We start from the raw sequence: 144,179 nt of genomic DNA, 5'->3' as shown, positions 1-144,179 counted from the left end.
CCAGGGTAACAATGAGACAAATGTGTCATGACATGGCCTGAAAGTGGCCAAACAGTTACATGCAAGAGAATGAGAAATGCTGCTATTTCTGTTAATTTGAAGAGTCTCTCGGACAGTCTATCTAAGTTAAAGTTGCCACGTCTTTTGATGCCTTTTCAGAGTTGAAGTCAGCCTCCTGGTAAGCAGCTGTCAGCAAGGCAGGGAAGAGGTAGCCTCTCTCTCAAGGTGACATGAAGTGAACGTGGGAGCAGCAATGTTGATACCCAAGGCTAATTCTCTGCACACAGTCCATTTGAACTGCATCTTCCAGAAGCCAAACTGGACTTCCCAGGCAGCTAATAAAAGGGATTTGTCTTCTGTACAAACTGGCTGCTTCCAAACGGCCACTGCAGAGTGAGCAGCCAGTTCTTCCCCAGGCTCGCACTCTTCAGAAAATAATGATGGCTTTGCTGTCTCTGCTGACCAGCTCTGCACCGAAATGGGAAAGGTTCCATACGTGTAATAGGAGCTCAGAGACCATGGTAATGAGTATGGTGTAAAAAATGATAGATAGGTGGATGGACAGATACCTCTTTATCATTTTTCTGAGCCATCCAATTTCCCCAGGCACAGAGTACACCCCGGAGATTTGGGTTTAAGGCAGAGAAAGCTTTACACGATGGATTGAGTGTTGTGTAAATATGTAAATAAAGAATAGCTCTTTAATTTTTTATGAGGAGTGCATTTTAAAGACCTGCTTTGGTCTTCTTACTCAGGAAAAATTGCCACCTAACAAAATGGCAGTCATACCTGAACAAACATAACTATGTTCTGCACATAAAACACCTGTATTAAAAATTAACTAATGAAAAAATATTTGGGTAATATTAAGAAAATCAAAAAACTTGTGCATCAGACAAAAGCTTCCTGGGGTATGAAGTGCATTTGGCTATCAAGAGGCTCTTTGTAGGCCCCATGCTGCTTACTGACATGCTTGAATCCTAAATAAACAGACTTTATACAGGGAAGCTAACAGGGTTCAGGGGCAAGTGGAATGTCACAGCCACCCTACTGCCATGTGTGACGTGTCTGGAGGCAGTGTGTGCACAGCAGCGTGTAGTGGTGGCACCGTACAGGACTGAGCTGTTCAGCAGCATGACTGGCACCTGAGCACCCAGAAGATGCCAGGCCCTCAGTATGACTCCTGCAGGACTGTCAGGAAAGACTGCGATGGGATTTAAGCACACTAGCTCCTAGACTGGAAGCTGGCAGAGGGAAGTGGAGGGCGAATCAGTGCCCTCTGCACCGTCTGAGCTGGCTGTAGGGTGCTGGGTCCCAGGCAGGCACATCTGTACTCCATGTCTCAAATATACAGCCTGTGCCTCAGCATGTCAGCTCAGGGGCCCCTGATGTGAGCCCAGTTTTGGGGTTTTTGTGGTTTCCTTTATCCCCACACAATCCCTCTGTCGGTGATGCAGTAAGGAGACCTGCATGGCTCAGTTCCCAGCTGCGCAGAGGAACTGGCCTGCTCCTGCCTGCCTGCCTTGCCCTGTCCTGGTCTGCCCTTACACACTGACACCAGGAAGGGAGAGGAAGCAAGCCCCCAAAGCAATGCATTGCAAGTGGTTTACATGGAGAATGGCTAAGGCAAAGCAATATGTGCATCTGGGAACAATCCTGAGCTGGTAGGAGCACAGACAGCGCAGTTCAGTCATAATTGCTCTATTCCCTCCAGGATCTCCATCAAGATGAGAATGGTTTCAGCAATTGATCACCATCATTCAAAGGGAAAAAATAATTTTCTGGTTCTGCTTGCATGTAAGAAAAAAATCTTAGAACTGTTTCACTGCTAGAAGTCCAAGTGTAAATATCATCCATGAGAATAGACTGCCATTAAAACCATCCTTGCTTTGTTCATACCACCAAAGACACAGTGTTCTGCCTAACTAAAGGTCACAAAACAGCAGAAATTTGAATGCTTCTATCAATGCTTCTAGCAATCCAGGAGATTTCACATAAAGCCTGTAATCCATCCAGTAAGCATATCTACATACATGCATACATACAGATATTTATATACACACACATACACACAACGAAGGAGGAAATACTCCCTCTAATAGCATGACCTTGTTGTTTTGTACCACTGTTTAAGAAAGGGATTATTAATGAAGCCAGCAGAAGTGCAGCAGTGTTTATTAAGGTATCAAAAACACCCATTCCTCCTTTTTTCAGCAGAACTGAAACCCTCACATACATCCAGACTCTTGCAGTGTTTAGGTGTAAATAACACCCGGTGTGTACAAAGCTCCCCCTTTCATATTCATTACTGTCATAGCTTTGAAAGGAAAAAAGCAGAGGTCATTTATTAGAGGTTACTTTTCATGCAAAACACCCTGTGGTTGCTGTCATTCAGAACTACTTAGTCTACGCCCTCAGTCATCTATTAGCAGGGCTTCAGGTCATAACCTTTAGTGGCATTTGGAATCCCAGAACCTCTGATTAGTGCAGGATTTACATATCCTTCAGTAAAAAATGCTCAGCTATAGAAATGCATGAAGTGTTGTAAATTTGTTTGGCCTTTTGTCTGGAATACATATGAACTCTGTATTCAAAGTAGGGTGCATTAAACTATATTTGTTTATCGTGTTGTAGCTCCTCTGTTAATGTGGCGTCCATTAACCCATTAAAGACAAACTGTCCTTTCAAAATGGGCTCATAATTGAGCACAAAGAGGAGGTAGATGCCAGTGCAATTAATAGGTTCAGATCCCACAAGCCAAATGTTGGTGCTTCTTTAGGCCTGCTCTGTTTTTCTCAGAGAAGTACCGTGCCTGTACGAAGTTTGATTTAATGGTCTCTGCTGGGATCCATATCATGAAATTTTCCTGGAAGGTGTGAGAGTACTACTGAGTTGCTGCCTTGGCAGATGGTAGCAAGGTGTAACCAATCACATATTTTTGAGTTTCAGTAGCGTAGAAACATCATTCATTTGCAATATAGGATCAATACATGTTGGGGCTTCGTGTTGCTAGAATTTAGAAATAGAGCCAAATTACACTGTTCTTCTAACAGAAATGCCATTAACAAGCATTAGCATGACTAATCGGCTGATTTAGCTCAGCAGAGAGGATTTGTCAAACAATACTAAAGCCAGTTTCCCAGATATTTGAGTACTTGGGGTGCTCTTCTACATTCTGATGTGTTTCAAAGAAGACCTTTTTAAAGGGTATAACATTCACAGCGCATGGCTGGAATCACTCATCTGTGCATTTGAGAGGACCTCACCTGAAATGAAGTTCTGTAAGTCATACACAGTGAGAGACCATCTATGTTTTATTTAGGTTGGTTATGACTCTCTTTACCTGGATGTGAATCCTAATAGTGATAACAAAAGTGGTACCCTGTGCAGTGGGGGCTTCTCTGTATCACCACAGGGCTTCACCTGGACATTCCAGCCTTTGAGTCAAATGAAATTCCTGCCAGAAGTTCATTTAGCCTGTGGTCTTCCTCCTTGGAAAGTTAATTCAGATGTCAGTGAGCTCCAGTGAGAGCACAGCAAACACAATACTTGCCAGGAGTAGTTTTAATGTATACATTATGACTTTGTGTGGTTATATGTCCCCTCTAGGTAAACCTGGAGATATTTTTACCATAAATTTAACAAAGTAAATATTATTTATAAGTATTATTAATACCTCCTCACACCAAAAATATGTGACCTTGCATACAGGCTGGTAGACATCTCTGGCCCCCAATTTCTTTCCATTTACAATCCAACTGAGAGGTGACACTTACAGTCTCAAAATTCTTTGTTGAAAGAGCAACATCAGCTGCCTCTGCCAGATCCATCCTTATTTCTGCACATCTTGGTGTTTCATACACTCAGATGTGAAAGGAACTGCTTCATGTCCTGCAAATATCAATGGGAGATACAATCTAGGAGGATGCTCCCTGCACGGATGGAGTTTTGGCAGACTGATCTATGGTCAGCAAAGAGGATATCACCTTTGCCTATCTATCACATGTCAACATCCAAGTGACTGTCCAGTCCTGTATCTACTCTTTGGTTTACCTGCAAGTTGACAATGTCAGAATGGCCTGGCCTCTGAGTATGAAACTTGACTTTTGAGGTCACATCTGTGCATTGCTTCATTCATAGGCTGTATCTCTGGAGGAGTGAGGTCGGGTGTTTAAATGTATCTCCTGGTTTAAATTAAACTCAGCGATAAGAGGCAGAGGGACCCCACATTTGGGTGGTTTGCTGCACTGGCTTGGAAGCAGCCCATCCCCCAGGGGAGGAGAAGGACACAAGCTCACCTTTAAATTGGCAGCAATGGGGAAAGACTGAACCTGTGAGCTGCATCTCAGGCCATTATAGCAAACTTGACTTTTTCCATTCAGGAAAGTATTTCAAGGCATTCAGGCTGAAACTGAGAGCACAGACCTAGACACAGCCCAAGAAGAAAACCTGGCCCTTTGTCTCTGTCTTACCACAGAGAAGCAATACCTCTTCAATTATAAGAGACATCGAAAGGTCTATCTGTGACAGACAGAAGGCTAAAATATTTACCTAGAAGATGTCATTTTCCTGCAACATCAGGTTCTGGCATGGGCATCTTCACTGATCAGACTTTCTAACAACTCAAGGTTACCAAACTCTTCAGGGTGGAATCATGTGTGCCCATCTTACTTTACCTTTCATATTTCCAGGAAGAACCAGATGAAAGGCAGAGTGCCATTTTCCATTCTGCAGGATCAGAAAAGAGAATGACACAGAGCCTACAATTATGTGAGCTTATGAGCAAAGCTGAGGACATTTCCTGTGGGAATGTGCAGTGGAGAATGATCAACCCCAAGACACACTGAAAATAATATCAGGGGTCCAGCCATGTCTTCCATTCATTTTTTTGAAAGCCTGAAATGCTACTGATTCTCCAACAGTCAGAAGCTGCAAGAGGCAGGATACTGCCAGGTGAACATGCCATCTGATACACCCGATCCACAGAGAGAGAGCCTGAAATGCACAGGAAAAGCTCTCTGCCACTCTTACCTGGATGCGCTACTGCCCCAGTGCACATCAATACCTAGAGTAAAAAACACATTTAAAAAGTTCATTGGTAGGTGTCAAGGTTGTTCTACAGGGACACACAAGAGAGATGGTTTTCTGAGCTTTCATGAGATTTCAGAAAAAAAATCATCAGTCAGCCCCTGATGACAAAAGGAGCTTCATGCATGGGACAGTGCTCACCACCCACAGAATAAGAGCCCTGGGGGACATATCAAGGGTAAGGAAGGATTAATACTGGTAAACAATAAAAAGTAATAGAGAATGGAAAGTAAGAAGCAGTAAAAGAGATGGAGGAATGGGATCAAAGCAGTAAAATCACTTTGAAAGCAAATTTTCTCACATGGTCAGTTGAAAAGAACAGATGGCACATGGACTTATTACAGCTGCTTGTCAGCACAAGTAAGAAGGCGAGCCTACAGATACCTCCGAGCCCAATGACTTCAGCCTGCCTGTGGCATGCACATTTATTCAAACTTAAAATGGTTACAGTAGCACTCTAAACCAGAGATTGTTCTGTTAATATGAAGAAAGAAAACTGGAAACCTGTGTTCCACGGTGATAAAAAAAGTGACCAGCTCCAGCAATTTGTAAGTGAATTTGCTTTCGTCTACTATTTAAGCAGTTAATTTTCATTCATCAAAGCTTTTACACCAGCCTTTAGGCTGTTGAACAACAACAGGACTCTAGCACACCTTTAGTTAAGATGGAACACAAATATTTTGCTAAAATGACATCCAGGGAAACCATTGTTTACATAGAAGTCAGGGAATGCTTTGTGGCTACTATTAGTGAAAGATGACTAAATTCCATGTTGCATAGCTACAAATTGTGTTTTAAAAAATTAGCTTAATTTAGAAATCATTTCATTAAGATAAATACCATTTTTCCTCAAATAAATCCTCTATCTTTTGTTTTCCTCAAAACCTGGTTATATGAAAGTACAGTATTCAGGAAAATATTTGAAATACTGCTATTGTTTAAACTGAAAATGATAAATTCAAGCATCGATCTATCCCTGCTACTGAACGGGAGGAGCTGCTGTTGAGGTCAGCACTGAGAAGAGTTGTCAGTAGATCCCTGCCATGTCCCATCAGTTACTCATGCACTTTTGATGTGACAGACACCCACTGTGGTTTAGTTAAATTAGATGGGTTTAGCTTCTGTTAGACCTTGAATGTGAATCATATATTCTCAACTAAATAAGGAAATAAAATTAAATACAATTTTGGTCAACCCTCTACCACAAGTGAAAGTTTTGTGTTTGTATATACAAATGCTTAAATCTCCATACATGCAGACAATTTTTAGTGGATTATTCCAATTGTCTGCCTTACAGATGCATCACATTTGCTGTGTTTAAGAGCACTGTGACCTTCCCCTGCATGGGAGACTCTGACTGCAAGAGAAGACACATCCATATGTTCTCCCCTCTGCTTCTCCCTCCTCTGCTTCCGTACTCCCCCACATCCTGACACTTGCTCAGACAAGAAGGTCTGGTAATTTCCCCACTTCACAGGTTAACTCATTTCATTACTCCACCATTCTTCAAAATTCTCCACCGCTGCCCATGTTCACAGTGCCTGTGCACTGCAGCACCCCCAAATAGAACTCTCCTCTGTCTTAGGGGCTTGTGCTCTGACCTTATCAACTTCTCTTGGAACAATAGCCATAACCAGCACTTTAAACACCAGATTTATTTAAAAGCAAAATGATCAGGAGAGCACAGCACAACCAGAGCTCAGGGAACATGTTTTTTCCCTCTGGCTCTCCCACTGACTGGCTGTTCAGACTTCAGGCAAGTTACTGAGTTCCTCTCTGCTTAAGTTCAGTGCTCAGACATGTTTCTCTCAAAACTTCATGGTCTCAGAGACAAGGCCTGTCTTTTGCTCCAGATTTGTAAAATGACTGACACAGTAAGGCCTTGTTAGTAGCTGGGGTCTGTGGCTATCATGGCAATACCACAGATGCTGTTAACATTTCATAACCAAGTACTGCACTGCAAGTGCATTTAGCACCCTACAGTCAAATAATGTAATAGGTCCCTGCCAAAATCAAGGTGAGGTTTCACTTAAAACAATAACACTAAAGTCATCTGAGTGTGGAAACTGCAGCAGACTTGAGATACAGCCTCTGTGATATTTCCCTGGCTTACACAAGCATTTTCTGCCTTCCATCTGAGCTGCCAAGGCCTGACTTGTTTGCTCTTATAAGAGAAGGAGTGGTGGGCTTAGAGTCACAGTGGCCACAGGGCTTTTTCTCAGCCAAGCATGTGGGCAGCATGGGTGCTTCTGCCTGAAAAAAGGTGTTGTGTAGCAATATCCTTACTCAGCAGATGGCTGAGAGTGAAGCTGCTCAGCAGAACACAAGGTGAACAAATGGAAATGGAGGGGGCAGGAAATCACCATCTCCTAAAGGACCCTGCGACACCCTGAGCCCAGCCAGGACTCTGCTGTCCCCTCCTGGAAAGAGGAGGTTGCAGTAGCAATGCAAACATCTACTGACCTCACTGGAACATGTGGCAGAGATGAAGTAGGTGACAAACAGCCAAGGCATGATTTCCTAGACAACCATATTTATAATTTGTAGGCATACACACACACACTGTAGAGCAAAACTGGGACCTAAACAATTTGTGTGCATTGATTTTTGTGCTAGACTCAAGCTGTTCAGTTCACCTCTGACATCTCTTAGCAGATTTTTTTTTTAAACTAGCATGTGACACAAAGTGAAAAATCCCTGTTGAGCTGTCTCCATCACAAGTGTCTTCACCTCACTGAACTTTGCCAGTAAAGCATCCAGGAAACACAATGATGCCACTTTTAGTCATTGTCTCATTTTCCAGCTTTTGGTAATGGACACACTGTGCCTTAGCCTGTAATGATAAAACTGAAACCACACTCTGTGTTTTATAGGCCTCTGCTCTTCTGAATTTGTGACATCTATGCTAAAATAGGTCTTTTTTGACTACAACTGGAAAAAGGCACCTATAAGCTGAAACACATTTTATTGTAAAGAGGTGAGAAGGATTATTTTTAACAAATTTCATAAACAGAATGGTGTATTTTTTTTATTTTTAAATACTAAAGATTTATAAAGAAAAACAAAATAACAGTTCTTTCTGTATCATAGGGAAAAGTCCTTTGAAATGTTTTAGATGTAGATGCTGCTCAGTGAAATGTCTCCTAAAGTGGTCAGGATTGAGTGGTTGAGGATTTTTTTGGAGGAGAGGTGCAAAGCCAGCCAGTCCAGCCAGAACAATGTATTCATGTACTGTGTGTGAGCAAAGCACAGTGAGCTGGGACTGAGACTGCCTGGTGAAAACTAAGGAAAAAAAGCTGTAGCCTGGAATAGGGAGGTTCCCTCTCTCTGCTCCTGGGAGTCTGTGCATTGCCATAAATGACCATCTGAAGGCTTTTCCAGAAAGACAAACAGATAGCCGAGGTAGTGGGTGGCATTTTAAAATCAGGCTGTGGCACAGTCCCAGCTTGAGGGGCTGCAGCAACACGGAGCTGATGAGAGAACCCCCTGGGTGTGTGGGTCACACTTGTGACTGCATTGAAGTACAGCAGCAATGAACCCTCACAATGGGCTAAGATTTGGGGGACCTCAAACAATACAACGAAGTGGCCAGTGCTGTGCAGCCCCCTGCCCCAGGCTGTCAAATGGCCCTCGGGCTGGAATTCCCCAGCCAGCCAGAATCGTTTTCAAGGTGTGCTCTGCACCAGAATTGCCCCCCATAAACACTGTCCTACATTTATCCCTCCTTCTCCCGCTACCCACAAGAGCAAGTGCAATGCATGCAAAGGAAAACTTCCAGCTTCTATTCAACAGCTACCAATGATAATATCTAGGAAATACTCCCTTTGTTTTCCCATCATTATATGCATCACAGGGGATAACCAGGAGGCAGTGATGGGGGAAGAGAGACCACCAGCTGTTTCCAAAACTCCCAGCTGATCTATCTGGAAGATGTTTCACACCTGGGAAGGAAATTGCTGGTGTGTGAATGGTGGTGCTTACTTAATCCCTACACTCACAGAGAACTGGAGGAGGGCACAAAGGCTGAGGCAGTTCTGCTTGTTCCTATTGCCAGCCCCTGTTTTAGCAGCCCAGCACCATTTCCTCCTGACCTTGCCCCTCTCTCCACTCTCTCACCCCCAGTTTAAACTGGAAATGAGTCAAATGTTTTCTTTAGGCCTGCAAGTCTAGTTCTTCGTAGGTTTGAGTTGTTGGTTTTTTTGTTGGAGTTTTTTTCAAATGAAAATGCCTTGTTATGTGTAACATATGGATTTTATAAAGGTGGCTATGTATTAAAGGTAAAACAGAAAAAGAAAGAACAAAGTTTATTATTTTACACAGTGGAGTAGACACCTCGTATAGCTAATTTTTGAGTTAAATGAGTTTTCCAAGAAAGTGTTTAGTCTTTCATTGAACAATTATTTTAAATACTCTGCCACCAAGAAGTAAAGCAGTGTAAGTTTTATGAACATATATTGTTTTTCCTTTCACGGAAACATTTGCTTGACTGATCCCTTATAGTTCCAGAAACAAATACGAGTGCATTTGCTTAAAATAACAAAACCACACACAATACTTAACTCATTAGGATGATTTAGCAGCGGTTCAGTATTTCTTTTGGCTGAGTGCTCTGGATGAAATCCCATGTACACAGCCTTGTATTTTACGCTAATACTTTTACTTCAGGTTATACAGTAATCTCTGTCAGGCGCTGTGCCCCAAGAACAGTATTAAAAGCTATCTGCCGGTGGAACGTCTCTGTCAAAAGGGCATGTGCAAAATAGATTCTAAAAATTAAACTTGTTTAATGCATTACACTTCATGGGTGTTAGAGCGGAGAATTAACTGAGATAGTAAACCCATACTCCCCACCACTTAAAAGATAAACACAGTCACTGAGCAAGGGATATATTTGTAACTATGAAGAAAAAAATTGCCTCAGTTCTAGAAAAACTGTCTCAAACTGTCCTCTTTCCTTTTCATGCCTGACACATGTAGAAATTAAACCTGTTAAGTTGTAAATTTAATTAAAAGAAACCTCATAAAATATATTAATACAATCTCTAGGAGTGCTCCTCTGTACAAAACTTTTATTGGCTTCTCTTTTTATATGCCAGAGTAATCCTTTGTGAAATTTCTCCTTAAATATATTTAATTTATATCTCTCTGGCTGGTGACACTCACACTTAACATCCCTGCAGTAGGGAGGCAGCTGGCTGTACCCTACACACTGTGTTTTGAGTGTGTGGCACAAGCTTTTCCAGCTGAAACTTGCCAAATGCTGTCCTGTGACCCCACAATCCTCTGCCTGCTGCTCATGACCACTTTGGTACCAAAAAGTTACTTTGAGGAAGGGTGACAGAATCTTGACCTAAAGAAGACCATGTATTTACAGGCACCATTCTGCCATCCTTCCACAGGTTTTTTAATGTTTCTAGTTTCCTACTGGCTTAATTTGAGCTGTAGGGGAGCTTCTAATTTTTCTGGTCACACTTTATTATCTTCTGGTTACTAATCATTAGTCTTCAACTTTCTCTAGGGGTTGAGTTTTTTGGATTTTTTTTTTTTGGGGGGGGGGTTGTGCTTTAGGGGTTCTTTGCTTTTTAATATGTATATCTTTTTTTTAACAGTCAGGAATAAGATATATATTGAAAATCAATTTCCTCTTGTCAAAGTAATTGCAAGCTGGGCATGATAATTTCTTTGTTCAGAGCAGATACAGAACTATTGTCTTGGCCTCCTAAATTGGTACGCCGTACCCCATGCTGTCTGCAAGCATGAGTGTGGAGCCATGCACAGGAGATGCTGAATATCCAATATAACGGTGGTGTCCCTGTCTAACAAAAACTAACTCCTTCTCCTTTTTTTTCCTTTTTTTTTTTAATGGAAGAGAAATAATGAGACAACCGCACAGCATTTTAGTCCACATTTCTCTATTTCCTTCTCATAAAAGGTCTCAAAGAAATGCAAAGCACCATTGAAGAGTTCAAAGACATACCTCAGAATGTGACTGCACATTCAAGGCACACTGACATATTCAAGACTGGATAGCTCTATTGGAGGGGAAAAAAAAAGGAAAGAAAGAGAGAGAGAGAAAGGAAAGAAAAAGGCTCAGCATACAAAACACAATACACAATATCTACTTCTACAGTGTGAAACTCACTGCATTCATTTTGCTCACTGAGCAAACTAGGTCCCAGAGTATAACACGCACAATAAATCGAGCCCTTTTTTTTTCCATAGGACCTGATTTCAAGAGAAGCTAAAAATTACCCAGTGTAAATGATGCAGAGGCTGATGCAGCTGAATTTATAAATTGGGTTGAAAAGTTTGACATGCTGAATTAGATTATACTATATAATGCATCACTAAGTAATTGATATGTACATTACGTGCAAAGAAAGCCCCGCTAACTCATGTGTAACTTTCCTTTTTTTTTCCACATTATTGTGTAACTTGGCTGTTGGCTCATTGTCAGTTGAACAAATTTTAAAAAGGTGATTTAGTCCCTTATGAGCTGGATAAAAATTTTGTTGCAATCTGGTATTCTAAAAGTAGAATATAGGACAAAGACACACTTTTTAAAAAGTAGAAAATATATAGGAATGCATCAGAGCATTTAAATCCTCTTTTTTGGCCTTTTTTTCCATTTTTAGGGAAGTTTTCCTTTCATTTGCTCAAGAAATGTAAAAGTCCAGATGAAAGATGTGCTGTACTGGCACCAACTGGAGAGGTCATCAGAAATTTAAGGGAATGGGGAATATACCATTTCCTCAGCCAACACCAAACAATGTAACACAGATTTCTGTCTTCTAGAATTAGTACACTAGAAATCTTTTTTCAAATCATACCAGAAAGGAATTTCAGCTTGATACTGGCTGTTCAGTATATTTACAGTCTTCTACTGATGATCTGCCTTTATTTCAAGAAGATGAGAGCATTTCCCTCTGCAATTACTAGCATATCTGCTCTGATCCAATGCTGATTGCAGCACAGGGCCTTAAATCTCTGTAATCTGTCTGAAATGTTATTAAATATTAGATTTCACTGTGATTTGTTTTCTTATCATTTTACTTGTAACTTTACTGCCATTCACCGCCAAGAGACCTTGAACTGGAGGCTACGGCTTTAATCTCAATTTGTTATACTAAAATGCAAAATTAAAGAAGAATGAAAAAAGTTGAATATTACCAAGGAATGTAATTGATAACACTGTGTCAGTTTTGAGTTTTAATATTATAAACTGAATTTTATGATACTCTACCCTAATAGTGACATATTTAACATTTTAAGACTGGATATAATAATTTTATGGGACAAAATGGGTATTGTTAGAAGGTTATACAGTAGTACTTTATCAAGTCCTTGTATGTTAAATACCAAAACACTATGATAAAATAATAGTAAGTCTCACTTCTCCTTGGAGAAGAAAATCTGTTTTTAATATCTCATCTCTGGTTCAAGACCTCCTGGAGGTCTCTGGTCTGGAAGCAGTGCGGTGCAGTACCAAAGCTCTGTGCACAGGGGTATGGACAGACAGCATTTACAGAGTTCTGGCAGCTTTCTTGTGCAAATACAAAGCAGGGACATTTTTATATCGTGACAAATCCTGCTGTGCTTCCAGGAAATCCTAGTTTGGTAGGTGCCCAAAGGACATATAGCAAAGGGAACAGGCATGAACCTGCTTCCAAACAGTACAGGAGCAGCCAGAAATGGATGATTTTTGTTTTTCTTCCACACCCCAAAACAGAGGTTCTCTCTTCTGTATCACTAGCCACACTCAAACTTCCTTACGTCCAAATTCTTATAATGCACCTCTGGCATGCTGCTGATTATGATGCTTGTTGATTTGCATCACATTTTCCTTCCAAACTTCTCTTCCCCTGACCTCCATCTACCTCCCTCTCAGCCCATCCTTAAATTGTGGAGAACTTGGGATATATTAAAAAAAAAAAAGAACCATGTAGAAATCCAAATCCATGTTTCAAGTGAGCTACCTTGCCAGAATGTGGCAGGATGTCATAATTTGTAACACTGGTACACATTTGTCATGGTAAAGAAAGACAATTTTCTGGACTGGGAAGAGGGAATAATTCCCTCTTGCTAGGAGTCTGAAATTCAGACAACATCCAAATGCAAAATAAAACTAAAAAAAAATATTGGTAGAAATATTAGATGTTAAGGCTGCAGTATAGCAGCAGCTCTGGAGATGAGTGTAATATGTGAGGGTACAGATGTACAAAGAGAGATGATAGCACAGGACTTTCAACCATGGAAATATCCAGATCAGGATACTAACCCTGCAGTTCCATTCTGCTTTGTCTGTCTCAATCACCCAAGCAATGTTCCTCCTTAACAGTCTATCCTTAAAGTGCATATAATAAAATGAGGCCGCTGAGACTCGTACAGGGCTGGCTCTCTCCACTGATTTTAATTCACTAACTAGAAATGCTGCACAAGGTCAGTTTATGTGGAAAAATCTGTATCAGCAGAGGCTGACATTGACCCTTATTTCAGAAGAAAAGGATACCATTTGAAATTGGGGTTTTGTATAGATTGGGAAAAGTGTCCACTGAAAAGAATGGTGACTGCAATTTTATACAGACACATATAAAGGTTTTGAAGAGCTGTGCTGTGCTAGCAAGGAAGGAAGGAAGGAAGGAGGCTTATACTTTGGATATCACAAATTATGATATGACAATCTAGCCACATTTGATGTTCATGAATGGGTTAATATTGGGCTGCTCTGGAAAGTTCTGTCCAACAAGCTCAGGTGTCCCTGATGTAGAGTGCCAAGCATAACACTTTATTGCTTATATTTGTCATCTCTTACTGTGACTGTGATTTAGGGACAGATTTAGGGTGAGATTTAGGGATAGAGTTCTTTTCCCAATTCATCTCCACAAAATACAGGTCACCAAAGGTCTTGTTAGCTGCTCTATTTTCACGGTTTGCTTTCAAATTCACATCACAGATGAATACTCTAACACTTGCACTGTCTTTGTCTCTCTCCTTCTTTGTGTGCATTTACACACAACATGAAACATTCTTCATTTTAGTCCATCAGAGACATATCTTATTTTCAATTTTATTTTTTAATTCTAGCGTATCACAGGATTGGAAAACGTTAAGAGTAAAATAGGGATGGCTATCTATAGCAAGAGAAAGCCTACTAAAACTTTCAAAAACACAAAGGACAACATTCACCCAAAACAGGATCCAACTAGATTCTGTCTCCATCCATGGACAGTCCTGGAAAGAAAGGTCATGATCATCTTTCTCTTGGAAGAGGATCACAAAATAATTTCTGAGATGTTAGTTTCAAACAGACATCAATCACTCTGCCTGCAACATTATCCCAGGGCTCAGTAGAGAAGAGAAACATTTATTTTAACATGCCAGCTGTGTTCAAAGTGAAAGAAAATTCCCCTAAAAACCCTTTCAAAACAGAAATGAAGATCAATTAAAAAAATTAAAATCAGCCCATATTTGTAAAACAAGAAGTGCACAAGAAAAGAAATAAAACCTTGTCTGATCGCACTGCAGAAGTATGTGCACATTTTGTAGTACAAAGAAAGGAAGTAAAGCTTTAGCTGATTTTCTCTGAGTTTTGTTTCTTTTTTTTCTCAGAAAAGAAAGACACAAAAAAAGTAAATAAAAAGTGAGTTCAAAAATGCACAGGGAAAAGGAAACCCTTGTTCTCTCTAATTCCACCTTTGGAGATGTCAGCAAACATAAAAAGCTCTGCCGGCAGCGGGACAGGTCATTAAAAATATGAGGAGCCACATTTTGCACGAGGCTGAAGTCCCAGGGGAACTGTGGCACCCAAGCAGGAGCAGCTGGTAACTCCCCCAAGGCTTTTGTGCCCGGAGCCAGGAGGGCAGAGCTGGCACTGGAAGGGGCTGGGCTGGATTGACTGCGCCAGCATCAGGGCACTGCAGCACAAAGAAGGGCACTCTGTGTGCTTGCACGCTGTGGGGTGCTGTTCTAAAAATGACTCTTCCTGACGCATGGTTGCTGTGATTTGGCCCACTGCTCTATCAGAATAAAAAAACCAAAAGAACCAACCAATAAGCAAATAAACAAAACAAAATTAAAAAAAAAAAAACTTTTACACGAATCTTCTAGAAAAATTCTGTTAATGTTGAACCTGGAGACAAAAGCCGAAACACCCAAGAGGTGCGGCCGATCCCAGAGCCGCAGCGCCCCAACAATAATTAAAGGGAACATTTTTGTTTTATGGCACAATATAGTCATGGTGTTTGGACTTGTAAAAACAAACAAACCATATTCAGGGAAATCTGTGGTACAAAAGAGCTAAACAAATTATGGGGTAGAGGCAAACATGGCCACACCATCAGCATTCAAGACCTGAAGAAAAGAGTGGAAACTTTCAGGGTCTGAAAGCGGGAGTGGAAAAGCTAATTGAGCACAAATGAAAGGATCTATTACGGCTGAGAGAATAAGTGAGAGTACAGGCAGGACAATACTCTCATTTATGATTCAAATATCCATGGATAGTGCAGTACAGCTTTAAATACAATTTACAGCCTTGATTACAAATGACTATGTGCATCAACTTGGAAGCAATGCAAAGACTGTGAGCGGGAGAAAGAGCCTGCCTTGTCAGAAAGGAAGGAGAAGGGGATAAGTGACGGCAGAGCTGGGCTGGACACTCAGAAGCAATTGGTATGTGCAGAATTATGAAATAGGGCTTTTAAAAACCTGAAGATGAACTGATTAGTGGGCAAGAAGGCTCACATTTAGAATAACCGAATTGCCCAGTGATAAGATTATAAAGGGAGATTTATGTTAGATAATCACAGTGAGATCAGGGGCAAAGGAGTATCATTCTGTCCCTGTGTCTTCCAAAAGCAAAATATAAATATATGAATGTGGTAAAAATAGTAAGTACTGGAAATGAAGAGCAAGGACAGGCTCTTATTTTTATGGAGAGAAGCAGCAGCTTTTTTTTCTTAGCCTGCATGAGATCCAAAACTGACCTGAAACCACCCAAGTTGTGAATTACTTTCTAACCAGAAACTGCCTGTATCCTCATTGCCTTTTTTTTTTAAAGCTATGTTATGTTTTATGAATCAAACATTACTTCTGTTAAATTTCCAAGAGTTGGAAAATTCTAAAAGTCTTACAAAAAGCATAAAATTATTTGGGCTGTGTAGCAACAAAATTAGCACTGGATGGACATTGACACCAAAGACAGTGCACCCTGAGGTTCCACAGGCTGTTATGTTTTCTGTATATTTCTTCTATTCCACATCCATTCTGAGTTTCAGTCATTGAGTACCACCACAGCAGCTAACAAAAGTCAGGATAATGCCATCAACACTCCACAGATCCCACCTTCCCAATTCTCCCAGAGCCTGTCTGAAACCAGAAACTCACTAAAAAGCCAGCAGTGGGAGTAGACCTCAGTGACAAGGGGACAAGCACAAGCAGAAGCAAACAGCTGGATGAAGGTGTGGCCCTCATACTTGCAGGAGGACACCAGTACCTGAGAGCTCAGCCCTGCTACACTTTTCACTAGGATTGGCTAAATAACACAGGTAATTCCTTTGCATTTACCTCTTCCCAGAGACCTTGTTTTCTTCCAAGTGGAAATCACTCACTCAAAGTGATCTGTGCATCCAGGACTGTCAGTCTTAATCATAGGCAGTGCACCATGTTCTCAGGAGTGAAACCCAAATTTAGAAAGTCTCCATGCCTCATGCAATATGTAGCAGGCCCTTGACTAAAGCAAATTAAGGGGTGGCTAAATGAAATAAGGAGAGTTGTACATATATCCTTGCAACATCCCAACCCATTCCCACTGAACACTTGTCAGAATCAGCTTTCAAAATTTACTAGTAAGAACAGCCAAACATCAGGAATTACCGCTCCTCTCATAACCAGAAGCCGCAAACTCCGCAATTATGTGCACGGGAGACTGGAACTGTGTAATGAGGAGGAAGAAAATGAGAGGCTTCTGGTGGTTGATTCAAGACAATGGAGCCCTCATCTCTGAGTCCAAAGAGTAACCACACAAAGGACAAACCCAAAGTCTCTTCTGTTTCCCTTGTCATAACCATTCACTGCAAAACACAATAATGCTGGGGCAGCTGTGTGTTATTTTACTTCTTTTGTAAGGGGTTGGGTGGCACCTTTCTTAAGCAAGGCAGTTAGCAGAAGTAGCCCAACATATCACCCTTTCTCCACATTTTTTAAGGAGAAAAATTATTCATTTCTTAAGGACACTGTTTTTGAAACAAAAAGAGAATGAAACCACATGGCATGCACTCCCAGTCTCAGATCAGGAGTGGAAGAATATAATGGCCACGCAATGCTACACAATTAGGTCTGTCTTGGAAAGAAATTATACTGATGTTTTTCTAAGCAATGCCAGGTGGTTTATTCACCAAATAATGAGATCCACTAAATGGATCTAAAGATTCTTGGTGACTGGTTAATGCTTACCTCGGACTCCCTATTCCTCTCTTCAAGAAATGGTTTGCTTTTCCCAAGAGTTTTCTTAAGTAGCTCCTCAGCTGTGATTAAAAGTAAATAACAGTGGTCTGAAGGTTGGTTAACTTACACTTGTTTAATGATACAGCTCAAGGAACTGCAAGTGCACCTCAAATGCCTCATTGATTTAGTAAACAGCTTCAGCCATCAGAGGACCTTGTTTTTAAAGTCCATAATTCGCTTCCAGAAACAACAACAAAAAAAAATCCCAAACTGTTGTAGTTTACTTTTCTCTACTTGATCGCTCAAAATCCTATTAGAAAAAAAAATTAAATCTTCTAAGCTTCATTATTTGTAAGAGCAACAAAAACATGGAATCTTTTCCCTGACACTGCAGAAGGAGGGAACACAAGCTCGGGGAGCAGGAGGTGGCCACGTGTGAGCAGCAGCACAGCAAGGACTGGTGGTGCCCACAGCCCAGCACCAAAGGACCAAAGGAGCCAGGCTGCCTCAGAGCAGAGCAAAGAAGGAGGAGACTGTATGTCAACAGGCTTGTGCAGCCTCTGGTCTCCACATCCACTGTGGAGCAAATCTGTGGACAAAGAAGGACCTGAGTGGACCTGGATCTAACACTTGCCCAAGTAAAAGCGGGTGGGACAGCCAAGGACCTCAGAGCAAACATGGCAGTAACTCCCAGAGTCATCCTGTGCCCCTAGGGCCAAAGACCAGCTGAATGATCCCACTGATCACTGGGAAACTCCATGTTCCAACAAGAGCCTGTCCTGTGATACAATCCCTGCCCTGTGCTGCTCCATCTTTGAAAACTAGACAGGGCTCCAGCTCCAAACAAAACTGACCAGGGGACAGAACCCCTCCTGTACAGGTACAAAGCAATTTAAATGGAAATGGGGCTGCTAAGGGCAGGCTTAGGTGTGGGCTGCTCACTTTTCCCTCTGCTGCACTGGCAGGGGTGGGCACAGCCTGGTGGGCTGGGGTAGTCACCAGGGTGGACAGAAGCACCAGCACCCAGCAGGTGACAGCCCTGGGATGTCACTCAGGAAAAAGGCTTTAAGGGAACAAGCCATTTCAGAACTATCAGCAGACAGCAAACAGAGCAGCCGATCGATTTTGCTTCCCTTTCTTTTTGTCAATTTAGGGAGACAAGCACATTATAAAAATATTAATAATGAAAAAATAAAATGCTGTGAATAATTCTTCACTTATGGTTTCTCCTCCAAATATTCAGAATTAGTATTGCTCTGACCATCTTTGTCCGAAGATCACTCCCATTTCAAAAGATGACTGTTCACAGCCAGAGATTCAGAATTTCGTTTATGTGAATACAAATTGATATTTATGAAAAATCCTACATCTAAAGTACATCTGCTAGAGTAATTTTCTAGAATATTCCACAAAACTCTAAACATACCGAACATTGCAAGGCTTCCCAAGAAGAACTAATTACAATGCCCAAATTAATATTTGAAGAAAATCTTGAAGCAATAGCTCTGTTCTCATTTAAATATGCGACTACTCTCTTTATAATGTGCAAAGCATTATAATCATTTATATATGTTCCAAGTGATATATTACTGAGTTGAACCTAGATTCCCCTTCTTTTGTTCTGGGTTCATAACCTTGCTGTATTATCTTCCATAACTCTATAGCTTGCTAATGCATAATTCAAGCCTCTCTTATTGACAAAAGCCGGCAGAAAGAAAGAATATTTCAATGCCACTTTCCCACGTAGATAGTATTGCTTTCACTTCAGCTGGTATCATTTCCATACTAAAGCCAAATCTTTTAAAGTACATTAAGTATCATTTTCATAGTTTATTCGCAGTTGATTCACTGGGACAACTACATCTGTTTACCTCCATCTTCTGAGACTACTTTATTGCAAGTTTTTTGTTGGGTTTTATTGGGGTTTTTTTTTTTGAAGTGGGTTTCTTGCCAAAAGAAGAAACTTCAGTTAAAATATTATGCACTAATGCATGACATCACCTTCACACTAATCTCTTGATTTAACTAGAGCTTTGCTTTAGGACTAGTGTCACAGCTTCCCCAGATACAAGCGTGGGGCAGAACCATTTTGCCATCATCCTGCAAACTCTGTTCTAATCCCTTCCCTGTGTAAAGTAACTATAAACAGGCAAGTATCACGTTCCCATGCATCTCTGAGTGGAGGTCAAATTTGCCTTACAGTCACCATGCATCTATGCAAAAATCCCACTGATGTTAGTGCAGTTCCTTCACATACACACAGGTGGGAAGGAGAAGATAGTCCCATTTTTTTTTTTTTTTGCCCATTTTCCATGTGGGGGATGGATACAAAGAACTCCAGTGGTTTTCAGTCTTCTCTGAGAAACAGATTGCCTTCCAATGGTACAAAAGTGATACAGCCCCACAGATAAAATAATTAAAAACAATTAAAGGCTTGAAGAAACATCCAAGTTTCAACCTTTCCTCATCATTAGCTGGGCTGGTTAGGACTGTCAAGTTCTTGTGTCTCCACAGACACTCAGTTCAATGTCCTCTCATTAGAGCATTCTTTGGAAGCCTAAAAAAGGACACATCTTTCTTTACAGACGGCTGTAGGGCAGAGAGCAGGACTCTCCCAGCAGAGAGAGATTGTCACCACACCCTTCCCAGTCCCTGCTGTGTGGGGCTCAGCACACTGTGCTGTGCACGGAGCTGTGCTGAGGCTCCTCTGCAGCCTTCCTCCCTACCTGTGCATTTACCTGAGCTGTGAAACCCTGCTCCCACCCCCTCTAACTTGCCCTGGGCTCAGTCTGCAGCTACACATGCAGCATCCACCAGGATTTGTGCCATCTCTTGGCTGCAGTAAGAGCAGAGTTTCAGGCAGGTGGGTGAATCCGGGAGTGCCAGGGCCCATGCCCACAGCAGGCAGCACCGTGCACTGCACCTCCCTTCTCCAAGCTGCAACTGGTTTGCCTCACAGGCAGCTTAAAGGCATTCAAGCAGGTAAGTGCCGTGGTCAGAGGGGGGATTTGCCCCCGGGGCTGGTGCAGCATCACTTCTGCATGGCTGCCCATGGCAGCTTTAGCATCAGGAAATGTCTCTTACCATACAGTGCCCAGCAGAGATGGACACCTAGCTAACAGGCCCTTTATATAATGAAGGAAAATGTAATCTTACAAGTTATTCTGCCAAAAGTGGTATGAACAATTATCAGAGGAGGCCCTACAAGGCACCTGGACTCCCTGGAATCGTATTTACCAAACCAGCCTCAGGAATAACACCATCTCTAGCTAGGTTTATAGCTCTGGTGCTTCTCTCTGTGTCACCTCGGCCTGTTTCTTGCAAGTTCAGCTTCCTGAAGCATTCTAGCCTCAGTCAAGATGATTTCTCTAAATTTAGGAGTTGTTTATTTTTTTCTAAAAACTCTCAAAGACTCATTTTCTGCAGAATACTCAGAAAACACAGCTTGAGAAGCAAAATTCAGGTGGGTTTAATGGTGCCTCCAGCTGTGCCTCATTTTAAAGTCACTGTTTATTCAACAGAATCAATGCAAAGCAGAATTAACTCAAGTTACCAAATACTTTAAATGTCATGGTCTGAAAAAGTAGCAGTTTAGGAGAGTAACACTGCTGCCACTTGGACTATTCCCCTTCTACTTGCCTCACCTTAAAAGCCATGGGATTTCTCATATCATATGCTGTCAGAGAAGACAAAATGAAAATAACTTATGTAATTTTGGAGGAATTCTGTATGTTTCTAACCCTGAAAGCACTTTAGGGGTAGTGTAGGAAATGGTGCTGTGACATAAATCAGCAGCCTCGCCAGCAACAAGAAAAAGGCCCATGTCATTTTTGACACTTGCTCACTGCCTGCCCTTCCCTCTGGAATTTCACTTGGGTCTGCCTGGATTTAACTCTAGCACTTGCACTCAGCCTAGCTCAGGAAGTTCCAGCAGTTCTCACTGAGATGCGAGAGAGCAGAGCAGAGAGCAGAGCTTCCCCTTTTGTGGCTGTGAGCTGGGAAGCAGGCAGGTCAGGGGAGGGAGCCCAGGAAGAGCCATGCACGTGTGTCACTGCTGGCAGCAAGTGACAGCAAGCACAGGTCCCCTTCAGCACCCCAGTGCCAGCCCAGGGCCAGTGGCTGCAGGCAGCCTTGTCCTCTCAGGACACAGGGATGGCAGGCAACCAGAGACTGAGGACCTGAGCAAATGTCCACATAATTAGTTGTTAGCAAATTTCCAAATACCTGTCTTTGTAAAGAGCCCCTAGAATCTACCACTAGACCTACAGTTTCCACAGATAAAAAATGTGCTTTGTGTCACACCTGCACTAAGCTTCCTCCTGTCCCTCTAACAATGCAGTCCAACACTCCCTAACAAGGGCACTCTCTACTCTTGTCAATAGTAAAAAAAAAATATATAAAAAATCATCTTGGGAAAAGCCAATTGTTCCCATATCCATAGGAGGCTTTTGCATATTATCAGGAGCATGGACACACAACTGATTTGCTATTTGTCAGGACAAGCAGGTAGGAAACCCCAGCAGAGGGGACAGGACTAGGCAAGCTCCTGATGCAGACTTCTTGTGAAAACTCCAGCTTTGCAGCTTTGGAGATGTCACCTCCTGTATGGTGCAAGTAACCACACACATCTATGTTCTCTGAAGCAGGAGAGGAACACAAGGAAGAAAACTTTGGGAAAGCAGTAGCCAGTAAACTGGTTACCACTTTACATCCATGGTCTTCTGTGGGTGAGGTGACTGCAGTGACCTCCCAGTGCCGGCTCCCATGGGGAAGAACAGACCCAGTGTCCCTGCAGCAGCAGCAGCATGACTCTTGTGAAAACTCACGGTACAAGCAAGAAATTATTTGGTTTGTGACCTACCTTCACCAAGGGATGTCCCTCACAGAAGAACCATGTTTATTGGAGCACTGCTCCAGCACTCTGTAACAACCTGCCGACCTCAGAAACCACCACTGGCTCGTGAATTGTCCCAGGCAAAGCACAACACTTCCCTGTCCCAGAAAAATAAGCTGAATTCTGGGAGTAAGATGAACCAGTGGGTCAGTGTCCCTTTTACTTCATGTCATATCATAACAATGAATATTTAGAAGAAATCATTTTTCTCTGCTTAGAAAAACCTTCTGATGTTCCTGTGGTATTTTGGGTTGACGATGATGAGAGATGACATGCACAGCTTTTCACTTACAGAAAGGGAACATGGGCAACTCACATTTTCTAAATTCCTCACAAGTAACTCACCTGATGACACAAGAACAAACAAATCAAGCCATCTGTACCAATCTCATCTGAACAACTTGAATTTGAGATACAAAGGATTTCACAAAGGAAAGAGCCAAGTGTCTGGAGCCATTTTAGTGTTGGACATTTTTTCTTAAGAGCTTTAAGCATCTCCAGCTCTTTTATCCAACATACTACAAGGCATCTTAAAACATTCTGTATTACAGAATGCTATCTGAATGTACCCTCTAGCATCCTCAAAGGATTGCTCCAGCTCAGCATCTGCCTGAAACACTGAGCCTTCTTGCCTGCCTTTTTTTTTCCCCTTCCTGCTTGGGGCTAATCAGTCTACTTGTTTCTCTGGAAGAGCATTATGCTTCTCAGAATGCCCTAGGTACTGGAGAGACCCTTCAGTCCACCCTCAACTACTCATAATTATACTTCTACCTCTGATTCACTCATCAGTCAAGAAAGCAGAGATCAAAAAATGCATTCCCTTATTTTCTGTCAGAACATCATTCAGCCTAAGAACATTTTTGCAGAATAAGATGATTCACTGAGATTAAATTATGTGCTTATTTTCAGAAGTTTCCAATCCATCTTCCCAGAAGCTGTCTGCACACTCCTCCTCTCTCTCATTTCAACAGAAGCCCTCTGCAATAAGCACACAACTCTTCTGGTTAGGTTTCAGTTTCTGCTCCATCTCCAAATTCTTTTGATCTCTCAAATTGTTGACTTTGCCCTTTTTGGCAATATTTTCACTCAATGGTGATTCCCCTCTGAACTTCTCGCTCCACTTCTGGCCTCTCCTTGGTCCTGTTCTCAGCTTCAGCTTTCCTCAGAGACTGCTTTCCATCTATTTCAATTTCAGATGGTCAAAACTTAGCCCCTTCCTGATCTTTCATGGGCTTTCTTCCCCTTTCTTATGGCCCTGTGAGCAACATCCACTGCAGTATTCCAACCCACAGAGCTGGGAACTAAACAAACCCCTGTTCTGTGCCTGCTTCCTACCCACAACATATCCCTTCCTCTCTCACTAGCAAAAGCATCCCTTACTCTGACCAGTAGCTGGTGGTCACTTTGGAAATACTTGCTTATACCCAACATATATGAATTTATTTTTTCCATGTACTATTTACTCTGTGACCGGCAGCCTCAAACAAAAGGGCATTTTCTTCTAGTGTTTTGGGGTGGTTATGGTTTTCTTCCTCCCAAATGCAGTATCAATAAACCCATAAAAAAAAACCAAACCAAAAAACCCAAAACAAAACAAAAAAACCAAGCAAAAGCATCTCTGTAACAGCTACTCTATACTTGGAGATAGCTAATGATGTCATCACATGGGTACAGTCCCTCTTGAAAATGCCAGCATTCCCAGAGTCCCATGGAAAGCAACTAATAGGGGACCATGTCTATGCTTTCAATTATCTTCAACTACTTTACACGACTTGCTGCTCCAGAAAGAATGATTTCATCATTCATAATAAAACTGAAGTGAAACGTTTTTTATGTATCAACAAACTCCATTTCATTTGTGTTACCCTCTAAGCAGTGGGAGTGGCTGGTGTTCCTTACCTGTGAGCTCTCAGTGAATCCACTTGGGCTCTGTCTCTGAACATTGGACTGCCCTGAAGTGTGGGGTCATCAAAAACAGCAGAAGAGAAAGGAGAGAGCACAGGTGGAGAAGACTCTGCATTTTGGTGCTTTGCACAGAACTGCTGGCTTAAAAATAGTGGCTTGCAGGGAGGCTGGGAAATTTGACTTGTCATAAAATGCAACCTTCCCCCCAGTAATCCAACGTATTTTAAGTATTAAGAATCTAATTAAGAAGTTACCTCTTGCTTTGTTCCAGGCCTTGTGACAGATCAGTTATTCAAGGACAAATCCCCACCTACGTCAATGAATTCCAGCAGTGCTGGTGGAGCTGCTGAGATATACTTGAGGTAGCCCAGCATGGGAATATGGCAAGGAAGAACAAAACCAAGCACAGGCCTGGTCAGAAACTCTACAGGTGTGAGGAGGAATAAACAGGAGGGATGCACTCCCACTAGAATAACAGGATTTTGTTGTTTTGTTGGCTCTAAACATCACACACGCTCTGATGCCTCTAGTAGGCTAAACAACACCACAAAGTTTCCCAAAGCAACGCATTTACAGGGATTTCCATGAAACCTGCAGGATATCAGTGCCTGGAAATCCCCCTAGTGAGAAATTTGTATCCTGCAGTCAACAGCAAACCACTTTTTGCACCTACCAGTATATGCTGTTTTCTAAAGGATAACACTCAGTTGTTTTCATTAAAGCTCAGTCTTTGATAGGACAGAGGCAGCAATTTATGCTAAGATTTATCACTAAGGACTTTTAAGAGGTTTTAAAAAACAAACCTGAAAACTCTCTTGGCTTTCCATCTGGCTTAACTTTTTGTAGAATGCACCCATTTATACACAGCATTTCTGACAGAAGGAATTTCAAGAATGCAGCATGGTGGCAATGTAGCTGATTAGCCCTGTGGATAAAGTTTCTCCAAGCTGGACTTTTGGTCAGTGTACAACATTCAGGATACAAAAATACTCTGGTGGTCTTTCACTTCAGCTATAATAAAAGAGATGTCCTACACTCTAGCTAGAATAAACCACACACAAACCAGAGAGAGAGGGGGGGAGAGAGAGAGAGAGAGAGAGAGATGGCAGATACACTGAGAATCTGCAGTGTAGATAATCAAACCCTTTATTGTCTAAGTTACATTAGACTTGCAACACCATAAAAACCTGTTAAGAAGAAGAAACAGTAGATTGGTAGAGGTAGTAGAAAGTCCCTGTAACAGTCATAAAAGGGCTTTACAGGAGTGTGTCATGCCAATAAAACTTATCACGTTGCTTAAAAGAGCTGATCAAAGCCCATTTGACTAAATAAATAAGAACACAACTCATTTTAAATACTATGGTCTAACTAAAATAACAAATCAATACAATACAATGATAAAGAAAAAACCCCCAGAAATCGTGGGATTCACTTTCAAAACCAGATGGTCCTTAAGGTTGGTTTTCCCCCACCCACTCTTATTTCTTGTTTAATTAAGTGAAAATCTCACTTCTGTGCCATACACAGCATATAATTATTTAAACTGATTTTCCCTACTGTTGTTCTTCATGAAGCTAAATTATGATTGTAAACTTTGCTGATTAGTACCCTGGCAATGGCAGTGACAGCACTAGCTTCTCTGGCAAGAATTAGGAAAGAAAATTCCAGAAAGAAGATTTTGGCTCTAAATATTAACTCAGATTTTCTAGTTCAGCTTGCCAAAAAATACAATTTAGAAAAAGAGAGAATTTACAAATGTACACTACACTTTTGTGCCATTTTGGGTATAGAAGAGTTTTTAATAACTAAACCACAAACAAACAGGTTAAGCAACTAGCTTTTTTGCATTCCTGAACTGTCACCATTACTTTCTCTCATGAAAAATGACTCAGAAAAGCAACAAAATAAAAAAAAAAGAAATTAAAAAAAAATCAAAAACAAAGAGAAAGCTAGTGCAAACCCAAAATGATAATCATTAAGCAACACAGCAAAATATTTAACTTTTTCTTTTCTTTTTTTCTTTTTTTTTTTTTTTGGGTGTACAATGGAATGTGTCTATGCGACCTCCCTCAAAATAACTTCACAGAACAGTTAATTACAATCACTTTTAAGTACTTGCACAGACATTCCTAACTACACCGGGACTTACAGAGAACTCTGGTTTACATCTCATGTAATAGCATAAGGAAAATCTAGTTTAAAAAAAGTAAGTAAGAAAGTTAATTTGCATTGTTGCAAGTGTTGCGAAGTAACAAAAACTGTCAAGTAATTCAAAACAAGTAACAAGTAGTATCCAGCCCAAATTGCTGACTAAATTTTTTTTAAAAAGCAACCCCCCCCCCGCTCACCTGTTAGAACAGAACTGTTAGAACAGAAAGATCACGTTTTAAAGTTTTTTTCTACTTTTTTTTTTTTAACAAATCTTTTGTCAGAAGCCCATTCTACAAAAACAGCACTATTCCATTACTGTATTAAGTAAACTGTGGTCTCACCTGTATTAAAGGTTAGCATCATTTCTGTACATGTAAAATTATTGCTTTTTTGAAAAATATATTTAGCATGCTAGTTGTTTTTTTAACTCCATTTCCTGCCTTTACAAAATGTTACAATTTAAAAAAAACAAACAAACTAGTAAAGCTTTTGCAAAAATTTTCACAGAACATTTTCTTTCAAGGCAGCAGTAACTTTTGATAATGCATAAAATTATATGTGCAAAATCTGAAACTTTCAGAAATATTACCATCACACATAGTGTCACAGCAATAAGAAAAGAAAATATTTATATCTGTGGAATACATTTTTAATTGCTTTCACTGCATGGTTTAACAACCTGTTATGTGCCACAACCCCACCTTGAAAACTTGCAGTTAAAGAGTTACTGTAGAAGAGGTATATAAAGCTTTTTTTTTTCTTTTTTTTTTTTCTAACACCACCAGTGATCACCAAGTACAAGACATGACACATTTATATGAACATAAACCTGCCACCACAAAAGAAGTTTGTCTTCTTTCCAGAACATCAGTGGGCCCAAGGAGGAGCAGCAGCTGGTCTGCTGAACCAAAGGCAGGAGCAGAGAGCACCTTATGGCCCCAGGGCTGCCTGAATCCATTCAGTGACACCTTTTCTCTTCCAAACAGACAGATCAGCGGTGTTAGACAGCTGAATGTTTATTTTCTCCTTTTTATTTTTTCATTAAGTGAAGACTTCCTTTGTGACCAGGTTGAAGAAAGTAGCCCTGTTACAAAAAAAAGGTCCTGAGAGTAAAACACAGAAGCCTGTTTTTTTTCTTAGTGTTCAACTAGCTTTTCTTTTCCAAAGCAGAATAGAAGCTTTTCTCGGGAAGTGTTTCAATTTCCATATTCACATACTATTAATGGTGCGCAGTCAAGAGCGAGAGCACTAGAAATGCAAGTGGTCCCCAAACTGTAATGAAACAAACCATTGCAGAATGATGGTCTTTCTCTTTAGTCCCTTTAATCCTTCATCAAGCATTGGTTTCTCAGCACCGAATGCCACGTTTTCCCTGCACCCCCCATTCTTCCTTTCACTGTTGTTGTTTTGCTTTTTTTAATTTGCTTTTCAGCATGACAGGCAGTGGCAGTTTCATTAATTAATACTTCTCCAGCCCTCGAATCCACTGCTGTTTTTCAAATGTATCAAATAGTCATTGTGAGCATCAGGGAGGTTTTTGTTACAGTGCTTAACTTCTTCATGCTGTCCAAATCACATAAAGTTTAATTTTTCCAGTGTCTCAAACTTCTCTTGATTAATATAGATGCCTTGTGCCGCCACAGTGCTTGCCAACTCCGCTGTTTATTATAAAGGAAATAAGGAACCATGGGACTGATTAGTACGTCAATTTATATATATCTTGTGTAGCATCTTCATTTGTTTAAGGATGATTAACAGCACGGGGGCACCCCCCTCCTGGCAGAGCCTGCTCCCAGCCCGGCGCAGCCGCTCCGGGTGCGGCCCTGGCTGGCAGGGGATGCTCTGGAGCGCGGGGGCTGCCGGGGCTCCTCCACCCGGGATCTAGGTTCCCTTCCGGAGATGCAGCATGTGGGTGAGCTCTGCGCTGCCGTGGTCTCTGCCCTGCAAGAAGGACAACACGGGGAAAAGCTCATTCTCAGCCCTGCTCCCAGGCACGACCCTCCGGCAAGTTCTGCCGGCATTCGTTACCCTTTATTAGCATCATGTACGTTCATCTTGACCAACCACGTGAGAACACTGTAGGGTTTGTTTTTTTTAAAGCATCTCCACCAAAAGCAAAGCATGTTCAGGCCCATATAAAGTCCCACATAAAGATGGACTAGAACAAGAAGTAACAGGACCTGGCGGAGCAGCTCAGAGAAGGCTGAGAAAAAGAAGGGAAAAAAGTGGCCTCCAAAAAGTGGAAATTATGTGCTAGCCAAAAGGGATTCACAACTAGATCAGTGTTTTAAAAAGGCTGAAGTTTGAGGGCACAGAGGCAGCTAAATGAAGAAAAACTGAATTCTTGTGCAGGTCTGTCAAATGCTAAGGCGGCTTTTTTCCCCCCTTGTCATCTTCCTTTTATTTTCTTAGACAATTTTCATGAATAATTACCACTTTGAAAAAAAAAGCAGGGATATTCTAAAATCAAGTAAAATAAAGATAACATCATGAATAAGTGGGAGCCTGCAGCTCCCAAGAAAAGCTCTAAAATGACATTTAGAACATCACTGTCGGAACAATGCAGTTTACAATCCTGATCCTAAAACAACATGGCAAGATTAATCTTACATAAATGCATTATCCTTAAGCTAAAGTCTTGATGAAGTGAAACAGACCATTTTAAATTAATGCAACATAAAATACAGCACCCATGTAAAATCCAAGCAAGTTTCAAGCTGTGCCTATGGCAGCCCTTGAAATAGCTAAAGAAAGCCCAGCTCTGGTTGACATAATGTATTAAGTGCATCTCTTTTGTTAATAGATTTAGAAAATTCCTAATTAAACCTGGCCCGAGATTCATGACATTTACCAGTCAAAGTTTGGTTTTAAGTAGGAAAGATTTGCAACAAAATTAAAGAAAAAAAAAGCTGCTGTACAGACTGCAGTATATTTGAAATGTAGGAAACAGTAACTGAATGAGAGATGTGATAAAACTTCCTTAGTTGGATGCTGAATTTCCCGCAGTAAACTAAGAAAGATGCTTTACATTTTTGCGCGGCTGCATCATGCCTGAGAGACACAGCCACAATTCCAGGAGGAGGCATTCATCACTGGAACGCCTCGCATCAAACCGGCTCCACATACACAGGGGAGCACAGCAGAGCTTCACAGGGCTGAGGAGGAGGGAGGGAAGGGAAAGGGAGGGATGGCAGGCCCCTTGCCCCACTCTCCCTGGGCAGAAGCTGGAAAAGGGGTCTAATTAGGGGCCCTCTTCTGGGATGGATGGCCTGTGAGGTGGTGAAGGCGTGCCCTGCATGTCATGGACCACACAGCACAAGGGATCCAGGAGAAGGGCAATCCAACCTCCCCTCACCTGCAAGGACAGCGCAGAAGGGCTGAAGATGCTGTGTGGCTGGGTCCCTCTCAGGCACAGCTGTGCTCCCACTTTCAATGGCAAACAGAACCTGAGCTTCACGTGTGCCAAAATCACCCAGGAGCTCACCCACCTGTACTCACACCCTCCCAAGGTACGGTCACATTTTGAAACAGCTGATACAGAGCTGGATTGAATTGTTCCTGAAATAAATTTTTTTTCCATTTTAAAAACTAGGCTTTCTTCACTTTCAGTGAAAAGCAGCAGATCTTTACATGAAACCTACAGCTTCCATAGCAAAAGCTGCTCTCATAGCAACTTCCAGGGCTTTTTCCCAGTTAACAGGAAAAACCCAGTGTGTGTGCATGTTAATATGCTGGAGACAGATCACTGCGTGACACTGAAGTAAACTGCAAGGAGCACAGATACCACTGCAGTTTGCTAGCAAGGGGACAAGTGTTGGGACAAGAACTAGAGCTCCAAATCCTGTCTCTAATGCTCATGAAGTAACAGACGTACAGCACATGCATATTACTCAGATGCCAGTACAGCAGCCTCCATGGTTCCTTGATTGTTTGCATTATAATCTCCATATGTATGAACGAGACAAATTAGGTTGCCATTTATTTGTTCATTATCTATTATTTTGATTAATGGAATTCTTGTTCTCAGAATAACTATTTAAAAATAACATTTGCAATAATGAGGACTGAACTATTAATCATGATCTTTGGAAGAAACTCTGCAAGGAACTGAGGCAAGACATTTATGAACAAATGTCATAAACAGGACTTCTCACAGACAGTACTAGAATTTTGAGTGCAAGAAAACCCAAACCAGCCAAACTCAGAAACCAATAGTTTAAATAACTTTTTAATCTGGGTTATGTTTTTTTTGCCTCTTCCCTTTCTCTGTAAAGTTGCTTTAGGACAAGCACAGCCATAGTGTTGCTGGACTATAAAAACATTACAGGTAACAGATGTCCCCAGCTTTTCCCCCGAGCTCCTTTACAACACACATATAGACATGTATATAGTGTTTTCTTGATGGCTCTTTCCCATCTTTCTATCCCCCAAGCTCGGGCTATCCGTATTTACATGATTTCAAGTACTGAATGCTGCAAGAAATATTTTTAAATACTTATAGTGGAGAAAATAAAGGTTTATGAACCTGTTAATGAAGGGTCACACAGTAGGTACAGGACCTACTGCACACCTGTCTTTTCAGTGAATGAGGCCCACAAACTGGGGTGTCCAGAGCTGTTTCACAAAAAAGGCCAATCACAGCCTTCTGGCATGGGGAAAGCTTCAGCCAGAGATTTCAGGATATCCAAAAACAGTTTGGATTTTTTCCCTGGGCTGCAGCTTCTAATTGATTTTCTGTAAATAAGAACTGTTTTTTCTGGAGAGGACACAGGTTGGAGTTTTGGGGGTTTTCCTTGTTTCACTCACACAGAAGATGGAGAACTTGGTGTCTCTGCCTCCAGTGCTGCAAATATGGTTCACGTACATATGCACTCAATTAGAGAGCGCTCTCCCTCATTGCTAACCAGGAAATCAGGCCTTTTGAAAACCCTATTTCTTATCCCTTAAAATTTTTAGAGAGTATTGATTGACACTGATAGAGCATAAACTACATTCCTAAAGTGGGCCAGTTTTTTATACGGCTTTAAAAACGCAGAAGAAGTCAAAACGCACAGTGTACGCGTTAGAAACTGCCACCACTGCTGTCACCACGGTGAAAAAGCAGGCTCCAGACTGACTCCTGTACCTCTGGGAATTGGGCTTCTGGCTGCAGCATCAGGCAGTGCCTCTGAAATGACCCCACGCTTTAGGAGAGCCTTGCTTTGAGACACACACGTGGTTGCAGGGCCCCTTCTGAAGGGGAGCCAGCTTTTGTCTTGCCATGTACTCCCCGAATCCATGCCTGCTAAATCGTGTCTCTGGATGCTGCTTAAGAGTATTCCAAATTAAGATACATATTCATTGTGGATAAGCAAGTTTAATTATAATACTGTGATATTTAGCATTTATAAAAATATTCAGAATATTCAATATGTTTAATATGGCAGCTTTTCAAGAGAATCTATGTGACTTAGCACAGATTGTATTGACTTGGGGTATGTAATGAGCATTTTTTGTCCTTTAGAAAGAGTAGGAAATATTCCAAAGTTCATGGGAAATTAATTTTATGTAAAAATGTCATTTGGTTGGGTTTTTTGTTTAAAGCATTCAGGTAGAAATAAGAAACCACAATAAATAATGTTATGAATGAACATCTTATTTCCTACATTTCATTTATATTTCATTGGTGCTGATAATAAAGCATGAAACATAGCCCTGTGCTAATAGTAGCAAAACTGTGTGTTTGATCTTTTTTTTACACATACCTATAGGTAACCTCCTTTTCACAGATGCTGAACACCTGCACCTCCTGTTGGTGATTCACTACCTTAAAACAGGGATCTTATTTAGACACCTAAATATAGATTTAGCTGGTTCATTTTTGAAAAAGCCTGGCTGTAGGACCTATTTTTAACGCAGAATTAGAATTATTCTGTGATAAAACTGCTATTCAACGTAGCACTGCTGTAAGCTACCATGCTGGGAGATTTTAAAAGCCCTACCTAACATTGTTTCCTGAAGGAAACCTTTAGAGTTGATCTGGCTGACTACAGAAGGGAATGGCGGAACCGTGAAATACTAATGTTAATATTTTTATTCTTTAGCAGACTACTCAGGGGAAGATATTTTACCTGTGAGGTGGAAACATTATGTAAAGTGAATCATTTCCACTTGACATCAAAAAAGCCCCCTCTTCCCTTCTCAAACTACCATATAGGTAACTATTGTTTCTTGCTCGGAGCATGTGCACGGCACTTCTGTAACTTGAACTGACTTTACACCCTAAACTCTCATGAATATATCTGTCCCCAATTAAGAAATGAAATGAAGACATGGAGTGACAACGTCTGAAGTGGGAAATGGTAATGTTAACGGAATGCTGCAGGCACCGTTCTCACTGAGAGCTCATTTCTGTGCTTCTAAAGGCCCCCACAGCTGCCTGTGGAAATGAGAGCATTCCCTCTGTAACGCCCAGGGACTGTGCAGGTGGAGTCTGCTGGGGCAGCACAATGCCTGCCTGCCACGAGAGCCAGCGAAACGGCAGACAACTGAATAACTCCCCCGACACAGACGCTGACAAATTGAGACAAAGGCTGGTACCGAGGAGCAAACAAGACAAAAGAAAGGGAACAATCTCCTGCAGGAGTGATGACACCGCATCTTCTGTGGAAGAAATACTGACTGGCACGAGATGAAGCCATTGGAGAAGCTAACCCCTACTCAGTGCTCTGCTGTACTGAGAGATGCTGTAATTTCATCAAATGCTTCGAAGGCAGACTGGCAGATAGAGAGAGCAAGCCACCTTCGCCATGGAAGAAGTTAGTCAATAAATTCTGGCATGACAATAGTTTACAAAGACAAGATTACGAGTCAATCAATTGTGCAGTAATATAACCCAAATTACAAAGAGAGCCCAGGTGTGGTCTGAGATGCCACATTTCTTTTTGGATATATACAGCCATTCCAGAATTTTTTGGAAATGTATTTCCAACTTTGACCTTATATTGTCTTCTAGAAGAAAGCCCAGATGCCTTCAGAATGTGATCTCAACTACACATGAGGAGAGAAAACCATGAGCATGAAAAGATGAAAGAGCGTTTTACAAGATGCTTAGGTTTACTAAATCTGTGTTACTAAACTGATGAGAACCAAAGACTAGCTGAGTGAGTTGGCAGAGCTGCAGTGTTTCACTCTGTTACACTGACTGCATCTATGTCTCTGTTACTCAAAGTTGTGTTCTTGCACAGTTTTATCAGATAACCATCATAAGGGGGACACTGCAACATAACTTTGCAGCTACTGTCCCACAAAAGCATAGCAAGCATTGCCCACAACAACAACTGAGGTGCTATGCCATCTTGGAAACTTTATGAGAATTGCTGGCCACTCCTATGGCTTGGTGTCAATCCAGACACTCCTGCGACAGAGGCTGGGTTCTCCATGCAGCCTTTGGGCCAGAAAGATGCAAGGGCACAGAGGAGGTGCCAAGAGTCCTCATGAAGGGTGCAGCACATGAACTCGGCAGTGCAGTGGTGCCCAGTAAGAATGTTTACTCAACAAGTAGAAACCAATTCCTGAATTTCATGATGTTCGGGGTAGTATGAGATGCATTCTCTAAGCATGGCTAAAAACATCTGCAACAGTTTAGTAAGAGACAGGATGACAGGGGCTGCTATAGTGAAAATTAAACTAAGAATTTTGGATGAAAGGAAAAGTGAGTGATGCTGGAAGCAGTTTCACAATGGAAGGGAAGTGCCCATGAGAAGGTGTGCTCTGAAACAAACCTGCCAAGCTGCAAATGGAATGGAAAGGTACAGGTTATGACACTATTCTCCAACGTAAGATACACAAAACAAGTTGTGTTTCAGTTTAATGATTTTTCAGTTTAATGATTTTCTATGTAACAGCTTTGTCAGGTATAATTCAGAGCTCTGAGAAGTGTTTGTTAAGACAGGAAACTGTATACTAGAAACAGGAAAGCACACTAGCAGAGTCCATGGAAACTGGTGGGTGAGAGCTTTTCAAAGTCAGATACTGGGTATCAGGGTGCAAATACTCTTCAGAAAAATACAGACTAAACGTTAGTTGTCTTGTTGCAGCAGAAAACGTGTTAATTGTACAAGCAAATTCCCAGGAATCCTTTATGTGCTATCTCACTATTACACGTCAGTGCACATCACAGAGTTACCCATCCCATCCAGTCCCCAAGTAAGCCAGTAACATGTTTATTTAAACACTAACTACCTGCTTTAAAATTAACTGACTCTCTATACATCAGATTCTGATAAAATGTTTTAAAAATTTAAGAGCTAAAAATTAAGCAATACCATTATTATTTATATACGTTATAAAACAGTCAGTGCTTTAGTGATGAGTATCACTGTGCAATTTTTTCCCAGCTACCACATTAAAAACCAAACACCCAATTAATTGTAAAACATACTTGTTTTGGGGCATCTGCGGAGGTGGTGTGAACTTCAGTACCTCGGAGTCCATTAGACTCGAACACCACTGTGGGAACAAGGGGGCTTGTTAACAGATGAACATTCAAGCTTCGTTAGTGTGTGTACATTATTTGAGACCATTACAGATTAACCACATTCAAAAAAAGACACCAGCTCCTAGCCTGTGGCCGGAAAATACCAATTTACCGTAACACTTACTGTAAGAGAGTGTGCTAATGGCAGCCTAGGGCCACTGCCCTTTTTAATTCAGACTTCAGCGCTGAAGAAAGCAATCACTGACAACATTAATTATCAGTGTATGTGTAAAGGGACCCTCTTCTTGCATTACTTACCATTTGGCTTCTGTCATTTTGCATCAGACTGGCTTATGTATGCATCATTCACACTTTTGAGGAGGAACCTGCTACTCTCACTGTCTCATGCAATGCTCAGGAGGGCTCACGACACTGGTGGCTTCAGTGTCCTCCAGCCTGAACCACAGACTGTGGCAGGTTAAAAAAGGCTGGCAGGGATTTCCCACTTTAGGGCTGACCAGTCTGAAGGAAAATCTCGTTTTCCACAAAAATGTTCCTGTCAACAGCAACGATGAGGCAAAACAAAGCCTTATGTTGTGCTGAAAGGGGTACTTTGATTTCAATTTGTGCTGGTGGCAACAGAATTCATTAGCATATTCATTTCTGAGTACCCTACTCTCTAATTAAAATAAAACACTTGCAAACAGACTTATCTTAAATGCATTGCAATTTTATGGAGTTCGGCCAGGGATCAGGTAAGCAGTATTTGGAGAACAAGAGCAACAGTCATAAAAATAAAAAACATGTCTATTAGATTTAGGTACGGGAATTACTTAGGCTAACATGGTACGTGAAATGCAATTCTTGGCATTTTGTTAGCTGAATCTGAAAGCAGGCAAGTGGGAAATGGAGAAAGCAATAGCGAGTGTGAAAAGATACCTGTGTGGGACCTCTGATGAGTCCTGAGGTGGCTGGGTTGGGTAAAGCATTTTCCACATTCTCTGCAGACACAGTCTCCTTGGCGTGTTTGTGTCCTGAGCATCCCTGTAGTCAGGAGAGAGGGAGGGAAGGGGGGGGGAGCGGGAGTGGGGGGGGAGAGGAGAGAGGAAAGTTGAGAAGAAAACATTATGCCAGAAGAAAACATCATTAGTATGTCTAATGTGTCATTATGTGAGGCTACCTTCAGGCCCTGGATGACAACTGTCAGCCTTCATCTAGGCACTGGCTGACAGGCCAGGCACACACAGGACTGCAAGAATGCATAAATTACATTGAATTAAAAAATGCTCCCCATGATGTGCCCGCACCAGGACTGGCATGTCAGGTGTGCGCTTTTCAGAGCAGCTGGATCCACTTCTCAGCCATCACCCAGCTTTGTCAAGCAGTACATCAGGCAAATCAAAGTGACTCCAGCGTGGCGGAGACAAGTCACATGGATAATAGGAAGTGAGTAGGACCAGAGCCCGACTGTCCCCCCCAGGCGGCAATACCTCAGAGACAAATGCAGAGCGAGCGCAGCCATCGCAGACTGATCAAACCTTTCGCCCCTGCCTACCTGCCTGCCGGTGCTGCTCTGACCCCGGACCTCTGAGGCACAGACGAAAGACATCTGTGAATGAAAGTGTCATTCCGGACATTTTGAGCTGGTAGCAGCACAGCAGCCTTCCCCCAGCCCTGGGTAAACATGTTTTCTAGGCCATTAGCATTTGTGGAAAACCGCTCAAACCTCTCCTTTTTCTCCAAAGGTCAGTTTACAGCATCTGACTTAAAGGGCTGGTCTTTGTCTTTTTGCTGCTGATCAAAAAAGACACATTTGACTTTTATTGGGCTTTTTTATTATTTTAAAAAAATGTTTGAACATCATCTTTTCTATTTTGGTAAAACACCCTCTTTGGAAGAAAAGAGTTGATGTTTCTATTTGCCACTGGAATATTTTGGCTTTTAAAGAAATTCGAGAGGGATGTCAACAGAAGTGAAGTTTCAGCTTTTCTTTCATATTCTCCCCCTCCTCCCAGTCACAGAATTTAAAAAGAATAAAATTGAGACCAAAAAATGGCAACAAAAACCCTCCACACAATGAAAAATCAACTGCAAGATGCCACAAGATTAATCCAAAATATGGATGCTGCACCTGAAAATGAATGGAGAAGAAGACAGCTGCCATTTACTCTGCCGGTATGACGCCAAGCATCCTGGGATGGTTTTCACCAGACCATATACTGCAAAGAAATCTCTTGCTGCAAAAAAACCTCCAAACAAACACCCCACTCACGGATTGTTTTCTTCTTTTATAATAGCACCTCCTGCAGATGGCAGCACAGTCTGCACAATGCACCTGAATACTCACTCACAAAATTAAGTTTCTGATTGTCAAATAAAAGATCATGATTTGGGGAAAAATCCAGATCAGGTACACACACACAAAAAAAAAAAAAAAAACCCAAACAAACAAACAAAACCCTAGGGAAAAAACAACCCATCAAAAAAAATTTTAAAAAATCACGTTGGTGTTCTAAACACCAATGAGAACCTTACTGAACGGTAATGGGACAGGTTTGCCTTGTAAGGAAGGCGGGATTAAATGCGGATTTCTGAGCTGTTACGAGCATTTCTCCCCTCACTGCACAGAACTGTAGCTGCAAGCTGGAAAGCAAAGCTGAGGGAAGTGTGTGGACAAACCAGCTGTGGCCTTTGCAGGAGTGCCAGGCTGACTGCTGGACAGGCAGGGACTGGCAGAGCAGCTTTGTGAGGCCCAGGAGAGCTGGGTTCCTCAGGTCATGGTTCTGACACCTCTGTAAAGACATTTAATTCCTCTGTAACCCACGTTTTCTTCTGTTGAAGGGGAATACACTTATCTCAGCAGCCATCACCAATCTGATCCACCAGCCTTCATGGAAGCACCTCTCCTACCCATGAGGGAAGGTTTAACATGCTGTTTGTAAACCAAGGTACAAACACCAAGGATGAGTGGGCTAAGACTTCCACCTAGCCCCTCCCTAACACTCACTTTATGGGAGTTATTCAATGAGCAGGTGGAAAAAAATGGATTGCTTCCAGGTGTATTTGCCATTGTTGCTTTTCCCAGGTAGCACCAGAAGGCTTTTGATAGTTCAGAAGTTTGAGCCATGGGCGTGAGTCATCACTCAGGTTATCCTCTAGGTGAACAAAAGGGGGTGGATGACTACAGGTCATAGGTGTTCGATAATTCAGGTAAAGGAACACCACTGTGTGAATGGGAGCTCCTGTGAAATCCATGCTCAAAGCTGGTCTCAAAGGAGCCCTGAAGAGTGCATCTGCTGCCATAACCCACCCTTTCCTAATATATAAATGGCATGAATAAAATAAATAACCTCTATTAAATGTAACAGTGAGATTCTCTCCACAGGCATTTCGGAAGACTTGGAAGTGTGAAACAAACCTAGCCTAGCACAGCAAGCTTCATGTGTGCAGCTGTATCACAGCAGTACACACAACAACTCTCTTCCAAGGACACACTGGAACAAACACAAACATCAAAGAAAGGATCCCAAAAACAAATGCAGCCACTCAAAAGGAAGTTGAACACTGTACTACCACACACTAAAATAATCTAGTGTGATCCAAGATGACATCATATACCAAAAACCCCAAGGAAAGTCTATTGAGAATATGCAACTGAGGGGAAAAAACATGACAAATAGCATACATAATCCAGATTTTTCGATGTCCTTTATGTCATAATTGCCATATTCACATTACAGTATTAAAGCTAAATGGGATGATGCATACTGACTCAGAGGACTCAGCCTATCTAGAGCCATATGTTATTTCAGATGAAGTTCAATTACCCTCCTCTGTTTGCAGTTGGTAGGATCTCGTTCCTTTTGCCTCAAGCAGCTTTTTATTTGAGTGCTATGAAAAACAGCCGTCATGCCAATTGGTTTGGAGAAACATCAGCAACCTGGAAGTTGTATATAAAACCAAGACAAGCTACATTTAAAAAAAAAGATGTTTCAAATTCTGAAAACTTGATTGCTGTAAAACACTTGGAATGAAAGAAGAGGTTTCAAAGCAGAGATGGGCACTAAATAACTTCCAGTTAAAGCGTCTCTAGAAATCACTGCCCAGCAAAAACATTTTGGCAATAAAATCCCGCTTTTAAAAGGCAGGTAAACAGAGACCTCTTTAAAAACCCTGCCCCTATTTTACTTTGTTCTGAAAGTCATCATGAATTTTCTGGTCCTTGCCTTCACTTAGTCATCTTCTATTTCCTAGCTTTTTACTGTTTTTCCCTTATCCCTCCTAACGTGGCTGGGAGCTCACTGGATCAGTAAGATTTCTCTGAGCAGGCTGACACAGTGTACTATTAAATAACATCATGAGGGCACCCACGTGAAGGTACCCCAAGTTGAGCGTGGTACAATTAACTGGTACTTCGAACAGAAAGTGGGCAGGGAGGACCTTTAGACAACAACCCACTGGGATGGCGAAAGCAAAGCCAACTGGACAAAAAAACCCCTGAGGAACACTGAAACTGTAGTTTCAGACACTAAGAATGTCTGCTTCCTTAACAAAACCCAGGAGCCTGATGTTGGTTGCAATCATCATGCAGGCCCTGAGCTCCTGTGAAATGATCTGCTTGATAAGTAACAGGTCCCTACGCAGCACCACCTTTGGAGTAACTGAGCAGAACTGACAATGGAGGTGGATGAAAGGTGCAACTTACTCGTGGCCTATGTCAGGCAGGTTCTGCCCTCCTGTCTCCTCCAAAAGGCCCTTCCACCAAGACCTGACTTAACACTCTGGGCTCCTTCCTTGCCTCAACTTGCACACACCTTCTGGGCACCAGACCACAGCTGTCCTTAATACTACCACCTTCCAAGGGTCCTGGATTTTGTACTAGTTGCAGAAGATCCATTTCACACATGCTTTTGACAAAACAGAGTGTATTATGTCAAGGGAGGACACTAGAACACGGCCCCAGAATGTGTGCTATTTTCATGATGAGTTCATTTGCATGACTTCTACAAAGAGAAGAAGGGTATAAAAAGTAGCACAGTTTACAAGTGGTAAGAGGTGAGACTAGGGCCCCAATTCTCCTCCGCTACAGACACACACACATCTCATGGGTAAACAATCAGTGTGATTTTCAGTTTCTACTGAGACAAACTAATTCTGGCAGATCATCAGAAGAGTATGGTTTCAAATGCAAATACGTAGGTGTGTTTTATTCATATGGCCGTTGAACTTTTTTAGTCCCCGAACTTTTAAACTGGCTATTGCACAACTGATTTTTCTGCTTATGTGAATTAGCATGCACATGTTCAGCTCTACCTCTTTTTAATTATAATTATAAAAAAAAGATCAAAAGACTAATTTGAAAAATACTTAGTAGCCTTTGATATGGACAAGGAAGATCTCAAGACTTTTGTCAAGAAAGACAAAGGACACTGACAAGCGATTATCCCTCTGTGTTGTTGGAAGACTTGTTTGCAGACAAAATTGAACAAAACCTCCAAAATAACATCACAGATAAGCCCCAGAGGATGTTTATTTTGCCTGAAGCAAAAAGATGATGATGTGTGCCAGCACCAGCATATCAGGGGGATCTTCCTGTGACAGCACATCTGTGTAACTCTAGTCTGCTTGAAGCAAGAGGACAAAGGAACAGCAGTACTCCAGGTGGAACCAGATACATTTAACCTGCGACAGAAATGTCACACAGTGCACAAGGGGGGATGCTGCAATGTTAAGAGAGCAGTAAACAAACCTATTCAAGCCTATCCAGCAATGATAAAAACAGTGAACTTGTAATCCTAACTGTTAAAGGCAGAGAGGGAAAAAACTGGGAAACAGCATGTCATGGTTCTGAACAAAGAAGGAACAAACAAGCTACATCCTCAGCAATGCAAGGGCTTGTTAAAATCTTACCTGTGTGATCTAGGACAGGGCTGTTGGCACCACAGGTTTGGTACAGTGAAGCAAGGTCCTTTGGAATGTATGTTTTAAAGATATTTAAAATGTCCAAATGTTTCTCATGCCCATCTGATCCCAGATCCTGTTTGCTGGAGTGTAAAGCCGGAGGAACTCCCACGGCACCAGGCTGAGGCTGCAGCACTGGACTGGCTCGTGCTACCGCTGTGCAGTTTGCCAATGTCCTCATCTCATTTCCAGCCTTGACGTGAGGCTCCCTCTGAGGCACGGACGGCTCTTCGTGTTTAGGGTACTGCTCACTCTTACACAGGGAATGGTACTGCAGCGGGGGGGTGTATTTGGCCTTCATGGAGTCGGATGCACAGTGCTTACCTGGAGAGGCAAAACCAGTACTCCCTTGGGGAACCACATACTTTTCCACTTGCTTACTGTTGGTGGGCTGTGTGCTAGACCTGGATATGACTGTTTGAGTAGGTGTTACACTTCTGCCGTAGGTTCCCACTTGTGGGAGTTTGGAATTTGCTTCGTATTTGCTTTTTTGTTGTGCTGTTATGCTGTACTGCTCCTGGGAATGGTTTAACTTGGGCTGTCTGTACCCATCCAGGCCTGACACACGTGAAGCACAGTGGCCGAGTGCATGACTGTCCTTTGACGGATGCATACTCCCAGACTTTGCAGCCATCCCAACAGAATGGGAGCTGGGTTTGGAACCTGGCAACGCACTTGGCACTTGAGTACGTGTAAATCTGGCAATGGGCAAAGGCTGGCATTCCTTCCCACCGAGAACAGGAGGGGGGCCGGTGCGCCCACTCCTCGCCAGAAAGACCAGGTTGGTTTTAATACTCTTGAATCCGTTTTGTTGTACCCACGGGGGTACCATCGAGTTACAGCTGATTCTGTGCAAAATTCTTTTGTGCATCCACAGGACTTCAGGGTAGTAGGTCTTGTGACTGCAGAAAGGACACGGGTAGACAATTAAAGCAGCCTGCAAGGATGTATTCAGATATTTATTGCATGAATTATCCCTTGTTGATTTTTCACTCAAATCAAGTGGAGCTACCTCTAGAGCTTCAGCACCTTTTTCTATCAGAGGATGCTCCCTGTGCAAGTCTAGCAAATTTTCTCTAGCACGACTAGCCTGCACTTCAAGTGACGTTTTCAAGTCCATGACCATGTCTAAAGATGTCTGGCCCATACCAGAAGCAAAGCTAGCAATGTGACTGGAGCAAGGAAGCCCTTGGCTGTGATGAAATACTGGCATCTTTATGTCTGCAGAACCATGGTATTTTGAAAAGGGTTCCTTGATGACACTCTCCAGTGCTGAGACCAGAGCAGGAATCTCTGGTTTAGATTCCCTGGCTTCATTCTCTCTGGCGTTGCAACCTCCCAGCTTTGGGAGCTCATCCAACTGAGATGTTATCATTGGGGTTTCCTCTTCGGGGAAGTTGCAGTGGTATGGCTTTCCATCTGAATGGGAGAAAAAAAAAAAACATCATTGTCATTTTATGCAGAAAGGAGCCCAAAAGACGAAGAAGAATTCAAGATTAGAAGAGGACAAACTTTGGCATTACTATAGTAATGATGTGCTACAGACCAAATGTCCTGTATGAGCAAGAAAATCTTGAAATAAGACACAACAGTTCAATTTACTTTTAAAGATGACTGTGTAGTCTGGATAAGCTCTCTAGTACTGGGTGTTCATGACATTTTGAAGAAAAAACAATTCAATAACATACCCATGTTAAAATTCTGGGACTGCGAGAAAAATAAACAAATCTGCAACCATTTAATGCTTTAACAAAAGCAAAGATAATGGAGCCAGATAAAACTGACCTAGTTAAAGGTCTGTCAGTGCTTCCATTACAAGCCCCTATTTTCAAAGGGTTTATAACTCAGCAATAAAAATTGGCTCCGCACAGAAACCAACCATATAAGCAGGTATAGCATACAGAATGAATTGCCCACTTAAGGGAGACTTTTGCAGTGGCCAAGTATAAAAGATGAGTTATAGAGGATGTAAATTTTGAATTTTCTGTCCTTTAGTTTAAAGTAGGTATTTTTCTTCTGGTTTCTTTAATATTTTTTTTCTTTATAACATACATTTATGTTTGAGTCAAACTTTAGAAAAACTTTGTGATGACTCAATCCATGGGAAGATAAGAACCCAACATTTCAGCCATTTAGATTACAGAATTCAAAACGCACTTTTAATTTTCCTCATTTTCTTTTTCGCTTCTCCAGAGTAAATTTATCCACCTAACATATGTCCTGGAAAGGGAGCATACTGGCCAGTAATTAAAACTGTTTAGGGTGAAAGAGTAGGAGTTGTTTTGTTGGGAGTGTGGCTACAGCTGCCTGCTCTCCCAATGCTGACCTCTGAGAACCACTGATGAAGCCAATGAATCCCTTTAAATCAGTTCACAGATCAATTCCACAGAGATTTTCACCACAGCAGTAATGCTTACTGCACTGAATCCATTTAGCATGTAACTGAACTGAATCATCTGACAAACTTTCAGTTTCAATTAACACGCAGTTAATGAGCCACTGCCAGGCAAGTATAAGGAGACTATGCTCCATCTAAAACGCCACCAGTCCAAAGTGATCACATATCCATAGGAGGGGTGAGAAGGGGAAAGGAGTGAACTGCTCTAGAGCTGCCTATCCTCTCACATCAGCTCAGAAAAGCCAGCCCTTCAGAGAATCAAGTGCTGTTCGTTAGTGCAGGGCACTGCCACGGGCATTATTCCGCAATGGAAGAGCCACGCTGTTGGCTGGAGCTGCTCTGCACATAAAGTCTACTTATCCTCACCTTCAATTCAAGCAAAAACATTCTTAAGCTTTTGTTTAATTCGAGGTAATTAGGTTAAAAATAACCCATAGGTTTGCAGCCTCGCAGGGCTGAATGCTCACTCTGCAAAGATCATTTTCCTTTCGAACTCTCCAAGGGAGTATAGGCGGGGGAAAAAATCCCCACAACCCAGAAACTTGTTTTTCCCGTGTTGCAGGCGACAAGGTTTTGGGAAAGCACATGCCCAGCACCACTAGCCAAATTTACAGTTTGAAACAAAGACACTGCATGCAGCAGTGAAATCTGACACTGCACATCTGTGTTGTTTTCAAAGTATATCTGTCAAAGCTCAAAATACTTGTGCTCTTAAATAAGATTTTAAGGCTTCTCTTTATGATCATAAGGAGTGGCTGCTTTGATCATTTTAGTAAATAATAAAGCAAAGCAAAAACAAATCCTTTGGTTGCAGCAGTACTCAGTGGAGAGAGAACTGACCTGCTGGCTGTACTGGGCAGAGGAGGGAGGTGGGAGACCACTGCCAGCCCCATTCCAGGGACTCCACAGCTGGGAGGCTCTTGGTCCACCTCTGCAGCTGTGATGAAGGGGGGCATCAGCAGTATGGTATCTGTAACTCCCAGGTTGCTCTGAGTACCACAGACATTCCTGCATACTTTTTTGCTTGGTCAAAATCTATGTACAAAGCTCTTTCAGCAACAAGGACAAGGTCAGACTGTGGGAGGTGGCACATCTCAGGTCTAGGCTTGGTCTTTAGGTCTGGACTGTTCAGTTTAGGTTAGCACCTGGGGAGGGGTGTTGTATTGCACTAAATAGTTTATTTAGTAGTTGTTCTGTACTGGGTAACAGGAATTTTGTACTGAGTGTGGTATGTCATGTAGATTATTCCCCCTTCCTCATCACATGGTTTCTCCCCATGCACTCCTTCCTACACACCTGGTGGTCTGCCCCATGGATCCCCTCCCCTCGCCCCGCCCCAGTGTTATCCCATTTGCCACGGTCCTCTTTCCCCACCGCCTTTCCCCTGGGGGATAAAACCCCAATGCAGGTAAAGGTTCGGGTTCTTTTGCCACCGGGGTGGGCACTGCGGCCAGCAGTGTCCCATCACAAGCCAATAAACAGGACACTCGTCCCCACGTGGTGGAAGAGCGCTCCTCGTCTTTTATCTTCAGTCCATGCAGGTCCGAACTAGCCGGTTCGGACTTATATAAAGCCCAGAGAATCACGGATTATTGCAGAGGGGAGGAGGAGGAGAAAGCAGGGAGACAGCCCACAGTCCCATGTGCCCCCCATAAAGCCTGGGACTGCAAATTTTGAGGTGGATGCAGGCCTTTCTGCCCTATTTCCTAGTGTATCCATCTATGAAGAAAGGATTTTTTCAGGTGGAAAATGTAACACAGAGCAGGAAAATGATGAAAACAGTTCTGAGGTGTATAAGCCTGCAGTTGCCCCAATGCTGTCAGTGCATTAGATGAAAATTTATAAGGCTATGACAAAACACAACCATAAGCTTCTAACACCTCTTCATAGTGTCTTGCTAGACTCAATTCCTCTGATGTCTCACAAGAACAGTAATGAACATACGAGGAATAATTTTAAAGCTTAGATCAGGAGGTTCAATAGCTGTATTTGTGCTAACTGCCTTTCTTTTAAACTGAACTAAAAAAAAAAAAAAAAAGACAAAACAGCAACAACAAATTAATGAACAAACAAAACCCCAAACAAAAACCCCACATCCATACCCTACTTCCCAAGATTTGGACAGAAAAATTTTCACCTGCAGGCCAACTCAGACTTCCTTCTCAGTACTAAGCACCGCCTACGTTCTTCCCTAGTCCCATCCTGCCCTCCACCAGGGATCCAACACTACAGATCTCAACACCCAGACTGCCTCATGCCATCCTTCTCATCATGGCAGGTGGTCCAGGCCAGGCTGTGAACAGGTAACAAAAGCCAGGTGGAAGAGGGGATGCAGGCAAGAGCATGGAAAGATGGGAAGCATACTCAAAAATATACGTAAAGTCTTCTTAGAAAAATGTATTAAATTTATTTCTGCCTGCTCTCAGCTACTTGCCCCAGCTGAAAAGGGGTACTAATAACCCTTTTAAATCATTGGTATAAAATATTGTTCAGTGCAGGCATTACTGTCACCAGAAACTTTTGAAATTTTATTATGGCCAGGTCAAAGCAAAAAGCCATGAATGAGATGCCTTCTGCTTGATCTCCAGGGACTATAACTCATACTCCCCATTGAAAGAGTTCTTGGCTAAGCATGCTCTCGCTTTTATCCTGCAGTCTCCATCATCTGCTTATATTTTGTCTCAATTCCTTTGTTTCTTACCCCAAACAGCTGTTTTTATCTGTTGTACTTTAGAGTAAGAAAGGTCCTTTTACTACAGGAGAAGTGTTCCAGTTTTTCTGTATCACAGATACCTGGGCAACAGTTAAAGCAGAGGAGTTTTCCAAGGCACCTAAGTAAGAGGTGGCTGCTGATGCCACCACCAGTTTCACTGCAGCTTCAAGTATCAACAGCATCACAGACCACAGGGAAAGCAAAGCAGGAGAGTGCAAAACACTGAACTATATGAAAACCGTGGTCTAGAAAGACACAAGTATATTTGGGGATTTGAGCAGTTCCTCAGAAATACACCTAATGCCCTCACCCAGTTACTCACACACAGAGATAAAAGCAACTCCCCTTCTCCCCACACACATATATCCCTGTCCTCTCTTTCTCCCCCTCACATGCATAAACTCCACTTGTTTTCTTCCTAGCACTGTTGCTCCACAAAACAGAACTTCAGAATGGGCTGCACAGCTGTTTTAATTCATGAAGCTTCCTATAAAGTAAACCAGGCTACAAGGCTGAGGACAATAAAATCGTGATTTCTACTCAGAAGAGCAGAACTGGCTAGAAATTGGTCCCTTTTCTGGCTAGTGTTACAGCACTAGGAGTCTAAGGAAAAGGAGCAGATGTGGTGTGTTTGATTTTCAGAAAACATTTGATAGTGATTTGCACTTTGAGATGAATACTGTGGCTTGATTTGAAAACCGACTGCAAATAAATCATGATAAAAGCAAAGGATAACATGGGAAGAAAGTGCAATATTGCAAAGACCTGTATTAGGTCCTATTTCACTTGGTATTTTCTTTAATGTTCCAGAAGAGATTCTAGACAGCATGCTAACTTAAATCTCTAGGAAATATCACATTTGGAGGAGCTGCAAAAATAATGGGGACAAGGAAATAATGCACAGGGACTCAGAGAGAATAGAAATGCAGTCTGAAAATAATCAAATGAGATTCATTCTGGGGAAGAAAAGCAGGCTAAGACAAGTGAAGGGAAATGATCCAAAAAAATCCATGCAGTGGGAAGGCAAAATCTGGGAAGAAGCAATGTTGAAGATAACTGATGTTACAATAGACAGCAAACTTAAATATGAGTGTACTAGATGAAGTTCTTCAGCTTAGTTTTCAGAGATAAAGCATACATTATAAAAACAAAAAAACCCCTATCCCTCTGAAGAAGACACAATGGCCATGCAGGTCACACTGGGTTTTGAATATAGAAAATATATGAAAAACATATATAAAAAAATCTATATAAATATATACACACCATAATAATGGACACTATGGAAAAGCCCATAGTAAGCACAATACAGTGGGACCCAGCAAGGGAAAAAAGGCAAAAAGCAGTTTTGCCACAGAAAATTCAGGTTTTTTATTCTGTGAAAGGAAGGTTCAACAAAAACAGTCCATGCCCCTAGAATATCTGTGCAGATCTGCAAATACAGGTAAGTCAGAAGGAGTTCAGAGAACTGCCACAGAAAAGTACCCCCCCCCCCCCCCCCCCCCAGAAAATAAAGAGTTTCCCCACATAGCTGAGGGAAGACAGAAGGGTGACAGGCCAATGTCTGCAGCCTCCCCAGGAGCTCAAGCTCCAGAAGAATTATGTCATCCTGAGCACTGGAGTCTATCAACAACAATCAGATACACTTGCACGCAGAAAAACTCATGATTAACAGAAATACAGAAATAAAAACAAGATTACATATTTGCAGCTTGAGGAATAAATGCCAAGGGAAGAGGCGAAACACCACTTGGACTGTAAAACCTGCATGGACAAAAACATGGACGATCAACACATAAAAATCCATCTTTTTCATGGGGAGGCAGAAAGCATGAGTTACACCTCCCCTTTGCTCTCTCAGCACAGCAAAGCAAAACCCCACATTAGCCAGCATCCACACACTGTAACTGCTGCACAGACATATGCCAAAAAACTATATGCCTTCCTTTCATATTCATTCCAGACACACTTAGCTTAAGAAAGCACTCTTGGAGCATTCAACAGTGAGCCCATTACACTCCTTAGCAGCAGGTTTATCCTGTGAACCTAGCTCAGCTGTTCAAAGAGACCTAGTGCCTGTTTTTCAGAGGAGGATTTGTCTTGGCAGAGCCATGCCCCCTGTTCTAGCTGCCTGTGGGTCAAGTTTTTATACTCCACACACTGCCCACCACTTTCCCTGCTTTCCGATCCAGTTTTGCCACTCAGAGGATCCCACGTGGTGGCAACGTGGGCATGAGGTGAGAGCCAACTCCTACAAACCCTCTTAGGTTTTCTTACAGCACAAGGCCACGTGCCACAATGACACACTGGGAAAATAAAGTTATGCTGTTTTGGTAGGAGATACAGCTTCTCATCTGCAACACTCCTCTTGCTTTACACGCTGTTAGATGTTTTGAGGGGCTCCTACATGAGCTCCCCAACAATTTAGAGAAAGATCAAGGACTAGACTGGGGCACTCAGCACCACATTTATCTAATATCCCTGCTTTCTCTCCAATGAATTTTAGAATTGACGGTGAGTGGTTTTGGCTGAGGTTTGAGGTTTTTAACAGGGCAGAAGCCCAGCACAGCTCTTGATGCTGGCTGACACAGATGGTTTGTCAGTCAGACAGCACACCCTGTCCCACAGAGGTTTCCCTTCAGCTACACAGGGGAGGAAAGAGAGTAATGCTGTCCCACACCACAGCCCAGGAGCACATGGAAAGCAAGTCCCAGGTGCCCCAAGAAGCCCTGCCTTCAACTGGTCATGAGCAAGATGCTTCTGGTTTATATTACACTGCTTTTTTTCTTATTACTTTAGAGTATTTTTTGTTGTGGCTAGTTGTTGGGATGTTAGTTCCACGAAATCAGCTATACATTTCTAGCAACCCTATACAGCCTTAGCAAATAAAACCAGGCCAAGGGCTTACCAACCAGAAGTAGCAGCCCTTTGGTACAGTTTGCACTGTCTCCCCATTCTCCTTTTCTACACCTAAATTTTAATGATTTCCCACTGACTTTTTAAATTCAAAGCCAGTAATTTCAAGCAAAGCATCCTGATGGGAATTCTTTAGTTTCTATCAAGTATTTATTGGGGAAGGATGATGACTGTGAAAACCCATGCTCTCACAAGAAGAGAGATAAGAACTGCTGCTTTGTTCTCGTTTTCTTGGGGTGGGGTGGGGGGGGAAGGACAGGATGGAATTGGGCCCAGAGTGGAAAAACAATTATCTGGTGAAAAAAATTTAACTTTTTTAGGCACTGTCCTGGTTTTGGCCGGGACAGGGTTAATTTTTTGTAAAACCTGGGAGGCGGCATGGCCAGGACCTTAATGTTATTCGTTATTTGATACCACCTCAGGTCCTTGCTGGGTGGAGGGGAAAGGGACACTCTCTCAGTGCTTAGGAGAAGGGAGAAACCCGGAGACCAGAAAAGTGCTGTATTTGTTTGTTGCTGGTTTCTTTTTTTTTTTCAGTGTAAATAGTTTCTTTGTCTTATACCTCTTATTATTAATATTGTTTCTGTTTGGTTTTTTATCTCGTTTCTGTTTCCAGTAAATTGCTCATCTCAATCTGTGATTTTTGCTTTTTGTGTTTCCAATATGAGGGAGGAGAAGGAAGTGACCAGCAGCAGCATGATGTTAGTGGGAGTTCCAAATTGAAGAATACTATTCCTAAAGCACAACAGGCACCCTAGAGTAACAAAATTTAACATTTTTTACACCATTTACTTCCCAAACAGTACTACTGCTGTTGTCACAATGATTATGTGACTAATGGCTGGTGTCTTTAATTCAATTTTTTTTAAGACCATGCTATTTTTAAGCTGATTTTTCTCTTTTTTTTTTTTTTCAGGCTTCCTTTTATAGAACAACAATGTACTGATTTATTTCAAAATCCCTTTTCCTTCATTTCACTAACTTTACCCTCTGCAATTTCTCACTTTAGCTGCAAGTTACTTTTTACCCTCGCTGTCAAATGCCTCGTCCTTCCAAACCTGAAGAGGGCAAACAGCTGAAGGGCCCTGTTGCATTGCTCATCTCCTTTCCCCTGCAGAACTGGGGGACACTGCAGGGGACAAAAACAGGACAGGCCAGCTGAGCCCACCACTTCCAATGCTTCCCAGTCTCCATTTGACTAATCTCTCCAGCATTGTCCAGCAGGACACCTGCTGCTTATGAAAACAAAACCCACAGAGCTCTTACAATCCAGACAGCAAAAAACGTGAATAGGTGACCATCAGACTTAATAAAGTTTGTTCATTTCTGGACTGCACATGTTGAGATTTCTGAATTATTTTAGATTATTAGTGTTATTAACATCAGAGATACTGCATTGGTTTTGCATTTCAGAAAGAATCTGAAATGTCACCAAAGCGAGTGGAAAAAAGCACGAAAATTTTAGTTGATTACATTTGAAACTTAACCTTTTAAGATGAGTGAAATCTGAGTCTGAGATCAGCAACAGTACAGCACACAAAAGACCCCTCTCTACAAGGTATTCCCTAGCTCAGTAAAATTACAAATTCCTCCACACAGCAGAAATACTTTAGAGTTATGTCACACTTCAAGATCACTTTTTTTCCCCCAAAAGAAAAGGGAGGTCTGAAAACATCCGCACAGCTACAGATGCAAATGCCAGTAAGGTTATTGGAATTTCAAGCATAATCAAGAGAATAGGCACCAACAAAGTAACTAAGAAACTAGGCTGGAAAGGGTATCAGGTCCAAAATCTCTCAGACTGAAGTGCACATTGTTAGGTACTGGAAAAACAAGCCTGAAAGTTCACAGTGAACTTTTTCTCTCCAGCTACAATGTTTTCTTTTAGACTATTTGGCTTTGTTGTTATCTAGGGGACTGATGCTACAAGGCTCCCGAACATCAAGTGGCTGAACCAGCAGCTCTATGAGCAAATTATTCCAATATCCTCTTGCACAGTACCTTTTCATCACCCTCAGCTTTGCTCCAGTGCACATCAGGTGCAAAAAGCTTCGTAGTGAACCCCAAACACAAACCCTCTTCTAGGGCAGATGCTTTGGGATCTGTCTCCCAGGTATCAGCCCTTTCAGATGCAAGACAGACATGCAAGACAGCTTATGGAAGGACAGCATCCACAGCAGGGCACTTAATGAAGTGAAAGTGCAAAGTGGGCAAAATGGCTGCTGCTGGCAGTGTGCCACAGACACGACATTTTCACTGTTCACCACATTTCTCTGTACCTCCTCAATAACATTTTTTTGATAAGTCATTCTATACATGGTACACAGGAATTCCAGGCAGTGGCAGAGCTAGTCATAACTTACCAGTCCTTTCACCCATGTATTTCTCACAAAGGCCTGCGAGCATATTCTCTGCCCAGCAGCAGGCAAAAAGCCCCACAAAACAACACGTACTTATCTGCAGGTGAAGCTGTAGCTCCTGTTATCTCAGCCTTTCTAAGTGCCTTACTCACCCTCCATCCATATTATATCAACCCAAGGGTAGTGAAGACCTCACTGGGGCTTCCACTATTTGTGAATGAAGTTTGTATTTTATCTACAGCTCAGGGCAGGGGACACTGGTCTGACCAGTTCTAAAAAGCAAGGCTGCACCTAATGCATCTGATCTCCATCCTGATGCCACATTCTGCTCTCATCCCCCAGCACAGCCCCTTCTAGGACTTGGGATTGGACTTTCCCGCTCATGGCCCACAGCCCCTCTTTGCCCTCTGAGCTTCCAGAGCATCCTGATGTCTTCCTATCTCACAGAGAGCTGTTTCAGCTACAGTCTGGATCCTGGAAAAGGTGAAGGAATGGTAAAACTTACCTAAAAATTGGGGATAAAACAAAGGGCCAGAGGAATAAATACACAAAACCAATACAAACATATTTGAGGGCACTGCTTGCCAGAACAGAACTGTACAATTTGGCATTGCCTTAAACACTGGTGCTCATAATATACCCAAAGAAAATTATGCGGTATAAAACTCCTGGAATGCTCTGCAAAATTAGGAAGTGATTAGGCCAGATGATACCAATTTGACTCCTAACACAGCTTTGTTGTAATTTCAGAGTTAACAGCAATACAGTAGAACTGCTCCAAAACCTAGGCAGAACACCTCCAGTATGCTCTGTAGCTGCTGCACATTTCTCTGTGTGTGGCCCTGCCTGTGAAGTTTGGTTCAGGTAGATGGGGAAAAAAGAAAGAGTCTAAGACCATTAACACAGCAGGATACGTAATTAAATTTGAGAGTTGGGTTTGGGCAAGGGCTGTTGTGGGTTTTGTGGGTATTGGTTCTTTTTATTTAAGGCATAGGAAGAGAAGCGCAATTGGCTTTGATGCATCAAAAATACTTGCAGAGGAGATGGAAAATCATGACTCAGATTTTTTTAAGCAAGTGGCAGCTTGCCTGTACAATCCCTCCAAACATAGATCCAAACAGTTGTAAATCTTCCTGGAGATTTTTCCTTTCATTCCAACAGTCAGATTTGCCACAATGTCTGCTCCACAGCATCTTCTTGACCACCACCTGTTCATCTTCCTTCAAGTGCATTAAGGAGGAAAGCTTTCCAGGACAGGACTGTGCACTGGCAGCCGTCCCATGCAGCTTAACATTCCTCATCCAATATTTCATTTCTCCCATCATTTGTTAAGCATGGGTAGCGTACTGCCATACATCATAAAGCCCTTTACTACAGCTACTCAATCTAAAAACAGAGGGTACAGCTGCGCTGTCAGCCAGCATTCTGCAGAAATGCCTCAGCTACAGCCGGCAAGCCCAGCATGGTAACAGAGGCAGCAGTCACAGAAATCAGGAGCTCTGCATGACCTAATTTACCTTGTTTCTCCTGCTGAAGGCCACGCTACCATAGCTGGTGACTCTGCTAACAGACTTAAGGCAGTTGAGAATCTCTATTGTGCGCAAAAAATACAGGTACACATGACAGAAAGGGGAACTTGGACTGTAAGTATTACACAGATTTAAAGATTTGGTAGTTATACAGTGCTTGGACAGAAAATACGCTCTCTTGGGCTAATTGTTTTTCTGGCTTTCAGAGGAAAGAAGACTTTGAAAAGATATTGGAATGAAATAGGGTTGGAATAGGGCAAGAAGTACATACTATCAAACCCAAGACATAGGCTGGACAGAACTATGATTCTTTGACCACCACTGGAAACTGGATGCCCTTGGTGAGGTGTGACATCGCTGGATTGCAATTAGCACCATTATGTGGTGCTGCAAGCACATGGCAGGAGAGATGAGGGACCAAGCCCTGCAGAGTTTCCTCAAGGTAGAAGAACGAGCTATGCTACTGAAAAATCAAGAATTGATTTGAAAAGCTCTGCTCTGGATGGACCAAAGGGAACCAAACAAACGCTCCTGAGGGGGATGTGACTGTAGGCACAAGGGCAGCCTTTGGCTACTCAGCCAAGGGCACTGACTCAGTGCCCACTGCAGCTGAATTGCACCAAAGGCACTGTCCATGTCACACAAGCTGCAGCCCAGAGGCCTCAAGAGAAGAGGCTGGAGGTGCCAGACCCAGCTTGCCTGTACCCACCTCTGGCTTGGCATTGGCAGTGTTTGCCCTTTTTAACTGCACAGGACAGGGGTATTTTCAGGTTGGTTAATTGCTACAAAAGCACCTTCCCTTTCCCCTTCCCTCCACTGCCCTCCCTTGGGTAGCAAGGACAACGGAAGGCACTTCCAGAAAAGTGAATGGTCTTTCAGACCTGGCCTGGAACAACTCCAGACAGCCTTATGCAGATCACTGAAGACATCAGCCATTTACTGGCAACTTCCATAATCCCCTTGAAGGGCTGACAGACAAAGCAGGCTGGAACCTAGCACCACCACACAGCAGCAGAAAGGACAGCTGTCTGCAGGCAAAATGCGCTCTAAAGGGGATTTGGAGCTTTAGCATTTTTCCTGACTCCATTCCTTTTATCCTGAGGGGTAAATTTGTGAGCTCACAAGAACACCAGAGCTCTGGGTTCACTTACATTCTTCCTTTTAAAGTCTTACTGTTCTGAAAAAATGAGTACAGAGAAAAAAATAACTTTCAGGATATCATTTAAAAGACAAAACAAATAAATATCAACATCTATTAAACTCTGGTGGAAGAGACAGAGAAAGTTCTCTGTTTGGGAAAGAAGTCAGATGAGAATCATCCCAGGGTGCATCATCTAACTCAAAAAGGTCAAGAGACAAGGGTCTCAAAGATGTCTTGAAAAAAAGAAGAACCAGCTGTAAACTTGTTTTAATGAATCTTTCAAATAATAGAAACTTTGTTATGCTAAAGGATGATGGGGAAGATAAAGCAAATCCATTTGAAAAGTGGCAATAGAAACACATCACTTAAGCTTCAGAGACAATGAAACAGTAATTCTGCACCTGTGAGCCATGATTATTTATATCACCACCTCATTTTAATAACAGCTGTGTGAAAATGCTAAAACATTATTAAATCTGAAACTAACTACTGCATCTAGCACATAGGAAGCTTCTCCACTTTCCAATTAGCACCAAGGCTTAAGTGTTAAAAGCAGCAGAAGCAAAAGAAATGCTGAAAAACACTGCCACAGGCTGGCTTAAATTGGAATTTCTTCTTTTCAAAAGGATTTAAAACAGAAAACCGAACAACCAAATACATACATCCAGAAGGGCAGGAAAGTACTTCAGATTTATTTTCTTCCCCCAGCACTCATTTTATTACATTCCTTAAAAGTGAGCAGGTAAGTCTATTTAAAGGCAACTTAAAAACCTGTTTTGATAAAAAAGAATTTCTACACATGTACCTGCAGCACCACTCTGGGTGAGAGGCTCCATTAACCTCGCTGGCATCTCTCACCTCCATATTGAGAGCAAGCCCCAGGAAAGATCCCTGGGCCTGCCATGGGATTAACAGAGGAAGATTTTAAAATGTCGATGATCAGTTATTTATGAGGTGTCCTTGAACAGAAAGATGTCTGACGTTTCAGTGCAAAGCTTGTCTGCTCAGACATGCAGACCTGGCAGGATGGAAGAGCATCTCATCACTGGGAACAAGGAATAAGCTGCACCAGCTCCTGGGCAAGGGCTGTGGCTTGGTGTATTTTTGTAGGAAGCAGTACTGACACCTCTCCTCTTAAGGAGTTTAAGTGTTAATTATTCCCCGGTGTTAAGAACTTACAGGGACCTGATTTTTTGGAAGCTCAGGAAGGCCATCTGCTTTCCCAGCAGCACACGATAGGTGAGAACAACTCTACTGGGGAGTGGATGCACTGGGGAGGGATGAGGGGAACTAAGGTAACCAAACCACCCTCACCCCACTGCCCAGACGTGTATCAATTGCAGGAACTGTTTTTATGCACATAACACTCCACGGGGGGGAAAAAAACCCAAAACCAAAAAACAAACAAAAAACCCCCAAACAAACAAACAAAAAAAACCAAACAAAAAAACGAAGATGAAGTTACTAATAAAGAAAGAGTCCCTCGGATCTCTGATATGACTTCCTTATCATCTACCCACAGCCTTCTGCTACAAATGGCAGGACACCACCCATCCCAACCACAGCTGGCCCCTTAAGATTGCTTCTAGACAGAAATAAAACTTGTCTACAGAAGAATGGGCTTAAGAAATTAATCTGGTTAATTCAGATTCTTAAATAGTAGAAAATCATACCAAAAAACAGATGTTCGCCCAGATATTTACTGAGTGAGTGTGTGCATGCGTGTGTGTGTGTGCATGTCTTCCCAGGACCACCACATAAAGAAATACTTAGTATTGCAACTGCCCTGAAAAAGATGCAGATTAAGCCAACGTCACAAAAATAAAAGTATTTTGAAAATCCGTCTCAAAGTCAGAGTAATTTAAAATCTATTCACTAAGAGGCATTTAATCCGCAGCTTAATCCACTTGCACACCTGACTACACACGAGACCCAGGTGATAACTAGTCCTCATGTACAGACATTGATCACATCGAGCCAATTTCAGCTGCAGTTCCTCAATCAAAAGGAACACACAGCCTCTGGAGGGACTTCAGGCCGTTGTGAGGGAGGTTCCATAGCAAACACAGCACCCATCCCTGGAGCTCAGCCACGCGCTCTGGGCCCTGCGGAGCTCACACTGGCACCTTCACCTGCGCACAGGTAACGTGCTCGGCTGAAACCCCAGTCCGGAGACTCACTGCCATGTGCAGCACGTCCAGCACTCTCCTGCCACCAACGCCCCCACCGCAGCTGCCCAACGAGCCCAGGGACAGCCATTTGTACAGGACATCGCCCTGCAGACAGCTCTCTCAGTATTTTCACTGTCACTGACGGCGCAGTCATTTTTCCTGCACATCGATGTCAGTCCCTGGCTCGGCAGCAAGCAGGCACCGAGCAGCTGCGGGATGCTGAGCAGGAGAGCAGGCCGGGCAAGTGAAGGAGGCAGAGGAGGAGGAGGAGGGGGAGGAAGCGAGGGGAGGCGCTGGTGCCGGCATTGGCCGCCAGGTGGCGCCGCCGCCCAGCGGATGCTGCCGGCGCCGCTTCCCAAAGGCAGCAGCGCCGCCGCCTCCGGGCTCTCCAGCCGGGACCTGCTCCGGATGCTGCCCGAGCGTCCCGCTCCAAACCCCACCCACGGCCTCACAACCCCCATACAAATAAAAAGCAAACAAACAAGAACAGGAGAAAAAAAAAAAAAATCCCCACCAAAAATTCCCTGCCCGTCCATAACCAAATTCATACATGTCATTCCACCTCTGTCTGTGTACTAGGGACACAAGTCCTTTGGGCTCCTGGCAGAGATTTGGGGCAAAGTGAGGCTCCACCAAGTGGCAAACGCTCCCTGCAGGACTGAGGTGTGCTGATGTGGTGGATGATGACACCCAACTCACCCTAAGTCAAAGTGTCTGCCACTATCAAGAAAATATAGCTGTGGTGAGTCCAGTAACTTGGGGAGGAGGAATTACAGAAAGACCAAGGGTTTTCTATATAATGAACTGCATTATAGAATTAATTTTTTTAAAAAACAAAATTCTCTTTATTTAAATAGTTCCTAACAGGTTAATATAGATTAATTTACAAGGAGGCACCATGTTTGCAGATAGTGGAAAGGCATCCATTTTAAGGGAGACAAAACCTCCAGCAGAACTGTTCTGACTTTTGTTCACTGCCCCTACTATGAAAAAAAAATCCCTGTCAAAACAAGCCAAACTTTGGGTGGTCAGCAACAGGATGAGGTAATGCCAACCTCTATCCTTCTTTCCAGAGTGTCCTCCTTGATGCATGGTAATCAGCCCACATACATGTTCCTTTCCACAGGAAAGGATGGCTTGAACTTTCCTAGCAAAGCCACTGGGGAAAATACAGAAACATGGGAGAAGAGAATACAAAGACCTCACAAATGCAAAAACCTCTGCCTGCCAAGTGCTAATTGAGAGAACATTCTTGCCAATTAAAAAAGTGCTCTGCTAGTGGGAGAAGCTTCACTTAGAGCTAACAGGAAAGTAAACTAATAAGCAGTAACTTTCCCAAGAAAACAGATATCTGTGGAGATGGCAGATGACATTTGCAACCAGGTCAGTTTTAAACTACTCCAGACTGTTGGTTTGTGGTTACAGGAGGGCAAATTAAGATGTTGCAACAACACATTATTAAATTCAAAATGCCCAGAGAGTGCACGTGAACAAAAACTTCAGATTTTGCCAAATGTAGCAAGGAAGACAAAGAAGTACAATATTGTGTTCTGGATTCAATTTTAGACAAAGACCAGGAGAAGGATAAATGGAGCCAACTCTATTCTCAGGGGAAAAAAAAATCACTTCTTTAGAGGAAGGAGTCCTGAAATAAAGGCCTAGGTTTTTTGAAGCAATGCAAGATTTTGGGTACTCCTATTTTATGACATTAAAACATATTTCATATGCTTCCATTCAGGCATAGCTTCCAGAAGACAAGCACACTTCATCATGCTCTGCAGAATGTGCACGCTCTCTGCCACTGGGCACCCAAGTGCACTTGGCTTCTCTGGCATTTGTTTTCACCTCCAGCTTATGAAACAATTAGAGCAAACCACTGACTCTTCCCTGATGCCACACCTGATGCCTCACTTTTCTACTTCACTATCTGGGAATGGAAAACAACAGCAGCCAAGTCAGAACACGCAGTTTAAGGATGTTTTGCAGAATTTTATAAAAAGCAGCACTTCTGAAGTAAATTCTCAAAAAAATTGACTTGGTTTAAAGATTTAAAGTTAATTCACATAATTCCTTCATTAGTTCAGAATGAAAGTTCCCTGAAAAATATAAGAGCATAAATGAGCACTGAGTTTACCAGGGACTTTCCAAGGTTCTGACATAATTTTGTGTATTTGTTGATGAAATACTGGCTTTCCCATGCTCATTGCTGACAATTCCTCCTTCCCCTTGTCTTTTTTCTTCTTGAAGAGCCTTTAAAGTTTTCTTTTGTGTATAATTAAGAAATTTTGCACTATGAGGTACTTCCTTTCATCTTCTTTGGGCTGTGCAAGAAGGCTTCCCAGGAGAAGGGACTCCTTGGCATGGTTTCTAGACAAGCCAGGTCTGTATTTAGGGTCACAGGTGTGAAAGCCACCCTTTTCAGCAGCATACAGAGTTCAGCAGCAAGCACTTTCTGCCAACTATGAAGCTGAGTCAACTTTTCAATCTCCTCCACTAAAGGACTTTACCTCAAGAGTTTTCTCCTCTGCCCTTCCTGTCTTTCTGCATTTTTTAGCCTCTGGAAAAGCTCATTGCTTAGGTATAATGCCTTTTACCTTTATCACAACTATAAAGATGTCTTCTGGACCTCTTTTCCCCACACCCTTCCAGTATATTCTGAACACATCCTTCTTGCTAGTCATTTATACTCTTTCTCTGTCCTTTTGTCTTGCTCCATTCTCTGCTTCACAAGAAAAAAAAACTTAGAGAGTGGATGGTTTTGTAGTTAAAGACAACGAAAGACATTCCAAGCCACAGTTTTTGGGTTTACTACATACTTTAGTCCCATAAACAACCATGAGAAAGTTGTTCAATCCCTCTGAGATTAAAGTTCTCTATCCTCTGGAGGAGGAGCACTGCTGCTCAAAGTGAGAGTGTCTCAGCTCCAACTAACTGAGATTTGTCCTCTACTCGACTCAGCTCTGCACACAGAAGCCTCTATGTTAATTTCAGTTGTGGTTCCTTCACCACCTGCCCTGGCCAGGACAGAGAACTTAATATGCTTGTACACTTCCAGTTTTGAAGATGTAATGCACTGAAAGCAGCCTTGCTGATCCTAACTCCTCACCAGACCTAGTCCTCATAATTTACTACAACTGAGCATTTACATCACAGTTTGTAAACTCCTATTCCTTCTTTTCGTTATTCCTTCTTTACAATCTAGTAAGTAGTTGCAGTGAAGCTCAGCGTAACTATGTAAGGCAAGAAAAGTCACTATCATTATGAAAAAAGGTATATTTAAAATAAACAAACAGCCCTTTACATGGCCCTTGCCTTTTTCCTTGTCCCAACATCTCTGAACGCCACTCTTTAGTTCTTCTCAGTTTTCATTATACTTTCAGTGCACTGTATTTGTACTCAGGCAAAGCTGAAAAACTTCCTTTAGGCAGAAACTCTTGCCCGAGAAATTCATGCTCCCTTAACCTAAACATAAAATTCAGACTTCAATTAAACTACTGTGAATTTCATACAGCTGAGTATTACTGGCACTTGCACTGTGCTAAATATTTTCTTGCTGCTTAGTAGCTGGACTTCAAAGTGGCATTCAGTTTTACCCTGGAAATCCTCTCAACAGACAAAACATAAAACTTTTAAGACTGTGGAGTACTTTCAATATTGTGATAAAGTACAATCCTCATTTTCAAACAAATCAAGACTGTAAGTGCCACAGCAGCTCTTCTAAAAATCTCTTCATTTGGTTTACCTAAAAAATATTATTGCAGTATCATACTCCTGCATTTATAATGAGAAGTGCCTTTAAAATTGAGCTGAATTTTTTATGCATATCCTATTTTGGTTAAAAATTGATCTACTGCTACTGATAGTAAATTTAAGCTGTAATGTTAAGAACATAAACCTATATTTTTAATAGAGACTGTTTCTATGTGACCTAATTATCCAGGTTACTATCTGAGTCATCTTGTTACTAGGCTGGAAAAAAAAAACCAGAAAAACAAAGCAATACTTTGTCTAACATTACTGAATCACAAGAAATGAATTATTTTCTGTGGAAAGCAGTGGTTTCAGTATTATAGCATCACACTGCTACAAACAATACTTTCAAAATAAGCATATTTAGATTTCAGACTCATTTTAGGTAGCTCTCATGAATTTTTTTCTAAATTTTTAAAATAAAGTATGAGAAATTTAATGAATGAGCTCAGTTAAAGTTGCCTTCAAATTCTGGGCTGACGGGTTCTATAATCCAAGTTGAAAGGCACAAGGAGGGGTAGTGAGGGGTTTCTCTATCCCCCTGCCAGTCTTATTAAACTCAAATCCTTGCCAACTTAGTCTTCTCCGTTCCACAAATGCTCTCTGCAAGAGATGGCTGCAACCTCAAAATGGAGAGTCACCACTAAACAAGTCTCACCTTTTCTTTGAAACTCCCTCTGAGGAGGTTTTCCATTCCCCCAAAGCTGGAAAGAGACAAACAACAGCCCCTTTTTGACCATGGTTGTCTTGTTGCAGGGTGCCATCCTACCTCTTCCAACCAAGCTCCTTCCTGCATCTAAGAGGATCTAAAAAATCCCTCACTTGATGTGGCCTGTCCTCTAAGACATGAAGACTCGGGGTGATAATGGGTCAGTATAGTCTAAAGATAGATCAGCTTGCTCTAACAGCTTAATAGCTCGTTACAGGCAGCTGTAGCACTTAATGAGGCAAAGAACAACAAGCTCTGCTCCTTCGAGGTTCCGCTCCCAACTGCTGGGAGTGGCATTTGCCAACTTGGCCAAAAAAAATTAAAACTACAAAAAAAAAAAAACCCCAGACAGAAAGCAAGAAAGAGAAAAATCATAATTTTACTACTCATCACTAAGTTAAGCTCAGAGCTGATGACAGTATCTGCATATCCCAGATGCAAAGCCTGTGTCTATGAGCGATACTGGCCAGAGATAGCATAAATCAAGTCTGCTTACTCACTCACTGAACTGGTATCAGGACAGGCTCTCCAGCAAACTGCTGGAAATGGATGCCACCTCCACCACATTTGATAATCAGTTTAAAGGGAAAACAGGAAAGCTGTTGGACTGGCAGCTCTTTTCCTTTCCCTTTGCTGAACTCCAGCACCAGATTAGCAGCCTGGCAGACGGTTACAGGTCTTCACCCATTCTCACCTACGTGTTCTATCAAGCACTGCCAAGAAAGAGCCCTGACACTACACTGCAGCCTCGGGATACACGGTTTGGAAGAACACAGAAGCTCGACCTTCTTAATTAGTTAATTCCCCAGAAGGAGTTCATTCCACGAACATCTGCTCTTCCAGGGAATGTCAAGCTTTGCTGGAAGAAGCAAAACCAGTAACAGATCCACAGTATTCATAGGGCTGACATTTTTAAATAAAACTTGCATGGCAGTTACTTTAAGGGCCTATTTCTTTAAGAAACCTTGTCACGACTCATCAGTTTGGGACTCCAGAGGAGAACCACCTACATTGCTGAGACATCATTACTCTTCATACAGCCCATTTTCAGATTTGAAAAATTGTATTCTGCAGGGAAGAAGTGGTAAAGGAGAAGCTCCTGCAGGTTTGTTTTTGCAGGGAAGAAGTAGTAAAGGAGAGGCTACTGCAGTCATATCTAAGAAAAAAAAAGAAAAATGCTAATACTGTTGGATCATTGCAGTCACTGGGTTCAAACATCTTTCCATATTGAAAAGGATGAAGATATTTTGGACCTGACAAGAAATCACCAAAATTTCTTCAGTGCTTCCCCTGTGAGCCAAACAAGTCAGGAATAGAAATGTGTGAGCCAGTGCCCCAAGTGCTCCAATGGTACTCTGAGGCTCATCAGACTGTGCTGAGCAGTGAAGCATCCCTGAAGCGCTATAAAACTTCAGTTAGAACTTGCAATTCAGAAATCTCCCAGTGACCCCATTATCAGCGTAGCATAGAGAAAACAGGGCTGGTCTTGGTATATGAAGGCAATGACTATTCAGGGAGCTTTAATCAGAAGGAATTTAACTGAACAAACAGCCGTGGCTCCCAGAGAAAGGACGAGTACTCTGAAAATTGAAAGTAGCTGAGCGTATGCTCTAGAACAATAAGATAGAATTATTATACTAAAACCCTTTAATTAATGCATGCGACAGAAGCTGTGATTTTTAAACCCTAATCTCCCTGTCATTTCAGTTTTTAAGAAATAGTAAGAAGCACCCATCTGCTCAAGCTGCCACACGAGGCCTAAAGTTCTGTTCTCACACCAGTTTCATGCCGGATGTCTCAATAAATTTACTGCTTATTTACATCAGCCAAAATGGAGAAGAAAGCTGCTAATCTCCCAAGTTTGGCCTTGTGCTGAAACAAAATATATTTTGGTGTTACACAGAGCATTCTTCCCCCTAAAACAGGGGTTTGTCTCCCCCTCCCCCAAAAAAGAAAACCCATAGGGCATTTCTAAAAGCCTGACAGATGTTTAATTACAGAGGCACTAGCAGGCATTATTTTGAGAAGCTCAAACACAGAACGACTGTATCTGACGACCAAATGGCTAAAGTGTCTGCAGTACCACTAGCAAAGCAAAAAACTCTGCTAATCCACGTTTTGCTAATTCAAACACCTCATAATTCATATGCAAGCAAAAAGCTGCCGGTAGCACAACACATCTGAATAACCATTTAATAGGAGGAATCTATGGTGCAATCTCATGTTACCAGGGGTGTATTAGGAAATACAGCAAACAGCAGTCAGAGCTATGTTGTGAAATATCAAACTTACTCTCAGCATCTAAGAACAAAGTACCTTTTGTAATGCAGGTTTCTACCCCGTTCTGCATTTATTAATTCATTAACTTCATTCATTTAAATAGGTCCTTTAGTCACTGATGTAAATGAACAGGGAACTACAGTACGCCTGTGGGCTGTGTGGCAGGAAGAGAATAGAGATGGCACTGCCTTCTCCACTGCTATTTCCAGCTGTTTCTTACAAATTTCTCACTGATTCCCTGAAGTTCTCACACTAGGTTCCAATTAAAAAACTGTTTTATTCAGACAGAAAATCCTAGTTAGGACTATTAAAACAATAAACAAAACCCAAAAATCCAGTCACACAGACCTTTGACTAAAATTTCTTGGCTATGCCTCTGAATGGAGAGGAACCTGCCCCTTCTTTGCTGAGTCAAATTCAGTAGTGAATAATTTTCATCTTTTATCCACCCTCGGAGCTGAGCGAGGCGTACGCGCCTCGCTGTGCTGTAGAATTGTGCACTGAGCACGCAGCAACACGAAATATTGTCCTAACAGATTTAAGCATGCCTCAAAGCACATTGTTCTGACAGCGCCTGGGTCTCCGTCATCACTCTCGTAACTATCAATGATTCTGGTTAATTTTACAATCACAAGAGGTACAAGCCTCCATCTGGTTAGTCTACATATTGCTGCGGAGTTGGAATCACACTGATCAACAAAATATGTTGGCTAGTAAAGCTCTGTTAAGGTGGACTGGTGAGTGGAGAACAGTCCTGCTTTCAGCTACACTGAAGACCCACAGCGAATACAAGGGAGAAGAGCATGGGGCTTGGTGCTCCCTGGGGAAAGGTGCCTGACACTCTAGGGCTGCTGGGGGAGGCCAGACACACAGATCAGGATTCAGGTGTGCCAGCAGGTCTGCTTGGTAACCTAACACACCAGGTACAGTCTCCTGAGTGCCTGCAATGCATAAAGCACAGCCTGCCACAGCTCTTTCCCTGGAATGAAGCTGAAGGGAAGAGAGTTTCTGGTTTAATGCCTGTGACTGAAGCAAACTTGCGAGCACAAGTGGCAGGGTTTCCAAGCACTTCTTGTTCCCCCCCTTGCTCAAACCCCAAGTACAAGAGCACCCTCACCTGCAAGGAAATCATGGTGTAGCTGCCACTACAGAGCAAGTCACCACCTTTGCTGTCATCCCTCACTAAGGAGCCCTGGCTCACACATCTTAGGGGCTGTCAATGCATGGACAGACACTCACACCAAGAGTACCAAGGTTACACCCGTGTCAGCAGCCAAAACCAGACATCCAGGACTGCCAGCATGGATGGAGACACCGTGGCAAGACTGCTATTTATGTTGTTATAGCCCTTTCTCTACACAAAAGACAGCTGGAAGTGTCACTTGGCTGGCATTGCTGCATCTGCATCTAGGGTCCCCTTTCACCAGACCCACAGGGCTCAGGGGGCAACACTGCTCTAATCCTAACAAATCTAACACAGACAACTCTGCTGGCAGAACCTGAAACGCAGAGTGCATCTAAGTCTCCTGTGAAACAGGTATTTCTTGCTTATCTTCCAGTTCTGGGTTACTTCTGGATGCTGTCACAAACTAGGAGTCCTCTCCATCCCCTTCTGTCTTCCAGCACAGGAGCCAGTGTTGATTTCTCCCAAATCTCACTCAACTGTATTCTTACCTTCTAATCAGGCCCTTTCTCTGAACTCCTGGTAAGCAGCATATTTAAATGCAGAACTGTTTTTACAGATCTTTACCTACAGCTCTTCTCAAACAAATCTGCAAAAACACAAATTACTGTGCTCATATGCAATGTACTCCATAAGCAAAAGAAATGACAAATTCAGGAGCCTTTTCTCATTCTGGAGTTCAGAAAACACTTCGCCAGTAAGACTGAGTAAACTAATTTAAATGCTCTTAAAACTTCAGCTTATTCTCAATGCTAAATTTGCATCCGAGGCTCATCACAGCACAGTATGTGTAATGTAGGATTATACAATGGAACTCCCTTATGCAGCAGTTAAGAAGCAAAACACCTCAACCCTTATATTGTTTTGACCTTCTTTTTGTGTTAACCTACAAGGCAAGCAGAAGCAGTCCACGAGCAAAGGGCAAGTGACACTTCTTTCTCTGCCTTTGCGGACAACTCCCCTTCCCACAGCTCTACTCACTTCTACTCACCATCAGGCACAGCACAGAATCCCCCAACCATGTTTTATTTCATTCATCTAATACTATTCTAAATACGTACAAGAAGCCTGCTGTGATCCCACTGAAATCCTCGATGCTACAACTAGTAACCTCAAGAGAAAGAGAACTAGTCCGAAGAACATAAATATAAAAAACAGTTAATTCAGAGCCTCTCCTAGCTCTGGACAGCTGGAGTTTTTAAAAACACAGTAGCTCCATAGCTAAGCAATGAAAAACAGGTTACAGAATTCAGCAACAGGAATTAATAAAAATGACCAAGGGTCATCTGTAGTCTATCAATCACTGTATCGTTTACAGTTCATATTACAGTAGAAAGGTATGAATGTTGTCAGTGTTATACACTGGCTACTCAGATCTATCATGAATAATTGATAGAGGTCATCCATCTGAGTCCCAGCCTATTAGTCAAAACTCTAAACCTGCTGTTCACCAACAGTAGAGCACTGCAGATGAAGGATAGAGGGGCACTTACAGGGAACTATTTTGAATGATGCAAGCAGTTATAAGGGAATGCAAATGATCTGAAAACAAAAGCTGAGTTTTTCTGAGACCTAAAACACTACTCTGTGAATCAGCAAAACAGCATTTCATATATACACCTATATACCTATTTTGTACAATTTATTGCCAATAATAAAATCCATAAGGCAAATCTGAACTTGAGGTTTCAGTCTTAAATCTCTTAAAAAGTTGAGAAGCATTAAGAGTGTTTGAGTTCAAGAATGAAAAGTGCATTTGCCTCACATTCCCTTAGATTTGCCTCACACTCCCTTTGCACTGAGCATCCACTATGTCTCATCCTGACAAAGTGACTTTGAACTAAAATCAAAGAGTAAAAAACCTTTGTTAATAGAAAAAAGTTTTGATGTTACTTTTAAAATGAGTAAATAATAAACCAGGAATAGCTATATTTCTGAATACATTGGGTGTTTGAGGAACTAAGAGTTGCAACATGACCTACACCCTGACACAGACATTACCCAAGTAACTTACTCCATGACTATATCAATTCCCATGGTAGCAAATGGCAGCACACCTTGGAAATTTGGAGCAAGGTTAATATACCAAATAAGCATCTACTAACTACAAACAGTCCTACTAACTAGTGCCTTGTTTGTTTACTTGCAATTCACCATGACTGAACTGAAGAATCACCATCCTGACTCTCCCAGTCCATCCTGCAGGGTGCAGAATAGATCATAATTTCATTTTAGCTTTAAGGTCAAGCTCACTGGGCTGCCTTTGTATGGTTTGTAAGGGCAGAATAATACTTTACAACAGTGACACCTGAGATATGGAATAGGATTGTCTACAAACAGCAGCCCCACTTTTTAATCTTTACAACAGCAGTTCAGCAGTGGCATTTGAAACAGCCATGATGTAGCTACATCCTGACAAGCAACACCTGAAATGCCTTCCCTAGCTTTGCGCATCCTAGGAATCAACAAAAAATTAACATTTTTTCCAATAAATTAAGAGGCAGGTAGCCAAAGTACAATTTTCTCTGCAAATTGACAAATATCAGAGCCTACTTTTAATTCCCTTTGCTGAAATGCAAGGCTCTGTCTAGACACCAGCCTTAAGGCACTCTCTTTGCATATAAGGCAGGTCAGGGTATACTGGAAGCATAAGGATTGTCAAAAAACCTGTTTGGGCTTTGGCAAAGTAGTAGTACATATTCTGTAGACAGCACAGTTCTTAGGCTTCTGTCTGATAGAAGCAAAAAGATGCTACAGTATTTTTGACAAACTCAAGCTTTCCTTGCCAAAAGCCATCCTCTCCCCAGCTCAGCCTGTTAGGAAACCAGCCTGAAGAAGGCAAACCTCCACCTTTTCTTAACCAGAGATACATTTTGTTTATTTTGACTGACTCTTGGAGGCTGTGTACTTCCGACTTGCAGACTCAAAGATCAGTAATACTGGTTTTTATACTGGAATTTTTACAATCTGCCACTCATCCTTTCCACCAACTCAGTGGAGCCATATTTCAACCAGAAACTAATTAACATCCTTGCCTGAACACATCAGGAGAGCCTCTTCTCCCATGCTTCCCGTCAACAGCAAAACCCAATCCCACTCCCATCTTCACTTCAAAATATTTTTCTCACACCAAGGTCTTGTTCAACAGCTTGTGTGTAGTGGTCAGGCAGTAGACACCTTTCACATATACAGTCAGTGGTTGCTTTTGATGGGTCAGACTCTCAGCTAATCCACTCCCAAGGCTTATGAATACAGACTTCCAGGCAAGTCTGGAATTTGGTTTGAAACACTGGTTTGGAAACAGGGCACTTGAGGAGACTGCATAGTTTCCACTGAGAAATTTACAGCTGAATTGGCTGAGCGGTTGTATGGAGGCAGGGTGAGGTGAAAACAAGACAGAGGGAAACAGATTTGATAGCAAACAAGTAATTCATCACTCACTTAACTCTGTTGCTTCCCCATAATTTCCCAGCTAGTTAAAATGCCCATGCAGTACTTGACACGGACAGGCAAATACAAACAGCAGCATTTAGCAAATCAGTTATTAAGATTAGTTTTGCCTTACAATAGCTGAGCGAACTACAAGATATTAAGCTCAAACAAACTTCATAATGTAGGAAAATAACTAACTGCACTTTAAAGAAAGCCTAGTAAAATTACTACACCATCAGAAGGGAGTAATTTATTAATTATGTGATGATCATGTATTTCTGTTCTTTTTAGCTAGGCCTGGAGATGAAATATGAGCCTTATATGGAAAGAAGCTTTGATGACAGTCATTTATTTGGGAAAGCTTTTCCAGCCTTTTTGTTTCACACAAATTATTTGAATGTTTAAAGTATTGAAATAGTTTCATATCTAGGTATTAATCAAGAGATGCTGTCTTTACCATCTTTCATATTTTATTAAGCTTTTAGTGAAAATGTGGCTGCTGGCTTATAAGCAATTCAAAAATAATATATATACAAGCAGGCAGCCATTTTCACAGTCTGGCAAGTAACAGATTTCCATAAATAACAAAGAATACAGGGTCATGATATCAGCTGTTCAGAAATTTTAAAAAGTCAGATTGCTTCTATTTTTGCAGTAACTATTTGCTGGATTATTTTTATTTATGGCTTGAAACAGAATCTAGAAATGTTTTTCCTGAACTTTAGATACTATGCTCCTGACTGACTGCCTTTCTCTCTGCTCTTTTTCACTTGCCTTCCATGCATCTGTGTCCAGTCTGAGGGCAGGGAGTGGCACTGGCTCAGGAGCTGGGCCTGCAAAGGTCTGTGAACATCTGGATATGCTCCTCGTGCTTTTATATGCCCAGATTGCACAGATATTGGGTTATTTGTTCCCATAGATGGTCAGCTGCCCTGTTACCTTGCTCTTCAGATGCAGCATTAATTGCACTGAGCATCAGTTTTAGGTAATTAGACACAGCTGTATGCTTGAAAATGCTAATACACAGTGGGAAATCCTTCTGGAAGATTTTGGTCATTAACACTTTCACAGTTCTCAAATATACCATTATCTACTCCTTAATTCTCTGTTTTGATCCCTGTTTAAAGTTCTCTTTTACTTATCCCTCGGGGACTTTGCCAAGCTTTCCACTTGAAAATGATTCTGCGACATTGTGACTCTGCCTCTCTCTAATAGAAAAAAACCCCATATATATAATTCTGTGAAAATGGAAGCCATGTCTTAAAAAGATACAAGAAAAAATAAAATTTAAAACCAAGTATTTTTGACCAGCAGAAGTTGATAAACAAGATGAGGTTGCTGTGTTTTTTTGGTTTAAATGACATGAAATAATGCATTTCACATATTTCTTCCTCCCTAGAAAAGCTGATCATTTTTCTAGAAAGAGACAGGAAGCTCCTCTTCTGGGAAAAAAAAGACCCTAAAAACAACAAACACCAAAATTGGCTCAGATCTGCTCAATTAACTTTCTTCCACAAACACAGGTCACAACCCATGTTAGTTTAGAACCAGATTTTGACAATCTCATTAGCTCGTGATTCAGGTAACTAAAAAAAAATAATAATAATAAAAAAATCTATGCTACAGTTATTAACCAAAATTATGAGACTATTATTGTTATTGCTTATCTGATAATATAAAGAAGTTGGGTTTCAGACATCTTGAAAAAATGGCTTGTTTCATTTTGCTGTATTGGGGGGCGCAAATAAAGAGAGATTACACTGGTGATTGTGAAAGCATGAAAACTCAACGAGCAAAAAGGCACTCACAGAAATAAATACAGCACAAATAAACACAGCAGAATAAAATTAAACGGGTTAATCGAATCTGACTGCATATCTGGCACCCCAGAACCAGAGTACAGTATTACTTAAAGAAAATGATCAAGCAATTTCTTCTTTGTTTTCAGGAGTCCAGAGAGAAGAATGCTGTAAGAAGATCAGTGATAATGTGGTAACCCCAGAAATTAGAGAAGTGCATATTGCTTTAATTTTGATTCATGAGCAAGGATTTATTTTCTTCCTTTTTTTTCCCTAACTGCCACTAACTGTATTTCTGGTGTTCTGCTTCAAGGGAGCACCAAGCTACTAGGGGATTTCCTAAACGGGATTACCCGTGTTTCTTCAGTTCCTGCTGCCTGCTTACAGTTGCACCTGTGACAACTTAACCAAGTTGGCTGTCAACGACCTGCAACCAAACGTGAAGATTTAAGCTCTCTCAGAAACAAAGCCCATGGATGAAACGTAACCTCAGGGTGGGATTTCCTCCTTTGGCTGAAATCAGTAAGGACTTCTAAGTCCTAAGGAAGAACAGAAAATCTAAGCTCGCCTAAAAACTTCCGCCTTTTTGTCAGGAGTCTTGTTTCTCCATTCAGCTTTTGCTGAGGTGTAGTCACAGTGCAGAATATAATTAACTCTTGAGTAAGAGAGGAATGGGAAAACAGTTTCCCTTCTCTTCTCAGGAAAAGCCTTTTGGGGTGGGAGGGTGGGCGTCAAAACAGAAAAGCGCCAAAGCCTAAAGTAAAGAGAGGCACAATTAAGCTTTCATACAACATCTGTATCACATTTACACATGCACTCACTTCCAGGGAAGCGACAGACATCAAAACTAATGGAGAACATCCCGACTCTCCAAATGCAGGAAGAACACTGCAGCTTTCCCAGCTGTGCTCTTGGGGCTGTAAAACAAGAGACTGGCAAAGGAGGCTATTTTTTATTGCTTTGACTATTGGTTTTGGCCAGGTAGTGTAACAAAGTTCTTAAAGAGAGTTATCCTAATGCACTACAAGAATTAGGTACACCAGGACTACTGGAAAACAATAGCTGCAGAATAAGCCTCATCATCCTCTGAATGTTATGCACAGTAATTGGTTCCAGGGTCAACACAGTGATGCTACAACAAAGAGTTGTAGCTTAAGGGTAAAGAATAAACAGCAGGAGTTAATGGGTTAATATATAAATGCCCCCCAAAATGAAAGATAGACAATAAAATATTCTGCATAAACAAAACTGATTATGAATCCAACATGCAACTTTAGCTCTCAACAAGCTGTTAATTTCATTAAAGAAACAAAGCAAGTATTTCAAGTCACTGTAACAAGAAAGCAACACATTAAGATTTTGAAGCTAGTTTTACAAACACTGCGCTTGCCATGGGTGCCAATTTATTAATGTAAAGAATACAGACAAAGAAAGGTGTCTGAAATTACAGTATTATTCACAAAATACCATTATTAGGGTATAGGCAACTTTGTTAAAAACACCACGTGCGATTGCTCCACTGAATCTAAACATCTGGGGCAAGTTATCCGTCTGGCTTTAGTGCCTTTGAAATGACATGCTACATTTAAGCTAAGAGGTCCAGTCACACCAGTTTTAAGTAATCATGTTTTCGTAGTCCAGCACTTCAGCATTTTGAATCTTTCATTCAATAACATTTTTGATAAAAATACTTTTAATCCTTTTCCCCACACAGCAGGAAAGTGAAATAGATATAGAGGTACAAATGTTTTCTTTCTAAGTTTTTCTCCAAATATAACAATTATCTCCTGCCACTCAAGCACTCAGATGAGTAAGTGCAAGGGAACAATATTATCCTTATGCTTTGCCAGGTGAAACACTAAGATGCAACATATCAAAATGGAATCCCTCATTAGTATGTTTCCCTATCACTTCTCCTTCCCTTTTCCATTTCCATTGTTCTCAGGACCTGAAAGAAACTTTTATCTGCTTTTCTTTCACCTGCTCTGCTGCTGTGCACAGCTTCAGGTGCTGGGACTGCTCATGCAGGGTTGTAGCAGGGGCACTGTGTGTCCTCCTTCCCCAATTCATTTCTAACATGAGCAGGATGACACTGAGTTACAGCACCTCCTTCTTTGGTGCTCCACTCTTTCTCCATGGTCACTCATGTCCTTTCTTTAAACAATACTCTGTTCCCAAATGCCAGCTGTGCCCACATAGGATGAGTTCCCACAGCATGCCAACCCCCCTGGCATGTGCTGCTCCAGGCCTTGGCTATCCTTATGGACTTCCTCCCATTAGTAAGCCAACACTGTGACACCATTTATGCAAACACAGCATGCTTTTACCTCCAGCTTACTTCCTTGTGCCATTGATTCAGCTCTTTTCCAAGGCTGCTCCTAAGGCTCCCCACTCCTACATAAACCACCTATGGTTTGCAGCTGACAAGAGCCTGAAATCCAGACCCTTCAATATGAACTCCTCTATCACTTCCTTCAGGTCACAAACACATCAGAGGAAAATACAAAGGAAAATATCCCCAGCCAGGTCCCATCCATCACCCAGCTCTTGGCAGCACCAGCCTGAGTGCCTGGTTTGCCCACAGCAACACTGAGACACATCATAAAATGGCACTTTGGCTCATTCCCAGCTGGGACCCTCAACAGGACAAATATGGATTGGTAATCCTACAGTGTATATGATGTGAGATAACCTTGATGTCATGCATCAGATCAAACATGTGCATGTCAGAAAGCAAATTCAGAGACAGGGCAGTTACTGCAGAAAACCACATTTCACATTTCTGGCTTGTGCTTTAGCACGGCTCTCATTCCCCACGACAACAGGGATCTCTGGAGAGCTGTCAGCAACAGAGACCTGCTTGGAACTATCAATGAGCTTCCAGAAGAAGCTGTTTACATCATCTGGATGCAGCTCTAATAGTAACACATCATACCTTTACCATGTAGATCTATTTATCTATACTTGTTACATAAACCCATACACCTTCAGAATTTTTTGTTTTTCTCAAACCTTTTTCTGCTTGATAGACTTTTAATTACATTATGGTTTTGGCCCTTTCCAACCTTCCTTTCTTCCCTATGCATCAGGTTTCTTTCCTTTTGGCTTCTAAAGGCCTCAAAGAAAGTTGCAAAACTGGAATTTGAGTAAATACTTTATGAAGAGTACTTTCCATGATGCCTTGGTTGAGTGAAGTCAGTATTTCAACTTACTGAATATATGCTAAGATACTTTTTTTTTTTTAACACAATCTTGCTCTAATATAATTGACCAAGAAATGTCAGTATAGCAGAAAATTCTTCTTGGCACATAAAAACTTTATTATGAATTAATAGCATTTCATTTCCAATATGAGCCTTACTATTAGACATTTTCATACTGTTAACACCTAAGATAAAAAAATCCTAATAACTTGCAGAATTATATTATTATGTTTGAATTGTAACTAATGTGTCATGTCTGTGTGCATTAAACTAAAAAAAGCACAACACTCCCTACTTCCACAAAAATAACAGCATTGAGGCTTCCTTGTCAAATATATATATTTAGCACTACAGTAGTAAGTAAGTGATCCTCACTTATGTGCACCCATTTTGTTGTCCTAGAACAATCCAAGTAAAGATTAATTTTTTCCTATTACAACTTTACTTGTCATTCTGTGTTTGGGTATTTTTTAAGGCTTCTCCAGGCTTCAACAGTACTTAAGGTTAAGACATTTCTGGGAAATTGCTGTGCATGTGGATACAGATATGTGCAGGGACAAGAAACTTCTGCAAAGTATTATGAGGGGTTTAGGATTAATATGTTCCATGTGCAGTGTAAGCTGTACTTCCTGAATTCTCTTTTAAGGAAAGAGACAGATCTGTTTGCTTCATTATCTAGCAAAAAAAGGCTTTACTACCTACTGAATAAAGGCTAAATCACAGAAAACTGATCATACCCTTGGTTCAGCAGTGCTACACACCTACCAAAACATGCAAAAAGCAAGGAAGCACAGCATCTGCTCCACTACCTTGGGGTACAGCAGGCACAGGAAGAGATGCAGTCTTTTATATCCCATTATCATCCTGAGTCATTGCATTCAGTCCTTCACCACCATGACATTGGTGAAAGAAAGACCTCTACTGTCAAAACACCCAGAAAATGTTTCACAGGAGAGAGGTAAGAGAAGAGAAGAGAAAGAGAGAGAGAGAGAGAAAGGAAAAAAAAAAAAAAAAAAAAAAAAGCCCTTTAACCTGAGGTTCACATCTCCCAAAGAAGCCATATATTTCCCTTGTGGTTATGCTTTTTTCTCCCCCCCCCAAATATTTAGGTTTTGCTGACAACAGCTTGCCTCAAATGCTATTTAAGCAGTAAGACATCACAAGACATATGCTATCCTAAGATAACACACACCTCTGAAGTGCTGTTAGGTGTAGCTGATGCCTCCAACTGCCTGATGAATTTGTTATCTCAAAGAAACACAAGGTTTGGGAGTGCCTTATATTGCAAACTAACCCTAAATTTAGTCTTTAAATAAATAAATAAAATCTGTGATTTTGCATCCTGTAATAAGAAAAAGAGATCTGACTTGGAGTAAATCCTAACTTCTGGCTCCCAAATAAAACTAAACTTTTTAGCTTTATACCTGTGATATGACAGAAACAATCATTTTAATGGCTATTTCTTTTTCTGTTATTTGAAGTAACAGAGATAATGAATTAATAAGTGAGGTTTAAGATTACCAACCTGGAAAACAAATTTCTGAAAGCAGGAGGGCAAGTCTTTCCCCATGGGTCCTGTACAAGGATGAGTATCTCAGTGCTCTAAATCCATGTTAAGTAAGCACCTGTATCAAAGTTACAATAATCATCAGCTGAGCTAGTACTTTTGCCTTTCAGATGGACACTTTCTCAACAGAGATTCTGCACTTTAAAAGGATGAAGGGTTGGATTTTTGCCCTCAGCACTGCTAAAGCCTAACCAAGCCATCAACAGAGTATCCACAAAAGACAATTCTGACACTTGCTCCTCCCCATGTCTTATCCCCTGTGAAGTTTGCATGCTACGGTACATTTCAGGATATGCAATTTACACTGGCATTGATTAGAGAAAAGAAAGATTTCCCTATTCTTCTCTAATCTCAGGCCATTAGGTGCCAAGTGGTTCAACAAAGCAGTTAACAATGACTCCAACCTTTCTGGCCTATGCTTAAAATCAAGCCAGCAGTTATAACTATTGCTGCATCAGGGCCAAAGTATTCTGCAATTTTCCAGTCCAAACCCATGCTGTCTATAAATAAGAAAAACAAATTCACCATGAAAGTAAGTTCCCTACACATTTACAAATCCATTCATGGCACTGAAAATCATGTCTACCTGTCACTTACAAAATATGGGACAGTAGCAATCACACACCAAGTACAAGGATTCAAAAGTCTCCTTCTTCAAGGCCTAAGGCACTGAAAATTATAACGCTAAACTCAATGGTTTCCTCCATAGTTTCAATAAAATTCACTATATGCTTTTCATGTCCCTAAAAAATACAGGCTTGCTGATGATAAATTTTGTAGGCAATGAAAAGAAAACTGAGAAGAAGAAAAGCTATCAACCCATCACAAAGGGTTCCCTTAACTGCAGCAAAGTTGCTCTTGACTTTTACTGGTACAACTGGTACCACAGTCAGGCCCTTCCACAGTAAAGTAATCCAGCGCCTCAATGAGACTACTGGGTTAAAAAGTAATAAAGTGAAGTCAAGTGAGACCTAGTAAAACTTGTATTTGTAAGACACACCTGCAGAAAACAAATAATCTACCAAGGCTAGGCCCAACCACACATTACTTTTATATCCTGTGCAGCCCTGGGACTCCCCAACATTTCAGCTCCTGCAGAATTCAGCCTATCCCATCTACTGAGAGTACCTACTGCCAAATCTAATGCACTAAAAACGAAAATCTGACTCTTGATCAAGGGCAAACTGTGAACCATAATGTTAAGAACCACAAAAAGATTTAACATTAAAGACATTTATACAAGCCCCTCGTTAGCAGTCATTTACAGATCAGCAGAATCCCACTAAGCACAGTCATGGAGCTACCAAAGTATTTGGGAATCAGATTAAAACGCTACCATCACAATTTTCATCATCTGATTCTTGTTTTACTAGCTGGGGAGATGCAGTCCTCACTCACTGATCAGAAACTGCCTCTGCTTGAAAATAAAAGCACTACACAATGTGATCTTTTGACTGTAAATGTCACAAAGCAGTATTTCACAAGCTACAGTTTGATGTAATAGAAACATCCAGTACAAAGAGTTACTAGAGATGCTAAACTGACGTTTACAAGGCAGCAAGGTCAGAGCAGGTGTCAAGAAGTAAGGGATTTGTTAAAACTGAGGTTCTGTGCAGCAGGATTTCCAAGTGAACATCCCTATATGCAGACATCTATCGTATTTACTGACGAAGAGCTGAAAGCCCAGTATGAGCACTGGAATCCCTGTGCAACTGACTTAAAGGGGTATTTTTGACTGCACAAACTGAAACCAAGATTGCCAATACCTTTCCACACCCTTGGAAATATTTTTTTTTAAATACTAGTGTATGGTAAGTGTGGAATGGTGACTGACAGCTCAGGAAGGAATAAACAAAGACATAAGCAATCCTTTGAAGCAGCACTTGGGACAACATTTCCAAAAACTGTGAAAGTAGTAGTATGAAGAAATAATCTTGGGCATTTTCCATAAGCTTCAGGGCAAAACTTACCTACTATGACCTACCTTTAAGAAACCACATTTCCTTGCTTCCTAAGAGATAAAATAAAGGTTGGGTAAACCTATCTCCCTCTTAGCACCTTGTACAATTTTTCTTCCAAGCTGAGTTGTGGTTTTGCTTATATCACAGAAGCACAGCAACAATAAGCTGCCTAAATAATACTTCTATCTCACTGTGTCACTTGTAATTGCATATGGTAACCTGCAAAAAAGGAACACTAACAATTAAAGCTAAATACAGCAGAAGTATCTTTGACATGCACGAAGTTCTTCTGCACTTAACACCCTCACAGAAATGTTTACAAGGAATAAAAGTAGTGCTACAGCTGGTCTAATAACTTTAAAAAGCTGCATAAGAAATTGTCTCTGAGCAGCAATAAAGGCAATCTCTGTCACAACAAGCCATTAATCTACTGAAGTATCCCAAGCTCAACCAATAATCCTTAGTTCTGACTTGAGCTGACTGTGTGTTATCTGTTCCTCATCACCATGCCCCATTTCAAGAGGAACTTGAATTGCTGTTTAACACTCTTGCTGGCCACCCACATTACCTGGGACTGGGTAAAACAGGCCTGGTAATGCCGAGCAAAGTGTGGTCATCAGGAACACAGTGGAATTTACCCAAGATTCCCACAGGGCAATTGTTGCATGTTCCTTAGTCAGTATGGTGTCAGGTTAATGGACAGCATTAAAGGGTACAGACTGCTTTATGCCAAAGCATTGCTGCCCTGTTCCAATCAAACACTTCCTGCATGGATTTGCTGAAGCATAGCTCCCACCATCAGCCTAAAATACAGAAGGGGCAAGCAACTTCATGGGTGTGAGGTGCACCTGGCAAGGGAGGTATTAACCACTTCCTAGATGTCCCATGGCTTTTCTCTCTTCCTCTCCTCTCAGTACACACTGCATTGATCCTGGGTGCCAGAATTTTTCGTGCTATCCATTTTCTTGGGACAATCAGCATAATTTCTATTTTGTTCTGTTTCCTTGGTAAGTATTTCCATTAAGATCAACCCACAGTTAAAGACAAATAGAATCAAAAAATACTGCTGAGGGCAACACCACAGGAATGTGTATACTCACGTAAGAGATACCATCTGCAGTCTGGAGGAGAGTACAGGAGTCCAAAGGAGAGGAAAAAGTAACAAATGCTGCTGTGGAGACATACACAGGAGATATGACCTGTACTGGTCAAAAATGATAGTTCAACCTGCAGTGTTTTGCAGAGAAACCTCAGATCATGAGAAAGTACCACACTGCACATGCCTTTGCTAACATGTATCATGACTGGACTATCATTACAGTCCATTACATTGGACTTGCATTACAGCAAGGCAGATAGGAAAGAGAAATTTCTAAATGGTATTATTAGCCGTCTAATTATTAGCTGTCTGTATTCAAACTACGTAACAAACCAGGTAACAGGTCTAGTCCAAATTTGCTTTAAGGAACAGCTGAATTCTGCTAAGCCCCAACCAACATCTAATGGATCTCTTACTGCTAGCACAGGTTCTTTGCCTCTGCCCAACTTCCCCTATGATTTGAAGCATCAATTTGCTTGTAATTCCAAGTCCCAGAGTTTCATTGATCTCACTGGAGTTAAGAATCCAAACAACTAGTTTGAGTTGTAAAGCTGAAATGGTATTCCAACAACCACCCCTCAGCAATGCCCAAATTAACTGGTGGTGAATGCGTAATCACAGCATAACATTCTTATCTTCACAGTTCTGAGACACTGTTCCTCCTTGAAACTGCCTTATTTCTTGGAAGCCTGGGGCAATAGTTACCAATTGTCCAGCACTGAAACATTCTCCAGTTTGTTATATGCTCCTTCAGCAAACTAAATACGTTAGATAACTTAAACATACTTAAGACTGTACACATAGAGCAAGATCTCATTTGCTGTAAAATGCCCCAAGAGCACTGCCCTTAGCAGCACAATGCTGTGGGATTTACACTGAGTGTCTGGCATGAGAAGCATCTGAAGTGTAATTAATCAAGATATGTAATAAAAATGTTTGGTTTTTACATAGTGGAGAGACCTCCCCTTGCACACAGAGAAACACTTTTTCATGTAGGAACAATGAAGTCCTGGTACTGGATACTGGCAGCTGTTCCATACACTCATGCTAGCAACAGAAAACATTTACTAGAACTAGCTCTGTTCTCTGGAATTACAATACATTTTTATTTTTCTAATTTCATTTGCTTAGCTGTTTTATTCTTATTGTTGCTTTCCTCCCAAAAATTACAGCCTTGCTGCTTTACTAAAATATTAAAGCAACACTAAACAACTTTTACTTTTGAATTATGTTACATCAAAAGATTTCTGAAAAGATGCATTTCTCAATAAAGTTCCAGCTCCTAGACTTGTTATAATTCATATCTGAGCAAAACAAAGTTGAAATTTATGCTTCATAAATCTCTGCTATACTTTTTCCTCAGAACTTGCTAATGTTATGTTTCTATTCAAGCATTCCAGTTTATGTATAGAATTTTCATGTAACAGGCCTGGGATAAATGGTATCTGTTACATCCCCAAGACTGTATAACCTGTAAGCAATTCATAGGCAGCTGTCTCTTCAGTTTACTAAAAAAAAATACTAAATCAGTCTCTGGCCATGCTCTACTAAGAGTTTTTGAAATGTAACAAACACAAAGAAAGAGGTCCAGACTTTCTCATTTTCACATGGAAATCCTCATGGAGTGACCCACCTGAGCACAGCACATCATGAGCCTTTAGAGCTTCAGTGCAAGCCATCAATGCTGGCACTGCCTTGGAGGGTCTGAACTCCAATGCCATTGCACACCTCTCTTGAGCCCCCCATCCCCCCTGAAACCTCATCATGTGGCTCAGCTCCCTTCACCAAGGTCCTGCTTCTTGCCATTCTCCTTTCTCTCCACCTGCACCTTACTCCCATCTCATCCCACTCCTTCATGGTGCTCATGTTCTATCTAAGCAGGTCCCACCACGCCACCAGTGATGCTTGAGGTAAACCAAGCACAGCCACACACCACTGTTTGGTATTCACTGTTTGAGTTTTTTTACATTCTGCAGAGTCTTGTGCCCACCTCAGTCAGGTCACGAGCTCCTCGGGCTGAAAGCAGTACGGGTACAGCGCCCATCACAACAGCCCTCACTCGCAGTCGTGTGTGCAATACAGGTGAATCAGTCTCTCCTTAAAACACTTCAAAAAATCAGAGGAGTCCAACAGAAGGGAAAAAAGGTAAAGAGAAGGGAGAGCAGAGGCAGGAGATAAAGGAAATAGAATACACAGGATGGTTTTTACTGGAAGCAGCATTCCAAGGTGATACATCCTCTCCTTTCCCTGATGTCCTTCCTTGACTTGGCCACGCTAGAAGCAGCATTCCTCTCCTTTATTCCTATATAACAGTCCTTCTCTTTTCTTCTTTTCTTTTATTTTCTTTCTTTTCCCCTCCTAGATAAATTTTAACATTTACTCCCAGCCCAGACTGACAATGACATGCAAGAAGAAGTACCACCTGTATGGCACTTCCTCACTGGCTGGGCTATCTCAGGTCTGTGCTTTTACTCCATGCTTGCCAAGAACCAAGAGGTATTTAAATTCTTTTCACTTCATCTCCTCATCTTTCCACCTGCCAACAGCAGTCACAGCCTCAAAAATTATTCTTCCTTCTTCATTTCAGGACTGACATATAGCCTAATGTAACAAACCCAAGCACCTTCGCTGCTAAAACCACCGTGGCAATGAAGGGGCTCATGCCTTAAAAATACTAACCACCAAATTACTTTCATATATCTAAAGCTACATTTTAGGTGAGAAGATGAAAGATTATAAAAACAGTGTTTTCCTTTCACTTTTATCAACACATACATAATCCCTCACTACTCTCTCAGTCATATCTCTGGGGTTCTTTTCAGGGAAAAATGAAAATCATTAAAAAAACCCCAGCCAAAAACCTCAATTTGGGGAAGAGGTAGCAGCAATCTACAGATAGTTCACACAGCTTTGGATGCAACTTTGGTGAACATTAAGGTACAGTTTTTCAAGTGGCTTGAATGATAAATAAAAATGAAGAATCATCTGGGGCAGGAATACCTCAAAAACATCCAAAGTCTGGTCTCAAGGAAGCAAAAGTGCTCTGAGCCACCTCTTCCCACATGGCCGTCACACAAAGCACAAAGACTTCATGTGTGATTTCTGCATGACAGGTATCACACAGTACACTATGTGTAGTTCTACAAAACTAGTATTTACCCTCCCTCCAACCAGATGAAGCACACTTTGTAGTCAGCCCAGCAGCTGATAAACTGGATTTGCAACACTACACGCCGGTTCCTGAGAAATCATGATGTTACTCAACAAAGGCAGCAGGGGCAAATTCCTGTTTAAAGGAGTGCCTGCCCTGGAGCCTCTCAACCCCAATTCTTGCTCTTCTCCCAGTGAGCCCTGTCAATAATCCCTGCTCCTGCCACCCTGAGCCCCTACACCTGCTGGCCCTAAGTGACCACAGAGGTGCTCTGCCAGCTTCCCTGCTGCAAGACCCCATGCGTCAACAGCGCTCCTCAGATTATTAAGAATTAAATGCACAAAGAAATACTTTCAGCTGAGTCAAGGCCACAGCATTCAATACTTGGCAGTCCCAAGGCCCTTTTCTGACACAGGATAACATAGTAATGCATGAAAAGGGGAAACAGAGAGTAAAGATAAGAAAGTAAAAAAAAAAAAAAACAACCAAATATTGTATAACCTTTTGAGTAGCACAAGATTTTCCTCATTACAGCCCAAGTAAAAATAATGCGGTAGAAATAATTTCAGGAGCAGGAACTGAGAGCCCTGCTTGTCAGCATCCACTGGGAAGGAAGCCTGTCCATGGGGCTGGAGCTCTATTCTTGATGGAAAATCTTCACCTGGAAGAGTAACTAAAAAAAGCTGCAGCAAAGGACAGCAAACTACAGCAGTTCTAGGACAAAATGTGCTTCAAGGCCATACCAGAACACCTCATTTTTGCAGGTACATACATGAGGGCAGAATCTGGCCTATATTCCATACACCTTAAGTTACTGTTCATAGGGGAGGGAAAAAAAACCATCTTGAGTTACAGCAGAATCTGCAAAAGAATAAAATTAATCTTACAGCTTGTTGGACAGAAGGACTGCTGTTCCTTAGAACACAATACCAGGGCAGTGCTAATAAACCTCCATACCAAAAAGATAAAATTGGGAAACTTTAGTCCTGAACATTTGCCTATGAAAACTCCTTTTATACATAACAAAACAAATAAGCAAAAAAACCTTAAACTTTCTTTCAAATTAAAAAAATCTATCATTTGTAAAAAAAATGTTCCCTTCATTGAGACAGTGATTTGAGTTAAATAACCTCTAGTAATAGGCAGCATTTCTCTTGCACGGAAACATTTCTCATTAGCCAATTAAATACTTGATTAGCTCTTCAGCTGTGATACTAGCAAATATAAAATGCAGCAGCCACCCTCCCAGCCCATCATTGCAAATATATCCCTTTTCCAAAATGTGCCTTTATTCAGGCCCATCAGTTTGCTGCTTCTTTACAGTTAAAACAAACAAGGATCAATTTGATACCCAAGGAAGTGAGTTTCCAGTTGCTGGCATCAGTTAAGCCAGTAACTTTAATTCCTGTGAGAGCAAAGTGCTGTGTGACTAACTTTCCCCTTTCAGTCCTGCAGCAAGGGCTCAAAGCCTGAGTTGAGGCAAGAAGCAAAACAGGCAAAGATTTGCGAAAACTCCTCTTGTTAGAAATAAAATATGGAGAGCATATAAGAACAGTTTTCCTATGTGAACATCATACAAAGAAGTGTTGCAGTATTTTTGCCCATGTCCAGAGAAATGGTTTTCCATCCCAGCAGTTCTGATTGCAGCACTGTACATTTCACTGGTGCAACATGGCAGCCCCATTTAACTCTAGACAAAGCTGCAGTTTTATCACCATACCTTGTGTCAGCTGAACCTAAGTATGTCAGGTGGCAGCTGATGGACTTGCACACAAAGTAGGCATGTACCCAAAAAGAAATTTAAGTGTTCAAGAATCCAACAGCACATAGGAAAGCCAAATTCTGAGTCTTTTAAACTTGCAAGTAATCATACCGCAAATATTTAAGAATCTGTAGGAATCTAGCTTGTCACTAGACTTTCTGGAATTGTTTTTTTTAATGGAAAGGTAAAAAAGAAAAAAAAATTGGTGTTCTTGGATTAATTTGAATATATCCACAATTGCTTAAAAAATTATGAAAAACATGTAACAATTCACAATTCTGGTAAATGTTGCTTTGCTGCTGTGAGGTCTGAAGCCAGGAGAAAAGGCAACATTATATAATATCCTGAAAGAGCAAGGTAATTGAATAAACCCACTCTCTTCCACAATGGTGCAGATTACTTCATCCACGATGGTCTTGAAAATGAGTTTAACTCTATAGATAACTATGTTCTTCACAACAAAAGGAATGAAAATGAGAGGAAACCGTTTTTGTTCACCAAACAGAAAACAAACAAAAACCAGCAGAAGGGCTAGTAAGGAGAGAATGGTTAATCTCACATTTCTAAAAGGGTATTATAAACAAAGCATGGTGAACAACAAAAATAAAGGATTAAAAAAAAAAGATACGAAAGTGCTTAATGGTGTTCTTTTAAATATTTACTTTGCTCTATTTGGAGAATAATTTGTTCCATTTAGTAGCATTGGGCTCAAAGGACTGCTTTAATCCAGAGAGATTAATTATAGCCTTTGGAGTTATAAACACAATTTGGGAAGTGAAGCGGAGAAGAGGAGAGAGACTCCTCTCATGCTGGCATTTTAACAAATTTATGTGCTTTGGGGCTACGCTATGCAGGCTACACCTCTACACTGCAGGCAGAACAGGACACCCATGAATTGTGGAAAAGCAGCCCCCAGGACATCCAGGGGGCTATCCTGAATATCCTACAGTGTTGCTATAGGCAACTAAAATACTTCTCAGGTGTCCTTCATCAAAATACAAGTTCACCAGCACATTACAAAAACATCATCTTGCTCTTATTACCAGCACCATGCTTTCACGTATTTCTCCCTCTGGTCATCACTGTGTCCCAGACGAGGAGACAAAGGGACCAGCAACAATTACTGGGGCAAAGGTGGGAGCAATCTTACCTAGCAAGGGATTGGCTGCTCCCTCCTCCGAGCTCTCCTCAGCCCCCTCCTCTCCCAAGGCAGAGGTGGCCGAGTCCTCCGGGGCAGATGCAGAGCCAGGGGTGCTGGGCCCGCTGACCGAGCCCGAGTCCCCTTCCTCGCTGCTGGAGCCGTAGCGGTCGGGCTGGGCGGCCGTCCCGCCCTCGCTGCAGCTCCTGCGCTCCTTGCGGTGCACCCGCGAGTGCAGCACCATTTGGTGGTAGGTGCGGAAGATCTTCCCGCACTCAAAGCACTCCGTGGACTTGTTCTGGGCAGCCCGCCGGCTCTGCCGCGAGGCAGGGCGATAGTCCAGATCCCCGGGGGCAGGCGGGCAGCTCTCCCCCGCTGGGACACTGCCGGGTTTCTCCAGGCGCCCACCAGTGCAGCTCTTCTTCTTGGGGTTGCTGGGCGAGTCCTGGTCTCGCTTGCGCTTCTCCTGGTTGACAAGGATATACTCCCTCTTATCCTTGTCATAAGTCACATCTGCATCTGCCAGGGCCTCATCCCATCCCACATACTTCACATACTCTGAGGGCTCTACTACTTTTCCTTTGGTGGCCAGCTGCCAAGCTTGGTAGCTACTGACCGGATCCAGCTCAGCTACTCTTTTCCCAGGCTGTCCTCTCATAACTCTATCCAGCCCAACAGATGGCCGTAGATTGAGACACTGCAAGAAAAACTGCTTGGTTACCGAGGAGCTCAGGCTCCCATCAGTCAAGCCCTCAGCTTTATCCCCGGTGCTGCCCGGCTGCACACGGTAGTGAACAGCATTATGCACTTTCAGGCTTTCCATATTTGTAAACAGATTTCCACACTTGGTGCAAACTTCATAAAGAGATAGGCCGGTCACAATTGTCTCCTCTTGTATCACATCATTGATAGTGGCAATCAGCTCCAAATCATTTTTTGGTTTGTTTTTGCTCCCAGACCTGGGGCCATGCGACTTCATGTGGTTTTTGAGAAACCAGGGCTCCTTGAATCTCCTGCCACAAATATGGCACCCATGATCAAATGACCCCCTGTGCTTTTTCATGTGAGCTTTCAGGAACCAGGTTTGACTAAAGGTCTGACCACAGACTTCGCATGGGAACTCGCCCACATTCAGCTCGCTCTTGCAGTTCTCAGTGTAGGTCTCCCCATTGGGGACCTGAGCTGTTATATGGTCTTTCTCTATGTGGTTTAACAGCGTCTCCTCCCTCAGGGTCATGTAGCTGCACAACCTGCACTTGAATGGTTTGTGGACCTGGTGCAGGTGCTGCTCCAGGTCCTTCTTCCTTTCGAATTTGTTTTTGCAGAAGGTGCACTGGTAAGAGGTCAGCTTGTCATCCTCCTCAGCTGGTGCCATCTCTGTGACCTCCTTCTTGCTGCTTCTCAACAAGATCTTGCTGCTATCGACCTGAGTGGTACCGTTCAATATCTTGTTGCAGGCAGACGTACTTTTAGTGGGGCTGGTGCACCCGCCAAGGCCCTCAGAAACACCCATCTCCCCCAGCTGTGCCTCTCCCATCTCTGCCTCGTGCCCCTGACTTAAAGTGCCTGTCCTGTGACTGCGGATGTGAATCTTCAGGTTGCCCTTTTGGGAAGCTCTGTGATCACAGTAAGGGCATTTGTAGGGCTTCTCACCTGTGTGCTTCCTCATGTGCTGCGACAGGGAGCTCTGAAAAGGGAAACTTTTACCACAGATGCAACAGCTGTGGCACATGGTCTTGTCAGCATCCACGTCGTTCTTGCTTAGCTTGCCAGGGCTGGAGGATCTCCGTAACTCCATTTCTGCCTCTCTGCTACGATCCATCTGTATTACTGCAGCAGGGGGTAAGCGGGGCAGGAGGACAAAAGCATGTCCGGCAGCAGAGGAGGGCTGGACCGCGTTCTCAATCATACGGTTCTGCAGAGAGGGGTTCTATTGCTTCATTCTCAGGGTGACGCTTCTTTCAGCCGCTCCACAGAGTCCACAGCACCAATTTATTTCTGTGTGCTTTGTAAGCAGAAGGCATAGATCACCTGAAACAAGAACAAAATCACACAAATGTACAGATTCTTAAATATATTCAAACCTGTTCATGTTTTGAATTCAGCAGCTTCCATCACTCACTCCGCACTCAGAAGCACACCATATGACAATCTATTGCACCAAAAGGCAGTAGTTTCTCTTTCTGTTGATATTCTAGACTTCAATGACAAGCATAATTACTAAATAAGTAAAATCCATAAAAGAGCAAATACTCATTTCCATACGCTGACATCACACTTGAACGAAGTGCAAACTTTAAAAATATTTTTTGTTTTAAAACCAGGCAGAAGTGGCTAAAAATACACCTTAAATGAGGAAAACATTTCTTGTGGGGGTTATTACACTTTAAATCTGTGGCTTTACCATCATGTGTAATTTCATGTAAAATACTTACTTGCCAAAGATAAAAGGCTTTCCTAGAGACTTTAGTAAGTATCATATTCCTGCTGGCAACTGCATTACTTTGTGTCTCAGACAGCTTGGCTGTGCTTGAAGTGGCAGGCACAGAAAGGCGCAAAGGCTGAGGACGCTCAGTACTTTGATTACAGAGCAAACAAGAATGCAGAGCCTGACAAAGCACTCATGAAAACTAAAAGTTATTTCCTGCCGGACAGTGAACTAAAAAGACCCTCCAAGTATAAATTTCAGTCTCAAACTAACAAAGCAAAGTGATGATGTAGCTATCAAATTACCTCAAATGTGAGTGATTTATGTCAACATGACACACAGGAAATGACACCACCACCCACCTCAATGAAACAGAATTTTAACTATAAACAAACAAACAAAACAAGAAAAAAAACTCTGATTAACAGAGCAGATTAATAAAACTTTAAATATTTTTGTATCTCTTCATGAATAAATGCAAGGGTCAGTATCTGAGTGCAAGATGAAACACACCAGCACCTTGTATACAGCAAAAAACAATGATCAAAATCCACACAGGCTGTTTCTTTTCCAATTACTACACTGTAAAACAAAATCTTCCCCTTCTCCTACCCTCATTATGGACTACAAACACCACATGACTAAGATCAAAGAACACAGCATTCTCTAATGAAGAGAACTGATCTATTGCCACATTAAGAAAACATCAGCTTCTTAAAATGTAGCTAAAAATATGCAGAGCACTAATGAGACCATATATTCCCACATCCATCACTTGACATCTATGACTCAACAAAGAGCTACAGATCTACAGCTGCAAATTTTAAGATTTCTCACTGTATTCACCTCTGAGTCTCTTCAAAACGTAAATAAGCAGTCTTACCACAGCACCAGCAGGAGCTAAACAAAAAGCAAGACTGTCGCAATGCTCATCTCAGTTATGGGCTACAGAAGAATTTCATTACATTTAATTTGATCTAGCCCTCTTATTTGCTACAAGACATTCATTTCTGGGCTGGTATTTCTGCATATCTAGTATCCATTTAGCATGTTAGGGAGTTCTCAAACAGCATCAAACCCAAACTACCTTCTCCTCTGAGAGCTGGCAATAACATTTAAGGGATGAGTTACAAAAGCAATTTCATTTCTTGAATGAAGCATTTTTTATTATTCAAAAAAAAAAAATAGGTATCTCAAATTCAGAAGTCCACATGAGCAGGAAGTTTACAAACTACAGAATCTAAACTGATCTTTGAAATTAGTCATTTAAAATCAAACAGAGACAGCCTCAGAAGAAACTTCCTTGGTGAATAGAGGATGTCAGCCACTGAAATTGTGGCTGCACCAGAAGGTACAAACACACCACAGTGTGGTGTGTTTATATTGCCCATCAGTGGAAGAAACAACTTAGAGTAACATCTTATTTATCTGACCCACAACCTAAAACTGCCAAGTGACAACCTATATTGTCTTATAACCAAAGATTTAACCTAGAAGTCATTAAATCATAAAAAGAAACACCAGGTTGAAGTATACTATGCTAAATGCAAGTAAACAGTTTCTTCTGAAATGTTCCACACCATTTCAGAAAAGAAATATAAAGCTTTGGGAACAAATTTTTTCCATGTATTTTATACATTGTTTTCTACATTCTTAATTTTCTACAGCTTACACCAGTCAGGATATTGCTTCTATTGGCAGGCTGATTTTTAGACTAACAACTTTTTTTAAATTTTAAAATGTAGGGCCCATTTTAACTCAACTTTCTGCAGTGTTTCCTGTCTGAAAGTTCAAGAGAGCTTTAAGAGCAAAGCTTAGACAAGAATGCTGTACACAGCAGTCCAAGCACATGTAGATCGAAAGCTTCAGAGTCCCTTTGTTTACTTGGCCACAGATTCCCTGGGCTTAGTCTTGACATATTTCACTTTAATTATTTATAGCATTTTCATTAATGAAACTTAGTTATGAAAATGAGGCTATGAAGAAAGCATTACTTATAAGAAGGGTATTAGCCACTCACAGGAGATCCCCCTAGTCCTGTATTAAATTAGGCCTGAGGGGGAAAAATGTCAGACTTAAAAACTACTGAATAATTTTATTAGTCTAAAATACTTAATGGAAGTGTTACTGTCTTCACAAAAATATTCTGAGAATTTTTTTTCATCTTTATTAGTTAATCTTGCCCAATGCACTGCAATCTGTGACTTAGAAGTTGAAAAAAAGTATTTCTAGACTTGAATTATTCCAATTCATGCACACATAAGACTCACAACATTTCAAGTCTGATATTCCACAGACAAAATTCTGGGGGAAAGAAGAATGTTCACCCAATCTGAGCTTGTTTTACACAGCACATGGAGGTCAATATATAAACAACTCACTTCTCTCTCCTCATATAATTTGAGTGGCTGCTTAGAAGTAATTCTTCCAGAGGGGTCTCTCTGCAGAACAGCAAAGCTGGTTCATTGGAAAGCAGTAAATAAAATTACAACTTTGAAAAAAAGCTTCAATTTAGAAGACTGAACATACAAAATAAGGGAAAGATCAAAAGATCACCTGTGAAAAATTCTAACAATAGAAAATAACATTCTGTCTTAATAATTTTTACTTTAAAGGTTAAAGTAAAAGATTTTACTTTAAACATTAAAGATGGCACAATGGATAGAAGACAACTGGTAAATCAAACAACACCAGTTACTCTTTCATGAGAAGTAAAATTTTGCCATCGTTATCTTTGTTTCTTTCAGCTGATGTGATGCTAAAAAAGGTTGTATTTTGAAATAATTCCAGATTTTAAAGTATTCTGAAATAATTCTCTATCAGCACACATGGAATGCAGCCACCTCCAGCTACCCTCAGGCTGCTGAAAGTGTTTCAGGTGCTAAGCAGCAGCCCTCCACTGCTTTGGTCCAAGCTCACCCTGCAGTTCCATAGCACTGGCTCATCACACAGAATCCACAGCACAGTCACACCCACCCTGCAGATTCCTCCCAGACTGTCACAGCACAGAAAGCCCTACCAGCAGAGAGGCAAGCCATAAGAAAACAAAAGTGAATGTAAACCATAAATTAATACATAGTCTTTAAAAATATTTTCTGGCACTGCAGTCTATGCCAAATGCCATCCAGCTACTTGGGGGAGCTGTGATACTCTAAGGGGCAGAGGAACTAGATTCAGTTCATTTTGTTGAACTAGGAACCAGCAGCTCAGTTCATGTAAGAAGCAGCTGGCCAGTATCCATGAGGCATTTTCAGCCCCTTTAAATACACTTATCATCACTGTTTACACACAAGTTTGGTATATAAAGCAAGATGGAAGAGAAAAATGAACAAAGACTGAAAACTATGAGGGGTGGTGTGCTGAGAAATAAATGCCTTTGCACAGCCAAATATTTTAGTTATAAGGTTTCTTCTTGCACTATTGCCTCAGCAGATTCTTTGCCTTGACACACATGGGAACAAAAAAAAACAAACTTTGTTTTATTCCCCTGGTGCCCCCGAAGGGAAAACAAGCTTCCCTACACACTTAAAGCAAGTACTTGTCAGAATCTACTCTATTTCAAACATTCAGACATCAAAACTCCTTTGGTTTTTAAAACTAACTTGGACAGAGTTGTTTCCTTTCAGAGAAAGCACATTTGACCAAAGTGACTTGCTCTCACCACAGAGCCCCCCCATCTTTTCCATCACCATCCATGACTTTCCCAGAGAGCCGGTGGTAGCCTGTCCCTGCTGGCAGCTCAGCAGGTACCCTGGTGCACGGCTGCATCACCCTCACAACTTCTGCAAGACCCTCATCTAGCCTTGCCATGAACAGAAGCACAGGGAAAGAGCACTTTGTGTAACACAGGAACACTCTGAAATACATATTACTCTTTTCTTCATCCCACCTTCATACTCTGGAAGAGGACCAGGTATTGAGGACTGCCCACAGGTCCTCAAAGGAAAGACACAGCCTCCTAAGGACCTTTTGTGCCTCTTGGAAAACAATTAATAAAAAGAGAAATTGAAAATAAACAACACAGGAAAACTAGAGAGGGAGAATAAATTAAGACAAAAAGAATTCAAAAGATACTACACTGGAAAAGTAATTGCAAATTCATTTCTTATATACAAATATGCTGTGCAGTGCAGACAGAGAAAAACATATAAAATTATTCCTGTTCCAACACAGAACAAGCAAAGTATGTATTTCTTTTAAATTTCTCCTCAATTAAACATGATTTTTAAAATCATATTGCATGATATATAGTGGTAAGAAGGGAAAACTCTTCAGTAAATAATAAAGAAGAAAATACAATTTGGGAAGACACAGACACCTACTGAAATAGCAGAGTGTATATTTTAAAACAAACTGCTTTCAGTCTGGGTGTATTTCAAGTCCCATCTGAAAGATAAATGCACTGGAGAAACAATCGCTCTTCTAATCTCCAAGAGGTTTGAACATACACTGCAATCACACCACCATGTTCCTCTGCCAAGAGCAACAAGGACTTTAAAAAAAAAAAAAAAAACCTAAAAGAAAACCTATGGGAGGCATGATCTGATCATGATAGGTTGAAAAATATCTTACTGAAATTCCTTCTAGATGATGAAATGATAGGACACAGCATGTAAATATCTAAGTGAATTTGAGGAAGTTGTGTTTTTGAAGAACAGCGACCTGGAGTGGAGAGAGGCTCTCTGCTGATTTGAGAAGGCTCAGGTCACCTCAGAGCCAAACAGGCTTTGCCATTCAGGGCAAAGGCACCAGACGAGAGCGAAGTGCCGGAAGAGAGGGGACAAAAGGCACAACATTGTGCAGCTGCCCCACCAGCCCTGGAGCTCTCTAAACCACAGAGACCTTTCCCCCCCCTCCATGTCTTCTCTCTGGGCTACAGACTCTGTCCTCCACAAACACCAGCCTTGCTCTACCTGCACACCCTCCTCCTCCCTTTGTGAGGGGACATGGCTTCTTCTGGACAGCCACATCCCACAGGGCTCATCAGTCCATCGCCCTGACTAAAGGCTCAGTCCTGCCATCCTTATCTACACACCAGTCCTACCCAAATGCCTCTCACAGCCCATGTCACCAAACTATATACCACAGACTACACCAGAACTACGAGCTTATCTTTAAACAGTAAGCCTATACCTGAATTTGCAGGAAATTCTGGCATTGCACAGCCTACAAAGATAAAGGTAGCATAGTTCTAAATGGATTTTTTGAGAGTAACCCAAACTAACCCAGTAAAAACCTATCCAAAAATCCCAAGCCAGTTGCAGAAGACTGGCAAATTTTCCAAACGCATTCAGTTATCAGAAGTAGCAATCTGGACAACAGACCTCCTGAAGTCTGTTGAAGCCTGCCAAAATTGACACAGGACTGAAAAAGAAAAACAAAAAGCTTCTGGAAAAACAAACAAGAAATTTCTATTAATCTATTTCCACTCAGGCTTTTAAAATCCTTGGGCAGCATTTTGCAAAACGTTTTTTGTTTAATTATTTTCAACCAGCCTTCCCCTGCAGCTGGTGAAGCTCTTCCCATTTGCAAAGTTTGCTGTCTGAACCCTGAGATATTATTTTGAGCTTCTCCAAATACATCATGTATTTTTGTGTCTTTCTCCCTCCATGAGCTAATGACATTTTGCAGCAGGCTTCCGAGCAGCAGCCAGGAAAGCAGAGTCCGGCCTTTCCCAACTGGTGCCGCACCCTTCGCAGAGGAAGGAATCCATGAAATAAAGGTAAAAACACTAACGCTGAAAAAGCTGGAGAGGTACGAATTTGCAACGAGGTGATTGCTCTCAAAATGAAGTCAACAAAACCTCTGTAACCCAGATTTTTTTGTGGGTCCTCAGGAATCAGTTCAGGAGCAAGGCTGGGTGGGGGCAGGGGGGAGTTTGTTTTCACACTGCTACAGGGTATGTTGAGAAACACAGAGCTGTCACCCACTCAGTACATACTTTGTGTTTTAGTGTACTGTGCGTGTTTTTCTTCTGAGAGACAAAGAAATGTACTTTACTAGTTACACTGTAGTATTCTAAGCGATGAATTGAAATGTATCATTAACATCCAGGACAAGCTTTATCTTGCTACCAAAACAAAGGGACCATTCTTTGAACAAATTGAGGGGGAAAATCCCATAATGACAATGAAGAGTTCCTCTCCCTAAAAACTGTGCTGCACAAGAGTAACAATTACGGGCTTATATTCTGCAGACTGAGGTTGCGAATGGCTGCATGAAGCGATGCATTCACTATTGGGAGAGTAAGTACCATTGATGACAAGGCCTTGGGGCTTCTGCTGTTCGCAGACCAATCAATAATCCATTATGAACAAACTACATTTCCCCCTAATATGAAGAAATGAATAAAAGGGAACCACTAACACTAGTACTTTCATGGAAAAAAACCTAACAATGCAGAAATCACAAAATGCCATCACAAGACTTAAAACTATTGGTGATGTCTAACACTGACAGAACTACCCACAATAATCCTTTATTTTACAGCAGTTGCTGAGACCACTACATTATATTAAAAAAAAAAAGGAAGAAAAAAAAAAGAAAAAAAAAGCTTATTTTAACAGCAAGATCTTTTTCAAGGCTACTTATTCTGGCTGCAGGACAAAACAAAAAGCAACAATTAATCTTTCAAGGCAAGGAGGAGAAAATGAACTAACTTCACCCAAACATCTACCAGCTTGCTTCAAACTATTTTCTAATGCAACGTAAATAGGAACTTCTAATTAGAAATAACTGTCCAAATGTGACTGGTCAACCATAACAAGACTTTATTGCAGCAGCTGCGTTACCATCCAGACACGAGGCCCTGAAACTGTTGTTCTCCCATTGTCATTGTCAGATGCTACAATACAATCAAGAGAGGATCCATTTAAATAGCACAACCACAGCAAACCTTAGCATCCTGAGCCCAGTTTCTACCCAGACCTCTCAGCACAGCACCAGAAGGCAGAAGAGAAAAGCTCTCCTGAAAAATTACAGATAAATAAATTAAAAAAACCAAAAAGTTACTGATTTTTTGGATGGGTAACAGTAAATTAGACCCAAAGGAAACACTGAAATTGATACTAGTAATGCAAAAGGCAGCCTATGTCCTTTTTCTGAAATGTAAAGACTTAGTAAGTAAAGTTGACCCTGCAGGGTGGGGGGCTAGCGGGAATGAATGCACAATGTGATTATTGATCAGCCCTAGAAAAGCCAAGAACTGCACCAGTGCAGATGTGATTTTTCTTTTCCTAGGGTCATTACTGATATATATTGGCAAGTCAAAAGCTCTTATTTTGACATGCTGTAACAGTATCATTAATTCTGAAAATAAGCATCAACTTCGGTTACAAAAAAAAACCCCTTAAAAAATTCCAATGACAACAACAAATGACCCCTCCATTTTACTTCACTGTAACAGTAATGTTTTCCTATTTGGCCACACCGACCAAGGGAATTACTTTAGTGGCTTATTATTCCCAAAATCTAAGATTTAAAAGTTGAAGAAACATTTACAGTTCTGATAGTTTCAAATAAAAAAGGAAGTCAGCTACAAGCAAAGTCACCTCAATCCTGTGTGTTACCTCCTTATTCAAATCGATGGCATTGATGCTGTCTATTCATGCATGTCTATGGAGATGCATATATATATGGGCAGCTCAGTATTTTCCCAGCATCCAATAGTGCTTTTATATTTAATGATCTTGTTAGGGCTTCCACTGCAGACCAATTTACACGGAGTTGTAACATGGCCATTTTAATCTTCAGTGGGGGGGGGCTGATTTCAAACTGTATGGGCGGGGTAATTTTCCTGTTAATATGCTCTATTTCAAGCTCAGCTTCTATCTTACAACAGCAAAAAAATTTAGAAGTACCTTTTTTTATTTGCAGTGTCACGACAAGGACATACTTAGGTATTTTGCAATTTTTACATTATCTGTATAGAAGAACAGGGACTGGATCATCAGCTGGCAGAAAACACAGGAGTGCAGTACATGGCACACACAGACACAGACCCACCCACCCTTCTTGCTGCCTCTTTCCTTTGCCCCATCAATGCAAGCTACACACAAACCACATCCTCAGCTGTCGTAAGTGTGCACAGTGCCATGAAATCAATTTGTATCAATTCAGAAGCTGCACCGCTAACTAAAACTGGAATGCCTTTGTGCTGTGTACATCAAGACCTGAATGCAAGAAAAACATGAGCATAATTGAAGGTAAACGTTTTGAATTGTTGATTTCCTACCCCAGCAAAAGTTACGAGAAGCAACTTTGCCCTAAGTGCCCACCCAAATTCCACTCTGTCACAACTACCAATTGCACCAATAAGGACCAAACTTCAGTGCTTTAGTAGACTCACCCAGCACTGTAACTTGCCCATAGCAGACCTCAAATGTGAAAAGCTGTATGTTTAATACCAAACAAGTTTACTAGCTACAGACATGTGATCACCAGGTCAATGGAAGGTAAATATTATTTCTATGGGCCACTGCTGCAAGATAAGCTGTGTGAAGAATTAAGAAATTCAAGGCAATAAATTAATTTCACTTATACCTAATATATCCTACTGCTCAAACTGCAACAGTAAAATCATTACCTTATAAATAGAAGTGTTGCCAAGCGTTAACCTCTTAACAGACTGAGAATTGCAGCACTGTGCTTTGATTAACTACTAATGCCTTACTGTAACAAAAATTATGTCTGAAGTAACACCACCAATTTGTTTGCTTACTTCTTCCCCCTCCACAGTATTATAAAGCAGGGAAACAAAAACAAAAAGAGTGCAATGAAAAAAAAAAAATTAGGGGGAGGGGAGAAGGAGTGGGACAGAAAGGGCAGAGGGGAAAGGGAGAGGAACAGTGCCCTGAAATACAAAGAGGAATAATCATATGCAATAAACGATAAAAGCATTCTGTTAAACATTACCTTCTGAGATAGCACTGAGAAGCAACACAAAATTCACAAAACACACAGCTGGCAAAACCTCATCTGCAGATGTTGGGCTACTTTTTTTTTTTTCTCTGTGTGTGTAGAGATATGTATGTGTAGAGTTATGTATGTGTATGTATATATAAAGTATTTCACTGTAAGCTCTTGTAAGGCACAAACAGCATGGACAAGATCTATTTTAGGAAGCTTTTTTAAACTTCTTAAGAACTTAAGCAGGTAATTCATTAAGACTTTCAACCACAGTTTTTCCATTCTCTGCACTTCTGAATGTCAAGTATGCAGACTATGCCCAGCCCAGAAGAAGACACTGCACTTCAGAGATCCCTCACCACCCAAGCTGAAGGTTGCTCTACACTGTCTGAGACTCAGGACCTACCATGCTGCTTAAATCGCACACAGCTTCGGCTCCATGACACCACCGGTCCCAAACTGGCAGAGGACAGTTTGTGGATAGCCAGTGCCTTAGAAATACCTTCACTTCACCTTCTTTACACTGAAGTACACAGTACACCTGAAGATCAGTCCATCCACAAGCGTAATTTGGGATGATGAGTTTATCGTACACATAGCAGTAAGACGGATGACTGCTAGCAGTTTAAAAGAAGGATCAAAAGTTCTTAAGTTCACCAGTAGTTTTAAAGATGAGATGTGAGCTGTTCCTTCATTACTCCAACAGCTCATTTTAGAGTTTTCTTCAGTTATCATCATTAAAAGCCACTTCCATTACATGTGTGATAAATCCAACTTTGAAATACACTGACTCTTGTACTGGCCTGTCCCTGCCAGCACAGAAAAGCAAACACGCATAGCCAGTACAATAAAAGTGGCATAACCATAAAACATGAGTTGATTGCACAGTGAAGTAACTACTTTTCTCCTCTTTTCATTCATTTACTTCTTTAAACATGAAGGGAAGAAAAGAATAGTCTGGTATGTCAAATTAATACAAAGCACAAGGTAAGTTTTTCTGGATTTCAAATCTTCCAGTCAGGAGAAAAGAAACCAAAGCTGAAATCAAATCTTTCAGCTGTCTGTTGGTCTGGCTTATTTTGGTATGAAGTGCTGAACTATCTCTGTGGAACATCGCTGCAGTGTATCACCTAAAAGAGACAAACATCCCCTTCACTCCTTATAAATACAATTTCAAAGCCTATTTTACCAGCTCTGTCAACTTTGCTCTCATAACAGCACAATGAAAAGCATGCTTCAGAATTCGGCAGGTCAGGACACTGTGGAATCACAAGATGAACCCTGATAACTCTGTTCAGAACTACTCCGTACATGTACTTCTCCTCTCCTTGCAATTTAATCAAAGACTTGGAACCTTTAGGCCAGTCCTTCACCTGCAGTGTACAAGGCACTTTCCTGGAACTCCAAAGATAGACAGAAATGTACCCAAATGCAGAAAATTATTCTGTGTTAGATCATCTGTGAAAAAGAAGGGCCTGGGGGGACATCTCCAAAACCATTCCTGAGCTCACTGCTCGCCTTCAGTACAGGAAGGTAGAGTTAAGAGCATTAAAAAAAGTAAAGGAACAAACCCCACCCCTACTCAGATACTCTGGTAACAGCCTCAACATTCAAATGCTGAGCAGCTACTTCAAAACAAACCAAAACCTCTGAAATTATCACTCACAGGATAGCAAGCAAGCAAGCTTGCAAGGAAGAAAGAAAGGTCTGATGTCACAGGCTGTTGCCGGTTTATTTATTTTTCCATACACAACTATAACTTGCAAGACCAATCTCTCGACTGGCAAGAAAAACATGAATTACACAAACAAAGAACACCAACCTGTTTGCATCACAAAATATTAGTTAGACTTCATTACTGCTTTCAAAAAATGAGTGTATGTACCACATGCACAGACCAGCACCGTCTCCTCTCACCACTCTTCACAACGGAGACCTCAACATCCACAATTGCCACACATGTCACTGCACCTCCCACCAGAGCCCAGGTCCCTGCCCATCCCACACCACTTTTGTGGCAGCGCTACCCTCTGACCTGGCTCCACGCCACTGCTGTCACCACCATGCCGCCCACCCCCAGCTCTCCACACACGCTGCCTGCCTGTCAGATTCCTCCTGGACCACCTGAGGCCAGCTGCCAGCCTCACACCCCCTTCCTGGCCACTGCCATCCCACAGATGTACTTTAAAGGCCATGTCTCTTCCCCACTCTTCCCTGTCTGCCTGCCCTCCAGCCCTTTCTCAGCTGTCCCCAACACTTCTGCTTCTTCCAGGAGCACTTTCACTTCCTTGTGTCTCCCAAACCTGTTTGGGCCCTTCATGGCTTATTCTTCCATTTGGGCTCTCCCTCATTAGTACAGTCTCAGTCCCTGCTCACTAGCTTGTTGTTTGCCAGGACATTCCAGCACACATTCACATGCCTCCTCCTTGCCCCTTCTGTCCTCTTCCCCAGAAAATGCCCACTCTTCAGGCTTTTATATCCTTGGTTACAACAGAACCATCTCCAGCCTCCAAGTCTGTAACTTGTCCCCCTCTGTCTGCTCAGTAACTGATGCTGTCGCAAAAATCAAAGGATGCCAACACCCAAATGTCTTGCATGAGAGGTTCAAGTGCCATTCTTCTTCTTCAAGGACCTACACAGTTCCACCCTACTCCCTTTTTGTGGGCAGTGACTCACCCTCCCTAACACAGCTTTTATATTGCTTTCCCACTTATGACCTTGTGTTCTGACACTGCATTTAGAACTGGTTTTTCATTATATTTTCATTCATTCTTAAATTCTATTTTCCACAAATGACTCAAAATTATTTTCTAAAATTAAATCCATCACTCCATTTTGTATAGTTTTTTCCCCTAATGCATAATACGTGTACTACCTATTGCTATGCTCTAATTGGTATGTATATTCCTCAAGGCAGGAACTTGAGATCTTTTGTATATGCTCTTTTATGTACTTTAAAACAGTGCCAAATGTTCCAACTTCAAATAATTTCTAAGAGCAAATTATCATTATAAAGTCAAGATTTGCCTTTTCAAAGAGTCAAAGTCCCTCTTTTCATCGGAGGTACAGAGAGAAGTTGAGAAATAGCTTCTTTCCCATGAGCTCCAAAAGTAAACTAACCCCTTCTTCTGCCTACCCAGAGTTCATCTCTTAAGGTAACCAAAAGGACCATCAAATAAATGGTAAAGGTAAGCTAGTAAAGAAGCTACAAGGCATAAATCGCATGTCACTAACCCCTAGCCTGTCTGCCTATTTGAAACATACACTTCCAGCCAATGTTATGTATTTACACTTAATAACAAATAAGAAGCATAATGACAAATAGAATTCAAGTGCTGCATTTCTCTGTCCATTTATTCATAAGCAGCTGGAGAAAAAGTAGGCTATGCAGAACATCAAATTAAAGGGTAGGATCCTTAGAGGTGATGCTCACTGCAGTGACGTATTCTTCTTAGAGGAGTTAGTCTCTTTCCACACCTGGGACTGTAAGTATGATTTTAAAGCTTTTCAAACTCCCTTTCATCCAGCATGAGCATGCTGCTTTATATCACACATTTTCCCATTCTGCAAATAGAAATATACTCCTTCATCCCTCAGGGCAATGCTGAAGCAAGTAGATTTTCCACCAGAGAAGCACATCATTGTGACTCTTTAACTCCAAGAGCAGAATTTGAGCCACACTGCTAAATCCTTAAACCTGTTACACAACAAATAAGCATGGATTACAGCGTGGCTGGTTCATTATGGGATGTTTTGTGATGCTATTCCTAACACACAAATGCCATTTGTCTTGGCCACATACATAAAGACTGTTCTCCTATTTTAGGTTATCTATCTTTACCATCGCTTTCACTTCTCTGCATCTCCCCCATTTATTACTCATTTACTCCCTATTTAATATATTTTTATACCGTAAGCAGCGTTAAATAATCATGATGTAACAGCACAGTATTATATTTGCTCTATATATAAATAACTGCTACAATATACTTACCTGACACTTCTTACTACCAAAACAAACCATTTATAACTATATATTACCTTTAGTACTCCATGGCTACTCTACTTGCAGCACTAAACAAAGAGCATACAAATAAAAAAAAGCAATCTATGCCAGGGAGGTTTATATTTCAGCAGAAATAGCAAGCATAAGTTGTAGAAAATGCCTGACTAAAAGCACATTTTTAGGCAGGTGCAATCTAATTTTGGCAGGTTTACAAGAGTCAGCTACAATATTTGCTAATACTTTGGAGGATTTGGGTTTTTATTTTTTAAACAGTTTTAGATAAGCACACGTGCATTCATTTCCTTTAGTAATGGGTACATTTACCAAAGCTACTGTTTATAACCTGAAGAGATGATTTTCTCACAAGTAAAACCTTGCCATATATGGAAGAAACAAACAGCCTCAATTTGACCAACAGTAAAAAACCACAATCTTGAAAGAAAAACACATGCATTATTACTGCTGTGTATGGGGTCAAAAGTACACCACCTTACCTATAAGCAAGTATTTTGTAAAAATAAGGAAACTTTTTCCTTAAACCCTTAGAACAGGTTTGTATTCAAACAGGACAACTCCTTTCAAGATCACAACTCTAAAAATACAGGTTTACAATTAAAAGTATTGTCCTTCCTTCTGTCACACTTCTTTTTTCACAGGCTTTCAAGTATCTCCTGAACTTGATTAATTCAAGCATGATTCATTCAACTAACATTTAAAATCAAAGAGTTAATTAAATACAATATCCAAAACCAGATAGGGATAAAACTCACAGAGAAAGCACAATAAAAATGGGTATTATAGTACTGTCAACTCAGAGCACTAAACCTCATGGGTCAAGCGCTCAAATACCATGGTACATCCATCTGCTTAGGGGAGGTTTTTGACCAAAACTTGGCTGTGGATTCTCTTATTTGTCTTTTGAGCTTTTATAGTACACTCAGTAATATCTCAAGCTTCTTCCAATAACCACAAAGTCAAGGAACTTTCTGTTCTCACAGGCTTACATCTTCTCTTTTGGAACCACTGGACTGCAGAAAAAGCGGCTTTGGGCTACCTTCTCCACTGACAAAACTGTAAGTGGGAAAACCATAACTGAAGCAAACAGTTGTGGTATTCTTTTGCTCTGCTGCTTCAATCATAAAATAGTCCTCAGAAGGTTACAACAGCTTACTTACAAACATCTAATACAAAGGGCCAGAACAATCCCATCCACATTCAGTGGATGGATGGTCAAATGCACAGATCATGCACACTCTTCACTTACTCCATGGGATTTAGAGGTAATCAAAAAATTATGCAAAGAAAGATCTTCTGCCAGAATGATTTTAATATAACCCTGAATATAAGTAGAATAGATGGTGACAACACCATTTTAAGACGAGAGCTCTGAAGGAGGAGACAAACCCCACTGTGTTTCACTGGGTTTGCCATTCGAAAAACCGTCTGTCTTGGGTACAGCTAAAGGCAGTTACAGCATCTGCTAACACCGAAACCAGTAAGAGGTTGTTTCAGCCCAAATTGTTAGGTATCCCATAAAGGAGAAGTCAACAGACCAACCCTCTGAGACACAGCAATAGTGCTGGAAAATGAAGTCCAGAACAGCCTGTTTCATCACTTATTCTCTAGCGTATTATTAACTTGGAACTTTTGAAAAGAATGTTCCTTCATCTGCTTCAGATAACAAACCAAAGGTGCAAAGGGTGGTCTCATGCTGTTACCAAGCTGACTGGATCAAGAGAAGCTTGAAGTCCAGCCTCTGAAGTGATGTTTAGCCATCAACGGGCCCCGTCTGGTCAACATGGTATCTCTGGCACAGGCAGCTGCTCTTTGGGAACCCCATTATGGCAGCTGGATACAGCTCATCTAATCAAGAAGGTTCTCTTATCTAGGGGCTTGCAGAAAGACTGCCAGCTTACAAGAGGTTTATACCCACTCAAGGCTTTGGTTACAAACTGAGGGTCAAATTCTAACCTGAGTCAGACAAGGGTCCCTCGTGACGTCCTGCAATGACTTGAGCATTCACTGCACACTTACACCATCCAAGAAGAGAGACACCAGCCCTTCAGTTTTTGTTTTGAAGTCCAAGGCTGACATTGAGCTTCCTTATACATTTAGAATTACTTCCTTTTGCACTGGAATTCTTTTTAAACCCTGCCTGAGCCTACAAGGTGCACATCAGCTGGAAACCAAGACACCCAAAATTTAAGTTCCCAGTTTGCCTAGCACACCTCACCACTATCTAATCAATTCACGTAAGGCTTAATATTTGCAAATGGACAAACTCCAGAAAGAAAAGCCCATCCAGGCTAAGAAACCAAAAATACTCAGATATGACCTCAGCTTAGTCACTGAACTGCAAACTGGTCAAACTGGGAGAGTACTCCAGAGAGTACCCAAGAGGCTTCTGATGCTCCAAGCACTATCAGAGGAAAAATAGGGGAAGGAGCACATGAATCTTCCGCCTGACCCAGTTCAGACCCTCTTACCTTCCCATGACTATTAGGAACAATTCCAAAGCCACCTGCTGCTGTATGAGAGAAGGGCAAAGGCCTCCCCACATTCAGATCTTACAGCCCAGCCACCTCCAGTCAAAGGGTGGGGAGTCATTTTTATGTGGCCACAGAATTTCAGGGCAAGGCTTATCTTTCATGGCAAGCTGCAGAACAGCTGGCACTGCAGCCACCCAGAGCACAGCCACCATCTCAGGCAGAGCAGCAGGAATACTCCTTGGCAAGGTAAAGAGGACTCCCTTCCCTGCCTTTTTATGAACATATGCATGAGGTCAGCAGTGTCCAAAAGAGCTGACAACACAAGTTTCAAACTGGGAAGCCAAATAGTACTGATTCCCTGGAACAAAACAAAAAAAAACCAACAAAGCTCTGAAAACACACACATCTCCCATTCTGCTACCTGCTGTTTGTGTCACTACTTCCATCCACACAGGCCAGCAGGAGCACAGACACCTCCCTTACTGCAAACCAGACACTGCCATGGCTGCCTACAAGAGGCTTCAGAGACATCCTCCTTGTGCCTCCATCAAACGAACTTGAGTGACCAACTCACAGCGATAATCTTGCAGCCAAAGGGAAGGAACAAAAATCAAGTTAATAAACTTTGTTACCTAATGACAGGGATTTTTTAAATCTTAAACAATGACATATAAAAAAGATGTCAGTAAGATTTAAAGGCCACTGAGTATACAGATTTTTTGAGTAAAGGGAATGCTACTATGAAGAGATGACATTATCAGTGTATTTGCACACACACCAAACTTCACAGCTCTCACTGCAAAACCAGTAGTTTCTCTGTTTGAAACAGTAAAGCTCATCTGTAGAAATTTTGCAGCTAACAAGCATTAGATTTCACTTTCCAGCAACAATACTGCCATCATATTACAAATACCATCAAATAAAATTTTAATTATTTTCTAAGAGTCAGTTGGTAGCTATTAATAAAGGCAAACTGTTAGGGAAATCCAGCCAAAAGAAAGTAATGACCAGATGTGTACCAGTGCAGCAAGGTCTAACTTAACTGAGTAACAACTTTAAAACCTTAAAAAGAGTTGGACTCACCTGTTATGACCTTCATCCCAACATTTATTTTAAAGTATTTTTCCTAACGCAGAATCTATATAAGCCCTTGATCAAAGTAGTTTAGAAATCACAAAATATATGTTAATATCTAAATAAGAGAAAGAGTAGTAATTTTACAGGCTTTCACATTTAAATCTCAAATTCTTTTGAGTAACTTCCATTAATCTCTCTTTACAGTTTTTTCAGAGTTCATAATGCTTCCTGCAGCCTGAAATTAAACAAACTGCAGAGATGTCAGAAAGCTATAGATGCACGCTTTAATTACCCTATATTAATAACATTTGTCATCTACACTAACATTGTGAACGAAAACAACACATGCAGATCCAGAGATGTGCTTGCAAGAGTTTGTACCCTGGGCCACCACGCCTGTGCGGCAGCAGCTAATTACGGGGGTGAGCTATGCCAATATGGAGCTCGTGCTTGTATTGCAAAAAAGAGCAATTCCTAGCCCAGCTTAGGTTTAACTGCACAGCGTGGGGCTTGGGGAAAAGAGCCACATTTTGTACTGATATTATTAGAGTGGTCTTTTTCACAAAACTGAAGAGAACTATGTTTCCATTTACATCAAATAAACCAAAAGCGCAAGTGAACCAACAACTCTTGAATCATGTTGTATTTCCTTAAAAGGGATCTGCAACCCAAAATATTTAAACTACTCTGATAACCACCTGACAGGAACATACTAAACTCCAAGGCATAAAAACACAACATATCTTTAGCACAGCATCGAAATATCAAATTTAAAAGCTATTTCATTTGTAAATGAATCCTTATTAGAAGAATGCTTATTGCTTCACTGGTTCATATTCCCAAGTCTCTGGCCTATTGAGCAAGTAAGTGAAACAACAACTATGCATTTTATAATTAAGTTATCTCCACATTATTGTTCTTGTTCTGCACTGATGAAAGCACTACAGGAAGAAATGCAGCTGCTGAGCACCAAAGGTGCTCCTCATTTAAAGTACTTTACAGAACAAAAGCTGAAGTCAAAAGTTGGTCACATTCATTCAGCCCAATAAAACCTTTCCAGAGTTGCCATAACCATCAATAATCAATCATAAAATGTGAAAAAAATCACAGTTTTTCACCCTTCAATTCCAGCATCCATAGGTAGGTTTTCTACTAGTGTTACAGTTACTTTTATCTATAATTATTTGGATCAATTCTCTAAAGAAACACAACCAACAGCTGAAAATCTACATGTACGGTTTTAATTATTCTCTTCATGTCTTGCCATGAAGTTTGCTCTAACATTTTTCCAGCTGGCCAAGAAAAGGAAACATGCGCCAAGGTCAGAGAGAAATAGCTGGTTCTTGCTTCATTTGAATTCCAGTTCTGGGCAACAAAAAATTCAGCAATTTAAACAGGAAACTGGCTTAATAGTTCTGAATTCATCTTTTCCATGAATGGAGAAGCAACATGCAGCAAGCCTGTCTGCTTCTGCTTGTTTCATCAATGAGGGAAAGAAAAAAAACTTTAAAAGCCTCAGATTTGGTCTTGCTGAAGCAGATATGGAAGCAGTGGCTGATTTAATAAAGCTAATCTTCAGCAAAGCACATGATATGTAAATTGCAGACCACAGTAGTGTGTAGCTTTCCTAAAACTACTGTGTTGGTTTCTAACATGAATTGGAACCTCTTGTACAAAACTTCTGAGGATGATCAAGTGCAAGTGCTGCAATGTCACCATTCCTTGTCATACAATTTAGCATCATTTCAGAGACATTGCAAGCACTCTGTGGCTTTACTATGGCTGACCTTGAGATTAAGTGCTGCAATGTCGGTTGGTATGTTTTTTAATAATTTTTATGGAAATAAATTCCCCTTTCTGACAGACACCATTCATATTTAGTATCAAAATAACAGAGCCTGCATAATCGTGAGGACATTTTCTTAAAATCTAAGCCACTATAGCAGCGATTCAGATGAAAAAAATACTTTTTCTAAAACCAGTGCCATCCTTCATCTTAAGAAAAGCAGTAAGAGACAAGTACCCCAACTTCAGAGGGTGCAAAGTGATTTAGAAGTAGGCAAGAGCATCCTTCTTTGAAAACATGTCTTCTTGACTTCATGCTTTGAGTAGCCCTCTTATGGCAAAAGTCATATGTCATAACCTCTCCATTAGTTAGCCTGAGCTGTAATGTTTTACTCTGATAATATCTTGGTATAGTGAGTTCCACAGGTCAAATGTCTTGGAGAGGTCAGCTCCTTTTGGCACCTAACCACTTGAAGAAGTTTCTTTTCACTCAAGCCTCGCTCCAACTCCACAGACTGTGACCAGACAACAGTGGGTTTGAATAGAAGTTCAGTGTAGAATACTGGTGAAATAACCTGAGCCTAAAGGAATCTTTCCTCAATGACTACATTTGATTTGAAATGGGTATTTAGCCAGTTTTACCATAGAGTACATTTTCTATACTTACACATGAACAGATGCACAATACAGGCAGACAGTGGAAGAGGCATAAACTGAAATTTTCAAAGTAGCTGAAGAGTTAGAAATGGTGTTTTGGAGGTTCCTTTGAAAACTTCAGCTATGCTTTTTTTAAGTCTCCTCACTGGCTTTTTTATGCAAGAGTCAATCAGATAACTGAGTGATAAGTACTCAAGAATGCATAGCTAGAAAGGAAAAAAAAGTCTCTAGCATACAGAAGGAAGTGGGGAAAAACAGAGGGAGGGAGATTAGAGTGTTTTTGAGGGAAGTACTTTTTGGTCTACCCTTTAGTGCATGGGAGTTGAGCAGGCTTTAACTGCTACTTTGAAAATGCCCCAATTTGTCTGTAGAGCAAACTAAGAGATGTCTGAAACCATTAAACTTCCAGGTATCACCCAGAACAACTACATAAAAGGACACAGTGAATCCTGCTTAAAATTTAATAACAAGAAGTATGTAATGTTGTCTGAGGAAATGTAGGATGTCCTGAGCTTCACAGCATGTCCATACTGTATGGAACTATTTCAGGATGTATTTAGAACTGCTCATTCAGGAATACTTTCTTAAAATACGTAGTCTTACCATTTCTATGCTTTGTTGTATATTACTAGAACAGAATTATCTGTTGCACATTATTTACAGTGTCCTAAAAAGGCCTGCATTTGAGAAAGCCTCATCCGTCTTCTCATTCCACATAAAACCATTAAACTGCTCCAAATGGTAAAGTCATCATTTTGTAATTATAATCCTAAATTAAGGCTTTTGTGTTGTTAATTCTCCAGGAAAACTTGTACCTGTGTTTTACAATGAAAGGAAAAATATCAAAATACATCTTACTAAAGCTTTATGAATGAATCCATTGTATCACTGATGAAACACGCATAAAGCCAAAATCCGTTCTATTTCCACATCCATTTTTTTTCCTTCTACATGAACAGAAGTTGACCTAAAATGATTTTCCTTTCTGAAACCAAATGCAGAGAGTGAGCTGTGCTGTAAATACAGGCATTTCAGACATCTTAAAATAAAGTTATTAAGAATGGAAGAAAAAGAAATTTAAGCCATTAACTGAAACTTCACAGAACCCCTAGTTCTGCAAACACTTATATACTGAGTAACTTCACACACACAAATAATCTGCTTAAGTGCAGGGAGGCTACTATTATTTTCAAAACCACTCACACCTTTTGAATGTGAGTGGAATCATGACACAATACATTTAACAAAAAGCAAAATCAGAGATTTCACTGTGAAACTTAAAAATTACTTAAAATACATTATCAAATCCTACTCATCTGCTCCAATCAAAAATACCTACAAGATTCAGAATTATTTAAAATTAAACCTGAAATTTTGGAAATGATGTGCAAACATTTTCAAACACTTCATTGGCTCTGGAGATACTAACTAGGTTGCTAATTTAGGTAAAGAATTTTCATGTCTCGGGTATCTCTACAAACCATCATGTTTAAGTGCTTAACAAGGAAAGCTCGCTTTTCAAAGTGCTTATTATAGCATTTCCCGTTGACTGCAATGGGATTTCCAAGTACTGAGCTTTTCTGAGTTAGGGAATATTTAATAACAAGACACAGGAGTGCAAATTAAGAAATCTATAATTAGGTCATCCAGATTTTACAATTTTTACCTGAATAACTAAGTTGTACATTGTACTAGAGATGACAAACTATCACACGCACAAAAACAAGGAAAAAAAAAACCAAACAAACCAAAACAAACCCCCAGAAATTGTGACACAGTAAAATACAAAGCACACGCCCTTGCTATGAGAAAATGCCAATAAAAGACTGGAGCCTTGATCTTATTTTCAACAGTCACTTATACAATGGCAGAAATATCCTTAATCCTCCAAAATATATTCAGCCAAGACTACAACAAGCCAGTGCTTTCTCCACAAGCATTAAATAGAGGATGACTTCACCTGAGAGGTCCTTTAATCCTTCCCGTATTACTTTGTTGTCTAAGCACACAGGAAAAACCCCTCCTGTCGTACCTCTCCCTGGATCCACAGAGAGCATTCTCTGCAACTTAGATGCAATAAACTGCAGTTCATTTTTCAAGTGTGGAATCAATATTGTTAAGTGGGAATCGGGGTGGGTTTTCCTTCCCTTGTATGAATGCTTGTAACCATTATTGAATCATTTCTCATCTGCTATCTTGCATAACATCAGCATTTGCTCTTTCACCTTTGTTTCTGCTGCATCTCCACTTTCAGAACCTGCTTCCAGACTCATTTTGGAGGCACTTAGTCATAGCAGGGTTGGTGAGATCATTTCTTTGGGATGCTCACTTCATGCTATGTTAAACAAACAAACAAACAAACAAAAGCACACCAAACATACTAAAAAAAAAAGTCACTTCCTGAGACTTTCATTGGTTTTTTTCGTCCTAAACTTTAGGGTGTTAGTGACTCAGCTCCCAAATGAAACTGATGCTGGAAAGCTGTCAGGAAATTATATTTATCTGGCAAGTTATTAGGTGTTGCAAATGTTTATGTTGTAATTTAGAGAAATTATCTGTTACCAATACTTCAACCGTCTCAATCACTGATTTCCTAACATTACACACCCATAACCGAAAGATGGACCAATAGGCATTTGATAATCACCAAACATAAAGTGCCCCTTTACAGTATTGATCAGCAGCTTTTCCTACACGTGCAGCAGTTCAAGGGAGTAACAGGCACTTGGCAGTATCAACACTGCGCTGACAGAAAGAGAAACTGGCTGGCACTCGTGCAACATCGTGTCAGTAGATACCACGTCCATCAAACGCTGACAGTTTGGCAGATCAGACGCTCTCTGCCATAATGTCATAATGACTTTAATTTACTTCTCCACAGCACCCAAAGGCTGCGATTTTATGAGCTATCCAAGTCTCTTCTCTTCAAGAACGAGACTCTCTTGCTTTTGCAGCCTTGACAGCTTCATATATTTCCTTAAAGTTTCCTAGTAGGCATAACGAGAACAGTAAGAAACACAAAGCTGTTAACTGAGTCCCTCGTTATTTATACAAATAACTAAAGTTTTATTTAGCAATTAGAATTTCACTCTCAGAATTCAAATAGCAGCAAGTTTTAATTACTGAAAAACAAACTGAAGCAGAAGAAGGAAACCTCCATAAAACCCACTAGGACAGTGACTTTCTCAAGCCCAAGGTCAACAGGGCTGCCTTCACTCCTAAGTGAAGAGTAAGATGCCAGCGTTCAACATTCAGGAATGTGTTCCCATGCACCAAGAGGAGGCAACAACTGTTTCAATCAAGAATAGGCACAGAGACAAAGCCTAGTGCTCGCTTCTGTCCACTGTGGATGGAAGAAAGCCTTGGCAGCAACATGTGTTCAGGCACCAGTGGGAGAAAACACACATCAGTGCATGAGGTCACCAAGACACCACCAGCAACCAGGAGATACTGAGGTATTTCCTCACAGTTACTCAGATGCTGCAACAGGGGCAATGACTGTGTCAGTCAACAGTTGAACTGAAACTGCTGTTTGAGTTTTGGCAGAAAAATGCTATACGTTCCTTAATCTGCACTGGCACTTCTAATTGAACAGGTACTTTTGTTTTCTCTGCCTTTCTACCTCCCAGCTCCCCAGGGTCTCCTCTGCCGGCCAAGACAATGACTTAAATATTTTAAATTGTCTTGAAAAGCACAATTTGAATCTTTTCCTTTAAAACTTAACACGTCAAACAAAAAAATGCAGCAAAACCATTCTTTTGTAAGAACAGAGAGACTCAGAATTGAGAAATCAAACCTGGGTTTCTGCATGCAATTTCTGTTTGCCACAGGAAACATTTTGTTCTTGTAAAGTACAGGCAGCTAAACCTACACTTCTGGTAAAATGTAGGTAGAAAACCTACCCACCTGAAAGAGAAGACAGGGGCGAGGAGGCAGACTTTCCACCAGAGGACTTCAAAGCACTCCTCAACCCAAACAAAAATGTCTCAACGATGCCATGGAGGTAAGCCAACACCTGCAGGCTGTATCCCTGCCCTTCTGTCTCCACCTCTTCCACCCCTACCCCTCCACCAGGGCTGGCTGCCCTCCACTGCACAGCCACTATCACAAAGATAGACATGACGACACAAGAGACAGGAGCTCTTTCTTATGGCATTCAGCTGCTCAAGAAGTCTGGTGCATTGGCCTTGAAAGAAGAAGAGACTCACACAGCACAAGGCAAGAACTTCCACATTGTTGAATCTACATAAAGCAACAACACCTTTGCTGCAATTTGCACCACTGTAGTGGTTACATCTTATGTGCAGGGGGAAAAAATAGTTTGATCTTACTTTCAAATTTTATTTAAAAGAAAAATAAACCAACTTTTCATTCACAGAAAAAAAAAATAATGCTAAAGAAAAGTTTATATAAGCTACCTCACTTACAACACAACAAGTAATTGTTGTATAAATACAGAGTAATTTCATCTTAAACCCCCTGCTTTAAGAGACAGATCTCATTAATCTGAAGTAGGATGCAAGCTCTTTTTGTTATGCTGTGCAACCACCCCAGATTATTAGATCTGTAAGATCAGGTATTGTATGACCTAGCTCAAACATGCAGATGCCTGCTACACTGCAGGATGTTACCTGTCAGTAACTACAGGAAGAGTAACTAAGCACAGGACAATCAAATCTGACTGCACCCTGGTGACTGCATCCACTTGGTCTTACCACACTTCAGCACACTTGCCAATTGCTACATCCCAACCAAATCCCTTCCTCCTCACCCTGGCAAAGTTACACAGGACATCTAGTGTGTTAATCTAGGTTTCTCAGCAGACCTGGTTTTCACCTATGTCAGTGTCAAAACCACCAAAAAAAAAAAACCAAACAAAAAAAAAAAAAAAAAAAGGCACATGGATGAAATCCAAAAAGAAACCCAAAGAACCACACCTCTCAGTATTGAATCAGCCACTCCATACCAAACCTTTCCTCTGAAGGAAGGAGTAAGGCTGAGGAACCTACTCAGGCCAGCATTTCTTGTTAAGGTCACCTCTCCACAAGCAGTAACAATGAAGGGTAATCTCTGTCCCCAGGTGCATATACTGATGTGCTTAAAATAATTAAAAAAAAAAAAAAATTAAAAACTTTAAAAACCAAAAAAGGTTTTAACCCGAAACCTTTTATACTTGCAACACCATGTCCTTGATCTGGATTGTTCTAAACCCAATGTTTCATATCAAAACTAATGAACTCCTCCCAAATATATCAAATGTTGATATACATTTTTCTTAAATTCATGCAATTTTAATGAGGAAGAGTTAGAGTTTGGTTTTTTTCAAAGAAGATTAAGTAATCCTCACTGACTTCTCTGCCTTGCAACCTTTCAACCACACATGAGAGAAGAGTTGTCTTTGCACTGACACCTGCAGTGACTCCCTCTAAGCACATATGCAAGCAGGCAGTGTCAAAACATGCTTCCTAAAGTGATGGCTGAGAGAAGTTTTTGGCCAGAAGACATCCATATAGGAGCTGCAACATGAAAACTTGCAGAGGGGAGCAGATACGTGCTCCCCTGTTCAACCGCCCCAGCTGTCACAACAGGGCATGTGGAGCAACCGGGCAACAAGATCTCACCTATGCTATGTCAGCACTGCATTTATTAAGCTGTTTTCCATTTATGCAAGTTGGTATTTTAGCCTTCCTAAACCTTCTTTCATATTCTTCTCACTGCTTAGAGAAAAAGCCACAGGAACAACCGTTCCTGCCTGCTCCTTCTGTTTCTGAGTTTGCACCTGTGGCTCTGCCGTCCTTCAGGTACCTGGGCAGGAGCATCAGCTGGGGCCAGAGCCCTCGACCTGCAGCAGGGCTATCCTGCACACTGATACTGCACCATATGCCCAACGAGGCTTTTTAATCATCCTGATGATGACAGCTTCCCTTAGGGTAACTTCAATGGGCTGCCTCAGTCCTCTCTGACTGAGCATAAATCACAGCTGACTTGGGAAGAGTACCAAGCTCCTTCAATGTCTTGAAAAACACAGCCAGTGGGGAGCTGTAAAGGATGAAGACACGTTACACTTTACATCTGAGCATCAAATGCTAAATATAGTGCTCAGGGGCAGTGTGGATTTCTAACACTTCCAGGAGGACACTGAATGAATAAACTTGTGGATGGATTACACGCATTACACTGATACATAAACACAGTGGTTTCATGCAGCAGACAAACTGTTTCTCCTGCCATTTAACATAAACTACCTGCTTTTACACCCTAATTAGGAGCACTTCAAAAAGAAGCACTGATAGCAAAGCAATTATTTGAGCTCCAAAATTAGGCAATAGTGAATCATTGTCTCTGAAACTAAACCCCACATTGTACAGACTGACCCACATGATCAAATCTTTGCAGTCAGTTCAATAGACTTCCAAGTGGCCACCAGCATACGCCTACAGGGATCAGCTTGCCAGACCAAGGAGGAGTGTTAAATTGCAAGCATGTTGATTAAATAAGTAAATAAATAAAGATCCATTTTATTAATGGCAGCGTGGCAGCCCCATGCAAAAACTTCAAAACCTCTTTTCATTCTGAGCTCACTCTAATATTAGTTTAAAAAAATATCAAATCATCAGCATCTTTTAATGTTTAACCAAACAGCTACACTCGTCCCTGGTTAAACTCTGCCACACTGGAAAAGAACCAGAGATTAATTTAATTGAATGAATTTGGCTTTTAACCTAGACAATAAAATTTACTAGTATAAAAGCTTTAATCCCAACTGGCAATGTAAGGATGCCTTAGGGTACATCTGCTTCTTGCCAACACCACATATTCACCTATAAAACTTTAAAATAAATCTCTGACTTTTGTTTCCACATGTACAGGCATATACTATGCTTATACTACAAAAAATCAACACTGACTTGCAAGGGTTAATAATGTGATGCTTGCTAATATATAAACTCAAAATTATAGCAAACTACAGATAACCTCCTTCTGCAAAACTGGAAGTAGGAAAAAAAAAAAAAAACCAAAACTACTCTTTACCAAGACAAAAGAAGCAGAAATACTGAATGACAACAGGATTCTGAAGTCACCCTATTGAACTCCACTGTTATCTTTGCCATTAAGTTCATCATACACTTACTATTATTTGAGCAAGCACCTTTTTTAACAATATTTAGCTAGGTGTCTTCTGTCATACTTGAGAAACTACAGGAAACAATCTCAATTTCTACAGCCATCATGATGACAATATTGCCTTTATTTTCCCATTAACCAGCAAGGCATGTACCATTTTCTGTTAAGAGCTGACCTGTTGTTTAAACAAATACATTCAGAGCATGCAGGTCTGTGTCCAGTATAAACAGAGAACCAAATCAGCCTGGCCTACACCCCTGGACTCTCCACATCAGTGGGTGGAGATGGCAAAGAGTTGAGGAGAATCCAGCCCACAGTGTCATAACGGAGGCAGGAGGACAGAAGCACATCACGTTGCACTGCCATAGACACAAAATGTTCCACGTCACTATGTGCAGCCAAGGAGGCACATGTACCTACAGGGCTGCAGGTAATTCTGCTTGCTTGATTTAAACACCATCAACAACACACATGAAACCAACAATTCCTTTTTTTTTTGTTCAAATCCTGGCCAAGTAACACCAACACCCTTTTTTTCCCCTTTTTTGGGGTTTTTCTTCGTGCATGTGTGTGTATATGCCCAAGCCTAGGCAATGCCAAACTTAGGGTAACTGAGTCGTACCATCACCCTCTGGGGCCAGGCTGGGCCACCACTGGCAAACTCCTACTCACAAGAAAGTGCCTCTCGAGTCAGCGAGGCTCCTCAGATGAGTAAGAAGTGCTCACTGATGTCAGTGAAGATTATCCAGTGAGGGCTTTGAAGTTGCTATTTGGTAGTGGGGGAGGTGTGTGTGTGCACATGCACAGGAGCAGACATGACTCCCTAAAAGCCATGAATTCATCATCAACTACAAGGCAGTATGGCTTACAGTCAGAAAGTGAGATAATGACCCTATGCCATGACCTCAAGGTAGAAATAAACTGGGCGTAGGCAGTACCTACCGATACCAGGATTAACATGACTCAGGGAATACAGGGCTGAAATAAAGTATTCAAGAGGCACAAAACAGATGCCATAAGCACATCTCCTTCTGCCAGCCCAGTTCCCTGTCATCCTGCTCTTTCTATGCCACAACACATATTCAGCACACCTAATACTAAGCTCTAGTCTAACATATGCTGATGTAAATTTAAACTAGTGTGACCAAAGTAAATGGACAAACATTACCAAAATGCACAGTAACTGAACAAGGTTTAGCCTCTGGAGTCAAGTTGATGGAACGTCCTAAAGTGATGGAATATGTATAATTTTCTGACCACTGTCTAGAAGAAATTACAATGACATGGGGATGTGGCACCACTTCCAGTTGCTCTGATCAGGAAATACATGAAAGTAAGTTTCCTATCTGTGCATATTTACTATGCCACACAGCTCTTACCAACAGGCTGAATTACCAAAACCAGAAAGTTGCTGCTGCTGCTTGCAAAAGGAAAGTATCTTTGCAATGAAAGAGAATTCTATACTCAATACTCTTCTCCTCAGGGAAGAGAGCTGTACTTACATGAGTATACCCATGCTAACATGGCACGCTAAACCTTTTCCTCCTTGGTCACTGATCTTTTATGCGACCTTTTCCTACTACCTCTCTGTAATGGACACAAAGAGAGAGGGCTAATGAACCATCTTAATATTTTTCAGGTAGCTGACAGGTTACTTTCTGGAATGACCCAGGGACCCTGGCATTGAGCACATTTCTAGGCACCTGTGGTGGGATACAGAACTAGATCCCCATGGGGCAGCTCTCCTGCAAGCCTGGGGCAGGACCAGTTTCTGCACAGAAACCAGGTGAGTCTGGAGGAGAGCAGAGGACATTTCTACCCCATCACCACACAAGCAGCCTTCCGTACCAGAAAGACTGTGGCCAAATTTTTGCCTTGCATTATGCATACACATTCAAATGCCAAATGAGGATCAAGCACCAAAGTTGGCTTCCCCCCACTGTAGTAAAATGCACAGTAAATTCAATTCTAATAACTTATTATTGTGAAGAGGACTGTGATAATTAACAGACATTTATTAGCATTTAATTTGACAGCAGATATGCTTTGGAGAACTTTAATGACCCCTTAATGGATCCATATAACCACATGTACACAGAGGAGATACAATCAAGTCCTAGAACTTATTCTTACTGTGTGTTTGTACACATCCCAGAACAGCGGCAACAGATCATCATTGCTACTGGGTGCCACCATATGACAACAGCTTATAATTATACTCTCTTGATAAATCATAATCTTCTGTAAGCCTAAACCGCTGACTCTGTGTCAGATAAAAACAGATTCCTGCCGTGTTCCCACGCACCTTTACCTGACCATCATGTTGTGGTTTGATGTAGAGGATGATTGTTACCATAAGGTACTGATCAGAGCTACAGAAGCCTGGAAAAGGGAACTGCTGCAAGTCCTCATTTTATCTCCTTTATAATGCTAAAAACATAAAGCTACTACTTCTTTTTAAGAGAGCAGAAACATTATACCCAGCACATTCTTTGCAAAAGTCATCAGAGTTAAGGCTGTAGCAGTAAAAGTCACGTCTAGAAAATGTGCTTTCAGGACAGATTCATGAGAGTATTCACAGAAAAGACAGAGGATGAACAACAGACTTCCCAAGTGCTTTTTTTTTCATGGCTATTTTTGCTGACATGCATCTTTCACAAACCCAGCTAGTCCGAACAAATGCTATTCATTGATAGCAATTTCTTTTTTCATGAAGTTTGCTACCAGTGCTAAAAATTAATCAGTCTTAGGTGGCAGTCTGCATTGTGCCAGACACCCTCCCAACCCTTCTGTGCCAACAGCCTGGTTTCTCAGCATAGCTCAATCCTTCTCACGGGCCCCTTGCAACACCTGGATCACTCCTGTTTTCATCCTGAATACAAACCTGCTCCACTTCATATTCCTCCTCCAAAAACTCTCATGCTCAGCATGCCACATCCACCCACTCATCCCAAGTCTCTGCCACCTTCAAGTTTTGAGTGCTGACACCAGCTCAAGTTCAGAAGTGCGCAACAGCCAGGAAAAAGGGACTGCAGAGCAAAGTACGCCTGGGGGACAAGAGACAGGAAAGGAGCCTACAATAATCGGTGATTTGTGCAGTAGAACCAAGTCTTAAGTTCCTTCAAGAAACCACACAGAAGAAAAATTCAGTTACCTCACACACATGCAAACACATGTGCCCAGCCAACCTCCTCTTCTTCTGTTTAACATCTCTCTACATAACCATCACCACTCTAATTTCTCCCAGGGCTCCTTGTGATGAAACAGGACTGCACAAGCTAGGCACCAGACAGAACACCAGGCATCTCCCATATCCTACTCCTACACAGCTCTGCACACACTCCATCTCATTCTGGTGCTGCTGCAGGATGGCAGAGACCACCCAGCAGACCAGTGCCACAGGAAATAAAACAAATCTCAGTCAGACCCCATTAACACATCCCAGACAGCAACATCCAGCAACACTGTACAGGGACATGATGACCAGGGGAGCTCCAGCCACCACATCAGCCTCACCACTGATGAAGAAAAGTATCACCAAAGGGCAATGATTCTTTAACTACCTTAACGCAGATAACTACAGATTCCTGCCGTGGTGATTTCTGATGAAAGACAGACACCCACCTACAGAAACTCAGCATTCCTAGGTACAGGGGAAAGTAGTTCTCCACCTTCAACAGTCTTCCTGGACACCCACAGCTCCCCCAAACACCCATTTCCTCCTCCTTTTTTCTGTATGATCCTGTTACAGTCTTTTTACCTTTAAGGCTGTGTTCAGCTCAACATACCCTATTTTCTTCTCCTCCAGGTTTTGCTGTGCCTGCTGCTTGCACCCAGCTCTTCATAACTTCTGAGCAAAGAGACCAACACTGATGCCAGACGTGAAACGTCTGAGAGATCTTTACAAGTGAACCTGCTCACATTGGCACAGCTCCGCTGATGCCCAACACAAGGTGTAATTACCTCACTTGTGGGTGGAATTACACAAGGAGTAATTCTGGTTACCTGGTCTTCAATAAACTTCACAGAGCTGCTGTAAGATTCCACAAGAATTGAGTTATGATAGGCAAAATCCATTATACCCTAACAGCATGGGAGGAAAACAGGGAGGACCGTGTGATGAGCATTTTCATTATTCATCTGCAAAATTATTTTCCTACATTCACATACTGCTATACCTACATATATATTTTCTTTTTAAATTAAGATTCAAATTCAAAACTTCATTTTGCATATTAGAATGAGAAACTGAGACTTTCGCCCCTCAAAGACTGTTATCTTCTTCAAAGTGTAAAATACAATGAATAAAGCAGAATAAACTGTGTGTATAAGAAAACAAAAATCTGTCTCATGTCTAGCATCTTCTTAGCTGACAGACTCTCAACTCTCATCATCTTGTCCTTTTTCTTACATGTTGAAGAGAGTTTAGTTTAAGAGATAGTGTTCTTCTTCCACGGGGATCACAGATGACAGACTGTAACAAGTGATGAGGTTTTTTTCCTGTTCAGAGGAAGGACCAACTCAGAGGGCAGCATTCCCAATCCCACTGAGCCAGCAGGACAGCTTTAGGCTCCCTACACACTCCAGAGTAACCTGCGCCGATGTGCAAACTGAACTGCAGGAGAAAATACTTAAGCCAAACTTCAGATGAATTTCTTAACCTTGTCACTGCTCTGGGCTGCTGATCCTTCATCAAGTCTATTATGCTCTCTCTCCCATCCTCCAGGAGCAAAAAAGTCACAGGAGAGCCACATTAAACAGGTAACTATCTGTCTTTCTCTCCAGTCTGGTGATACAAGTCTTGATCCTTGGATATCAGTCTTAGAACCTGCAGGAAGCTTGGAAAAGCTTTCTACAAGGACAGAAGAAAATCTACTTTTTAGAAGGGTAAGGAATTACTTGATCTCTTACATCTCAAGGTCCCCATTTCCTTCCCTTTTGCTGGCTGCCAGATCAGCCAGTCCCCAGAGGATTCCTTTTAAACTTGTATCTTTGACTCCTCTAACCAAGTCAGCATCTCTCTTCTTGAACTTCTTGTTCTCTCCCTTATCTTCTGTCAGAGCCAAGGACACAAAAACAATTACGGGTCTCTCCACCAATCTTGTGCAGTGCTCCACATCTAGCTAAAATTTGCAGAAATGTTTACCTGCTATTTCATTGCATTTGACTTAGCAAGTATTGAAAAGCCAAATAAATGTCCCTATGTTATCTCAAGCTGTACATCAGGACAAGGTAGCAAAGAGCGCTAAAGTCACAGCATCTCCTGAACTAGACAGAAGAAGATAAGAGTAATGTGTAAATGGTTCCATCATGGGTGCCATCTTTTTATCCCTCAGAGGGTATGCCCTGGCTTGCAACTCTATCCCTAGCTGAGAGGTGTATGTGTGATCTGCAATAAACAGGTGGCAGTTAAAGGATTTCGTTATGCAGAGGTACACACAGTTTGTCTGCAGGTTAGAACAGGACACACAAAAGCCATCAGTCTGTTGCACAGACTGCACATCATGAACATTGTTGTGAGTAAGAAAAGCCCTGGGTTCTGCACTGAAACAGGGAACACAACAGTAGGCAATTCAGCAGCAGGCATTTAAAATTTTCTTAGTGGCCTGCAGATTACTGTTTTGTACCATTTTGCAAACTTTTAACAATCAAAACCATACAACACCCTCTTTCTAAGTGCATGAAACTTTGAAGCAAAATATTAGCAATCCTCGGCTTTTGCACTGCTTACTTTTGTGATGGCAACCTATAATCCCTAATCAACCTAGAAAATAAATGACCGATAAACCAATCTGCTTGTAACCCCATTAACAGATTCTGGCTTCAGTATCAACAGGGTAATTTGCTGAGACTATTTTTAATCCCAACTGCTAAACCATTAATCCCACAATTTCCACAGAGTATTTCCACCACCCCCCAAATTTACTCGAGGTTACCAACAATTTTGCAACTCATTAAAAAGCAGATAAATAAATAAATAACATTTGCAAATATACATCTCCTGGCACAGGAGAACTGACAGACTCCGATTACTTGGTTGATCCCGTTAAAGCCATTACTTTCTAATTGGAAAGAGTCATTCAGAAGCAAAGCTGTGTGTCTGGCATGTCACTTGACACCTGGTATGTACCGCTCACGATAAGATGAACTCTCCAATATGCTTGCCACAACGAAAAGAAGTGGGTTATTTCATCACACCACTGATAGTCACAGCTCTCTACTAAAATCTGTTATAATTTAATGGGACCAAGGTTACCAACATAAATTGTCATGTTTTCTCAAACTGGCATTAAAATATTCCCCAACTATCATTATTAATGTCAATATAAATTATGCATTGAAGATCACAGCATTCATTACTGAGGTAAAATTTATCTTGAGGGAAAGAAAAAAAAAGAGACAAACAGAGCAAATCTAATTAAAGTAAGTATTTATAGATTTCATACAGCTTTTCTCTTTAGTGATGAAAATACTCCTTTAAAAAAGGTCTTAAAATAAGGATTTTAAGAGCCATCAAAAACAGTATCAAGAAAGCATTGTGTTAATCAGCAAAAGGTACAGTTATACACACGACGTTGCAAAGGGACTGATGTGAAAATACACAAACTTGGTATTTTATCCAAGGATGTATCAACATGCTAGCACAACAATCTGGAAGACAGACCCTTGGTTTCACATAAGCAGCTACACACAGGAGGAAAAGCTGTATTTAGTGTTGGAAGGGTGGTGTTTAATGCTCCTTTCAACTTCTATAAATTACAACGTCAGCCATTCCTAATTGGTATACATTAATATTCAAACACCACGTTGAAATTAGAAGCTTAGCAGTTTTTCGGTACACTTACAGACTCTTCACACAAACACATGAATAACCTTGTTGAAATATTTTTGAGTCCCAAGGTTAAAAGAAATTACTTTAAGAGACAGATGGTGAGCAACTGGTACCTCAGTGAGGAGTGACACCGACTTTTGAAAGTTCTCACGCAACACACCGTATGGGGCTAACTCCTATTTACTGCACACTCAAAGACTTTGCAGGAGAGCCTCAGCTCCTGAAACTCCCAAGATGTGCATAGACAGGATGGCACAGGGGAAAGAAAGCCTAAAAATACAACTCCCAGGGAAATCCAAATTCAAAGGGAAAATAAGATATCTTATTTCCCTAACTGCATAGTTTAAACCAGTCCTTAAGTTGCCTGATTCATAGTTTTATCATACTTGTGGTTGCCAATAGTGCTACCAGCTCACCAATGCAGGTGCCTCACAGTCTACCACAAAGGAAGCCAGAATGCATCCATTAAAACAGACAACTAAGCAGCCCCTGTGTAAAGACTGGTGGACAAAGAGGGGGAGAGAGAGAGACTTTGCAAGCACATACTCAACCATCAAAAGAGGAGCTCTAGTTTCAGCCAGCAGAGACTGTAACACCTCACCCCGCAATCCTTTACAACACACCGTGTCACTGGCTATTGTTCATAACTCTTCCCGCAAACCATTTCAACATTCTGAGAATGACTATTTCTTAAGGAAATTATTTCAGAAGGGGAAAATATTGCTTACTCATGAACCTGGTATCATTTCAGCAATGAGACAAAACAGCTACAGACAATTACATTGTACAACCCTAAATCCATCTTTTATTGTACTAGATTTCAGAAAAAGAACATTCTGAAACACTGAAATAAATCAGAGAATAAATGTGACTTGTTGTCAGCTAATACAATATGGGTTAAATGCTACCATATGGTGAGTGCGCACACGTTACCCTTTTAAAAACAAAGAACATGGCTAATTTCATTCCCAAATCTATTTTTAAATAAGTAAACGTGACCTTTTTAAAATTAGGCTACAATTGTGACTAGAACACCTCAATTTCTACCAGCTTCTCTCCCTCTTTCTTTAGTGAAAACTAACACCACTTCCCTGCTCACCATCTTCTTAAAAAAGACAAGGAAAAATCACTATTCAGTCAGCTTTATCCCCATAATAAGCCAACACAAGCATTTCTATGCAGTGTAAAAATAGTGATGAGCCAACTCACCGTTCTTCCTTTATTATACCTGCCGGAAAAGCAAAGCATGCGTGCATGTGTGTCTGTGTGTGCGTGCAGTACATTAAAACTCACTGACACACGATCCGGTTTTCAGCAAGCACTCACAACAGGACCTGCCCGACAGACAGAGCTCTCGTTTTCTCTGCACCCCCCAGCATGTACTGACACATACAGTTTCAGTACACTCCCAGCCAAAAAAGAACAACAACAACAACAAAAAAAAAAAAAAAAAAAAAAAAAAAAGAACCAAAGGAAACACGTATGAAATACACACAGGGTAGCTGAAGTGGATGCTGTTGGTTTGAAAATTGTCTGTCTAGCTGCTGTGCTATTTGTTTTTATCATTATACTATAAATGAAACATGCCAGGAGTCTAAAAATAGCTACAAATTGTAATTACATAGCTGCTTTGTAGTTTTTATTTTACTTTGAAAAGAAGATTAAAAGCTAGATCATTTTAGAAACCGGCCTTATAGATTTAGAGAGCCACAAAATTCTTCTAGTTTGCAATTTGAAGTACACTGCTGGAAAGCATTTCCTTTGGGACATAAATACGACAGCCCAACATGGAGAAGCAAGCTCCCAACACCACACAGTGAGGTGGCAAGAAAGAAAAGGGAGAAGAACAGACAAAGGAAAAAGTAATTTCTTAGAGATTCTAAGAGTGCCCTGATTAGGATGTAATACTGTAAGCTTTAATTAGGTGCTAAGTGCTCTGTGCTATATTCATCCCCACATCCAGTGCTGTAAATTCAGAGCCACCCTACTAAAGTTACCTTGGGTTTACTACAACAGTACAACAGTAATGCCAGGCCTACAGCTTCTGCAACAGCCCATAACGAAATGTGGATTTTGTTGAACAAGCGTTAAACAACACAATATCCTGCTGATAAAAATTTAATTCTTTTCCATAAGCAATCACTTAAATGAAAGATTAGCAAAAATGAATTTTAAATAGTCCTCAGAAGGTAAGCAGTCTTGAATCCACAGAAAAGAGCCTCTGTTCTTACATGACTTGAAACAGTTTAGAGACCAGTCTTCAGCAGCCCCTATCCCAGCATCCCTGCCATGGACACTATGTGCAGTGTTAGCTCACAACTTGGGGGTGGTAAATAAACATCTTACAGCAGATATGTGCCACTGCTACGAGACCTGCTAGAACTTATAAGGCAATGAACAGTTCGGTAGCAACTTGAGAGATGCAAGTTCTGTCCATCCGCACACGAATTTAATCTCGGAACACACGCTTAATGCCCCACGTTCCTTTGCACAAGCGCTGCTGCGGTTTCAGGAATGCAAGGAGAAACTGCTAACACCAAGTGTGCAACAACAGAGATGGGCCTCTGCAGATAATCAAGATGTAAACAACATCAAAAAAGGAACAACCAGCGTTGAGTAATCATCACACCAAAAAAAGAGAGCTCGCTGGCTTCAAATGGCAAAGCAGGTTCAGCAGATCAGGAGACTGAACATTTGCTGACTAACAGTTAGGTAATGAAAGTAAACATTTGTAATGAAGTCATCATCCTAATGAAAGCCTAAGTGGCAGCGTTAACTACCTGGACCATAATCCACTCGAAAGTTTTAACGTCGGCTCACTAACATAACATTTACTAGAATTGTTCCTGCTGGAAAAGGCGAAGAAGTTCCACTTAATTTTAACATTAGTGACAGAAGGGACAACCAGGAAATATTGCTATCTGTTGAGTCATTCTAACTCCCAAGTACTCTACAGTTTCTGTGCAGTTACAGTGGGTAACTGAAAAACAGAATTTTGCCTTCAGTGCCTGAGTCAGAACAGCTTTATCCTAGCACTGAAGTGTATAAATATTTGCAGCATGTAAGATGTCTGCTTTGAAAAAGCAACATTGCACCAAGTTTCAAATATTTATATTGCAGATATCTAATCAAATAAATGTGACTTTTTTTTCCTGTTTTTTTTTTATTTGGCCAGGCTTTGATTAGGTATCTGGATTAAGCTTATGGCTAGAGGAAAAAAAAATGACCATAACAAGTTTTAGTTGATTAACTGCCAATATAATTAAGGATTTCAGATATGCACATAGAAACTGTAATTCAACCCAGAATCACCCTCATGCAAATCCCAGTAGTCAATAGGAGTGGAAAGGGTGCTTATTATGGGTCAGCAGTGGATTCACAAGAAACAAGTCAATTTTTAGGATGGTTGTACATGCTCTTATCCAACTAAAGAACATCACATGGTTGTGAAAAACAACAGTACATCCATTTCTCCTTTTCGTGCAGAAATCCAATGCCCATTCAGTCTTGAAAGGTATGTATCTACGAATTCATACTTGTGTCTCAAAAACTTAAACAGGCACTTTTCTTGTGAAATTTGCAAGCTTGGACAAGTTGCTTCCTGCAAAATGCAATCACTTTGCATTTCAGCTTTGTATTCTGATGACTTTATGAAACAGTATAGTCAAACCCAGGTTTCCAGTTTAAGCACACATATACAGCTTTTGCACTGGATCATACTGCATGTAATCCCAAAGAAGTCCTGGAAGTTCTTGGCACAAATTGAAGTCTTCACAGAAGTTAGGCCTTCCAAAGCTGACAGGTTTTGGATCTTACTAAATATAGGTATCTTTCATTAGATGGGACCTCAGAATAAAACTCATCAGATTTCAATCACAGAGAACTACAGATAGGTAACTATAGATAACTACAAATATAGATAACTATAGACAGATAATATTTATCGGTAATTATAACTATATATATATATATATATATAGATATATAGATATATATATATATAAGACAATAGTTAGAGGTAACTGTTGAAGTCACTTGCACACAAAGACCCTAGCAAAAAAATCCAAATAAACAGACTGCCCAAAGATCTCAAAAGTTGGTGAGTACACCATTTCTATGAGGATACTCTTCCAGGCTGCCCCCTCTGGTGTAAGCACCCACAGCAGGGTGCATTTTAAAAGTTATGCATTTTTCAGTCAACTGAAGCCAACAGCCCAGCTTCTGAAGGTGATCTGTAAGATGTTAAGACATAAACATCCTCCTTTGCTAAAATGACGATCAATTCAACAGGCAGAGATCCAGAACAATGGCACAATCGTTTCCAACCCCTTCAATGAACTTCTGTACTGATAATTGCTATTATTAAATCTTGGTGACAGCATGATACTATGACCAATTATAAAATCATACAATGAACCTATTTTTTAAAGTAAATACATTAGTCACTGCCACAGGAAAACTCTAATCTACAAAATCTTGCTCCATTCTAGGCAGATAGAGTTATTGAGGACACTTGCAAGTAACAATAGGTAGATTTCACCCTAGTGATGTAAACTCTCTTCTATGAGGCACAGAGAAATTGTCGTTCACATTCATTGAGGGACTAATACATAGTTTGTCTGGTACAGGTGTTTAGAAGGTTGTGCTCAGCTTATACAGGTGCTGTGCTAACTAAGACCACTCTTCTCTTTAAACATATTTTAGATCATTCCTTACGACAATGTTATTTTCACTGATGCTTTATTTTTTCTCTCTTTTCCGTAAGCATTATCTTTGCATATTAATCTAACAGTTTAGAGGGACGGCTATAATGCCCTATTGTTCACACAGACTGCACAGTACTTATCACTAACTAGATGTCACTTCAACACCACTCAGCTTCATAGGAACTAAAGGCTTGAAAACAAACCCCAGGCAAGAATTTCCAGAGATAACTAAAAACCACTTTACACCAGGAGCTAGTAAAGGTGTGCTTGTGCCAGTAACACAGAGCCCCACGCAAATGACTTTATTATACAGAGTTCACTCAAGATGGCTATGGCAGCTGCTCTTGTGAAACTGAAGACGTCTCCTGGAATACCTGCACCTTGATACTAATTACACCACGGGTGCTCCTATGCAACTTCAGCTTCCAGTTTCAACAGAGCAAAGCTCCAAAAACCACTGTGCCCACCCTGGTGGGACAAGGCTGGGTGCACAGAGTAGCAGACGACCAAGCTGATGATGGTGGGTTTGCTGTGACAGAAGTGAAAGACACTTTGGCAGAGAAGCAACAACATTCACTGACAGACAACTTCTCCGGCCAGCTGCCACGGACAAAACTACTGGAGCAAAACTACCAACATACTCCCCCACCGAGATGAAACTTTTGCTCTCATTAGCAACGCCCCTCCCTGGCACTGCTCCCTCCTAAAACAGCCAACACCTCTTACAACGCTGTTATTTTCGGCCCACTGGCAGCAGCCAGCCCGGGGGGTAAGCACATGGGGGCCTCACTAGAGAAGCCAGCCTGCACTACTTCCCACACCTGCCCACGGGACACTGCCACAAACACGGGGACGTGAGCACACACGGGCACCTGCGTCAGTGAAGCATTCCCCCACCCCGCAGCCACATCTGCCTCATTTTCCCGGGCATACACATCCCCAGCAGCACCTACAGGCACACACATCTGGCTCCCATGCAGCAATGCACCATACCCCATCCTTGCCCTGCATCTGTGCACACACACTCCTATCCACCTGCTGCAACACCCCTCCTGCCCTGCCCGCACCTGCCTGGCACGCAGCACCCAGCTCCCCAGCATGCACACCTACACACCTGTACAGCCCAGCATGCACACCTACACACTCCCCCCCAGCCCCATCCACACATCTCTCGCAGGGCTCAGGGGGGGCAGCTGCCCTGTCACAGGGTCAGCATCCTCCTGCTTGGTCCAGGACACACAGGGCCTTAAAATACCATTGGAAAGCAATGGTCAAAAATCAGGATACACAGCACATCTCACAAAATAAACTCTCAGCTATCATCCCACCCATACACCATGCCCAGGGATGGGGGCACAAGGGAAATCTGAAAGAAGATTTTGAAAAAGACTCCCCCTCCCAAATCAAAATCAACCCATGTTATGTCACTCAGTTTTTGCTTAAAATTACGCTTTTTTTTTTTTTTTTTTTGGGGGGGGGGGGGGGAAATGTTGGTGGGGGGAGAAGCCGACGAAATACACGGTTGCCAAGTCGAGTTAATGAAAAACCCTTTGGCTGTTAACTCATTTAGTGCAGCAAGCATGAAATAAAGTCCGTGGCATGGGGCCAAAGCACAGCGGCCCTTTGCCGGGCGGGCTTCTGGGACCTCTCCCCGGCCGCCGAGGAGCCGGCCCTGAGCACGGCGCCCAGCCGCCACTTTTGGGGAGACACTCTCCAGAAACCGGTGAATCCGCCTCAAAATAATACAAATATTAAAATGAACCCCACAAAAAAATCCAAATATCGATTGGGCCCGACGAGCTTTTTCATAAGGGTACTTTTGCACCCACTTCCAAAAAAAAGCCGGATCCCAGCGCTGCGGGGGGAACGGCGAGGGGACAGCAGGAACGAGGCCGGGCCGGGGGTGCGCTGAGGGCAGGGCAGGTCAGGGCAGGGCAGCGGGAAGTCCGCGGGAAGACGGCGGCTCCCTGTCCCACCTCGCCGCGCCCCGACACCCCGGGGCCGAGCGGAGCGGGGCTGGGCTGGGCCGGGCCGGGCGGTGGCGGGGGGCGGGCCCGAGCGATAGGGCCGCCCCGGCGAGGCGGGGCCGCCGGCGGGCGGGGGCTCGGCTCGGCGTCCGTCCGGCCCCGTTCCCCAACCCCCCCTCACCGCGGCACCCCCCACGTCCCTCCCCGCCGAGGAAACTTCTCTGCTCGCTGGGAGAGTTCGGCTCCTCAGCCAGGGGAGACGCTGGGTGCGAGCGGGGAGCGCCCGGCGATGGGGAGCGAGGGGAGGAGGAAGAGGAGGAGGCGGCGAGAGAGTTGCGCCTCTCCCCAAAAAGGGACTTTGACCCCGCACCGCTCTCCGCCGGACCGCGAATTACATATTTTTGTCACAGGTCGGATCCTAACCCACGTCGACACATCGTCTAATTTATGAACTCATCAGCCTAATTTCATTATTTAATCATGCGCCCAGCAATCGTGTTTCCTTAAGAAAGGACTGACCTATTTTTGGCTGGAGATAAACGATCATGTTAACAGATGTTAATCTTGTAATCTGTTTTTCCTGTAAGCACTTCGCATACCCGCGTTTCAGACATTAAAAAAAAAAAATTAAAAATCTTGCCCAAACGACTTGACGTCACGATTCAGTTCTTACTTAAAAAAAAAAAAAATCTCGCAGTGGTTTCAAAGACATTAAATCTTTTTCACTTTATAAATGCTGATTTGTTCTGCCTCAACTCCCACAGGCTTTTATTTGCATTTCAAATTCCACAGGTTACACCAGTCGCCTTTTCAGAAAATGTACACCCAACAATAAGGCAGCAAATGCGGGGGGGCTTGGGGGGAGGGGAACCCTGCATCTGGATTAAATAAAGAACAGAATTAATGTTTCAAAAATAGTCCGAGCAAAATTATATTTGCACGTCCAGTGCCCGAGCGCCTCCGTATCTATAGGGGTAATGTAAAGGATAAGCTGTGGGCACACACAATGCGCATTCCCCAGAAGATCCCTGTCTGCTGATGGGAGCTTATTAACGCTCCTAATAAATGGTGCTGACTCCAAACCGACACTTTTCGGCTTAAAACACAGGGTTTGTCTCCAGCAGTTAATTGCAGAGGTTAGCTGGTTTGAGGGGAAAAACAACGGCCGGCTGTCATGCTCCACACGCCTCCCCACACGTACTGCCAGTTTTAGCACCCCACCTTCTTCCCTCATAGCGAAGTTTACCCATCCAAACTTTCCTCAACTTGCCCAAGTGCTTAATTCGCATTAGGATCGCGACTCGGCGCTATGCTAATGATCACCGAAGATAGTAATGGGGGAGGGAGGGAGGGACGAGGAGGAGGAAAGCTTTTATAGCACAAAATGTCTGGAACTGCATTATTTCTATTCTTCTTTTCTCTCCCTCCCTATCTCTCTCCCCTTCCTTCCCTCCTCTCGACCCCCCCCTTTTTTTTTTAACATGTACATTAAACTCCCTGCCTCCCTCCCCCACCCCAGCCGCATCAAACGGGCTATTTTTCCTCTTCTGGAAATAATCGCTACGGAGACATTGTCCTCCGAGTCCTCCTCGCTGTCTATATGGGAATAATTGTTTTCTCCGCCCGCCCACCCCCAACTTCCTTTGATAAACTGTGTACTTCTCTAACGGGGATCATGCAGCGACCGACTCGCCACGGAAGCGAGAGCGACTCGCAAACAAGGGGGGGACACACACGGGCACAGCCCCACATCGGGCATTTCACGCACACGCTGGATCAATATTAGCGGGGCTGGGGGGGAGAAAGAGGGGGGAACAGCCCACTGTTAATAATTGAAGTGGCTACTCGGGGCTCGACGACCCATCACCCACCTTCTTCAGCCGAAGCTTTTTACTTTAAAGTGCGGCAATTTGTTCTTTGTCTCTTAATGGATTAATATCGCAATCCGCCTCCCCTCACCGCCCCTGACGGAGCGTACAAAGCCAAAAGGCTGCCGGAGCCCGCAGGGCTCCCCCACCCCCCGGCACCACCACTGCAGCAAACCCGACCTCCTCGCGGAACAGCGCAAAGTTACCATTTTGGAGCTGCTCCGATGACCGGGGGGGACAGTCCCCGTACCCGGGGCGAGGCGCGAAGTTGAGGGTTTTTTTCCCCCCCAGGGGCACAGCCCGAGGACCCCCCGCCCCCCGGGCCATTCCCCCGCCCCGCCGCCCCTCACCTCCTGCGTGGCCGGCGGCGGCAGCGTTCGGGGAAGGGCGCGCCGAGCCGCTCTGAAGGTGAAACCACGCGCCGCATGCGAGCGGCGCCGCGCTGCACATGATCCGCCGAGCGGCTCCACTGGCGCGGGCGGGGGCGGCCCCGCCGGCCCCCGCCGCCCCCCGCGCCCGCGCACCGCCCCCGCCGCGCCCGCGCCCCGCCCGCCCCGCCGCCGCCGCCGCCGCCGCCGCGCGTCCCCCGGCGGCCGCGCTGGTGTGGTCGGTGCCGAGCCCGCACGCACACGCCGGGGACCATTGTCTGCGCGGGGCAAAGTTGGGGCGCGGGTGCCGCCGCCCCGGGCGCTGCGGGAGAGCGGGGGAGGAAGGTGGGCACCGCGTTGTGCGGGCGCGGAGTGGCGCTTCTGCCCACCGCCGCCCGGGTTCCCACGTACCTCCTCCTCTGCGAAAGGTGCGGGCTGGAGTTGCCCCAGATGCATTTCTATGAGAAACTTTTTTTTTTTTTTTTTTTTGGGCGAATTCCACTGGTAAAATATTTATGGATCTATTGAAATGCGCAGAAACAACAACATTAAAGTCCTCAATCAAGATCAAAGAGGAATACTGTTCAACAGCCACGCTGGGGAAGTTGAAAGACCTCCGAACAAATCAATCTGCCATATGGCTTTAGAAAGAAAAAAAAAAAAATAAGCAACCAACAAGCCCCCCTGGTCCCCCCCCCCATGGCTGAAAAGTTAAATTCTTGTTTTCCTGCCTGTTTGCGAAGCCCTGTTTAATCACGCCAAATCTGTGTGTGCCACAGGCGAGGGGAGTGTGTTTAGTCTATGGCTGGGAAGCCTAATTTAACGCTCGGTACTAGACATCAAGGGTGTGGATGGAGCCTTTTTTTTTTTCTTTTTTTTTTTTTTTCTTTCTTTGTCTCATAATGTGCGATGACGTACAGTTGACACGGAGCGCTTTTGACGGAGGGACGGTGTTATCTTGACGTCCCGGACCGGCAGCACCCCATGGCCCCCGGGCACCCCGGCTCTGAGCTCCCCTCCGGAGTCGCCCCCCGCCCCCGGCCCGGCCCTTCCTGGGCGCACCGGCCCCGCGCCGCCCTCCCTCCGTCGGTCTTGCACTTGGGACGAGAACTGCTCCGGCAACGAGAAGAAAACAAAATTGGGGCGGGGGAGGCTTTAAATCCTGCCCTTTCCAGTGCTTATTACAAGACCCCTCGGAATAAAGGGAAGCGGTGGGGGTAGGGGGCAGCGAGCGAGAGGGGAAAGTTGGTAATGAAGGATACACGAATCATAAAATGTAAGCTATGTGTGATTAATGATCTGCACTAATTTGTATAGCAGGCGTGTTAAAGGTCATTGACAATTGTTGCTGCTTTCAGCATGAATGCCTGAGTGGGATGTATTTGGGACAATCAAATTTAATTATAATTTACAGGAAAAAAAATAACTAGACATGCATAGCAGCTGGTCAAAATATAGAGAGGACGCACTTTAAAAAATGCACGTTGCCTTTTCTTCAAAAGCAGCTTCATTACATTAATGTGGTGTCTTTAAGTGCCTCAATAGCAAATAACACATCTGGAATGTCTGGATTTTGTCCCTTATGCATCAGCATCTTTCCCGCACAGTTTTTCAATTTCTGACCAAATTGGGTTCCCAGTTACTCCAGAAGTGCAGCGTTTTGTGGGAATTCTGAGTTCTCTGCTGCCAGATTTACCTGTGAGTGGACCAAGGCAGATGTCACCTCTCTGAGCCTAAGAATCCACCCCAGGCACACGCCTATAACACAAGTGTGTAGATTCTCTAATCACAGTTTATATAGTACTTTAGCATTTCTTTACACAAAGAGTAAGAAATCCATTATAAATCAGCATTCCTGGGCAGTATTTAGAACTACAGTATTAAGCTAACAATTTCCATATGGCGAAAATTGACAAGTCAGAGCAATGAAAGGTGCATGAGACTTCTCAACTCCTCCACCTAAAAATGTGATTTTTATGACCTACTCCTTTTCTCTCGGAGTCTGTACAGATTCTTTTCCTTAGACAGTAAAACATGAGAATACAGAACACAGTGCTTGCTGTATTACTTGACAGAGTAATGCTTAAAATGCTTAGTATTTTCCATCTTTGCTTCCATAGGGCCCAGTCCTACACTTCTTGTTCCCGTAAGAAAATAGGAGGCTAAAGGAGTGAAAGGACTGGAGAACCCATCTCAAGCTTAGTACACAAGGGGTATTCCGCTTTAATGGAAAGGCAATTAAAAATTCAGAAGATGCAGAGACCTTAAAAACAATCAAGCGGTATATTAATTTCACGGAAAGTCACCAGCAGAGTTTCTCTGTCCATGTAATTTTAAATAGGAGATTTTCTCACATTTCTTCTGCTGAGCCCAGCACTTCTGGGTTTTAAAAGCAAAACTGAAACGGTGTAAGAAATTATAGACTTAAAAGATATGCAGGATATATTTGCATAATATCATCAATGTCATTAGAAATTTCAGGTAGAGATGATGTTCTTAATGTTTAATTCCTTAGTAGTGTACCATTTCCATGGGTGACTAATTTGTTTGCAGACAATTTGCTCATTTTATCTTTGCCAGAAATCTTCCAGGAGATGTCCTCCAGTTTCAAATTCTTTAAATTACAGTATTTTGTATGAGAATGTCAGCGATATTAATGGCTCAATATGTGTTTTACTATTTATAGACTTGCATGTATAATAATTCTGGCTAATGAAATATTTGGAACAGGAAAGCATTTATTTACTTTTGCTATGGTCTAATAAATTATTTGTTCAGCGTTTGGGACCAGGCTTTCTCAAGTTAGGCAAAATGGCAGTTTGATGAAATTCTGTGCGATGACTTGTCTGCATAACTTAGCCTTAGGAGTGATTGGTGGAAGTTTAGATAAGAAAAGGTTCCCAAGAAACACTATGGTAGTGAGGAAAAAGGCCATCTCTGTAAAAGCAAGGCTGAAAGCATGGATAAATACTTCAAGACAGGCAAACAAGCCAAGTTTGGATTACATTTCATATATATGTGTGTGCATATGTGTGTGTGTACATGTCACATACACAAATACAGTCTGTGAAATGTAATCTAGGGAAGTCAGTCTCTTTTTCTGTGTGCTTGCTCAGAGTTACTCAGGTTTTGTGCCAATTAATATTTTCAGTTATTACAAATCTGTCTGAAATTCTGTTTAAATGTAAGACAGAGATTTTGCTCTCAAACTGTGCTTGGTCAGAAAAAAGAGCACACAAAACTGATGACAAATCATCTTTACATTCTAAACCAGAATTTTCTTGGTGTATCTGGAGTTACAAAACACACATGCAGAAGTTACAAACTGGAAGGCACAGGCAGCTCTAATACCCATCTATGTGTGCAGATCACCACACAGAACCATTCCCACTAATGCTTTTAAAAAAGAATCTCACATTTCTGACTCCACTGAAAATGGACCATTCTAACACTGGTGTGTTTCTAGAGTTTCTGTGGGTGGCACAAATTCTACTCCAAAACAAAATTGTTTTAATTAATAACAATCTTATACACTTGGATTAAATACATTGACTTCTGATGTGCACCACAACAATCTTTCTTTCCTCTCTAATCATGGCTCAGTAGCTGTGTAGCTGTGTGATAGTGTAGTGTGAGGCTGCTTCCAGAGTTCCAGAGTACTATGAAAATTCACCCCCACCCACCAAAGTTTTACACACCAGCGTACCCCGGGGTTTGCATGGATTGAGGTCAAGCTCTTGCACCCTGTTAATTTAGTCAGACATAAATCTAGTGAAAGGATTTGAAAATATTTTTCCATTTGGAGAGGTGCACATATTTCATGATCTGACATGTCTATTAATGCGTAACAGCAATAAGCAACTTGGTCATATCTGTTGACAAATTGTATCAGGTGTCAGGATGTGGTCATAACCTCTTTACTTTCTACTCATACAAGTTGTCCCCTTGCTATCAATGTAATTGCATCAATGATAAAAGATGACTGGTGTTTGTTTCCATCATCTCATGTACGGCATGCAATGGGCTTTTCCTTATGGCAGAAATAATTTGGAGACCTTTCTTATCAACATTTTTAATGTCTTTCATATTTGCCCCTACTGCCAACACAGTTGCTAGGATATAGCCTGATTTTGATTTTTTGTGCTTTGATCCTCTCAAACCCACATTTTTTTTAAAGCAAATTATCCAATATTGCTTTTACAATGACACTGAGGAAGAGAGCAGAAAAAGTTAATATTGCAAATAAGTACAGCTTCATTGTACACCCCTATTTTAGGTTCATGCTAAATGTACCAACTTTTCCAGCCCTGGCAGTCAGATTTTCTCACCCATATGAAATTTTATAAACTACATCACGGCTTCACAGCAGGTAGGGAGCCCACAAACCTGTTCTTAATTTCAGCTTAACTGAAAGAATCTCAGCAGCAGCTGGTTTCAGAATAGTTGATCAGACTTCCACAGATGTGGCCCATAATAGGTTCAGAAATAAAAAAGAACTAGGCCACAAAGTAGAATTAATTTCAAGGAAGACAAATTCAATAATGATGCGACTTTTAAGATTTTTTTTTTTTTTGCTTTGAGACAGAGATCATTGGGAGGGCGTATTTCTGTGGCTCGGGTTTTTCCATTCTGACTACCGATAGGGATACTGCAGTACACTGATTTTCTGGCAGGCTGGACCTGGCTGTTAGCGGGCTGTGCTCTCCCAAAGCAGAAAAACGGGGTATTTCTGAGTTTGTGTCTCCTCCTCTCCCCTCCCCCTCGCCCTTCTTATGTTCCTCCAAGCATAACTGATAGTACTGGAGTGCTTGTGCGCTTTTCTGACTGGACCAAAGACGTACAATAGCTAAAAATGACCTGTGATGTTGCAGCAAATGTGGCGCTTGCTAAAACTGGGCAAATTGGTTGCCAGCTCTAAACAATGTGTTATCTGGGGCTGTTACACAAATTTTAAATAAAGGACTACAGAAAAACAAAATAGTTTCACAAAAGTTCATTTCTGGGGTTTAGCAAGGAGAAGATTTTGATTTATGGAACGGCATGGCAAATACATCATTGTACTATCTTCTGCTGGGTGAAAAATACCTCCAAAGTAAAAGTGGAACAAAACAGTCACTTGTCCTCGGTAACAAAATTTCCCTTGACATTCTGTGCAGTGGTCTAAAGTGGTTGAATAATCTTAGTTTATATGGTCTTTCAGCTCAGGCATGCAAGGAAAAAGGAACTTCAAAAAGAGAATATTTTACCTGATGTGTACTATTTTAAGACTTCAGTAATTAGAGAACTGCAAAGGTCAAAACAGCCATCAATATCACAAGCAACAGAGTAGAAGTAACATGTTTGAGAGGAAGTTAGTTGGTTGGCTGTAACATAATATGCCATAAGCACTCGGATGTGGATCTGCAATGACGAGCAGCAGAAGGAACAGTAAAAGTTAACCAGCATCAGATATTTACTTGGCTGAAAGCACACAGGAACTTGCAGATGAGAAATAGAGATGCTTTAGAGTCTAAATCCCAGAGTTTATTGCCTCACTGCAGAGATGCTGCAACTTACACCAAAGTCCATCCACACAGATCCATTCACAGGCTGGAGTAAAAGTTTGCCAGAGCTTTCTAACCTTTCAGTGAGCCAGACAAAAAACTCAGCATTCAGAAGCTCCCAAACCTTTTTTCTACCTTCTGGATCTCATTCAAATCAGAAATGTGTGTCATTAGCCTAGTTTTAGCATATTACTGCCCACATCCTAAAGTAAAATCAGGAAATACTAGATTGGGGTGGGTAGCTAAGATGTTGCTGTGTGTCTGCTACTCCTGAAACTGTGTGTGTCAGCCTGTATTTCTGAACTGGCATAAATTAAAAATTAGTAAAAGTACAATGATTACATCTGAAGCTGCAGTAGTTTGCAACAGTATAAGTCATAATAAATATGCAGAATTTTGGGGGAAATTATTTTGAGAACAGGAACTCTTCCAAAAACTTTCCACTATTTCTTTCATTGCTGATAGACCATTTTTCTTCCCTGCACAATTTTATGCCAAATTGGCTACTTTTCTAATTTCCTCATAAATCACACAAAATTCATGATTCCTTTTTTCACATTCGGATCCACGAATCAACCAACAGAATTTGTTCTAATGAGACAAAGAGGCTGAAACAAACACTCAGGATCATTAGCATAAAATTATCAGCATAAAATTATCCTGACTTATAACAACAAGTTGCAGGCGGCGTCTCATTTGTTGCTTTCATAGGGTTTGAAAGACAGAAGTGAGTTAGGGAAGTTGGTCCACTGCAGATTTTGTGAGGCATTTGCCTTTTTTCTCTCGTTAAACTCCAAAGCTAATAAACCCAGAGCATTCAGTAACAAGCAAGGCACTCATGTCAACAAAGACCTTACTTAGAGACGGCAAGGTTTTGAGAAACTTCTGTAGCAAGGATTTGAAGATATTTTAGTCATATGCAGTGCACTTTTGCCTCTCTGTTTCCTACAGTATAATCCCCCTTGCTTTCCCCCCTCTGTGTTTTAAAACGAACGCAGAAAAGGCTGAGTGTTAAACTACACTATTCAATTGTCTGGTAAGTACACAAATTCTGTTCAAATCAGAACAAACTCTCAAGTAGACAGAAAGGGGTATTTGGATTTCTATTTGGATTTCTGTTTTATCCTGGAAACCCTGCTGAACACCAGTGTGATGAGGAATATAGCCATATCAGACCAACAAAAGGCTCCTAATGTAGTGAAGACCTCCTCCCCCCTCCTCTCCAAGGAAGCCGGCTGGCAGAGCTTTTGCTATCGGAATTGTTTGCAGAATAACCAAACTAAAGCAGCTCCCTATGTGGGTGCCTCATTCAGGAATAAGCAGCACTTTTATTCTAAAACACTTATCTAGCTTCCTGAAGAGAACAGGCTATTTGGAAGATACTTCTTTGTTTTGAATGTTCTTGTGGAGCAATACCTTATCTGTTTTTTTTTTTCCCCTTCTATTTACGTTTTCATTTGCTTCTCTGACAAAAGCAGAGCGTACTCTCTCAATAGCAGTTATCACATACGCCAGCAACTCTTAGATTCCTTCAGCTGTTCAAAAGATTCCCAAGAACTGTTTTTATTGCAAAGGATCCCATTAATATCAGTGGTGCAAACATCCTGTTTGCTCCTAGGGGCTTTATAAAGTCAAATGCAATAGATCTGCATTTCACATCACTACTATGACAATGTTCTTGCAATGCAAGATATACCACCACTCATACTTTTATTGCTATGAAGAATGTTACTCTGTAAATACTCCACGTATTTTTCCCTAAGATATAAGAACATTTCATGCCAAATCCCTCTATCATCTAAGGAGTCCAGGACCCTATTTATTTTGATGGAAGTTGGGATAATGAAAATAATAGATTGCAAAATAACTGCGGTAACAATGCTGCCAAAAATGCTCGCAGAATGATGCTGTTAGTATTGTCCAAGCCAATGTTTTCTCCAGAGAAGAAGGAACCATGTGAGTGTGTGCTGTCAACTCCATTTGGTGTTACTAAGGCTAAAGTGTGTTTTGGTTTGTTTGTTTACTTGTGTTACAGAATTTAGGAGAGTTGGGTTCACCATTTGGTGCTTAACTCCCTGAAGGCTCCTCCAGGTAGAACTGACACAACACAAGTATCTACATCTGTAGTCCCCAGGAGAGACACCATGAGGCATAAGTGGGAAGAAGGGGTCAATGGGCTGTGAAGAGAGGGCAGGAGCCCTCTGGAAGGGCTCTCCTCCTGCCTTGTAACCCCAATGAATGTTGTGGTGGTTCCTGTGCCAAGTCTGTGAGAGGCCAGCCACTGGAAGCTGGTGTGAACAGCCGAACAAGAACTGCTGCCCTAAGCTGTAGGGACTAAAGAGGGGTGGCTGTTGAGGTCACAGCCAGGAGCTCTGCTGTGGGACCTGGGCCAAAGCCAGTACTTTTGGCTACCCATTGCCTGGCTCTGCACCTGCTCCTGGAGCCTTCTGTGTTCCCACCCTTGCTTTTTTGAAGAAAGCTACTTGCCAGAGCATTAACACTACCTCTGCACACTTCTTACTTCATTCAGAAGTGCTTCTGCAAGGACTATATAACTACATTAAGTTTATGTTCAAGTTTTCTACTAAGTTCATACCATTTTGCTGTGAGCCAGGCGTAGTATCCATAATCTGGTTATTAAAAAAGTGCTGGTGAATGGAATATTTGCATGAATGACCTCATTTTTCACTTGCTCACTAGAACATTTTTAAAAGGAAGTATTTGCTTGGTTGGTAGCCAAGTGTTTTCTCCTTGACTACCAAATGTGTTTAGTCCATATTAAGGGTAAAATTCTCTCCAAAGTTCACTGGTAATTTCCAGACCCTGCAAGATTTGCACGCAAGAGACTGACAGGAACATTCTTATTTAATAATTTCCCACCATATTTCAAAAAAATGTGGTTTTCCAGATGCTCCTGACTTCCAAATGCAAAGTGGAAAATGTCCAAAAAAGGCATTACTTCATCTAATGTCATTTATTTAGCACACAATCCTTCTGTCCTTCTTCTGCTTTATCAAAAGCAAGGGGATGTGTGACTAGTTTGTATAACTTAAATTTCTTATCTGGACTTGCATAAGTGCATTCAGCAGCTTCCTCAGATGTACAGTTAATGGGAAATTCCATGAGTTTTACACTTAAACTTAATCAGAGATATGAATGAAAGAATGTAACCATCAAAGCTGTTGCAGAGTCCTTCACTCCCTGACCTTAAGGCCCATAAACCCATGAATAAGTTACATTCATCCATGTCCTAATGCCTTTTTTTTCATCACTAATGCAAAATGGGTTTGGAACTCCAGCTATTAATCCAAGTTGAATTTCACTCAAATCGCTCACGAGTGGATACTTAGTCCTTACCAAGGGTTAGTAGGACTCGTCCTCTCTTCCCCATGCAGCGCAGGTAAGTGAGGAGAGGGGAAGGACTGCGCCACTGAGCAGAGCTGATGTGGCTGCTCTCAATCCCAGGCAATTACTGGCTGCCTCTGGGTGCATCTGCACCTCCCTGTCAGCAGGGTGATGTGTGCCATGGTCCCCTCTCCCTGGCTATCCTGAAGCTGCCACAGCAGGGGATGCAGGAATAACACATCTCTGCCCTGCTCCCAAGGTACCTTGCTGCGTCTGGTCCCCATTGCAGCCGTAAATACTGGGTTTGAGGAGGACTCTCCACTCACTGCATAAGCCAGTTTTTCTTCTCTCTGAGCCTCATTTTCTTTTAGCTGCAAAATGGGTCAGTACTTTCAGAGAGCTGTGCTCACTACTGCTGTAATGAAATACCCTGAGACCTTTGCTGACCCTGGCAGAGCAAACCGTGGCACAGTCATGCTTGGTACCTGTGCTTGGAATTGTGTTTTGGCATTTGTATCCCACATAGCAAGGGTTGTATCCATTCAGCAATCTCTGCAGAAAGCAGTTTTGCACCTTCTTTGAATTGGCTGCCAAACCAGAGTCAGTCACCCAGCTAAAAGAGAATAAATATACTGTGAATAGAACAGAAACTCTGTCCCAAACGTGCATCAGAGAAAAACACCAATGTGTCTGCTGCACATCCAGTGCGGTTTTTCTTGCAGTGCTCCAAGATGGTAGATCAGAAAAGCATAAGAAGGAAGAACCCACTCAGATAAAGACCTCTAAGATGAAAATATCTCTGTCAACACAAACTGAATATTAACAAAATGATTCAAGGGAGTGAAAAGTAAAATGTTTGTTTGTGTTCAGATTTGGGAAATGAACAGAAAAAAATATCAATATCAATAAAATAATATTTTTTTTAAATAGTCCTCATCCCAGCTCTGGTTGATAAAATTTAATTTTTTTTGTTTTAAAAAAAAAGTACCATCCAGACACACCTGTGAGTCAAGTTTTGACCTGGTGCAATTTGATACAGGTGAGATATTAAACCCTGAAGACCAAGTTAACAATGGAAACAGTGACAGACAGTTAACAGTAGTAAATGGTGGTAGCTGCCATTGTACTCCTAAGTTACACAGTTTTCACAGCATAGAGGGACAGCTGATAAACCCTGAACCTGCTTTGCTGCCTTTAGTTTGCCTGTAGTTTTTTTCCAGGAACGACCTTGTGTTTACTGATAAATTCTGCTACTCACTTAATGGGGAATTAGAACAACAAGAAAATTTTTAATATCAAGAGCATTTTGCCTCATTTCTTCAGTCTTTGTAATTTAAATATCCTGTTGTGTAAGCCCAAAGGCAGGAAGTGAGCTATACAAACCCTTACAATAACAGTATTAGGTTGCAGATAAGCCCATGTGCTCAGTGGTGTTGGGTAATTTTTTTTTTTTCCCCAAGGTAATACAAGTTCTGCCAATACTGGAAGAAATGCTATAATGCTTTAACACATTTAAATTTTTCAAAATGAGCTTCATCTGTTACACACACACACTCAAAAAATACTCTTCTGATAACAAGAAATTACTTTGGCCCATTATGCCAGGCTTTAATTATTTATCTTCACTCTGTATTTGTGTTTCTGCCATGAAACCCAAACCTTTTCAGCAGGCAGAGAGATGGTGGTGGGGTAGGTGCCTACCTGTCCCCTCTTCCATTCTTTTCCCTCCAACTCAGCAGTGTTTTAATGCAAATCAAACCCTTGGTGCGTACATAGCCAGCACAGATATCCTTACACTTCATGCACCTGGCAGTCAGCTTTCCTGCCGAGGCTGCTGCTGAACTGGATTGTTTCCTCTTGTGGTGATTACACTTGGCTCTCTGCAATAAAAGACAACAAGAACTTCTTACAGATGATAAACACAAGCCTTCTTTTTTAATATATACCTGGATTTATAGGCTTAAGGGAGAAGATTGTGTTAATGGTAAAATTTAGAATTTCGCAAATGAATCAAATCGTTTTTGCAAGCCAGACACACACAATGAGCATTTCAATCTGTGTGCAAGCCATGTAACCTAGCAGTGCTGCGTTTAACAAAAGTAGGACATGATTTCTGCATCTATTCTCCTTTAATAAGATTATGATCCTGACTGTCCTGTTCTGACTGCAGTCGGAGGTAGCGTTGTTGCTGAGTGGCTCACGAGCAGCAGGCTTGTGTGCTTGCATAACTGATCCCGAATTGCACACAGTGACTATCTATAGGTGCTAATCTTGAACATGACCAAACATTTGATCTCTCTGTGTATATTTGCACAAGCACATTTCCAACTGCGTGCAAATACACACACACAGTCATATCAAAGGCACAGCATTATGTGTAATGAGATTATTACACGTTTGTGTAGGTGCACCGTGAAAAGGAAAAATTGCCTGACACTCTACCTTTATAAGCCTGTCTTCACAGACAGCTAAATTGTATTAGTTTAGCCATTTCTGCTGTCATTTTGTGCAGCATCTAATTTAGGCCCAAATGTTAATGACAATTTCAGCCAAAACTGTTTGGCTGCTTTTGAAACAGAAAGCAGGTTGTTTTGCTTATCAGTAAACAGTATGAATTGTTCTAGCACCTTCACAATCTGAAGCCAGAGTCTGAAAAATCTGAAGTCTCCCTATGCTAGGGCTTTGCCTTTTGCTATTCTTATTACACATTTGGCTGTGTTATAAGTCTGTGAAAAATCACAGTTTGCACATGCTCCATCACTACCTCTTCAATTGGAGCCGCTGAATTCTAAGATTGTGCTGTAACTGAGGATGCTCAGGTTTCTCACAGCTGGTAGCGCCGACTGAACCACATATGCCACGTCCTCAGTTATAGACTACAGTGCCCCACTATTGCATGCTCGAATATATTATTCTAGGGTAGATTACATGGGCAAAGCCAAAATTTCACTATACTACAAACTCAGAGCAGTAACGTTGGGATGAGTTCCAACAGCAACTGCCAAGAGGGAGATAAATTAATTTATGTTCATGAAGAGTTCAGATACTGCAGAACTGGTCACTGCAGAAAAGCCCACAAGGTATTTGATGATTTCTTTTGAGAGAAGCATTTGAATAAAGTTATTATGTGGCTGTGCAGTTAATGATACCATAAAGCACACATATAAGGGGCTGAGTAAACAGACCAAGTATTGGAATTCTCACTATTGGAACTTTCTACGTTAGTTTGTCTGTGTGACTTAGGAACACAGTAAAGAGCCTAGTTCCTTTAATTGATACATTCACAGATCCACGTCTATAAGTAGCTTGCCTCCTGTTCGAAATAATAAAATAATGGTGGACCAGGGGTTAATACTTGATTGCATTTAACAATATAAAAAAGGCAGGAATAGCTTATCTGAAGTTATTGGAGACAATGATTTACTAGACATTATGGACAACCCACAGCATAGAGCTTTCAGCTATCCTCCCTGGGTTATTAAAATCTGTGATATAAGTGAAGTACAGAGTAAGGGGCTTTTTGGAGTTTCCATTCATGTCTCAGCAGGCTTTTAACAGAACAACCAGGGGGAACTGTCTACAATAAACTTCTCTTCACCTCTTCCAGCATCAGTATGCAAGCAGCTCCATTTTCAGCTATGGAAATGAACCATTTCATTTTTATGAGATCTAATTTCAGTAGCCTACTTTGAATAATAAACAACAATTAACTTTCAGAGCACAGAAGATGTATAATTTTTAAGGCACATCCTGTTTCAAGGACTTCAGGATATAAACTACCTAAGAGCAAGAAATTATAGAAATAAATGACAGAGAACAAAGTTGTTCCCAGTACAGTGTGGCTGTCAGTCTTTCTGTACTCCTGCCCTTATAATTGTATGTGTTGGGCCTGATTCCCTGACTTTATTTGAGACTCCTTGGGAGAAAACTGAAGTAACATACTGTGGGATCATGTTCTTCTCCCAACATTTGTTTTTTGGAGGGCCAGTCTAGCGGGGTGCTTAAAAGCTTCACATGAACTGCACAGAGCTTACAGGATTTCTTTTGGTTTTCTGAAAGGGTGAGTACAGTAGGGCTTGTGCGGCGTTATTTCCTGAGAGCCTATTTAAGCGGGTTTTAGTGTTAACTTCAACTTCTTAACAAGCTTAAGTACAGCATCACATTTGATTTGGTTTTGCAAATGTCTGGAACTTTTCATGTGGAATTAGCAGATCTCAGTCTTCAAGCCTAATGAACTCAGATAAAACTCAGCAGGATGTCCTGTTGGAAACTAATTTTTTTGTACGAAGACAGCTCTTTGGTCCTCTTTTCTTGCCTTGCGTTTGTTGACTTGTCTCAGAAGCTCGTAAGCTATCAGCTCTCTTATTGATCTACTCTAGAGTCACTTGAAAACATAATTTTGAAAGCAGCATTTCAGCACCTCTTCTTGTTTGATCTTGTTGCTGTGGCACAGTTTTTCAAGCACCAGGCTGAAATCAGTGTTGGGGGTTATTTTATGCTTAATAATACATTTTTTAAAAATCTTTACATCTGTCTAATTTTATTTAAAATGCCTCTCTATATGTTAAATTTTATGCTTTCTTAAAATCTGTCCAAGGATCCACATCCCTTCTTTTTCATTTAGCTACAAATTGATTCTTAAAGTATCACATCTAATAGCCTTTGGGGTTTGATGCGCAAACTATTCTGACGTCTATTCATAGACCTTTATAATGGGACCCACTCCAGTTTATCCCTTGAACTGTCAGGCTCTTTGGGAAATAATAGCTCCTGACAGTTGTGGAGTTAAAATATAGGATTAATGATCAGCTTTTAATGTGCAAATGGGGTATTCAGCTTTCCTTTTACCCATCCTATTTAATGCAAATTCACTGTTGAAACAGGTAGCATGAATTTTTTCTCTCACTAAACATAGATTAATCTATCAGGGTAAGTCCCTGAATCAAAATAGAAATTTAGATACACACCACAAAGTAAATACAGGACACTGTATTTGTGCTGATTTATAAGCAAGTATTTTTCTTCTGCCAAGTCCATAATTTATTTTTAAGGTTTCAAAACCTCCCTTTCAGACAAAAATAAGAATAGCTGTGCATTGCAGCAATGAATTTAACCAGCAGGAAGAACTCTGCCTTTCTCTATTAAGTACAGCTGTAGAAAGCCCCATGGACTTTGATTTAATTGTTTCCAATAGCCCAAAACAATCAGCTACCTGCACTTAGTAAAAAGTAAAAAAGAAAAAAGACAGGGATTTCTACAGTGAAGCATGGAGGAGATCAGATATTTTCATTAGGAATTTAATGACATGTTTGTGATTCTTGGCCTTAGGAATTGTATGGTAATTGTCAATTGGGGCATCCTATTAAAAAGCTGCCTAGCTATACAAAATGAGACTATTTGTTTAGAAAATGTTATATACTCATGTAATTGGAAAATGCATTTTAAACATAATAAGAATAAGAAGCATTTGTCCATTAGGTTCTGCAGTGATAGGCAGCACTGTTTACAAGGAGCAGAGCATGGGGAGGAGATGTTGGGTTAAGGTGACGCCTAAAGAACCTTGCACCAAAGAGTATCTGGGGGGAAAAAGGTTTTCAGGGCAACTAAAGTGAAAGTCAGAACATGAAAAGATAAAATAAACACTGAGTCATTCCAAAAAATCTTTCATATTTAAGGCAGTCACACACCTGCCCATACATCCCTGATAACCACTAGCTTTCCCAAGCACATGAAACAGAAAGGTGTCCCTCAAGATACAGGACTTAATCCTTGCAGTGCTTGAATGCCTTAAGCTGCCAATAAAGCAGAGTGAAGTCTGTTGTCTGCAATTATTCCTTTGAAAGGAGTCACATCAGAGCAGCACACATATATAAGTACCTTGAGAGGCAAAAGAAGAAGAGCAAGAAGAACGCACAGCACATCACTTGCATCACGTGCAACTTTTGTGTCCTCTGTTACTACTGCTGTTACCTTTGCATACATGCTTTAACACACTAACAGGGAAAAATACCATTAACGTTATTTTGGAAATCTGGTTTCAACAGCATCTAAATGGCCTCCAGGGATTTCTTTTGTTGTTTTGATAACAGTGTCAATTTACATGGATACTATCCCCCCACACCCCCACCCCCCATTTCTAAGAAAGCAAAGCAATCTATCATTAACGACTCTTGAGAAACATAAGCTAAATTTAAATGAAGCTCACAGTCATTGTTTATAATGTCCTTAGCTACTCTGCTCATAATTTTTAGCTGCCTTCTACCCTGTATTTACAGCTGTGCAAAGCAAGTCAAAACAGCAGTCAGAGAGCAGTGTTCTGCAGACAGGCTGTATTCACATTGCTTTGGTGTGAGTTAGGGACAATTCAGCAGAAACTAAGTGGCTGCAGACATTCAGGTAAATATATAAGTATAATAATCATAGCACGCTGTGGTCACCAGATGGACTAAAGGTGTTTCCTGGAACTCAGTGAGCTGGAGGATGTTTAGCTACCTTATGCAATTTCTGACCCTTGCCAGCAACTTCTGCCTCCTGTGTCCATCCTGCACTCTTTTCCTGATTTTGTAGGAGGCTGGATGGTGGACCTGATTAGGAAAGATAAAGCAGACAAACAAATAGAAAATACAAGAATAAATTATTGTTTTCCCAGAGATTCTGCTCTCTCACCCATTTCACTGTAAGGCAGGACAAATCAGTAAGGGCCAAGGCCAAGATGAAGCAATGGCAGGGACAGGGAAGAGGAGGTTGCTGGAAGCCTTCCTGAAAAGTTGTTCATCAAATTACACCAGGACAAACCAGAGTATTCTAATTCCTAACTAGGAATCTCCTTTCTGTGAGAGGCCACAGCCAAACTCCAGTTTTTTCATGCCTTGCTGCAGCTATGTGTTCCAGTCTTCCCTGGACAGAAAGGGAGTGATGTTTCCCCAATACAAGGTGTTGTGTGTGCTGCAATAGGTGCACAGGGAGGCAGTTTGTACTTGGGCTTGGAGCCTTAATTTTCAATATCTTTGTGGTTTTGGTTTACAATGGTTCCAAAACGCCTTCAAGCTTGCAAAATGGTTGTCATGCCTTGTCGAAGTTAAACCCACAGGCTCTAAATTATATGGCTGTTTTCTGTATTTTGAGAGAATTTTCTCTGGAGACATGTTTTTATATAGAGAGATGGGATTTTTTTTTTTAGACTTTCTGCAAAACCCTTTCAGAATTCTTAAATGAATGAACTTTAATGAAAAAAAATTAAATAAAAAATTAGTCATTGCATTTAACAAGTTTCACTGATAAAACCGATTTGTCACTCATGGTTGATTTGATTTCACAGTCATAGTCAGCAAACCTTTATATTTCTTTTGGACTTGCTCATTGGGCACTTAAAATCAGAGATCAGAAAAAGTGCAGCTCACAAGAAGACAAAAAAGTTTATACTAATCCAGCAAGCAGAGATTAATTGAGTTTAGAATTCAGCTAATGAAGGGGAAAAACACTAAAAACTAGGAGCTGCAATGTATGTCAGAGGGCCAGTTTGGGGGGCAGTGGGGAAAAGAGGGCTCCAAGGAATGAGGAGCTGCTGATGGCTCTGGATATTTATTCATTTGAAGTATCCCAGAAAACAGATCCAGCAAGCTAGGAAGCACAACTGTCTCCCAGGCACCCCCAGAATTCATCAGTGCACGAGACTCAAAAAAACCCACCTATTAATCAGAGGACACTTAATATTTCTCTTTGTTCTCAATGCAGTTGTTGTGGCTCGTGTTTGCAGAACAAAAGGGATGGGCCCTTGATATTGGGACACCTGTCTGCTAGGACAGGCAGCAGCATGGACTAATATGAGCACTGAATGCCAGCCTGTCCTCCTGTTTTTCCCCAGAGCAGCAGATATAGAAAGAGCCATTTCACACACCCACCTAGTTAAATGAAAC

General features: G+C 41.6%; 1 protein-coding gene across 1 annotated transcript; it reads right to left on the bottom strand.

Moving 5' to 3' along the window:
* Positions 1 to 27,785: 27,785 nt before the first annotated feature.
* On the bottom strand, positions 27,786 to 127,454 carry ZNF516 (zinc finger protein 516). Its single transcript, XM_066546110.1, has 6 exons — positions 127,358 to 127,454; positions 83,173 to 85,191; positions 40,848 to 42,317; positions 35,877 to 35,981; positions 34,902 to 34,969; positions 27,786 to 28,420 (listed from the first exon to the last, which is right to left on the bottom strand). The coding sequence occupies exons 2-6, from the start codon at positions 85,067 to 85,069 to the stop codon at positions 28,361 to 28,363; spliced, it is 3,600 nt and encodes a 1,199-aa protein (XP_066402207.1). The 5' UTR covers positions 85,070 to 85,191; positions 127,358 to 127,454; the 3' UTR covers positions 27,786 to 28,360.
* Positions 127,455 to 144,179: the final 16,725 nt, after the last annotated feature.

Source organism: Molothrus aeneus, chromosome 1 (genome assembly GCF_037042795.1).
Source record: "Molothrus aeneus isolate 106 chromosome 1, BPBGC_Maene_1.0, whole genome shotgun sequence".
In the NCBI taxonomy this organism is placed as follows: domain Eukaryota; kingdom Metazoa; phylum Chordata; class Aves; order Passeriformes; family Icteridae; genus Molothrus; species Molothrus aeneus.
This window is presented reverse-complemented; position numbering and strand designations above follow the sequence as displayed.

Excerpts from the sequence above, each read along its gene's own strand:
- ZNF516 (XM_066546110.1), bottom strand. The coding sequence starts at position 85,069 with ATGATTGAGAACGCGGTCCAGCCCTCCTCTGCTGCCGGACATGCTTTT. Across the intron at positions 42,318-83,172 it reads AGCAGCCAATCCCTTGCTAG|ATGGAAAGCCATACCACTGC; the intron begins GTAAGATTGCTC and ends TCTCCCATTCAG. Across the intron at positions 35,982-40,847 it reads CCCTGTCCTAGATCACACAG|GGATGCTCAGGACACAAACA; the intron begins GTAAGATTTTAA and ends TCCTGACTACAG.